At 40.5% G+C, this 114,523-nt stretch overlaps 3 protein-coding genes and 2 non-coding genes across 8 annotated transcripts; 1 reads left to right on the forward strand and 4 right to left on the reverse strand.

The window, feature by feature from the left end:
• Positions 1-25,431: 25,431 nt before the first annotated feature.
• On the reverse strand, positions 25,432-35,902 carry mrm1 (mitochondrial rRNA methyltransferase 1 homolog (S. cerevisiae)). 3 transcript variants are annotated; one of them, XM_063031872.1, is made up of 7 exons: positions 35,743-35,902; positions 33,577-33,608; positions 31,004-31,926; positions 29,173-29,266; positions 28,955-29,075; positions 27,282-27,401; positions 25,432-26,146 (listed from the first exon to the last, which is right to left on the reverse strand). In XM_063031872.1, the coding sequence occupies exons 3-7, from the start codon at positions 31,900-31,902 to the stop codon at positions 26,103-26,105; spliced, it is 1,278 nt and encodes a 425-aa protein (XP_062887942.1). In that variant the 5' UTR covers positions 31,903-31,926; positions 33,577-33,608; positions 35,743-35,902; the 3' UTR covers positions 25,432-26,102. The 3 variants fall into 3 exon arrangements, with proteins under 3 accessions (XP_062887942.1, XP_062887941.1, XP_062887943.1); XM_063031871.1 differs by lacking the exon at positions 33,577-33,608; XM_063031873.1 differs by lacking the exons at positions 25,432-26,146; positions 27,282-27,401; positions 33,577-33,608 and adding an exon at positions 28,497-28,681.
• Positions 35,903-38,849: 2,947 nt separating this feature from the next.
• rpl23a (ribosomal protein L23a) lies at positions 38,850-47,106 on the reverse strand. The gene is made up of 5 exons (XM_063031823.1): positions 47,013-47,106; positions 45,611-45,791; positions 43,223-43,399; positions 41,472-41,541; positions 38,850-38,923 (listed from the first exon to the last, which is right to left on the reverse strand). Exons 1-5 carry the CDS (start codon positions 47,035-47,037, stop codon positions 38,909-38,911), a joined length of 468 nt encoding a protein of 155 aa, XP_062887893.1. The 5' UTR covers positions 47,038-47,106; the 3' UTR covers positions 38,850-38,908.
• Positions 43,504-43,572, reverse strand: LOC134337124 (small nucleolar RNA Z17). The gene has a single exon (XR_010015936.1). It is a non-coding gene; the product is annotated as a small nucleolar RNA Z17 (small nucleolar RNA).
• Positions 45,952-46,022, reverse strand: LOC134337123 (small nucleolar RNA Z17). The gene has a single exon (XR_010015935.1). It is a non-coding gene; the product is annotated as a small nucleolar RNA Z17 (small nucleolar RNA).
• A 35-nt stretch (positions 47,107-47,141) lies between the features above and the next one.
• On the forward strand, positions 47,142-111,692 carry rab34a (RAB34, member RAS oncogene family a). 2 transcript variants are annotated; one of them, XM_063031821.1, is made up of 12 exons: positions 47,142-47,544; positions 52,770-53,042; positions 57,721-57,788; positions 62,920-63,011; positions 85,677-85,742; positions 86,735-86,836; positions 90,110-90,174; positions 93,686-93,737; positions 98,638-98,719; positions 99,565-99,655; positions 101,469-101,576; positions 106,950-111,692. In XM_063031821.1, the coding sequence occupies exons 3-12, from the start codon at positions 57,735-57,737 to the stop codon at positions 107,015-107,017; spliced, it is 780 nt and encodes a 259-aa protein (XP_062887891.1). In that variant the 5' UTR covers positions 47,142-47,544; positions 52,770-53,042; positions 57,721-57,734; the 3' UTR covers positions 107,018-111,692. The 2 variants fall into 2 exon arrangements, with proteins under 2 accessions (XP_062887891.1, XP_062887892.1); XM_063031822.1 differs by lacking the exons at positions 47,142-47,544; positions 52,770-53,042 and adding an exon at positions 53,055-53,203 and having other exon boundaries at positions 106,950-107,085.
• Positions 111,693-114,523: the final 2,831 nt, after the last annotated feature.

Here is a 114,523-nt window from a genome sequence, read left to right on the forward strand (position 1 = left end):
TGTGGAATGATGTGCTTGATACAAAGGTTCACGGGATGGTAGGTAAAGATAAGAGGAACCCGATCCTTTTGTGGATGGGGTGAGGAGGTGCAGGTGAGAGCAGCATCAATGGTGCTAGAAGACAAACCTCTACCACAAAGAAAGACGACATCTCAGATGTTGTAGAATGGATAGCATCATCCTAAGAACAGATGTGGTGGATATGGAAGAACTGAGAAAAGGGTATTACATTTTCACAAAAGACTGGGTGGGAAGAGACAAATGTAAAAGTCAGTAGAATTTTAGAAGATATCAGTAGATCGTCTGTCTCCAAAGATGGAGTGAAATCGAGAAAGGGGAGAGAGGTGTCAGAGGAAAGCCAAGTAAAATTGAAGGCAGGGTGGAAGTAGGAGACAAAGTTGATAAAATTGATGAGCTCAGCGTGGGAGCAGGAAACAGCACCCATACAGTTGTTGAAAAAGTGCAAGAAGAGTCTAGGAGCATTACCAGCGTAGGCTTGGAACATGCACTGTTCCACGTAGCCAATGAAAAAGGCAGGCACAGTCCTGCTGCACAGTAGTGCCCATGGCTATACCTCTGGTTTAGAGAAGGTGGGAGCAGCAGAAAGTGAAGTTGTTGAGGGTAAGATCCAGTTCCGCTAGATGGAGGAGGGTGATGGTGGAGGTCTGTTCTCCAGAAAGAAGCGGAGAGTTATAACGCTTTCCTGATGGGGGACAGAAATGTATATGGACTGGACATTCATAGTGAAAATGAGGCAATTGGGGCTGGGAATGTAAAGTGATTGAAGTGATGGAGAGTGTGTGAAGTGTCACAGATGTAGGTGGGAAGGGATTGAACCAAGGGGATCAAAATGGAGTTGAGATATGTGGACACAAGTTCAGTGTGGTAGGAGTAGGCAGAAACAATAGGTCATGTTTGTGGATGTTGGGTAGGAGGCAGAAATGAGCAGTACAGGGTGAGGGAGACAATAACCCAATGCTCCATAATGGGGTCCCGCTGAAGGAGTAAGAGATGTATAAGGGGTGCTGCCTGGCCTCAGCAAGGTAGAGGTCAGTCCACCAGACCAGATCTGCACCCCTTTGTCTGCAGGTTTGATGGTGAAGTTGGGATTGGAACGGACAGAGTGGAGGGCAGTATGTTTAGAGGGCATGAGGTTCGAATTTGAGAGAGAGGAATGCTGAATTCAAGATGATTGATGTCTTGTTGTCTGTTAAGAGATGAGAAGATCCAGAGCAGGAAGAAGATCAGAGCGGGCTGTCCAAGAAAGAGGGTTGAAGACAGGATAATGGGTCATTGGTGGTGGGTGGGGAATCCTTGCCAAATAAATAGGTTTGGAGACGGAGGTCCCTACCCTACCTTATTCTAGATTCTGCCCCCTTTCTCTCCAGTCCTGAGCAATGGTCTCAGCCTGAAACGTCAACTGTGTGTTCCCCTCCATAACTGCTACCTGACTTACTGAGTTCCTCCAATATATTTTGCGTGTTTTGCTCAAAGGTTTCCAGCATCTGTAGAATCTCGTGTTTGTAATGTTTTTCTTGTGAACATTGTGTATCCGATGCTATGTGCCTGTGATGCTGCTGCAAGTAAGGTTTTCAATGCAGCCATGTTATATTATATTATATTATATATATCTATGCACTTAACTTTTGACTTTGACGGCATGTTGTGGGTTCTGAAACAGTTTATCTTCTCAGTTTTCTCCTGAGTTTGTAGATTTGATTTATTCTATGCTTTGTTACCACCAGCGGCCATCCTCCATCTGTTAGGCTGGGCAAGAATGATGTTTGCCCAAGCTAAGACATATAGAACCAGCGGTCAGGTTCAAACCAAGGAGTCAGCAGTTCAGTGCTACAGAAGAAATTTCTTCACTCAGAAGGTAGTCAATCTTTGGAATTGTCTGAACAAGCCATTAACAAAATTCAAGACAGATTGATATGTTATTAAAGGATTCCAGAGATGTGTGGTTACCGCAGGAGAATGGCACTGAGGTCAAAGGTAAGTCTTATTTTAAGACTTAGCAAGTGTGGGCAAGGCATGGGTGTTCAAGCAGTCTACATCTGCTTCTCTATCTGATGCCGTGTATTGCAGGAAGCTCATCAACCGTGGTCAGTTTCTGCCTTCAATTGTTTTCCAGAAAGAACTATTCCTTAGAGGAAGGAAACCATCCCTAGCCCAGGGCCACACAGGTCATCTGTAGCTTCTCAAGTAATGTGCTGCTTGAGAACACCTAAGCTGAAAGCAGAGATCCAGCAAAGGGTGTTCTGAACTTTGTGTCTTAGCACAGACTGATGAATTTGCAATAGGATCTTGGCAGACAGTAAACCAACTTTCTTAAATGCATGATACAGCAAGATTTCATGCTATTATATAATAAAAAGTATGAAATACTGTATTTTGCTAATTGAGATTTCAGAAATATAAATACATTTGCTGGAACATTAGTTATAACAGTGAAATCTTCAATGTGACAAATATTGTCAATAAACTGTCCAAAATATTAATATAGATATTATATCAAATAGTTCATCATAATAGGAAAACTCTTTGAACAACTAGGTTATACATTTATGGTAAGAAACAAATTGAAGAGTGTTAAAGTGCAGTGTTGTATAAACTGAAAGAAAAATGCAATCTTCATGCAGGAGCTTCAAATTTACTTTGAACTTTGAAGTTTCCAAGAGTAACCATCACCATGGTCTAACCACGTAAGTGCCACAGCCAAGAAAGCTCACCAGCTCCTCTACTTCCTCAAGAAGCTAAAGAAACTTGGCATGTCCCCTTTGACTCTCATCAATACACCATAGAAAGCACCTCGCTGGATGCACCGTGATTTGGTATGGCAGGTACTCTGACCTAGACCGCAAAAGAACTGCAGAGAGTTGTGGACACAGGTCAGCATATCAGAGAAGACAGCCTCCCCTCCATGGTATACACTTCTTGCTGCCTCAGTAAAAGAGCCAGCATTATCAAAGGTTCCACCCACTTCAGACATTCACTCTTCTCTCCCCCCACCCCCCAATCAGGCAGAAGACACAAAAGTCTGAAAGTATGTATCACCAGGCTGAAGGACAGCTTTTATCCTAAAGACTATTGAATGAGTCCGAGTACAATAAAATGGAGCCTTGACCTCACACTCTAACTCATTATGAACTTGCATCTAATTGTCCACTTGCACTGCCCTGCTCTGTTCTGAACACTTTATTCTGCACTCTGTTATTGTTTTATTTTGTACCTCAATGTACTGTTGCAATGAACTGATCTATATGAATGGTACAAAAGACAAATATGTCACAGCACCCTGATACAAGAGACAATAATGATAACCTTGAACACAGGAAAAACTGCAGATGCTGGAAATCCAAAGCAACACATACAACATGCTGGAGGAACTGATAAAGGGTCTTAGCCTGAAACGTGGACTGTTTACTCTTTTCCATAGATGATAACTTTGATCTTGAATACTAAAGCCGATGATGTAAATGTGACAAGTGTAAATTTTCCAGTAGAAGCATGAAATAATTACAACACAAAATGAGATCAGACCGTTAATCTCTAGCCATCTGGCTATAATCCACTACCTCCGCACCTCTGTCTTCATAGCCCTGCAACTTTTGCGTGTTCAAGTACTTACGCAGTTCCATCTTGGAAAGAGTTAACTCAACCTGCTTGATCCATCCTTTCAGATCATCTTTTCCCCTCAGGTTATTTTGGCCGTCACTTTATATCCATGCCTTTGGTTCTCAGCTCCAGACTCAATCAGGACAGTTTGTGTTGTCTAGATATTCATATTGATGAGTAAAACGTAAAACATAGTAATCAACCACAGCAATGGGATTTATTTTTGGAACTGCGCTAAATGTGAGTCTACTTTACGTCCCATTTACTTGCTTTCCATTAAACTAATCTTACTGGCTCCCTGCCCTTTCACCCCTCAGTACCATCCCCCCTCCGCTGCATATTTCTTGCTTTAATTATCCTGTACCTTTTTGAAAGATGCATTCAATTTATTGTCAACTACCACTTGCGACAGTATTTTTCATATTCCAATAAGTCTGTCTTTAAAAAAATTCCTTCTCCTCTCCCCATTTACGCTTCAAGTGTTTACCTTGACATTGCTGCCTCTTGTCCTCAATTACTTTGCAGTGAAAATAAATGCGCCTATTTTGTCTAGTGTTATTATTTTGAAGAGCAAATCCTCTCTCAACTTTTCCCACTTCAAAGTATGCAGCACAGATTGCAGCTGCCTGCAAACCTGACACTCACCTCCAACCATTAGCCATACACACACACACACACACACACACACACACACACACACACACACACGACATATCTACATAATGCAAATCAGACTTTACTCAATATTGACCCACTGAAGAGCACAAGTGACAAAGTCCACCTTGGACCCATTAAACCGGATCCAGACAAAGTACAAAGCAAATCAATTTGAATGACGCATATTAGAACATGGAATAGGTCAGGAAATAGAAATGAAAAGAAGAAAATTGGGATGATGAGGCGGACAGTGATGTCATAATATCTATTAGTTCTGATGTCTGCTCAGCAAGGAAAATGATTAATCCCATCTTGACTCTGCTCTGCTTGTCATTTGCAGCTTTACAATGATTGCTGAGTATGATGTCAAATTTCAATAATAATTATATCTATCATATAGCTTTCCACACATTTATCTTTTCCATGGATTATTTCAGATCACAATAAGTTTTTGATTGCTGATGTTTTAAAATTTCCCATTTTAGTCTTTAACTGGTTTGATGTACATGATGCCAATTTCATGACCCATCTTGTGTACTGTATTCAACCAGATATATACTTGCAAGAATATACTCTGAAAAAGAGTCCCTGCTCAAAATGTCAACTGTTTCTTCATTTCCATGGATGTTGCCTGACCTGCTGAGTTCTTCCAGCATTTTATGTAAATTGCTTTGGATTTCCACCATCTGCAGAATCTCTTGTGTTTAAAATATACTAAACACTTCTCTTTTCTTAAGAGAAGGGTCAATTTTCTTGAATTGTCTACCCTCCAGTTTGTGGCCAAATACAATTATAAGGACAATACACTGTGGACTCTAGATATATGATGAAAAAAAAATAGAACTGAGAACATTAACACCATGTTGATGACCAAGCAGAAGGGTTGGTAAAATAAAAGATTTATGTTTTTTCAAACCTACCAGAAGTCAATTTCCCACAGAGCTTTATCCATATTCATCAATTAGTGACAAGACACAGGTTATATCAAATCCCTATTAGTTGGTTTGACCTCTGCATTGACCTTGCCAACATTACAGCTGGTACAGAGTTTAATGATAGTTTTCATAATTACAACAAAGAAATATTTTGCTAATTAGCAGAAGCCCATAGTGTACCCTCCACAGGGAAAATGCTAAACTCTTTTGCCCTTTCCACCAGAAAGTGAGGGAGAAGAGTACAACAATATTTAACATGTTGTAGCCTATTTGTAAACACCATTAATCACAGCTTAGCAGATGGTAGTGTTAATTGCACCTGTGGAACTAACAAGACCCAAGGTTGATTACATTTACAAAGTGCTATTATCACATTATAACCAGAGAATAGCAAACTTTACCCAGTGGTGTCGTTTATTCAGGTAAGGAAAGACAGACTGTAATGAATGAATAGCTATTGTTTATATCACTGTTTGTTTTCATACTCTTTTATTCTCGCTTTTTCTGCCTTCTGCCCACCCCCTGACAAACGCAAATACAGATTCAGCTTGTTACCACTGGACTCAGTTGCAATCAAAACTACTTTTTCCTGCCCACAGCTATTTTAGTTTTAAATGCATTACGTCCCTCAAATCCAATAAAGGATCGTACCCGCGGTGGCACTGCATTTACAACCTTAATTAATGGTACAAGAGGTAGATAGCTTGATCAATAAGGAGAAGAACCAAAAAAAATGGTCCTGTGAGAGTGGTGGACAATGTTCCTGAGGAAAAAGTTCTTTAGAAACAAAAGTAATTAAAGGATACCAAAAATCCCAATCCAAATAATTCACAGGAAGTCAGGAAAACAAGCATGTGAATAAATTGTCCTGTATTCCTTTCTTCCAATATACTGTAAAAGGAATTCCAGATGTAATTCTTTTTTCTTCTTGGGCCCTTAGCTCTCGGTGGAGCATAGGCCATTGATAACCTCCTGTCTCCATTATTGGGCACATGGCCAAGTGGTTAATGCATTCGTCTAGTTATCTCAAGGTCGCTAGTTCGAGCCTCAGCTGTGGCAGCGTGTTTGTGCCCTTGAGCAAGGCACTTAATCACACATTGCTCTAGTCTGTGCGAGAAGTGGCGCCCCACACAGACTTCCAATCTGCGCCTTGTAAGGCATGAAAATGCCTGACGCAGGCCTCTCATGGTCTGAGTCGACGTTCCCTCCCGTCTCCATTATCCAAAGTTGATGGTATGTCAGGAGTTTAATGTTTCTGTAACCTATTGTGTCCACTGTACAGGTGATTGGCCTATAGAGCTTCACCAGAGCCCTGTTGGCCAGCCTTACCCGCTTCTATCTCTCATGACGTAAGGTTGGATTTTGAGAGGCCCAAATGACATTATACACACCAAATTAGTAGATTCTTGCACTCCCATTTTAATCGCCTGTTCCTAATTTCCATGGAGGGATCTCAGTTTGAAAGAATTGTCGAACTCCTCAGTTCCTGGACTCACGGGGGGTTCTATGTTCTACCTTTTCTGCACCGGTGTCACAGCAGTACTTCTGCCTTTCATACACCAAATGATGAGCCTGCAGAAGAGGCAGGCAGCTGAAATAGAGAAATGCCAGCAAATCAAGCCAACTCCATGTGCCCAGCACAAGTAATTTAAATGGTGTTGATCCCAGTGATGGAAGACTCTCTCTAAGAAGATGGCAGGAGCAGTGATTGGCCAGTATCTGTGGAGACTAAAACAGAGATAACAATTAAGGCCAATGAGCTTTTATTAGAACTAAGTAAAATTTGGATTCAAACAGACTTTGATTTGGAGTAAGGAGGATAGTATAGCGAAACCAACGGGGAAAGAGTCTGCGATGGGAAGAGCAAGAGGGACTGAATGGCATAAGTGGTGGTGTTGGTTTGGTAATCTGAATTGGTAAATAGAAGGAAATAGAAGGGGACAGAGGAAAGGATAAATAAAAGATACTGGTATTGTGAGAATCAAAACATTGCCCTGCTGGAAATTTGAAATAAAATAGTGAATGTTGGAAGTACTTAGCATGTCAGGTAGCATCTGTGGAGAAAGAAAATTGAGATCAAGTGATAGTTTGATGACTTTTCCTTGGAAGGGCCCAGTTGTTATGCATACGACCTGAAATTGTTGAATAATGAGTTTCAAGGTCCGTTGAGTGAGAAGAGGAGGCGATGTTCCTCAGGCATATGCTGAGTTTTGCCAGAACTGAAGAAGGTCAAAGGTAGAGAGATAGAATAAGAACAGCATGGAGAATTAAAGTGAGTGTGGGTCACTTCTACTGACTGACTGGATGTGTCTGTACAATGGTCACCCAAATGCTGTTCAGTTGGTCTATGGCAGGGGACGCTACTTAGCGATAACTAAGTTGGACTGAATTCAAGAGAATTGCTGCTTAACCTGCAGTTAATGTTTGGGTCCTGGATGGTGAAAAAGGCAGAGGTTAAAGGTCAGGTTTTTGCATTTCCTGCGGTTGCGTAGAAAGGTGCTGTGAGAATGGAATAGGTGTGATGGGGATAGTAAAGTGATAGAAAATCTTCGATGGAACTCTGAAATGCTGAATGGAAGGGACTTGAAGATATGTTATCTGCTGGGGCGAGGTGGGGGGTGGAGTGGAAATCAAAGCCTGGTATCCGCAGGCCTGAGTCCAAGTCCAGTGGAGGCCTGTCCTGGGGTTAAACGACTGTGTATGTGCGTGGCTGGGAGGGAGGAACGGGGCTTGAGTTGCTGTTGTTGTTTTGTTGCTTGTTGCTTATGGTGTCCTATGTTCTGTCAAGCGTCGTGGGCACACTACGTAGGCACCAGAACGTGTGGCGACACTTGCGGGCTGACCCTGGCACACCTCGGCTGTGATGGTTGTTAATGCAAATGACGCATTTCACTGTCTGTGTCTATGTACACGTGAACATGACAAATAAACTTGAATCTTGAATTTTATACTGATTGAAGGTGGCAGAAATTACAAAAAATCATCTGTTAATGGATCACCTCTTGTTTCAGTCCTATTCAGGCTGACTCCCTGAGCTCATTTTACACAGAATCAAATCTTTTGGTGTCATGCTGCAGCTATCATTCTGCAACTAACTTCATCTTTGACTTCTAACACTTGTCCCAATGAAGCTTAAAGCAACCTCTGGCTTGGTATGTTACAGCATTGGGACTAAACTCTGTTCCCACTTACACACTTGCCCGTTTTTGATTTCACATGACTCCTCTGTCTCCTTCTCTGTGGATAGATTAGTGACCAATATTCATTGTAAGACATGAATTCTCAAGCTTCCTGTACTATTCCTCCTCCCATGCTGCCTCTAGTAAGGACTCCACCCATTGTACTTATCCCTACAAGAGGCCTAAGTGCTACACCTGTCCATACACCTCCTCCCTCACCTCCATTCAGGGCTCCAAACAATCCTTCCAGGTGACACGACACTTCACCTACGAATCTGCTGGGGTTGCCTATTGTGTCCGGTGCTCCCGATATGGCCTCCTCTACATTGGTGAGACCCGTCCTAAATTGGGGAACGCTTTTTCGAGCAGTACCGTACCGTCCATCACAACCAGGACTTCCCAGTGGGCAACCATTTTAATTCTGATTCCCATTCCCGTTCTGACATGCCTATCCATGGCCTCCTCTTGTGGCAAGGTGAGGCCACCCTCAAGGTGGAGGAGCGACACGTTATATTCCATCTGGATGCCCTCCAACCTGATGGCATGAATACAGATTTCTCCTTCTGAGGGAAAAGAAATCCCTTCCCATCTCCTCTTCTTCTATTCCCCACTCTGGCCCCTTACCTCTTCTCAACTGCCTATCTCCTCCTCCTTCCCCTTCTTTCCCCTTCTCCTGTGGTCCACCCTCCTCTCCTATCAGATTCTTTCTTCTCCTGCCCTTGACCTTTCCCACCCACCCAGCTTCACCTATCACCTTCCAGCTTGCTTCCTTCCCCTCCCCTCACCTTTTTATTCTGGTGTCTTCCCCCTTCCTCGTCAATCCTGAAGAAGGGACTCAGCCTGAAACGTCTTCTTTTTATTCTTTTCCATAGATGCTGCCTGACCCGCTTGAGTTGCCCAGCGTTTTGTGTGTGGTGCTTTGGATTTCCAGCATCTGCAGATTTTCTCATGTTTATGACTGGACTACCTGTTCTAATGATGACCATTTCTGCACTTGAATTTCTGACCTGATTCCTTATTCCCTTATCACGATTTAGAACATAGAACAGTACAGCACAGTGCCGGCACTTTGGCCCACGATGTTCTGCCAGCCTTTTAACCTACTCCAAAATCAAACTAACCCTTCACTCCCACATAGCCCTCCAATTTTTCTTTTATCTATATGTCTATCTAAGATTCTTAAATGTCCTTATGTATCTGCGCCCACCAGCACCCCTGGCAATATGGTCCATGCATTTACCACTCTTTGTGTTAAGAAACCTATCTCTACCGTTCACCGTATACTTTCCTCCAGTCACATTAAAAGTATGTCCTTTTAATGGACATATTAGCCACTCCTATCCTAGGGAAGATAAACTGGTAATTAGCCATAGCTACCCTAGAGAAAATAGACTGGTTTTCCCTCCACCTTCCAGAGACTCGAGCACTCTTTCCAGGAGAAGCAGAAATTCACTTGGATATCTTCCAATTTAAGGTATTGCATTCAGTGCTCACAATAATATCTACTCTGCACTTTGCAGAAAATGTCCATTCAGTGTACAAGGGTGACTCTGGGCTTTGTGTTCCTTTTATTCTGCAGCTAACTTCGTAACTTGGCATATCACAGCTTCGGGATTGAACACTGAATTAGATAATTTCAGATAATATGCATTTTTGGCTTTACCAGAATGGCCGAGGCCCACAACCTGTATTATCAACACCATTTTTCTCTCTGTAGATGCTACGTGGCCCTCTGAACAGTTTTAACATTCTTTTGTTGCAGATTTCCAGCAACTATATTTTGTTTTTCAAATTCCAGCACTGTTTTATCTTTCTCTCACCTTTCTTATTATCTCCTGTAGACATACCATCTGTGAACAGACTTTATCACACCCTCTCAGCCAGTAACCACCACTACTGGCGACATTCACTTTCTTCTGGTCTCCATCACATCACGGATCTTCCTTTTGTTCCCTCCACTCCTGAATCTCCTCTGAAAATTAAAACTTTCCTGAATTTTGCTAGCACTAATGAAAACTCTGATCTGAAAAAGTAACCCTATTTCCTCCACAGATCCTTAAGGGGAAGCTTATTATTTCCAGCATTCTGGAAAGTTATAGAAGCACGTGGAATGGGTTGGTGTGGGGTCTTGGTGAGATCTTTAAGGATTTTACTTAGATTGTAAATACACAGAAGTTATTGTTCTGAATAAAATATTCATTGTTAACAGTAAAGGTTTAAAGTTTAGAATGTTAATAGCAAGAAATATATTGAATAGTTGATTAAGGGTCTTGATCCAAAATGTCAACTATTCCCCTCCAGAGATACTGCCTGGCCCGCCAACCTCCTCCAGCATCTTGTGTGTTGCTCCAAATTCCAGCATCCCCAGACTCTCAAGTGTCTCCTTTGGCAAGTTTCTCCCCCCACGAAGGTGATGCCATTTGTGTAAAAGATACCACTCAAGGGGATGAAAAAAAAGCTGCGACAGGTTTAAAAAAAATAGTCTGAATTCCTCGCAGCGAAAGGGATGCAAAACTATTAGCTTCTGAAACATGATAAAGAAATGGATGGGATATTTTGAAGGTTAGCCTAGCAAAATCAATATTTTCTTTTCTCCTCCTGCTAGAAACATTACTGTTCTACAGTCTATGTATGTTTTAACCATTAAAACAGCAAAATATAATGGGTAAATAGAAACTTAGAAATAAATACAATCATTTACAAAGCAAATAATAGCTGAACAGAAGAAGAAAAAGCAAACTGTATTACATATAATGGTGTGCTGCTTCATTGATTACATATTTCCTTCATTTCAATATGTCTAGAAATGTACTTTTTACTGCATCACTAACAGCATTGGCTCTTCCAAACCAGCATATTATAATATTAATAGACATCACTTTAAATTAAATCTGAAATTGTGGTAAATTATAAGCACTATATAAGTATTTTTCAGTAACATTAGTATCAATCATCTTTAGAAAGCCAAGAAATTTATTGCCTCTCTGATGTACACGGTGTTTTATACCAATGGTTGAAAAACATTGCTGTCAGTACTATCCTTCCTTCACAGCACAATGGAAGATTCCAGATACACAAGGAAGCATCACTGAGCAGAACAGATAACAGTAAGGCACCCGTAATAGTAAACACAAGAGATTCTACAGATGCTGGAAATCAGGAGCAATACACAGAGTGCTGGAAGAATTCAGTAGGTGAGGGAACATCTATGGAGGGGAATAAACAGTTGACATTTCAGGCCAAGGCCCTTCAATTCAGAACTGCAATAGTGTCCTAATTGGACCTGAAGCGTCAACAGGGGCAGGCAGCGGTGAGGTGGCGGAGGGGTGTAGTTGGTGGGTTTGTAATTCAACCAAGGTACCTATTCCTGATCACTACCCAGCCATAGCAGCTTGATAGAGGTACGGTGCAGAGAGAAAATGACAATGATAGTGCTACAGGGGCCACACTAGAGCTGGTATCACAAAAAAACAAGAAAACCTACCAGAGAACTGTTTTGTAAGCTGCCTGCAGATACCCATAGTATATTTTTATTTCTATTTTTGCACTATTCATTTAATGTAAATATTACATAGATTAGATATATACTTAATGGAATTCGCAGTTTTTTCTCTATTATTAGTTATTGCATTGTACTGCTGCCACAGAGTTAACAAATTTCACGACATATGCCAGTGATATTAAACCTGATTCTGATCTACAAGTAGACTAAAATTTTAGTAGTAAAGTCTCTGTTTTGCTCAGTGGTTATGTTCTAGCATATTAGATTATGAGGACACTCAGTCCTTGTTTATTGTCATTTAGAAATGCATGCATTAAAAAATGATACAATGTTCCTCCTGTATGATATCACAGAAACACAAGACAGACCAAGACTAAAACTGACAAAAACCACATAATTATAACATATAGTTACAACAGTGCAAAGCAATGCCGTAATTTGATAAGAGCAGACCATGGGCACGATAAAAAAAAATTAGGGTTAATATATACTGACATCTCAAAAGTTAACTGGAAATAGTGCACATTGCTTTTTGGTGGCGAGATAAAGCTGAGAAAATATGAACATAATTATTCGTCCAATAGTGAAATAAGATTTCAACAGTAAGGCTTGAGTCATTAATGTGTCATATTGGCTATTGAGGAGAACTAAATGAGTAGCTAGAAATCAGCACAATGTCAGTGTAAAGAAGAGAGAAGGCAAAAAGAAGTTAGTGTCAAAACTCTTGAAGCTAACATTTCCTTCATGAGTTTCCAGTAGCAATAATGTTATGACCATTTCCCTCTCTGTAATTGCTTTGAACACTATTCTGTGATGTTGTGTTGTGTGGGAATTCTATAGTACTACTGGGACAGGTACTGTTAGGCCTTTGCACAACTCTGAAAAGTACTGTGTAGCTGAAAATAGTCTCACCTGGAGTGGAACTGTTCTGATCTCTTAGTACCAGATGGGAAATCAGTCAGTTTTGTCAGCATTAGAAATTTTAGTGTAATTTCCCCCAAATAATATCGATTAGTTTACAGCTTAGTTGTCAATCTTCTTTATCTGGTTCTTCACCAGCCAGTCCACGAACATCCCTCTGACAACCAAGGAGCACTCTCCAACCCCTTCCCGTCATTCTATAGGTATCAGATCTTACCATCAGCTAAAGAACGCTGCTGCATTTGAGGTATATCCTTTTAAAAGCTAGTTGCCAAGATCACAATTTCCAGGCGGGATATTTATAGAACTTGTGGAACTTGGGGAACAAAAACCATTAGGGTGACACACAAGTGTTTTAATGCCATTAGAATGTAATGAGGCAATTTTTGGACCACTATTGTGAGGAGAGCTTCAATTACATGTATCTTCAAACTTTCTAGCTCAAAATTACACATTTTCTTCAGGAGTTAATTAGTTTTTATGGACATATTTGTGCGGCTTTACCTATTTTTTTCTGTTGTAGCAATTACCATTTATATAGCATCTTTAGTACATAGCAAAATGATACAAGTTATTTTACAAAATAAAAATTCACACAATCATAAGGAAATATTGGAACATATTGATCAAAGTAGTAAGTTTTAAAGGGTGTCTTTAAAAATAAGGGAAGGAATTTTCTTCTAACATGCAAAGAGAGGATGGGCTGGGTGGTGGGAGTCCTTGATGTTGGATGGTGCTTTCATGCAACAGTACTCCATGTAGATGTGCTCAGTGGTGGGCAGGGTTTTGTCCATGATAGACCGGGCCATATTCACTACTTTTTGTAACATTTTCCATTCAAGGGCATTGGTGTTGCCATACTAGGCCATGATGTAACCGGTCAAAGTACTCTCTATCACACATCCATAGAAGTTTATCAAAGTTTTAGATGTCATGCTGAATCTTCCCGAACTTCTAAGCAAGTAGAGGCACAGCTGTGCTGGCTTCATAATTGCACTTATGAAGGACAGAACCTCTGAAACAACAACACAAAGCAATTTAAAGTTGCTGACCTGCTCCACCTCTACTCACCCCGATAAGTACAGGCTCATGGACCTCTGGTTTTCTTTCCCCTGAAATCAACAATCAGTTCCTGATATTGAATAAGAAATTGTTGTGCCACCACTCGGCCAGATTTTCATTCTCCTTCCTGTATGCTGCTTCGTCATCAGCTTTGATTCGGCCAGCGACAGTGGTGTCATCAGTAAACTTAAATATGGCATTGGAGTGGTGCTCAACCTTACAGTCATAAATATAAAGTGAGTAGAGCAGTGGGCCAAGCAACTGCCTTGTGGTGCACCTGTGCTGTTGGAGATTGTGGAGGAGATGTTGTTGCCAATCTGAAATGACTCAGTCTACCAGTGAGGAAATCAAGGATCCAATTGCACAAGGAGGTACTGAGGCCAAGATCTTGAAGCTTATTGATCCCCGTTTTGAAGGGATGATAGTATGAATGCCAAGCTGTAGTCAATAAAGAGCATCCTGATGAATGTAATTGGCCTGTCCAAATATTCCAGGGTTGAGTGAAGAGCCATTGAAATGGCATCTGTTATTGGCCTGTTGTGCCGGTAGGCGTACTGGAGCGGATCCGAGTCACTCCTTAGGCAGGAGTTGATATGTTTCTTCACCAACCTCTCAAAGCACTTCTTCATCACACCGGATGTAAGTGCTACTGGATGACGGTCACTGAGGTGGGTTACCATGTTTTGCTTAGACACCAGCATAATTGAAGTCTGCTTGAAGCAGTTTGATAATCAGACTGCCGAAGCAAGAGGTTAAAGGTATCAGTGAATACTCTGGCTGGCTGATCAGCACAGGCCTTTAGTTCTCAGCCAGATACCTCATCTGGGCTGGTTGCTTTCCATAGGTTCACCCTCCTGAAGGATACTCTCACATTGGCTTCAGAGACTGAAATCACAGGATCATCGGGTCTGTGGGAGTTCGTGAAGAATCCTCCATGTTCTGATCAAACATAGAAGGCATTCAGCTCATCTGGGAGCAAAGCTTTGTTGTCACCTGAGTCGCTTGGTTTCACTTAGTAAGAGGTAACAGCATTCAAGCCCTACCACAGTTGTTGAGCATCCTTCAGTGACTCAGGTTTTGTCCGGAATTGGCACTTCACATGTGAAATGGCTTTCCAGAGATCTTGTATCACGGACATCTTGTATCTTACTCGGTCAGCAGATCTGAATGTACTGCTCTGGCCCTCAGCAGATTGTGGATCTTGTGGTTCATCCGGGGCATCTGATTGGAGATGATTCTGAACAATTTTGTGGGACACCACCCTCATCTACAATTGTTTTTATAAAGTCCATGACAATCGTGGTCTATTCATCCAGATCCACTGATGAGTCCTTGAACATGACCCATTCCCCCAACTGAAAGCAATCCCGTAGCCACTCCTCTGCCTTCTATGACCATCTCTTTGTTGTCCTTATCTCTGGAGCTTTGCTCTTTAGCCTCTGCATGTATGCAGGTCAGAGAAGGACAGCAAATGCTCTGAATTTTCCAAATGTGGTCTAGGCATGGAACAGTAGATACTCCTTATTGTAGTATAGCAGTGGTTGAGTATGTTGGGACTCCTGGTGCTGATGATAATTGGGCAGAGATTTCTTCAAACAAGACTGATTGAAATCCCTGACTATGATTTGAAATCCGTTGGAGTGGGCTATTTCTTTCTTGGTAATGGCAGCATTCAATATCTCGAGTGCCTGATTAACGTCAGCTTTGGCGGTATGTAAACGGTGGTCTCGATCATGGAGAACTTTCTTGGTAAGTAGAACAGTTACACTTGATCACTAGGTGTTCCAAATCAGGGTAACAAGAGTGCCTCAAACCTGCTACATCCAAGCACCACAAAGACCTTATCATGAAACAGACCCCCACCTTTTGCCTTCTACGAATCAGCAGTCCAGTCCGCGCTGTGCATCATGAAGCCTTTTGGGTCTCATCAACGTATCCGGTGTGAGCCAGGTCTCCAATATTGGAGTAAGCTATGCTTCTGATCCTGTGCAGTGGCCCCTCCATACCAGATGGTGATGCAACCAGTTAAATGCTCTCCACGGTACACAACATTCGCTGGAGTCTTTAGTGACATACCAAATATCTCCTCAAACTCTTAATGAAATATAACCGTTGGTGTGTCTTCTTTTTAATTGCATCAATATGTTGGGTCCAGGTCACATCTTCAGAGATGTTGACACCTAGGAACTTGAAACTGCTCACCTTTTGTCTATTGTCTTTTCCACTCAACAAATGTAAGTGTATATTTGCAACAGTAGCAATTGATGTTGCAAAAGTATGGAGATATAAGACCAAGAAAGGACGTGATGCAAACATTAAAACCAAAATGCCAGAACTTTAACTGATGTAGTTGACTGATGGGTGAACAGGACATCCTGAGAAGAAGTATAAGCACGCAAACACGAGGAAATCTGCAGATGCTGGAATTTCAAGAAACACACATAAAAGTTGCTGGTGAACGCAGCAGGCCAGGCAGCATCTCTACGAAGCCACACTCAGGTTGGAGGAACAACACCTTATATTCTGTCTGGGTAGCATCCAACCTGATGGCATAAACGTTGACTTCTCAAACTTCCGCTAATGCCCCACCTCCCCCTCGTACCCCATCCATTATTTATTTATATACACAATCCTTTTTCTCCCTCTGTCCCCCTCACCCATCCTCTGGTTCCCCCCCTCCCCCGTTTTCTTTCTCCCTAGGCCTCCTGTCCCATGATCCTCTCATATCCCTTTTGCCAATCACCTGTCCAGCTCTTGGCTTCATCCCTCCCCCTCCAGTCTTCTCCTATCATTTTGGATCTCCCCCTCCCCCTCCCACTTTCAAATTTCTTACTAGCTCTTCTTTCTGTTAGTCCTGACGAAGGGTCTTGGCCCGAAACGTCGACTGTACCTCTTCCTAGAGATGCTGCCTGGCCTGCTGCGTTCACCAGCAACTTTTAGAAGTATGAGCAGCAAGGTTTAGGATTAGCTCAAGTTTCCTGAGGAGTGTGGATGGTGGGTTAACAATTCTAGGGTACAGACTGATTCTGAACCACAAAAAGTTTGTAAATGGCTCTAGTCCATCTAAGGAAGGAAGGTTAAGGTCATTACTTGTCAATGATTTGCATACAAAGTAAAATTTCCTCTAATTAGTATTTAAATAGAATTATCAATGTTCTTAATTCTTGAACACACTCACTAACTGACTAGGAATATCTGCCAGCAGAAATCTCCCTATCCTTGTTTTTACTGCTATAGCAACATTCTCCCCTATAAAAAATAATTTTTTTCACTCCTCTTTAGGAATCAAAGTAGCTTTGAAAACCTTGTGCTAAGATTCATGCTTTGAAAAGCAAACAGACTTCGGCTAATCAACCATTCCAGTCTGCAGATTAAATGATATTACAACAGAAATATTTCTGAGGGTGATGCCTTGAAGTAATGCATCAAGGCAATGAAAATATGATTTGTTATGAGAAAACTATAATTAACTGTATAAGTATAATCTTGCTTTGAAATGGTTTTGCTTTTATTACACTTGTAAATCTGTACAGGATGAGTATTTTCACTGTGGGAGAAAATCAGTAGAAAGAAAGGAGAACCAAAAAGATAAGAATTATCTGCATGAGTAATCTAATTTGCTGTGACTCTGTATTTTTCAGCCTTTAGATTGGTATTAGATTGTATACACAAATGAATGTTATGGCATGAGAAAAATAATTTTCATTCATTTACTTTCATTTTGCTTATTAAGATGAGAGGGAATAAAATATTTTTTCATCTAAAATCGGCATTAAGCACTCCCTCATCAGATGCTGGGATGAAGGGTTAAGCCTTCTTTATATTACACCAATAATGGATCGAAACTTTCTTTCATTAATTGCATGTGGAAGAAAATCTGCACAATATTGTAAGGCAAGTTCAACAAGAATGGAGTTTGTTGCAACTTGGTACTTTCCACATTGTTATTTTCTGATTCATTCTGATTGGAACATGTTGAGAGACCACCACAAAATTCCCAGACTCCTATACTGATCCTCTGTGGCCTACGTTGAGGTAATATGCCAGCCAACTCAGGAGATTAACTGAACATATGTTGTACCTCAGAAGGCCCTCAAAAGAACATTTGTGGCAAATTAGTTATTTGCAGCTGGGACAGCAATTGGATTGCTACTATTGACTTTAGTTAGTAATACCATTGTTTCTAATTCAGGATTTGTGGGCTTAAATCTACTTTGCAAGGTTTGACTAAATAATCTACTTTGACACTTCAATGTAGTACCAGAGGGAATGCTGCATTGTTTTACTGTTATTTTTGCACAGTATGTTAAACTGGCTTAATTCATCATTCAGAAAACTGTGTAAATAGACAGAAAAGAGATGGAACTTCCCTAAGTAATTTCAATCCCAAAGGCAACAAAGAGAAAAAAAAGCACATTAAATGGCAGGGAGAAGAAAATAAAAACACAAATTCCATTCCTGAATCTGAACCAACAGAGTAATCTCTGGGATTTTTGTTTGAGAACTTCTATACTGAGGATGAGTTGGTTCTATTCTAGTTTTCTGCAGTGGAAGATGCCTGCACAGTTCTTTAAATCTGAGGTGGCCGTTACACGAGCTACCACATAAACTCAACAGCAAGGTCTTGCAAAACGGGTTTGTCTATGATATCCTGCAAATGTTGCCAATATCCGCTATTAAGGCTGAAATGAAGGCATTTGGGTCGATTTACTAAAAAAAAACAAGAATTGGCACAGTCCAAAAGAATGGAGAATAAAAAGCAAATAGAGAAGAAACATGAAATCCTAGTTTTCCCTGAACACTATATTTGCTACATCTGTAATTCAATGATATTAATGTGAATGACAGTAAAATACATGATTAAGATATATGAAATGAGCTCAAGTCTCAGTGTCAGGAAAATAATAACCTTAGGTCTATCGAGCCTGTGAAGCAGAGTACAAGATGCATAAAGACCTCCCCAGAATGTGACTCTCAAAGATATTTAACAACCCTTTGTACTAAAAGGACCATTATTGATTGAAATAAATGAAGTTACAATAGATTTGTGTTCACCTGCTGAAAGTGGATTGAAAATGGGAATTGTCAGAGTATTCAGTTGGCACAATGATAACACAACTCGCAGTCACTGAATAATCAATATATTGATAAAGCATTGCTTTTTGTCTTTAAGGTTTAGTTATTATGAGGATCGAAAGAGAAATGAACAACAAATTCAAAGAAGCATCTACAACAGTGACTAGTCATCAAAAATAATTCATTGACTGTAAAGCACTAAGGGATAACTTGAAGCTGTTTGTGATGTAGATCATTATTTTCTTTTTAGAAAAATGTATATGTACTGATACCAATCATTAGGGTGTGTAAGGGAATAGCCGATTTGTGGTTACAGATGGTGACTCAGGTGTTGGAGGTCAAAAGTCCATTGTGGTAAGTTCCAAAACTGAATTCAATAAATCTGGTAAATTTGTGAGTTGACACAAATTGAATAAAGTTCTTTAAGAGGGCACGTGGCCAAGTGGTTAAGGCATTGGACTAGTGACCTGAAGGTCGTGGGTTCGAGCCCCAGCCGAGGCAACATGTTGTGTCCTTGAGCAAGGCACTTAATCACACATTGCTCTGTGACGACACTGGTGCCAAGCTGTATGGGTCCTAATGCCCTTCCCTTGGACAACATTGGTGTCGTGGAGAGGGGAGACTTGCAACATAGGCAACTGCTGGTCTTCCATACAACCTTGCCCAGGCCTGTGCCCTGGAGAGTGAAGACTTTCCAGGCGCAGATCCATGGTCTCGCAAGACTAATGGATGCCTTTAAGAGAGCTATTTTCTTTCCTGTCTAATTTCTTAAAATGCCCTTAAAGCAACCAAAATTGGGCACCAAACATTCTCATAATCACGTTACCCTCCTGGCTAGAATACATTTAAATAATGTTTGAGTTTTTTTAAAAAAGGTGAAATGTGTGACCTGTTTGACAGAAAAACATGACGGTGTTCAGTGGAAATGAATAGGGAAACTTGCCAGGTGTCAATCAGATAGCTGACTTTTGTGGATAACAAAGATAGACTAAGTGGAATTATCAGTGCTTCAATTCTACCTTATCCCTTGATTTAAACCAAGCACTCCACCACAACCACTGAGACATGGTCTAATCATAAAAATAAGCCCTATTGCTTTTACAAAGTAAATACTGCAGTAAGATGTACATAAATTACTAGAAATCTTCCTTTGATACTCAGATGGAATTATCAGTCTGAGCCAAATTCACCTTTGTGAATAAATAACATAGACTTCAAGCATTGGCCTAAAGAAAAACAGTTTTGCATATGCTCCCCTTTTTCCCCCATTCTATTTCTTTATTATTGCCTTGAATGAGATCAGTTACCTCAGCATAGACAGTGAGATCTTGGTCCCTTAGTATCTCAGACAATTACAAATTAACTACAAAACTGGTAAAAAAAAAGCAGTAATTCCATAAGCACTAAACTTACATTCTTATTTTCTGACTAAATAATTTAAGATTTTAAACAATATTCTCTTTGATTGCTAGCTGATCCAATAACCTCATTGTGAGTTGAATATTATAAATGTCTCCTTTTAATTTTAACAGAAACTACTTCAACACACTTGTAGCTTCCTGCCAGGTAAAGATGCAGCCATTTGAATCACAATACAAGAAGATTTGGATCCATTTTCCAACCTGAGGTAGTGGATTTCAGTCAGTTCAGCAATCACATTTCCTGTTAACTGAAAAACCAGCTACTCCTGACAGATCTGCATCCATGTCAACTCAGGGCAAGATCAATTTTTCTTCTGAAGCCTCACACTATGATCAAACAACTTATTTGCACTCATTGCCTTGGCTGACTTAAGGAATTAGCTTGATGCTTGACTGTGATAAAGGCAAAAGGGATATATCTATCAGAAATCAATTCTCTTCCCCAGGGAGACAGGACACAAAAAGGAACCAATAATTTTACAACTGGAATGATGACTCTAAGCCAATTCAAACATTTGAGGAAGAACTAGTATGCAGGAATTTTTCAAAAGGAAATTACCACTTAAGTTGTCAAAGTTGGCCTGTTAGAAATAGTAAATTTAAATGATTAGGAAGCTTTGATAATATGCCTCAAGATATAGGATATACATTGGAAGTGAATCGACTGTATGAAGAACAGCTTTGGTATGATTTTGTTATATTGGACAATGTTATCATTAGTAGCAAAACATGCCTGCAAAGACCAACGTGCAAAAATTTAAAAGGCTGTTACTCTTTATCAAATAATCAAAAATGTCCTGGGAATATTATTAAGCTTGCATATGACACAATAATCTGCATTGGTATCAGAAACCTCAAGAAAAAGTTAAGAGTCTGATTTAAATATTTAATATTGATAGGGTGATGCATATTATGGTAATCACAAAACATGTAGAAGGCAGGCAGGATTCTGATTAAAGTCTGTGGAGAAAAATTGCACTGTATGAACCTCTAACAACCCACAGGTAAAGCCAAGGAGTAATGGCTAAAAAAAAACAGCAAGTATATGATACATAGAGCCATCGTTCAGTTTTATTGGTTTGTTAACCTCCCTCCTATTCACAGGCTGGAAAATATGCAAAAGGTACAACTTTATAAAACATCTTAGAGGAAAGTCTATACTGAAAACCAGCCTAAAATTCCTCATTATCCTAGACAGTGTAAACGTTTTGAGTATCTTGACTGACATATTTGACTTAAGGAAGTAAACTGTTCATTGATTAAATTACTATTTGAATTAGGGAAAAGGGACAACTTATATAGAAAACAGCAAGAACCTGGGAAAAAGGAAAGTAAAAGATTTGCCAGCTATGCAGTTGATAGAGATTTAAAACCAATGTTCAAACAGGAGCCAGAGGTTCAAAGAAGTGATATTTCTACATATAATGAAAGATGTAACAAAGGACAATAATTTTATGGCTACTATTGTTAAATGATATGTTCTTCATTGGATCAAATTTACCATTTTGACATGATTTACCAATTATCACAGATGTTGGAAATCCAGAGTAACACACACAAAATGCTGGAACTCAGCAGGTCAAGCAGCATCTAAGGACTAGAGGCTCGATGTTTTGGGCTCAGACCCTCCATTTGGACTGGAAAGAAAGGGGGAAGAAGCCAGAATAAGGTGGTGGCAGGAGTTGAAGGTGTATAAGCTAAAAGGTGATAGGTGAAGCCAGCTGAGGGGAAGGTGGGTGAGTGGGGGTGGGGGAGGGAAATGAAGTGATAAGCTGGGAGGTGGTTAAAATGAAAATCCTGATTTAAATACTTAATATTGATAGGGTAATGCATATTATGGTTATTGAAAAACATGCAGAGGGCAGGCAGGATTCTGAATTAAAATCTGTTGGGAAAAATGCACTGTATGAACCTCTAAAGATTGGTAAATTGGTAAATTAATGTCACACATACCAAGGTACAGTGAAAAGCTTGTCTTCTATATAGTTCATACAGAACAATTCATTACAACAGTGCATTGAGGTAATATAAAATAAAACAATAACAGAGTGCAGATTAAAGTGTTACAGTTACAAAGAAAGTGCACTGCAGGTAAACAATAAGATGAAAGGTCATAGTGAGGTAGATTGAGGTCAAGAGTCCATCTTATTGTACTTGGAACCGTTCAATAGTCTTATAGCAGCAGGATAGAAGCTGTCTTTGAGCCTGGTGGTACGTGTTTTCAGGCTTTTGCATCTTTTGCCTCACGGGAGGGGGAAAGAGAGAGAATGACCGTCAAGGGTGAGAATCTTTGATTATTCTAGCTGCTTTAGAAGTGTAGATAGAGTCAGTGGAGGGGAGGCTGGTTTCCACAATGTGCTGAGCTGTATCCACATCTCTCTGCAGTCTCAGACAGAACACTTGTCATATCAAGCCATAATGCATCCAGATAAGATGCTTTCTATGGTGCATTGATATTATCCAAGTTCTGGAGGGAAGGTGGAGAATACTGGGAGTCTATGGCTTGGTTGTCACACAATTTTAACAAGACAGAATTTGTGAACCAAGTGATCTTTTCCCGTCTACCTTCTTGTCCATGAGTATCTGATTAATTGGACTACGGGACATTTGAGGCAGCTAGAAAATAGCTGGGATTCCCTTCATTTATTTAGGACACTATGCCACTTAACTGCGACAGGAGATTATTGCTGAAGTTTCCAATTAATGTTAGTCACATGCACTTTTGTGGCCGTTAGATAATACACTGTGCTTAGAGCGGAGTTTTTAAAATAGTGTCAGTTTTGCGTGCTTGTGTTATGTTATGTTTGGGCCGATGAACACTGATTTAAAAAGCAGTGGTTTTGGCTCATTTTGTTTTGTCTTTTGACTTTAAAAGTCTTTAGACCCTTGCCAAGATGCCACGAAAAGATGTTGACATTAGCTGGAATAGATACTGTACTGGGCCAAATTAAAAGCCGTCCATCTAACACCACTCATTGTTGGCTGGCAGAGACAACTGCAATTGCACACTTGATACCGCAGAAAGATAAACTGCAAGAAGAATGGACGTTATGCAAGAAACAGCACAGAGCACCCCAAAAACAGAGCGGTAAGGAAACAGATGAAGATGATCCCAAACAATGGTTTTCCATTGTAACTGGACAAGGTGTATGTGTCTCCCCGGACCAATGTTTAAAAAAAAAACAAGTCACAGGAGCCAGCTAAGAAGCTGGTCACGAAGATTTTAAAGCAACAAATGTCTCGACAGAAATGTTTGGCACATCAAATTCAAGAAAGCACACTGTGAGAAAGATAGTGCTGATACTACACATGCAGAAACATGGAAATTTACAAAACCCCCCGAATTGTTTCAAAAATTTTGTGCAGAAGATATCTCCAATGCAGATAAAACAGGGCTTGCTGTTTTCAAAAAAAGTGATGCCATGCTGAACAGATATCTTAGCTACAAACACACAACATTATCAAGTCCAAAGAAACAACTGGATCTGCACTAGGTGTCCACTCTGATTTTGTTCATTTACACTCAAAAGAACACGGCAGCATTCACTGCAGGAATCCCTCCACCAATTCATTTTAGGAACTAATACACAGGATTTATAGTGTTCAATTTTTTCTGTATTTCATTTAACGGTAGTTTGTCTTTTTAAAAATACCTTTTTAAGTACAGTGGAATCTGATTAATTGGGACACATCGGGACTAATACAATTTTCCCCAAATAAGCAGCTGCCAAATTAGTTGAAGTTTCATGGAAATAGTTAAAAAGGTATAAAAAGACAAACTACCATTTAACTGAGTAACAAATTATGTATTTAAATGAAATACAAAACAAACTAGAACACTACCAGTACTGTTGGTGGTTGTCTGTCAAATCTGATGATGACAGGAAACCTGTGTGGGAGAGTTTTTATAAAGTGGTAAAGTTATTGCACTGGGGCAGTTCCACTCTCTCAACCTTGGAAGTCCAGGTCCAGAGGCATGAGTAGACATCACAACTGGGGTCTTCCCTGGCTGCAGTGGAGAACCATAATTTCAATGCCTTTTCATACCCTTCGCTCTCCACGGAGCGTTGCAGAACTGCCTTCGTGGCTGTTGGATCTCGTTGTAGACCTCATCCACCCAGTCCTCCAAAGGTAACTTTGCATACTTGGATCGACATGTCCCACTCTCAACAGGGTATGAGACCCACTGACTGCCTGTCACGCCTACGGTGTGTGGCTACCGTCGTATGTAAACACCTGCTTGGAACAACAGGTGACTGATGATTGTCCGATTGGCACGAAAGGTAACATTCAAGATGATTGTCATGCTTTCAAATTTTTTGTCGATCCTAACTTGTTGAAGTAGTAAATTGTTTCATTTTCATTCCCGGCCATTCCTTGCATTTCCAAGCGTGAATACTTGAAACAGAGGTGAGCAAAATAGTTCTGAATTGTCTTACTGCTTGTTTCTTGCCAGTTATCAGTGATAAAGACCACTGCTTTTTGAACATAAACATACACAACTGATGCTATTTAAAAACTATTTACTCTAAGCATGGTGTAGTGTCTATCAGCCACAAAAGCACATGTGACTGCAGGTAGTTAGAAACTGTTTGGCAACAGTCTCCTGTCCCAATTAAGCAAAATACTGTCTCAAATAATCGCAGGGAATCCTGGCTATTTTCTCGATTAGCTTTTGTTCTTTAAGAGTTTTCCCAAATAAGCAGCTGCCCCGATTAACTGATGGCCTAATTAGCAAGAATCCACTGTATTTCCATGAAACTGCAGCTAATTGGGCCAAAATGTATTGGTCTCAATCAATCATAATCTACTATATTTTTTCTATTTAGCTAGCTTTCAAACTCTACATCAGCAAGGAACTAGCTTCTTTAAAGTGAGCAGGCAAGCAAAAGTGAAACCTATAAGAAAAATCTGGTATAGAAATAATGACTTCCCAAAATATTTTTTTGCTTTCCATAATTTCATGGAATACAATTTCCCCGTGTACAAAAACACAAATATCTATCAGACAATGAAGATTCTCTGCAGTCTTACCTCCAGAAAACTTAACAATAAATGTCCAGGACCGATGTTATCCTGAATGCTGACACAATCCTGAAGTAAACAAGATTGAGTCTCAACATTTTATTTTGAAACAAAAAGCAATTCAGAAACCATAAGAAATACAAGTATCTTATATTCTTGCGGGAATTAAATGAGAGTAGATACATAAACAAGAGAAAACAAATGCAAGATTTTAACTGAGTATAATGAAGTGAAATTGGAAATGACTAATTATAAGCCAATTAGGCTGAATGACCTGTTTGAGTAATTTAAATGAAGTGCATATAGTTCTTTAAGAAATATGTTTCTATTTTCAATGTAATTTTTAAAGTTCTAAATCATCATTATAATATGATCAGATCCTGCAGGCTGCAATGTTCATATAAAGTTACCCAACTACATTCATATGAGTTTCAGAAGAAAATACTTCTCAAGAGTAGAATAACCTGAACTCAAAAGACAAAGTTTATATAAATAAAATTTACGTTGTACATCATAAAAAGGCAGTGTTACTAACACTTTATCCATTACAGTTCAATTTACACTGAATGAAAACTTCTAAAAAGACAAGAGCAATTTCAAGAGCAATTAAAGTGGTCCAAGCAGTGATTGGATATAGCTCAGTGGCTGTGTGTAAACAAAGTAAATCACTTTGAGATGGTTTGGAGTCATCTATTTGAGCAGCCTTTCATCCCTTCATCCTCTTGCTGGTTAAGCAATGTAAGAGAATCCCTGTAGGAGGTAAAATTAGGAATCAAATCACATCAAGCAAATGAAACTTGAATACAAGCTCTAACCTTCCCTGTTAAACCCACTGAGATTAAACATAATGTCTTCTTTGCTAATGTGGTTGAAGCTTTATCTCAAACTACAGATCACAAACTGACTTAGTCCTCCGACTTGTTGTTCCAAAGAACCCAGACGTTGTGCTCTTCCTTTAACATTCATGGGAACCATGCAACTATGAATGGATTATTTGCACCTTTTCTTTCTACCTTCCCCCCAAAAAAATAGCAAAGATAGCAGTCTTCTATGTGATACCCTACCATGATATGCTATTTCAACCCAAATGTTCAGATCACCATCAGCTCAACCTCTATGGTTACACAAAACCTAAATTGTGGAAGAAAAAGATCTGATCTGGAGTAACTTCCATTTAAATGCTGTCTTAAACTGGATGTTGGGAGCTGTTCCAATAACAAAACTAATAGAACGACAAAGGGCAACTGGTCACATTAACTTGTTCCAGACAGGTTTTGGTTAAAATCATACAGCTCAGAACTAATACTCTGTCCACATAAAGAGCAAGGCATTTTTGATCTCCATGATCATGAATATTTTCATTATGGAAACCATGAATTATTAAGACAAACAGAGCTGATCCCAAAAATTGGGTTACCCAAATAATCTAGACACGTGATTACACCAAAATGATCCATATTTTTCAAATATAAAACATATATCATAGTTTTTATTCCTGAATATGCTGATACCATTTTTAAAAGCAAAACTTCTAAATTACAAAATATTTAATTCCATTATACTGCAAAAAATGCAGTTCACAAAATTCTAAATAACTGATCACTTGTCAATAAATAGTAGGAATTAATGTGGAACCACTAAATAAGGTGCCCATCAGCAAAGAGTGAATTTTGAATTAAACTACAACATGCACTTTTCACAGCATTAGACAATGCTTAGAATCCTTTGAAAATTATTCCATGTAAAGTTTATGCCCAATGGCTGACTATTAATTCTTTAGAATGCTTCATCTTCAACATGCACAGTTGCTGTTTTTCACCAAGATGAAAAAATAATTACACTGAAAGCAACTAAATTGGCATGGAATTATTTCAGTAACAGTTACCTGCAGCAACAGACACATTCAAAGATTCAATCCCAGGCTGCAAGTCTCTACCTGCTGGTATTGTCAGCATTGTGTGGCAAAGGCTGCTTACTGCATCAGAAAGGCCCAAACCTTCATTTCCTGGAAACAAGGAACAGAAAAACAAAGTTGATAATATGTGAGATGAATTGCTCCAATCCACTACTGAAACTGAAGGCAAGGATAGCATGAAAATAAACAGTGAATTCTAAACATACTGCAGAGAGAACTCAAGTCTGAACAAACACACAGAGCTAGTAACAAAACAAAAATCCTTACACCTGATATACATTCTTTTTGAACTGTAAATACAAATATCAATGCCAAAGTTCACAGAGGATCCTCTGAGGAGCTCTTGCACTTTGACAGTCATTCTGTGGACGATATGATGTGCAAGGATCTGTATGCCCAAGTAGAATCTAATTCCGTAACTTTTATGTCACTCTTCAGTTTATGTTGCGACACTGACACAAAAATTCCATGTGACTAGTTTAGTACTTAGAAGCAAAAGTGCCACAGCCAGCTGCAGAATAAAACTTTTTCATCAGATTAAACATCCGCATTTTTTTTTTGAATTAGTGAAAAATTGTAAAATTAGTCAGCTCCATCATGGGCACTAGCCTCCATAGCATCCAGGACATCTTCAAGAAGCAATGTCTCATAGAGGCGGCATCCATCATTAAGGACCCCCATCACTGGGACATGCCCTCTTCTCATTGTTACCGTCAGGAAGGAGGTACAGGAGCATGAAGGCACACACTCAGCCATTGAAGGACAGCTTCTTCCCTTCTGCCACCGGATTTCTGAATGGACATTGAACCCATGACCACCACCTCACTACTTTTTTTTAATTTCCAATTTTTGCACTACTTATTTAACTATATATATTTACCATAATTCAGAATTTTTTCTATTATTATGTAGTGCATTGTGCTGCGTCGACAAAGTTAACAAATTTCATGACATTTACCCGTGATATTAAACCTGATTCTGATTATACAGTTCTCAAAGTAACATCCTTACGACATCTCAAACCACTTCTGTCAGAATTTTACTATCAATGTGCAATTAATGCTGTATTATAGACAAGTTCAGCTAAATTGCATGCAAAGCCCTATAAAAATAGATTAGCATATAACCTATTTTATTAATATTAATTCAGGAATAAATATTGAGTTTGAATTTAGATAACTCCCCTTATTTTCTCTAGATAGCATGTGGGAAGCTGTCCCAACAGCAAGGCAGGCAAGCTCTCGGTTTAATGCCTTTCTGAAAGACAACACCAATCATTTAGCACTTTTTTGGTGTTGAACTGATGTATCAGCTGTGCTTCAGTTACTTGGACAGGGAAAAATGGTTTTTTCACACCTGGTGTTATAACACTGTAAAACACAATTAAAAATTTAGTATAATTAAAACTTAATTTTGTATTTTTAAACAGTATCATTGCTGAAGTGCCATTGATTATGACATGAACAAAGAATTTGTTTTACATTTTTTTTTAAATGAAACCTTCACTCCTAAGTAAATCTCTGCATATTGGGAGCATTATTACAGCAGTTTAATGCAGAGTTTAACAACCCAATACTTTGTCAACTTTTAATTTAAAAGGTCCAATACTCTGCCCGACAGTTACAAACAGCATCTAACACTACCTAGAATAAGAATGGTCCGTTTACTCCACTGGAACTCAGTACAAGGGATGACTGGTACACAGGTGCCTTCTGTAGAATTTCCAATAGTTCCTATTATTTTCCACCCTTCAGCTGCTTTTGCCTGTGTTGAAGTTAAAGACAAATCGAATTAAGCAACATTACAAAATTAGCCGGAAAAACTCCTGGAAAAGATACTTCTACACCTGGATCTTCATTACCTTGAGCACCTGAGGCAAGCTGTGTGTGCAATAAAGTGTCATAACTTCTACAACTCCAGCACTAGCTTTGCTCACAGTTGGTGTTAGAGGGCAACTGGAAGACAATGCAATGCAAATATTAATGAACAGAAATCCTCCATGTCTCCAAGCATAAAAGCCGACCATAAACACAAATAAATTTATACAGCACTTTGTGATATTTAATTTATATCTAAAAATAATTTTATGATCTCCTTTTTAAAAATTGGCTTACCTTCTCGAGTTCAGCATTCTGACTGCTATCATACCCTACTACAGGAATGGAGCAGGTTTAGAAGCAACTTGATTAGTTTTGTTATTTTCTGTACTGGAAGCTATAGCTGCAGGCTTAACATAAAAGAAGCACTACCTTCTGAATCTGAACCCAAAAAAAACACTTTGCCGGTATTTGTGCACAGGAAATTTGCACAGACATTACTGAGGCAAATGATTAGTTAATGTTTTAGTGCTGTACCCTATAAGATCATAATGATAATCACGATACAGAGACCATTGAAAAGTGGCAAGGATATTTTCATATTAGCCTGACCTCAGTTTATATAGCCCCAGTGATAACACATGGAAGGGCCTGTTGTTAAGTGTTTGAACCCTATTTTTCAGATTCAGATGCAAGTATTTACTGAGTTTTTATTTACCTAATTATTCGATAAATTTAAGAATATCAGAGTTACTGATCCAGTTCTTAAAGCATACATTTTATATATTCCATATTTAGAAGCACAAGTCATGCTGAGACCAATTCTAGTTACTTTACAAAATGAATCACAACTGAACAACTGTCATAAATGTTAATCATCCTCTGTATAAAATGGCTCACTAAAAATGTTATTTTAATGACAGATCTTCTGTCAATCAGTAAAGTCAAGGAAGGATTTGTATAAGCTGTATATATATCATGGAGATTGATACCATATCAAATATTTCGCAAAGACTTCAGAGACCTGAAATCATTGTTGTTTTCAGTAAACATCCCCATTTTCTATCCTTGTCAATTATAAAAACAAGTTTTACATGCAAAACGGTACCAACTATGAGTGAGAAAACTAATTCAAAACAAAAATGAAGTGAACTTACGTGCAAGTTCTTATTGACAAAGAACATTTATGTCTTAATTGCAGCAAAGAATTCCTATAGTGGGGCTGTACTTATTTATTAAACCTTGCCAATATCCTTAAATATCATTGGACTAACTGATTCAAATGTGGGGAGAAAGAGAATGCCTTTCACTTTCATTAAACAGAGTTGCAGTGCCACCTGCTGGGTGATATTGGTGACTCACACATAGTATTTAAATAACCTAATTTAACACGCTTTGCCTGTTAAATGACAAAATATGATTTATGATAAAAATTCTGCAAACAATTCCAAAATTGTCACTATACTCTGAAATGGCCAAACATAAGATTAAATAACACACATATTTAATTTGCTTAAAACAAGGAAGTTAATTGCAGGAGCTACAAAAAAAATTTGCTGGAACAATTAAATGTATAAAGTGAAATAAAGTGGTCATTTACACAGGTGAACTTTCATAAACACTATCCTTTACCAGAAAAAAAATGTTCAAGACATGAATTTTTTAAATATCTGAAGGTCAACAAAGTGCTTCATGTCTTCAAAATTTTTATTTTGATAAAAGATATTTATAAAAGTTCACTCAGATAAAGAACTTTATTCTACTTTATACATTTAATTAGAAATTAATTTTAGAAAAATATTCTGAATAATCATACAAGCTACAAGTCCATAAATTAAACAAATTCCTTTAAGATACAATGGCTTTAATAGTTACCTGTTAGGCTGACTTACTAGAACAAGATCTGCTCCGAGGAAATACGCTGAACGAAGCAGAGCTCCCATATTCATGGGATCCTGGATTCCTTCCAGTGCCAGCCACAACACTGGTTTGTTGCTGCCTTCAAGTTCAGAAACATCAATAGCTGCTGAATAGCATTGATCATAGTTCACATAATCTAGTGGTGTCACCTCAAGACAAATGCCTTGGTGAACTCGACCCTCACACAACCTGTCAAGCTCCTTTCTCGTCACCTGATGTACTGGCACCCTAGTCTCTCTGGCTCGCTGATAGATTCCCTGTATTTCAGTTCTGTGTGTTCGATTCTCCTTAACAAACAGCCTGAAAATCTTTCTGCGTAATTGGGAAAGGGCTAGGCTGCACGACGCCATGCCAAATAGTATTTCCGAGCCTGCCTCCCTTACCAAAGGCCGGGAGGTCCTTAGCAACTTTTTTTTTATAAAATCATCGTCTCTAAGGTTCTGAAATTCTGATTTATGGATTTGACAAGGTTTTGAATTTGACCATTTGGAAGTGTTTTGAAACCGCTGAGTCAAATTGGCATGATTTTGTCTTCCTGAAGTTCTAGTGGAAAGATTGATTCCTGGCCTCTTTACCATTCCATCTGCAGCAGGCTTTTCGAAGCTCTCCGGGAACTCAGTTAATCTCTCTGCATTACCTTTAACATCCAGTTCTGACTTATTGAAGTCAGGTTTGTGGCTCTTATTTGACTTTGATGCCTTCTCAGATTTAACCGTGGAGTAGAGTTTGACTGATGCTCTGTCAGGGGACATTTTCCTTTTGTAGCTGCAATGACGAACCAACAGTAACCTTGAAAACTGCCGCAGACTCCTCCTCAGACACCTGGCAGCTTCGTTCAACATAACAGATGACATTTTTGTCCGTTTTAAAAACTCCACCTGTCAAAAGCAAATTGTTTCTGTCAAGCTACTATTTACAATTGCTCACTGCTGAAGTAATAGTGACAGCCCTGTAAGTAAATGCATCACTAACTGTAGAACTAGACCATATCAACTAAAGGGCCCAACTTTGATTTCTGTTACATGCAAAGGCAACTCATCTAAGCCAGTAGATAAGATACCAGCACAGTGTACCCAAGTCAAGCAGGGTGATTTATTGAGTTACCATACCTAATCACTATTCAGTGAACTCTATTGTACACAAGGCTAATGTTAGACAAGGACAGAATTTCACTTGGATGTTGGACAAACGGTATAATAGGTATGCTGGAAACGACACTAAATTCCAGAAATTGAACTTAACCAGCCATATCCACAATTTGGCTGCAAGATCAGGTTAAAGGCTAGAAATCCTGCAGCAGGTAATCACCAAAGCCAGGATCAAGTCCCAAGTGCAACTGAATAACTTCGGCTTGCCTGGATGAGAGCAGGTCCAGGGAACACATTTTCACATCATACAAGACATAGCACCCACAGGTGGCACCCCATCCAAATTCATTCACCCACTCTACCAACAATGCACCTTTCACAGGATGCACTGCAAGACTGCTTAGCCGGCACCTTCCAAATGCACCCTCTACCAGCAAGAAGACAGCAGAAAAGGCATTGGAAGTTGTCCTCCAAGCCACACGCCATCCTGATGTTACACATCACCATCTTTCTCACCGGCTGAAAATCCTGAAATTCTCTCTGTAAAACACCATTGTAGGTATGGTCGCATCTCAAGGACAGCAGCTGTTCACCTCCTCACAGGCAATTAGGGGTGGGTTTTTAAATGATGACCCGGCCTGCAATGCCCACATCCCTTTAATTCATAGTAGTGGATATGGCCCGGTCCATCATGGGTAAAGCCCTCCTACCCACTGAGCACATCTACATGAAGCACTGTCACAGGAAAGCAGCATCCATCATTAGGGACCCCTACCACCCAGGACATGCCCCCTTCTCTCTGCTGCCATCAGGAAGAAGGTACAAGAGCCTCAGGACTCACACCACTAGGTTCAAGAACAGTTAACACCCCTCAACCATCAGGCTCCTGGACCAAATGGGATAACTTCACTTGCCCCATCATTGAAATGTTCCACAACCAATGGACTCGCTTTCAAGGACTCCTCATCTCATGTTCTCGATATTTATTATTTATTCATCATATTGTTTCTTCTTTTTGCATTTGCACAGTTTATTGTCTTCTGCACTCTGGTTGAACGCCCTAGTTGGGTGGTCTTTCACTGATTTGGTTATAGTTACTATTCTATAGATTTCTTGAGTATGCCCACAAGAAAATAAATCTCAGAGTTGTATACGGTGACTTTGATAATAAAATTTACTTTGAACTTTGAATAAAGGAGTACAATAACGTATATGTACAACTAAATAACATGTACCATAAAACATTTCCAAGGGATATTATGTAGTTCAGAGAACAGAGTTATACAGCACAGAAAAAGACCCTTCGACCCAGCTGGTCCATGACGACCAAAACACCCCATCAAAGCTTGACCCATTTGCCAGCATTTGGCTCATAATCCCCTAAACCTTTCCAATTAATGTATCTGTACAAGTGTTTTTTAAATTTGTTATTGTACCTACCTCAACTCCTTCCTTTGGCAGCTCACTCCACCCTTGTGTAAACAAAAAGCTCGAAGTAATTTTTATTATCAGAGTACATGTCACTACACACAACTTTGAGACTTATTCCTGTGGGCATAATCAGCAAATACGTAGAATTACAACTATAACAGGATCAATGAAAGATCAGGTCAAGTGCAGAAGACAACAAACTGAGCAAATGCAAATATAAATAAATAACGAGAACATGTAATAACAAGATAGAGTCCTTAAGGTGAGATCATTGGTTATGGGAACATCTCAATGGATGGGCAAGTGAATGTACTTATCCCTATTTGTTCAACAGCCCGATAGTTGAGGGGTAGCAACTGTTCTTGAACCTGTTGTTGTGAGTCCTAAGGCTCTCGTGCCTTCTAGCTGATGGCAGCGGTGAGCAAAGAGCATGGCCTGGGTGGTGAGGATGCTGCTTTCCTACAACAGTGTTTCATGTAAATGTGCTCAACGGTTGGGAGGGTTTTACCCATGATGTACTGGGCCAAATCTACTATCCTTTTTAGGACTTTCTGTTCAAAGGCACTGGTGTTTCTATACAGTCAATACACGCTCCACTACACATCTATAGAAGTTTGTCAAAGTTTTTGATGTCACGCTGAATCTCCACAGGCTCCTAAGGAAGTAAGAGTGCTGTCATGCTTTCTTCTGAATTGCACTTACATGCTGGGTCCAGGCTAGGTCCTTTGAAATAGTAACACCTAGGAATTTCCTCTCGTTTCTATTAAATCTTTCCCCTCTCACTTTAAAACTATACCCTCTAGGCTCAACCCTGGGAAAGACTTGTGATTTAGTGTACCTCCCTAAAAGTCACCTCTTCTCCAGGTCAATCCAAGTTCTCCCTATAACTCATCCCTCAAGTCCTGACAGCATCATTTTCTGCACTTTTCCAGTTTAATAGCATCATTCCTAGAGTAAGGCAACCAAAATTCCAAGTGTGGCTTCACCAGCACCCTGTACAACAGCACTGTGACCTCCCAGCTTTTATACCCAATGCCCTGAATGATTAAGGCTAGCATGCACCACCGTGTCTATCTGTAACTTCACGTAGCATGTCATAGACTCAGAGTCATAGAGTACTACAAAACAGAAATATGCCCTTCAGCCTATCTAGTCCACACCGATCCGATCTTCTGCCTAGTCCCATCTGCCTGCATCTTGACCATATCCCTCCAACCTCTCCAAACACATCTTTCCTTTCACTCCACTTTCTGCATTCTGCAGGGATCACTCCTGGCATTTATCCTTGCAAGCAGAACAAGTGCTACACTTGCCCCTACACCTCCTCCCTCACTACCATTCAGGGCCCCAAACGGTCCTTCCAAGTGAGGCGACACTTCACCTGTGAGTCTGTTGGGGTCATCTATTGTATCCGGTACTCCCGGTGTGGCCTCCTGCATATCGAGGTAGATTGGGACACCGCTTCACTGAGCACCTGCTCTCCATCTGCCAGAAAAAAACAGGATCTCCCAGTGGCCACCCATTCTAGTTCCATTTCCTATTCTGACATATCCACCCATGGCCTCCTCCACTGTCACGATGAGGGCACACTCAGGTTGGAGGAGCAACACCTTATACTCTGTTTGGGTAGCCTCCAAACTGATGGCATGAACATCGATTTCTCGAACTTCCCAGTAATGCACCCCACTTTCTCTATTCCCCATCCCCTTTTCCCTCTCTTACCTTATCTCCTTGCCTGCCCTCTGGTGCTTCTCCCCTTCTCCTTTCTCCCCTTCTCCTTTCTCCCATGACCTCCTGTCCTCTTATTACATTCTCCCTTCTCCAGCCCTGTATCTCTTTCACCAATCAACTTCCTAACTCTTTAATTCACCACATCCCCCTCCCGAGTTTGACCAACCGTGTTGGAAGACAGTTATAAAGAACTTGGAAAGGGTAAATAGAACTGTGGCATTGTTGTGGTAAATAGATCTGTCCTGATGCACGGAAAGAAATGGAGAGGGATAAATTACCTATATCTGGAACCTCAACAAGTGAAGAGACGCTGAGATTTGAATCGATTAATAGCAGAGAAGGAAGCAATACTCCTCTGGTAGAGGGGTTCGTGGTGTCGGCGGACGGTGAAGCAAATCGGGGAATGTCAGCAGTCAAAAATGGGAAAAAAATGCTTCAACTTACAATGAAGATGTTTGTGGAGCCTCTGTGTTTACACGTCCGTATCCCCTAAACACTCACTCCCTTCTGCCGAAACTCCACCGAGCACTGCAGCCATAATCAGGGATTACAAGGCCCGGCCCAACCACATGGACCTGGCAGGCCCCAGCTACCTAACCATGCCGAACCCGCCCCAGCCGGAAGGGGAAGTCCCTTCGCAAGCCTCCGCCTTCAGTTTGTGGGTGGCTCAGCTCTTGAACCTTTATTTAATCGGTTTAAATTAACAGTTCACGATAAACGGTAAAGGCCAGGTTTGGAGTCTGTGGATATTGAAGTGAGATTTAGTAATTTAAATCCAGAATTTGTCTCCTTTATTCAAAAGTCCCTAAACGCAGTTTCAGATTTTATGCTGTCCTTTGGAGATATTGTTGGTGTTTAGTGAGTTGGAATCAATGTGATGGGAGAAATCAAGGCTTTCTTCGTTTTATTCCCCCCGCCAGCATACTTATTATCCATTAGATTCCAGATATCATTTGCTATCTGGTTTCGTAGTAGATGGAAGAGTGAACCCTTTAGGTAGCCCTCCAACAGTTTTAAACAGTTGTGATTGGAAGCGTTGGTTTCTTTAGCTGCAAGAAGTAATTACTAAAACCAATTATCCCTTCTGGGGCATAGGCCGTCAACAGCAGCTCGCCAGTGTCGTCTGTCCCGGGCCAGTCATTCAAGTTGCCATACGAAGATCCTTCCTCTCTCAGGGGTATCGTCGCAGCTTCTGTGCCTCTATGTTTTTAAGGATGGGGCTGCTAACCCCATGCCCAGTTCTCCTCATTTCACGGCAGTTAAGAGGTGCCCAGCCTCATTTAAGTAGGATTTTGAAACAAACTGGCAGCATCCATCCATTATTGAATTCTGGGAAAGCAAGGCAATTTGCGATGTGTATTGATCGGGTACGCTATCGCCTATAAGCTCCACCCCGTTTCTTGTAAATGAATGAACTACTGTAAGTGATAGCTTACGAACTGTTGTACTCAGGCTTGCCTGTAAGTATACATTGTTAATGGATCATGCCTGACCTTCGCTTACGTCAAGGGTTAGGACATCAGCAACTGGGAACATTCCTGTTGACTGTATTATAAAATCCTGCCAATGCTCATTAGCATTCATTTGAACTGATGATACAAGAGTTCCATCAAATCAAACCTGTCCCCTACCCAGCAGAACCCAACGTCTTTTTTAATGCCACAGACACCTACCATTAACCAAGGGGTCTACGGACTCCTGATCCAACAGCCTTATGCTGCTTAGCTATATGCTAAGGACTGGTGAAGAAATTATTTTTTTCTAGAATGGTACAGCACATTACAGGCCCTTCAGCCCACAATGTTGTGCTGACCCTCAAACTCTGCCTCCCATATAACTCCCCCACCTTAAATTTGCCTGGTTAGCTTGAACTAAAGGAAAACCTTCAGCCCCATATTGCAAGCATACATGGTAGAAATGCTCTTCAAAATAGGTTTTTGGTTAGGAAATCAGGAATGATTCAAACACATTGAAAACACCAGTTGTGCAGTCCAAATTATCGGGATGTTTTTTCAGTCTAGTCAGGCAAGGTTGCCCACTTTGATTTGAGATGCACAGAATCTTTTAGGGAGTCCTATCGGGAAGGCCATAAACTAGGCAGTGGGAGCAATCAGATCAAAGTCTCCCCTGGTACTACTTTCAACTCAAATCCATGGCTAGAATGGCTGATTGCAACTGTTTCAACAATCTGAGCTGGCCTCAGAAAGTGCTAAGGAGTCTTGCTGAATTGCTGCAGTGCATCAATCACGTAAGTGGTGGGAACTGCTAGTACAGTGCATCAATGCTGGAGTGAGTGAATGGAGTATCTAAAGTGCTGTCACAATGAACTTGCTGAGGGTTGAACCTGCATTCACCCAGAGTATTCCCCTCACTCTTGCCTTGAACCTTGTCAATGTTGGACAATTTTTGGGTTTATACTGTGTCCTGCTCCAGTTACTGATAGGGAGGTTCCATGAGGGTAATAGCTTTGAATGTCAGGATGGATAGCTGAATATTGACTGTGCTTGCGGTTCTTTCAAGTATTTTGTTGTACTTATACCTCACCATACTTGCACACATGACAATGTTACACAATATGTGGCATGAACGCTATGTATTGAGATACAATGAGGTATCTACCTCTGGATTATCAACAAATAGGTATAGGCTCTTGCTGTAACTCAATTAAGCAGTTATTCCACACAGCAAGGTCCCTTTCCTCCAAGGACAAGTCATATTCAAACCACAAAAGGGCCATGTGTTTGAGACACAGGAATTTTGGACATAAATTACACATTTGCATTTTAATCAGCATCAGTTATTGATACTCGCTTAGATCTCTGTACCAAAATGTAGTATGCCTTGAATGTTCCAAAGCACAGATTTAAAATTTCAAGTTGCCATTCCGAACCAATCCATTTGGCACATGTTCCCTGCACCAGTCTGAACCAATCCACTTAGCACCTCCTCCTTCCATGATCTTCTGTCCTATCCCAAGATTCCCCCATCTCCAGTCCTTTACTTCACACCCTCCCAGTTTCACCTAAACACATACCACCTTGCACTTCTTCCACTCCTCCCCCCACCTTCTTATTCTGACTTCTCCCCTTCCTTTCCCAGTCCTGATGAAGGGTCTCGGCCCACATCATCAACTAGTTACACTTTTCCCAGAAATGCTGCTTGGCCTGCTGAGCACCTCCAAGTTTTGTGTGTGTTGCTTTGTATTTCCAGTTTCGGCTGATTTTCTGTCTGTGACAATGGTCTTGTTAGCAAATGCTGAAAGCCCCAACTGCAGTAAGCAAAATTAAAGAGGCCAGATAGAACATAACAGTTGGAGGAGACAATAGCATTGATACCACCTCCTGCAAACATGTATCAAAAATAGTAGAAGTAATACAGAAGATGCAAGGTTAAAAGCTCAACTCAGGTTCAAACACATCCATACAGAAGCCAAGAATTGTGAAGCCAATAGTTCAAATAAATTTACTCCCATTCATGCACTAGCATGAAGTCTTCAAGGGTCAGTCATTCTGTTACAAACTGAAGACAAAAACAATGTAGATAACTGAAAATAATTCTTTCTCTTTAAATTTTTTATTGCAATATTTATAGAGGTCTTCTTGTAAACAGATCAGATGATGCCAATCTGCAACAAAATAAAAGGATGCAAGTGAATGAAAAAAACATAACATCAAGTTTACACAATACCAATGCATAAAAACCATCATTAGAAAAACAAAATGACTTTATTCTGGTTCTTAGTACTTAAATAGCAAATACAAAGCATATCCTCAAACCCACCATTTTAAGCTAGCAAGTCTTAAGAGACATCTAAAACCAGTGTACTAGTGCACAAGGAAAAATTATTTCAAAGAGAAAAAAAAGTCCCCTTTTTTTTAAGATCATGTTATTACGGGCAGCCATACGTATTTGGGTATTGAACAGGTCAAAGTGATCCTGTTCCTATGACAGCCAGCGGTTGCTGTTAAACCCAAAACTAATGTCTTTCATCTCCTTTTATTCATGGTGTCATATTTTACCTATTGAGGCAAGCACTGGATATAGGAAATAACTTCAGGAAGATATGATCATGCCAGCACATACAAGGCTTGCACAAATAGCAAATGGATATTAGAAAGGGATATTGGAAACTTGGTTCGGAAAAAGAGAGGGATCTTCAATGAATATAGGCAGCTTGGAGTTAATGAGGTACTCGAGGAATATAAAGAATGTAAAAAGAATCTTAAGAAAGAAATTAGAAAAGCTAAAAGATACAAGGCTGCTTTGGCAATTAAGGTGAAAATAAATCCAAAGGGTTTCTACAGTTATGTTAGTGGCTAAAGGATAGTGAGGGATAAAATTGGTCCCTTGGAGAATCAGAGTGGAGGGATATGTGCGGAGCCAAAAGAGATGGGGGAGATTTTGAACAAATTCTTTTCTTCGGTATTCACTAAGGAGGAGGATATTGTGTAAGGTAAAGGAAACAAGAAGGGTATTTATGGAAAGTATGACAATTAAAGAGGAGGAAATACTGGTGCTTTTCAGGAATATAAAAGTGGTTAAGTCTCCAGGTCCGGACAAAATATTCCCTAGGACCTTGAGGGAAGTTAGAAATAGCAGGGGCTCTGACAGAAATATTTCAGATGTCATTAGAAACGGGGATGGTGTCGGAGGATTGGCGTATTGCTCATGTGGTTCCATAGTTTAAAAAGGGTTCTAAGAGTAAACTGACAATTATCGGCCTGTGAGTTTGACGTCAGTGGTGGGTAAATTGATGGAAAGTATTCTTAGAGATGGTATATATAATTATCTGGATAGACAGGGTCTGATTAGGAACAGTCAACATGGATTTGTGTGTGGAAGGTTATGTTTGACAAATCTTATTGAATTTTTTGATGCAGTTACTAAGAAAGTTGACGAGGGTAAAGCGGTGGATGTTGTCCATATGGACTTCAGTAAGGCCTTTGACAAGGTTCCACACAGAAGGTTAGTTAGGAAGGTTCAATAGTTAGGCGTTAATATGGAAGTAGGAAAATGGATTCAGCAGTGGCTGGATGGGAGATGCCAGAGAGTAGTGGTGGATAACTGTGTGTCAGATTGGAGGACGGTGTGTAGCGGTGTGCCTCAGGGATCTGTACTGGGTCCAGTGTTGTTTGTCATATACATTAATGATCTGGTTGATGGGGTGGTAAATTGGATTAGTAAGAATGCAGACGATACTAAGATAAGGGGCGTTGTGGATGATGAGGTAGGTTTTCAAAACTTGCAGAGAGATTTAGGCCAGTTGGAAGAGTGGGCTGAAAGATGGCAGATGGGAGTTTAATGCTGAAAAAAGTGAGGTGCTACATTTTGGTAGGACTAATCAAAATAGGACATACATGGTAAATGGTAGGGCATTGAAGAATGCTGTAGAACAGAGGGATCTAGGAATAATGGTGCATAGTTCCCTGAAGGTGGAATCTCATGTGGATAGGGTGGTGAAAAAAGCTTTTGGTATGCTGGCCTTTATTAATCAGAGCATTCAGTATAGGAGTTACGATGTAATGTTGAAATTGTATAAGGCATTGGTAGGGCCAAATTTGGAGTATTGTGTACAGTTCTGGTCACCGAATTATAGGAAAGACGTCAATAAAATTGAGAGTACAGAGGAGGTTTACTAAAATGTTGCCTGGGTTTCATCTCCTAAGTTACAGAGAAAGGTTGAACAAGTTAGGTCTTTATTCTTTGGAGCGTAGAAGGTTGAGGGGGGACTTGATAGAGGTGTTTAAAGTTATGAGGGGGATTGATAAGAGTTGATGTGGATAGGCTTTTTCAATTGAGAGTGGGGAAGATTCAAACAAGAGGACATGAGTTGAGAGCTAAAGGACAAAATTTTAGGGGTAACATGAGGGGGAACTTCTTTACTCAGAGAGTGGTAGCTGTGTGGAATGAGCTTCCAGCAGAAGTGGTTGAGGCAGGTTCGATGTTGTTGTTTAAAGTTAAATTGGATAGATATATGGACAGGAAAGAAATGGAGGGTTATGGGCTGAGTGCAGGTCGGTGGGACTAGGTGAGAGCAAGAGTTCGGTACGGACTAGAAGGGCCAAGATGGCCTGTTTCCGTGCTGTAATTGTCATATGGTTAAATGAACAAGTAACACTGGATCGATTAAAATGCATCCTCAGTGAAGAAGGTTTGATCATACAGTTAGTTACCTTATTAGCGACATCCAATGCATCATAGTCTGGAGCCAGGCGTACATAGGCTTTCTTCTCACCATCAGGCCTGAAAGAAAACCAGTTGTTATAGACAGAATATGCAAGTGATAAATGCCTAAACCTATATTTGTCAATGTGCATCAGCGGTTCCTTTGAATCAACCTCTTCATGTTAATCAGGTGAAACAAGTTTCCATCATTTTGCACAATGACCAAAATCCATAATCAACACCTTAACAAAAGTACAAAGTTGTTGACTAAATTTATACCTTCACACTACTCTTCTAGTAGACCAATCTCTATTTTTATCACTTTATATGTCCACAAAAGCCACCGCCGATGTCTTTAAAAACACAAGTCCAATTTACTTTTAGAAGGCATATTCCTCTTTTACCCATAGAGCCTGCAAAAGCTCATCTGATAATTAAACCTCTATCCCCTTGTCCTCATATTATAGCCTGGGGTGCTCAGGAGTTCAGAGTTCAACTTCAGCACCTTCTGTAAGGAGTCTGCACATCCTCCCCATGAATGTGTGGGTTTTTCCCCGGGTGCTTCAGCTTCCTCCCACAGTCCAAAGACGTATGAGTAGGTTAGTCACAGTAAATTATCTCATGATTAGGTTTCGATTAATTAGGGGTTACCTGGGTGGTATTGCTTTAAGGGCCAATAGGACCTAGTCCATGCTGTAATGCTAAATAAAAATAAATGTTGGCAGTAATACTTCAGCTAATTGAGCTACCCCACAGCTTCAGCAACCCAAGTTTAATCATAATCTGGGTACAATTTTTCTGTGACTGAGTAGGTTTCCTGGCAGTGCCAGACTCCTCCCACATCCCAAAGCATAATGAAAGGCTAATTTGCGACTGTAAATCATTCATCATATACAGGCAAAAGTTAAAATCAAGGCAACTGAGGAAAAAATGGGATTAGTGTACACAGGTGACTTACAGTTGGCATGTACTCAATGGGCCAAAGTACCCATTTCTGTACTGTATTCAGTTCATAATCCAAGTACATATAGAGCTTCTTATAATTTAGCAAAGTTTGTCTTAAGCTTTAACATTAATCTAAATCAAAGCAATACTGATAGCAAATGGTAGAGAGCTGGATGACCAAAATTAAACAAAACATTGAGGACCATTCACCTTCCATATGAGGTAATTTGTCATGGATAAATATCCCACACCCCATGCTTCAATTTAGAGTACTACCACACAATTGTTTATAAGAATTTTCATTTGTAAAAGAAAAGTTAAATTGTATTCCTTCTCAAATAGGCACATTTTTAAAGAACAATGTGCAAGTTTTGTCACATCCTGGACAATTTTTATTCCTCAAACAAAATCAATAAAAGTCAAAGGATCATTAAAATGCCACAGATCAGACTCTATTCAATTCTGGTAACTTCAATTCTCTCAGAAAACACAAGCCAAACATTTTCTCACAGCCAAATGTTTTAAGACATTTCCAATAAGGATATCCAGATACAACAAAACTTGAGGAATAAAGTGCTGCACACATTGCCAAACCAGCAACAAATTTAAGATTTAACAACTTGAAACATTTCCAACAATATGACATTAATATTTAAATGGTAAACTTCAAAAAAAGTTCATTAAGTTATTAGGAAGCATCCCAATTTAGTTGAATGTAGAAACCCAAAGAGAATCTAAATATACAATTTCCCATCCCTTTTTATATTTTTGCTAGTACAGCTTTGCTAATGAATTGCAGCATTCAACCGCTCACCTGATAAGTGTATTGACTTTGGCTACATCAATATCATACAGTTTCTTAACAGCCTGTTTGATTTGGTGCTTGTTAGCTTTTATATCAACAATGAAAACCAAGGTATTGTTGTCCTCAATTTTCTTCATCGCAGACTCAGTGGTGAGAGGAAATTTAATAATAGCATAATGGTCCAACCTGAAGATAACAAAAATATTTAAAATTTTAATATACAATTCAATTGTCTTTGGGAAAGACACTGATATGTATTGAATAATCAATTGAACATCTCTATATTTTAAGGTGCATCAGTGTAGTTAAGATAATCACAAATTCTCATTCTTTGATCGCTACAAAACATCATTCGCACCAAATACCTTACCAGAATCTCAATAGTTTATTGAAGATGGGTTAATACAGAAGCACTTTTCTTTCCCCCATCATCTCTTTACATGACATCATACGGCACAGGTGCATTTTAATATGATATCCAAGCCAGATAAAAGCACCTCATTTTAAACTGGACCAACATCTCAGCTTTTTCCAAAGGCATGCAAGGCGAAAAGTTTAACGCAGTTCTATACAAGTTATCAAATCTTTATCATCAGTCTGTATCTGAAGAGCAAGAACTTTAAGAACTATCTACCAAGCTCTCAATAAAGTTCCACCAACATGTTTCATAAGATACTATTTTACACATGGCTGAGTAAATATGAAGCCAGCCAGCTTTTCCAAAAACCTAGTTACACAGGAGTCTGCAGATGTAGGAAAAGGGAGCAAACAGTTGCTGGAGGAATTCAGCAAGTCAAACCTAGATATATACCTGGACGTGGAGGCTGAGTTAAGATGGCGCTAAACGGTGACATCTTTGGAAACAGCTCTATTTCCATCTTCTTTATTTTTCCCTTTCAGGGTTCTTTCGAAGACGCTGACCTCAAGTTATATCCAGACTTCAGTTCTTTGTGGGAATGGGACCTGTTCTCAGGGTTTCAGAACTGGTCGTTACTGGACAAGCCAAGCATTCGACCTGAGTGCCGCTGGTATTTTGAAGCATAAGATCTCGGCGCTCTCGAGACATGCCAATCCAGGGTCGGTGTCACAGCAGGACACTTGTGTGTCATGGAGGGTGGGGGTAATCTTTCACTGTGGGCCCGAAGACCCGAGATCTTTGCGATCTTCAGCACAGAGTTCATAAAAAGCCACAAAACAGACTCTTAACATCGTAAATCAGCGTGTTGTTGTCTCCCCACTCGCTGTGAAAACGAGGGACACCTCCCTCTCCCTTATTAGGGAGAGAGAGAACCTGTGGTTTGTCAAATGCCGGATGAAATGCGAAGTCTTTGGGGTAACTGCAAGTCTGTGTCTTTGCTATTGCCTAGCTCATGCTTGTACTAGGTGGTGGTACTGATGCTTGCTTTTTTTTTGGCTGCGGGGGGGGGGGAGGTAGGAGAGAGGAAGGGATTGTTGCCTGCTGCTGCTTATGCACTGGGGGGGGGGAGAGGGGGGAACGACTTTGGGGTTTAACTGTCGTTCATTCTTCTGTTTCCGTGGATGTTTGCAAAGAAAAAACATTTCAGGATGTATAATGTATACATTTCTCTGACATTAAATTGGACCTTTGAATCAGGTTGGGGTGGAAGGGAATAGAGAGGAAATTGTCAGTGATTCTGGTCCAGGTCTGTTGCAGCATTTTTTCCCTTTCCCAGGCACCACAGAGGTACTCAATCTGCTGAGCACCTCGAATAGTTCACTGTTTTACTCTTATTTGCCTGAAATTTATCCAGTTCTGATGATGTCATGACCTGAAATATTGGACTGCTGTTTCCAACGTTTCTAATTTATCAACTTTTGCATTAAGAACATCATTACAGCAGCTATTTTAGCTACTATACAGATGCAGAATCTTCTATTCATAATTTACAAAGTTCAAGGTAAATTTATTATCAAAATACTATGTCAGGGTCACATGAAGCGATGGCAGCATGTGGTGGATGGTCATATGAGCAGCTGGTGCACATCACAAGTCCTGGTTATGTGACCACTGATACCAGGCAGTCTCTGAAAAGTACTGATAATGGCTGGGGTCACCCATCTTGCAAAGACACGGCCTAGAAGGTGGCAAAGGCAAACCACTTCAGCAAAAAATTTGCCCAAAACAATCATGGTCATGGAAAGACCATGATCACCCACATCATACAACATAGCACATAATGAATGAACACGTCATCATATGTAATGTTGACATGTAATTGTTAAATAGTTATATGTTATATACAAGATTCATTTTCACCACCTACCAGCTACAGCACATTACTATCCCGTGTTCAAATAGGGCTTTCACTCTGGCTTGCAGAGGGAATATAGAAAAGATGAAACTTTTTAAAGATTAGGGACAGTTCAAAGACATACTTGTTCCTCCTGGGAGCACTCTTTCTGGGATACTTCGGCTGCCTTCTCAATCTGAGTGTCTTTGGTCTCCTGAAGGTAGGTGTTGTCCTAATTTTCTTCCGCCTGTGACTGTGAACACCTTTCAAAACAGCCTTCTTAGCCTTCAAGGCTTTAGATTTAGCTTCAGTCTTGGCAGGGACAGCTGAGAGAAAACAATCAATTACATTTTCTGCATTTTGTACAAGATACTTCAGTAAAAACCATATTCCTTGCATTCTGATTAAATTAATGCACCAGCAATTGATAAGTTTAGTCTAGTTATCTGGAAACATTCTACTACATTGTCCATGCTTGTAGGTCAAGGTGCATCAGTATAATATAGTCATAATCATATACTATCATGCTTTGATCGCTTAAAAACATCATTTGCACCAAAACTTCCAAGATTCTAAACTTGTACACCATTCGTGAATTTCCTTTCATGTCAGAATCATGCTTACTGTAATGACCATTTGAATGCATTGCCTAAAATTACCAACATTACTTACACTAACAAATTCAAAGTGAACCTGGATTACTAACAAACTGCAAAAGGAAATTCACCATCTTTCACTAAATTCCAATAAACAAGTTGATCATTCGCAGCAAGCCTTTAATTTATTTAAACTGGAAATAAAACCAGGATTTCTAACAATGATCAAACCCTAAGAAATTTTTTTAAGTTTTTGAAAATTCCAGGATTAACCGTTACAAATATTAATGTGCAAGCATTTCTCCATTAATTTCGAAAGTAGATGGTAGAAGTTCCACGTGACAGATCTGAGAAAATCGTCATTTAGATCTTTTTCTGTTACTTTTCAATGAAACCTCTCCAGACTACATTAAAATTTCAAAGAAACTACCATTCATACTGCAGAACTATACAAGACATATAAAAGGAATAATGTTAATCCTGTTACAAAGGAGGCTCCAAAACCCAGGTATTTTACTAGGCGCAAAATCAGGACGAACTTGTCCATCCAAATGAAATGGTCCCTCTGGGGTAAAGGCGTCGGTGTGGACGCCGAGGATGTTTCCGGGCCTGATCACGATATCCAGCTACAATTCGCAATGACCCTTCCACAACACACACAAAGCAACGGCGAGCTAGCTGCTGGTCTAGATTCCCGCCCCAGAGCCCGACTCCCTACAGAGGGTTCCTCCACCTTCAACACCCCATGCTGCAGAGCTTGAAGGCGCCTAGTCTACAGCCCAGGCTTCAGGCCCCTGTACCACGTTGCTAAGCGGCTACTAGCGTGCCGCGGGGCAAATTATCAGCGGCAGGCTAAACCAAAAGCCCTCCCCGACCAGCGTGACTCTACAGGACGACAGAAGTGGGCGCCGCTGCTGAGCACTAGGCTGGACACGGTCGCACGGTGCTCACCTTCCTTCTTCACCTTCGGAGCCATCTTAGAAAAAGAGAGCGGACACGGGGTTACACGGGCTGAAATCCACGGCTTCACGAAGTCTCGCGAGAGTCCTGCAGCAAAGAGCGCAAGGCCGAGTGGAAGTTGTAGTCCTCACAATTCAAGATCCGTAGTTACTGATGGCCATTAACCCCACCTCAGGGCGTTCAGAAGCCCATTACACAAAATGAAGCGTTGCTTTATTGAAGGGTTGTGCAGGAAACCAGGAAGCAAAGTATCATACTCATGGACATTACCATCTAGAAGGGCAAAGTGCTGTATGCACATGGGAGCTTCTTAACTACCTGCAGGTTCTCTTCCAGACGCCACACCGCCACACCGCCACACCATCCTGAGTGGCAAATATAATACTAGTTCTAAATCCTGGAGCTCCCTTCTATGCAGCATCTGTGAGTACAGTTAAAAACCCGCAGTAGTTCAAGGTGAGGTAGCTCATCACAAGAGCATTTTGGAATGAACAGTAATGAAGGCCTTGCAAGTAATACCGAGGTAGGTCCAAAAACACCAAGAAATATAAAAAATTTGATTCTCACACCCATTCGCTTTGCTATTCCTTATTATGGTTTCAGTCTGTTTAGAAAACTTATGCAAAGTACATATGAAATAGGAGCCTGGAGTAGTCATTCAGCCTTTCAAATTCGTTCTGTTTTAAGATTGTGGCTCATGTAACAGAACTGTACAGCATAGAGACCCAATGTGGTGCCAAACTAATAACAACTAATCCCTTCTTCCTTTTTACATTAAGGGGTAAGAGAGCCCAAACCTTGCTACAAAACAACAAATTTTATGTCTCAGTGATAATCCGATTCAGATTCTGTCAGGGAGTTAAATTGCCTTAACTATTAAATATCGAAAGCCCATACCAGAGTTGAATGTCCAGCAGGTGGCAATAACGCCATAAAATGTAATTATAAATAATGTAAAAGGAAAATTCTTAGCAAAAAGATTAGAGTTAGGAATGAATAATAATGTAGATTAAAGTTGCAGTGGCACTTTATAGTCACTACATTATATTACTTTTGATAAATGAAAAATGAAGAAGTTTTTAAAAACTACAAGGGAAATTGATATACACAAGTGATTTTGCAGATACTGGAAATCCACAGCAATACACAAAATGCTGGAGGAACTCAGCAGGTCAGGCAAAATTTATGGAGGGGAATAAATAAATGATATATATGTAAATTATATAACTTGATTATAATAGCCTCCGCTATAGTCTCACACAGTGTTGATGTGTTGAGAAGCCTCTTCTCAAGGACTGGTGTTCCAGAACCATTAGTCAGTGTCAATGGACCACAGTTAAGTGCAGGAGAGTTTCAGTCATTTCGAAAATGAATGGAATAAGACATATTACATCTGCACCATATCACCCAGCTACAAATGGCTAGGTGGAAGTGTTTATCCAGAGTCTAAAGAACACACTGCGAGCAATGTCAGCAGAACACACAGCACCAACACTGAATCAGAAGCTTGCTAATTTCCTCCTTGCCTATCACAGTACAGCATACTTCACAACCAGCAACTCACCAGCTATGCTGTTCCTGGGTTATCCCTTGTATTCACGCTTGGATTTCCTCACACCCAGTCTCAGAAGGAGAATGCAGGACAAACAGTTGAGACAAATTGAAGGCTCCTCAAACAAGGAGGTTTGATGTTCATTCCTGGACAAGCAGTCCTGGTGAGGGATGACAGAGGTGATCAAAAGTGGGTACTTGGAAAGATTAAGGACAGAACCAGACCACTATCCAACACAGTGAAGATTGTGTCTGATGTCATCTGGAGGCAACATATCAATCAGTTGAGGAGAGTAGACTCAATTGTCAGAGAAGAAAGGTATTGCGAGCTGTCCAAGCCATTTCCCACAGTCCCAGAGTCAACTCCTACAACCACCAAGGAGAAAGCCCCAGAACCCGAGATTGCTCACTTGCATGTGTTTATATATGACTAGAGAGAAATACATTATCTGTTTGGGTTGAGTTGCATTCTACTGTATATTGAGTTATAGTTCATAGCTAAGCAGGGAGGAGTGTTGTGTATTTTAATATTTTAGTAATATTTGAATAGTATTATACATTGATTAAGCATTCTTGTTAACATAATTCATTATGTGTTATATGTAAAACTGCATGAATCGTATACATCAACATGCTGCCACATCATATGTGTGTCTCATTAAAGTAAAACTACGAATCGTACTCGTTCTTCTAGGCTCCCATCTTTTTCCTTCACTTAGTTTTATGCTTTGGTGTGACAAAACATATAGGCAGGAATATGACCTCGATTGATTTTACAACTGATGCTGTAAAGTGCTGCTTTAACCGCTACACTACCAGGACTGGCTATTTCATTATCAAGTCACTATATTTCTAAACAATCTCTTTGGTTTTAAAATAGTTCCTAGCGTTCTGAAATCATGAAAGACCTAATGTAAAACCAAGTCTCTTCTCGTTACAGTTAATTTAACACTACAAGTCACCCGATTCAAATAGCACCCTCATTTAAGATGCAAATTGGGGTTGTATCAACTCAGTATTTTATTGTATCCACAATATTGGGGCGGTACAGTAGCGTAGTGGGTAAGACAATGCTTCACAGTATCCACGACCCTGGTTCAATTTCCGCCACTGCCCATGAGTTTGTACGTTCTCCCTATGGATTTCCTCCGGGTGCCCCAGTTTCCTCCCACAGTCCAAACAGTAGACTTCTTTGACAATTGAGTCTACTCTCCTCAGCTGATTAATATGTTGTCTCCAGATGACGTCAGACGCAATCTCCACTGTGTGGGAAAGTGATCCAGTTCTGTCCTTAATCCTTGATCAGTTAATTGGTCATTGTAAATTGTCTCACGATTAGGCTAGGATTAAGCTGGGCCAGCACGGCTCAAAGGGCCAGAAAGGCCTACTCTGAACTGTATGTTGATAAAAATACAAAGTTTTGCTAAATGGAACTGAGTGGAACAGATGCAGAGGTGAAGTTAAAATATAAAACTTAACACTGGGGCTGGCTGTTCCATATTCCATCAAGAGTGTTTGGTCTGCTTGCACCTGATATCTCTACTGTGTTAACCTCATTCTTCTAAATTCCAGTGAGTACATGCAGGCCCAAAGCCATCAAACGAACTTCATCTGCTAAACCTTTCATTCCTGGGATCATTCTCATAACCCTCCTCCAGATCTTCTCTAATGCCAGCATATTTTTTCTTTGATAAGGGGCCCAAAACTCACACAAGAGTCCATATGTGGTCTGACTAATGCCTTAGCAAGCCTCAGTACTATATCCTTGTTTTTCAGTTCCAGCCTTGTTGAGATGAAAGTTTACATTTGCCTTCCTTCCTACTGACTGCAAGTTAACCTTTTGGGAATCCAGTACTAGGACTCCAACTCTTACTAGCTCTTCTTTCAGTTAGTCCTGATGGAGGGTCTCGGCCCGAAACGGCGACCGTACCTCTTCCTAGAGATGCTGCCTGGCCTGCTGCGTTCACCAGCAACTTTGATGTGTGTTGCTTGAATTTCCAGCATCTGCAGGTTTCCTTGTATCTAGGACTCCAAAGACACTTTGCATCTCCAATTTTTAAAAATTCACTCCTTATTTATGAAATAGTTTATTCTTTCATTCCTTCGACCAAACCACATGACCATACACTCCCCTATACTGTATTCCATTAGCCACATCTTTACTCATTCTCCTAAGCCCTTATGCAGACTCCCAAATTCCTCAACACCACCTGCCCCTCCACTTATCTTTCTTTAAAGCTGATGCATCATCCCAAATATTATGGTTGGTCTACCTTGATGCCATTTTTCCTGCCTTAAGTTTACTTCCTTTAATTTGTGTAAAATCTGGAAATCCATCAACCATATTTCAAATGGAAGAAATAACTGCACCTCCACGGCCCTCCAGGATAAAGAATTCAAAAGTTTCACCATCCCGTGGATAAAGAGCTGTCTCCTTGTCTCATTCCCAATTAGCCTGTTTCTGGTTCTTCATCAGCACCCCTGTCCTAGGCTCCGCAGCCTGTGGAAGTATTTTCCCCGCACCGAACACGTCAAGCCCTTTATGCAGTCAGGGTTCTCCTTTGAATCTGCTTGGCCCTAGCATGTCACTCTTAGTTCTAGAGAGACATCCACTCTGTTGGTCATCTATTACCTCTCATTCTATTAAACTTTAGAAACTACAGATGTGGTCTACACTTAACTACTTAAATGATCGACCTGCATCCCTGGAATCAGTCTGGTGAATGTCTTGTACACTCTCTGTATAGAAAGAATATCCTTCCTTAAGAAGAGACCAAACTTTTATAAAATTCTCCAGATGTTGTCTCACTGAGATTCAACTCATCCAGTCTGCTCCACCATTCAATCAAGACTGTTTTTTTTTCAATTTCATTCTTCTACTTTCTCCCTGTAAACCTGATAACCTATGAATCTACTTTAAATGCACACTTTGTTGCAACAAATCCCACAGATTCACCACTGTCGTAAGAAATTCCTCCTCATCTCAGTTTTAAAGGGATGCTCATTTATTCCGAGGCTAAGCCCTTGGATGCTGCACTCTACAACCAATGGAAACATCCTGTCCACATCCGCTCGATCCAGGCCATTCAGTGCCTGGTAGGTTTTGATGAGATTCCCCCTCATTCTTCTGAATACTATTTATTTGTAGTAAAACATCTCCGCTCTTGGAGATACAGGAGTCTGGAGCAGCAAACAATCTGCTTGAGTTTAGCAGACTGAACAGCATCTGTAGGAGCGAAGGAATTGTCAACATTTTGGGTCAAAACTGTGGTCCACTTCCTCATTCTCTTGAGGCCCCCTCACATCTTCCTCACTACCACATATTCATCATCAATTTCAACCCTTCAGCCACATTGTTGATATAAATTGTAAATTGTTGGGGCTCAACCACAGATTGCTGTACTGCTTGCAAAGAACCTACATATTTTCCCTAAGCAACACACACAAAATGTTGGAGGAACTCAGCAGATCATGTAGAATCTATGGAAATTAATAGACAGTCAACGTTTCTGACCGAGACCCATCTTCAGAGTAGGATTTAATCCCCCTGTTTGTTTTTCAGCTGGTTAACAAACTGGCGATTCAAATTAGTATCATAACACACATTCCAAGGTGATGCTTTAACTCAATTTACCCCTGGATGCAGGATTTAATCTGAACATCCAAGTCTATCACATTTACTGGCTCCTCTTCACCTGGGTTTCCGGCTATATCATCAAGAACTAAATTAGAATCAGGTTTATTCTCACAGGCATACGTCGTGAATTTTGATGTTTTGTCACAGCAGTACACAACATAACAAACTATGATAAGTTACAATAAATCGTGCAAAAGAGCACTAGTGAGGTAGTTTTTGAGATCATAGACAGGTTAGAAAGGGAAGAAAAAAACTAATTTTCCTTTTCTAAACCCCATATTACATAAAGCCAAGCTCTTAGACATCGATCCTTAAATCCCCTTTTGTGGCGGGGCGTTACATTTTGTTTTTGATTACGCTTACGAGCAATTTGATAAATTAAAGGCGCTGTGCAAATACAAATTGTTGTTACAGCCGAATACCAGGGAAATCGTTCTCACATTCTTAAAATATCTTAGAATGAACAATACTCTTAAGAGTATTAAAATAGAGTAGTAAACTCCTCCCTATACCTGCGCATCAAACTACGATCTCTCTTTTCCTGTGGTTGAAATATTCAGCAGCAGCTGAGATTCCTGGGATGAATCAGCAGGGTGCCCTGGAACGGGGAATGGAAAACAGCTGCCGGCTGTAGCTGGGCGCCTTGTGGGGACTGGGGAATTTTCTCCACAAGAAAATCCGGCCACGTTGGGATGCTCTCTGCTCCTCCTGGGCGGCGAAAGTAAGGCGGAGATCGCTGATTGTAATTCTATCTTGCGCCAGATCGCCGATCCGCTCGGAAACTTAACGAAACGCCTCGGGGATCGTGTAGCCCTTCCACAGAAGTTAACAAGGTGAACAAAAAACTTTAATCCGAATTTTCCGTCAGCGCTGCGATCGGGTAATGCTATACCTCCCACTACTTAAGGAGGCAACGCGAACTAATCTGAACTACTTCAGAACAACAATCGCACTTTAACTGTGATTTTATTTTCGTACGCAACCAACCTTTCAGGTAGAGTGGTTTTATTTGTTTCAATGTTCAGTGCTTTATATAGAGAGGCGATTACTCTGCTATAATTGCATCGAAACTTGTGGATTCAAAAGTTAGAGAAGTAATTTCTCTTTAGCCTCAAACTTTAATACTCTGTGCCAAGGTGATGTAATTCTAAAAATGCGTACAGCGAATTATTCCTTTTGAATTTCGATTTTGCAAACACAACGGACCCATTAATACAAATTTAGCAATAATCGTTCATTGTAACATTTATCTTGGCTTCCTTCCAGTTGTGAGGAAGTCTTGTTTTGTAGTTTCCGGAGAGAAGCGGGGGGATGACGGTTTGAGATTGAGAAATTTAGAGCAGGCAAGGACAAAAGGTGGAGGGAAAGGCCTCTTTTCTATGCGGCAGAAAACAGAACGAGGAGGAAGTTGAGGGAAATACAGTCAGTGAGTTCACATCTCCAGAATCCCATCCGTTAATCCTGCATCTCTCTCTTATTTTCAAATGAGAGAGATTTTCCTGTGGAAAATGCTGAGTAGGATTATGCCAACAAGAGCTGGATAACCGAGTTTAGAGACTTCAGTTGCCCAGCACGCAGGCTGAAGGCGGATTTAGGGAGAGTGGTTTATATAGAGCTGCATTTTGCTGCCGGTAAATTGCAACCAACAGTTGGCAATCTGACTGGGATACCGGCGCACGTGATAGTAACAAGGGGGAAAGATTGCAGATGTGCCCCTGCATAGGCGATTCATTGCGCTCAGCAACTCTGCCCTGTTTTGTATTCATTTTAATGGCTATATTGACTGGAATTTTCCCAACATGGAGAGTTACTTTAGACAACACGTATGTGTATTAAGAAGGGTATGGTCTTTGATGTTAACGACTTGAAAAACATAAGAAAGAGAAGCGAGAGTAAACCGACCCGTTGTGCCTTCTCCATCGTTCAATAAGATCTTTTACCTGTGTGCACTAATGCCGGGTACCCAGATCCAGTTAATATTGAAAACTCTGTCAGTCTCTGAATACATTCAGTGACTGAGATTACATGGGTTGAGTGTTACAAAGATTCACACAATCTGGATGAAGTTTCTTTGTACTTAGCACTGAACAGCTAGCTCCTTGTTTAAAGCCTATGGTCCGCTTCTAGATTCTTCAGCCAGGGCAACCTCATTCCTGCATCCATCCTGTCAAGCTCTCTAAGTATACTTAAATGAAGTCACCTCTCACTTGGAGAGATGCATGCCTTTTCTGCATACTTTTTTCTCATTGATCAAACACCGATTTGGAGATTCTTTGTTGCATCCTCTCTATTGCAAGGGTAAGAGGACTAGACCCTTACACAGTGACTAAAGAAATTCCTCCTCATCTCCAGTCTAAAAGGATGCCCCTCTATTCTGAGGCTATGTCATCTGGTCTTAGACTCACACACCATAGGAAACATCTCCTCCACATCCACTCTATCAAGGCCTTTCACCATTTGATAGGTTTCAATGAGGTCTTTTGAATTCTAGTGAATACAGGCCCAGAGCGATCAGATGCTCTTCATATGACAAGTCATTCAATCCTGGAATAATTTTTGTGAACCTCCTTTGAACCCTCTCCTGTTTCAGCACATCCTTTCTAAGACAAGGGGCCCAAAACTGCTCACAGTACTCCAAGTGAGGCCTCGCCAGTGCTTTATAAAGTCTCAACGTTACATCCTTGCTTTTATATTCTAGTCCTTTTGATTGTAGGATTCCCTGAAAGCAAAGACAGGTTGCATCTTTCATGTCACTTTCAGGACATCCCAAATGTTTTACGCTCTGAACTACAACAGAAGTTCAAGTTGTGTTGTAATTTTTATTTATTTAACGATACGGGGCACAGTAGGCTCTTACAACCCTTCAGCTGCACCGTCCCAGCAACCCCACAACCCCGATTAAACCTGACCTAATCGTGGGATAATTTACAATGACCAATTAACCTACCCGGTACGTCTTTGGACTGTGGGAGGAAACTGGGGCGCTCGGGGAAAATCCATCCATTCCACGTGGAGGAAATACAGAGACTCCTGATGGAACGATGTTGAAATTAAACTCTGAACTCCGAATGCCATGACCTATAATTGTATCATGCTAACCGCTACACTACCAAGACACCCATGGTAATGCAAGAAGCACAACACCTAATTTACAGGTACAGGTTCTCATGAACACTGGCATGATAATGGCCAGATAATATGTTCAAGTGATATTAAGATGAAGATAAATATTGCTCAAGGCTGTGGGGATAGGTCCTCTACCCTTCTACAGAGTACCACCATGGAATCTCTTCAGGAAGAGTAGATGTGGGTCCGGTTCAACATCCGATCTTAAACTGCACCACTAATAAAGCAGCATTCCCTCAATTTTGCACTGCTGTGTCAGCCTTCTTACTTGTTCATAGACAGTGATGTTAATGAAAATTCTGGGACTTGTTAAACACCATGAACTGCTGCTTGCTGGGCCAGTTCAGACGATAGTTGGGGGTAGCGGCACCAATCTGTCTGAAGTTGCACTTGGCCCTAACTGGATGAGAACCAAATATTTCCTTTCTTGATTTACATAAGGGAACCAGATGTATTATTTGGAGCTCAGAAATGCATTTTCTAATGACATGAATATCTTTTTGTAACTAATTAGCGAACCAGATCAGTTGTTATAATTGCCAGTGGTGCCCAAGAGTATTGCAAGTGTGCCTAATGTAGCTACAGTGTCACAAAGGGGAGAGAGCTTCTACATTTTCATTGCCAGCCACACCATCTTGGTGCCGTTGCTTCTCAAAGCAATTCCACTTGAGTATATCTGAAGAAATTAGAGACCAACTCTGAATTAATTGCAAAATTTGGTTTTCAACATTGTTATGTCATTGGTAAATAATTGTCGATGAATGAAGATTTATTATGATTAGCGATATGAGATATGAAGAAATGAATATTGTATTGACCCACCCTCTGTGTGTGGCCTTTGGGATTCCATGACACCAGCAATGGACTGGAAATAGAGAAGAAACCATTTAATAATTATTGCTCTAAAGTAAAAAAATTCGAATTGTTGGCTGGTGATAAAGGCCCAAGGTCTTGTCTCATTAGATTATGGCCTTACCCAGTAAGTAAAAAAAAAACAAAATTTTCACAAAGACACAGAGAAATAGGCACAGGTTAATCACTCCTAAAACCTATTCTCTCATTCAGTGCGATCTTTGCTGACCTCTGACCTCGGATGCATAAGCTCTGTAGTATTTGATCCATAGTTGTTGTTAGTTTTTCCCCTCTGAATGTTTTAAGGAACATGTTAATCCTTTGGAAAAATACTTCCTGATTACATACATTTAATACACTTAATGGTCAATATTTAATTTTAAGGTTATACTGTTTTAGAACATAGAATAGTACAGCACAGTACAGGCCCTTCGGCCCACAATGTTGTGCCGACCCTCAAACCCTGCCTCCCATATAAGCCCCCACCTTAAATTCCTCCATATACCTGTCTAGTAGTCTCTTAAACTTCACTAGTGTATCTGCCTCCACCACTGACTCAGGCAGTGCATTCCACGCACCAACCACCCTGAGTAAAAAACCTTCCTCTAATATCCCCCTTGAACTTCCCATCCCTTACCTTAAAGCCATGTCCTCTTGTATTGAGCAGTGGTGCCCTGGGGAAGAGGCACTGGCTATCCACTCTATCTATTCCTCTTATTATCTTGTACATATCTTGAATAGATTGCTTCTCAATTTCCTTAACCAAGGCTGTGCAGTCCAGTCTCATAATCTGACACTCCCACCCCTTCCCCTGAATTGCCCTGGTGATATTGTTTCCTATAACAGTATATCTTGTGATGTACCTCCCCAACTATGCTAAAGAAAAGGCAAGGTTGTTGCCCGATGCACAACAGGTATGGAGAGGAACATTTTTTTAACCTCTCCAACTGGTTTACTACAAAGCTATAAAAACAAAGAGCTGCAAATATTCCATAGGCCAAGCAGCATTTGTGTTAATAGTTCAGATTATCAGAATCTTTCTGATGAAGGTTGTATGATGTGTAACATTAATCAGGTTTTTCTCACTGTAGATTCTGTTCGACCTGCTGGTCAATTCCAGTACCTTTGGATTTTCTTTCTGATTTCCAGCGTCTGCAGTTTTTCTTTCTATTTTTGCTTCAAATTGTTCCACGCTATTCTTTTCCCGAGATTTTTTTTCTTTCCCAAATTAAACTTCATAATTTGCTACAGTGGGGTTTAAAGCCACAACTCCAGAGATGCTGAACTGGTACTCTAATCACTCAGCTGCCATAGAACCTATTAGTGCCCTATTCTTAGACATTGGTTAATTACTTCATTCATTCAGAACGTGATAATAGTCTATTTTATATTTTATATGATGGGAGCTTAGTTAGAGAATAAAGAATGAAAGATGACTGTTGTAGCATAGATTTCGCAGAGCAGCTTTGTGAATTAAATCACTTTTCATCATTCAAAGAACTCACTTTTTAAAAAATTACTTTTTCTTCTCAGAGGAAATACCAACAATGAGTGTCCTTCCACCAGTCAGAAGAGACCGAATTATACCAGAGCTACCCTCGGTAAGGTAGTCTTTTATCTACCGCTTGGACCATCATTCACACTTTTCTAAGTTTAAGATGCCATACACTACAAGACACAATACAACAAATGGCTGAACAATAAAGTGTTCACTTTGGTATGATTGCAGGTTTGTTGGAATTGGTGACATTAGTAATTCCACTAGCTTTCTGATTGGCTAAGTTCCAACTAATCATAAAATGGGATAAATTCCAGAAATCTAACTTTTTACAGGGCACAGAGTGCAAATCAGATTCACCTCCACCATGGTGGGAGCTGCTCTCCATATTCCCTCACAATACAAAAGAATTTCTTTCAGCCATTTGAGTCTATGCTCAATAATTTTCCCCTTAACTTATTCCTTCCACCTTCCCCTGATGTCCCCCAGATTCCACAGCCACCTTGCTTGAGGAAATTCAGGGTGACCAGTTAATCTACCATCCTACCCATCGTTGGGGATGTGAGAGGAAATCAGAGCACCTGGAGGAAACCCACATGGTCATAGGGAGAATGTGCATTGAGCGCAGGTGACTGGCAACATGAAGGGGCACATACTAGCCCTGGCAATATGCTGCCTTGTTTTTTTAGGTCCTTGATTCGCACATTAATAGCAGGATCTCCACAAGGTTATTCCTTTGGTTAATTTACTGACATCAAGCTAAGCACTGGGAACTGGTGGTGATACATATTTGTCCTCTGATTTTGCACAATATGCAAAGTGCATAAACTCGCTTGAAGTTTTAAGAACAGAATCCAGGCATTTTCAATACTATATCACATGTTTAGTGTAGACAACAGAGGACAAATTACAGCTTACCATGTTGTAGTGGATGTCTATGAACACTGGAACGTGGCTAACTGAGTACAACGTGGTCCTAATTATGTTGTGAACGGATAAATAACAATCAAAAAGTTTATATATAAATATTGTGACTATATGTGTCTATCAGATTATATCTAATGACAATGCAAGTAATTTTCAAATTAGTTGAAGTAGGAATGTCTGTAGATTTGCATTCTCTCAAAAAAGTGTTAAATTGGTTTATTATTGTGTATCAAGGTACAGCTTTCTTGCCTACTGTCCATACAGATCAATTTGTTACAAAAATGCATTGAGGTAGTTCAGGGTAAATCTACAAAAGTGCAGAATATAAAGTGTTACAGTTACAGAGAAAGTGCACTGCAGGTAGATAATAAAATGCAGGCTGGTACAATACTGCATCTCTCTCTGTGCGAATGCCAAATTATCAGCAGATATACAGCCATGGTGCACCACATCTGGTCCAGGGAATGAGTCTGTCCAGCCCAAATACTATATTGTCCTAGTTCTGCCTTTTCAACACTGACTCACCCCAGTGCCAATGGTCTCCAGGGAAGTCTTGAGAAAATATGTAGTCTGTGATGTCATCGGGGAAGTGTCTGGGCGCCAGGAAACACTGTCTTTGAGCTGAAGCTTTGGGTCTTAGGTGTAACTCCTCTGTCTGCTCTGTAAATATGGGGTCCAGATTCTCATTGCCCTGCATAACTCATGCTCCAAAGCTCAGGATCCACCCGATGTTCTGGGCTGATCAATAGTCTATTTGATACTGGCACCTTGGGCTAGAGATTCAGGGACAACAGCAAGCCCACTCTAATCTGTTTAGGTTTAGTTGAGATCCATGTCCCTGTCCAGCTCAGTGTACAGCACTGATGGACACTGATGTGGAAAGGAACTCCAGAGATATGGTAAGTGGAGCATCCGGTGGGGGGCATAGTCGGGGACAGTGAGAATCTTGGATTGAGTGTCTTCAAGGATGTTAAAACATTGCTATCAGGGTTAAAATAAAATGGTTTCCTATATGTGACAATGGGAGTGGTTCAGACTGTCAACATGACCCACCTCTCAAACTAAGTTGTACACGACTCATTTGTAACCTATGGATTACAAGTGGCAAAAGCTGCTTATTAAAATAAGTGAACTGACATTATCTGCTTCCATCTTCAGTACACTATATGAAATTGAATTGTGCGTTTATATAAGGAATACTTTACATTACAAAATGCTCCACCTAACAAATCCCAGTGCTAGGGAAGAATTGTCTTTTTTTGTTATTTCATTTGATATTAGGAATTCAGATGATCATATTGTCCAGTTGGTGTTAGAGATTGATTTGTGTGCCTGTAAATGTATCCCCAGGTAAACCATTGAGGCTTCCTACATTGAATCAATTGAATTATTGAATCAAAGCAAACATTATATGTAACATCAATACATTGCTAATATGTACTCCATTTCAGGGAAGCAGATTTGTTTGTTAAATGTATTCTAGGAGAAAAAGAAAAAGAAAAAAATAGTTTTACTTATCTGTACTGTACAGCACGTATACCGAGACATGTAGTAAAATGTCTCATTTGTGTCAGTGACCAACACAGTCCAAATATGTGCAGAATTGCACATAAAATGTGTGTGTGTATATATGAAATATGTTATATGATTGCTAGAAATACTCACTGTTTATAGCCTCAAATGCACCTGGGTGGGGAGGGGGGATTGTCGCTGTGAAACTGCACCTCCAGCAGGATTCTGCACTTTCACTTTCAGGAGTGGAAAAAAGAAAAAGAAGCTAAATTGTAAAATGGAAGAATTAACTGAACATGAAAGAAGACTCACAAAGACCAAAGAATGAGTCAAAAGTCTCAAAGTTTGGAGAGAACACTCAACAGCTTTAGCCCACATGTATAGGGTCTCTATCAATTTCTCTTTATAAACTTTTGCAAGTGACTTTGCAGCAAATAAATTTATACAAAAATTTGAAAACTAACCTGTCAATATAAATATAAACCCTTGAATTACCTATTTCTCTCTGCTCCTAAGAGACTTATGGGTACTAAGGGACTCGAGGGCTATGGGGATGGTACAGGAAGATGGTACTGAGATTTTAGGAATGGCAGAGTGACACTGAAGAGTTTAAAGGCCTACTCATGGTTCCACTTCTTACATGATTAGTTATCAAAACAGCTGGGAAAGGATTCTTAGATAACTATGCCATACATTCATGTAACTCGAGTTGTTTGCAATAATTTCAACGCTCTTGCTTATGGTTTTGTTAAAATTGATCAAGAAAATTAAAAAGCCCGAAGATTTAGCTTAGTGGGTGGCAAAATGTGAACTGCACCCTTTGAGAAGTTCTATATGTCTGAGCATGAACTGAATTTAATGATTGCTAACAGCAATTTTACTTCAGTCACAATACATTGCATTTGTGGAATAGCCTTGGCTTTCATTCACATTTAGAAAGATTCGCAATGCTTTATCAAAGAGACTTTTTTGGCATTGAGGTTGTTGTTAAGACTTGTCACTCAAAATGAAACTTTTCTCACTTGCCAGAAGGCTCCTTCTACATAAATTTAGCTGTGATATTACAGCCAAGGCTATTTATTTTTGTGTGGTCTGCCTAAAGCATCAAAGCTTTAAAAATGAAAGGCAGCTAACATGCTGGAAATCTGAAATAAAAGCAGAAAATATTAGTAGCATTGGCCAAGTTGGGCAGCATCTGTGGAAGGAAAAACAAAGTTATTTTTCTCGGTCATAGACAATTTTTTGGTTTTCCTGAATGTGAATTTGCCGTGAATGCAACAGTAAATGAAAATTAACAATCTGTGCTTGTTGGACATCTGAAATAAAAGAGGAAGATGTAGTAATATTTAGCAGATTAGGTAGCATATTGACTTTGTTTATCTTTCCATAGATGCTGCCTGACCTGCTGAGCCTTATCACCATGCTTTGCTTTCATAACAACAAAGTTTTAGCAGAATTTAGTATTATAGTTACTATTACCACTTCCCACAGTTATATACAGAATAAGCTATGATTGTGCAAAGTAGAAATTACACAATCTATATAATTGTTAACCATGAGTTTCAAGGAGACCCTTGTTTATCATAAATCCTTAATAGCTGTTTGAATTGCATTTTTTAAATTTAATTGAGATGTTTTACTGATACAGCTAGCTATTTCATTTAAAAACTGGGATTGCTGAGCAGATATTAAATGGAGTAGGAATATTGAAACCTAGATCAGGAGAGAGTAGACCACAGATTGGTGCTAGAAGATTCTTATAGAATGGAGGTTGCCACAATAGTGCTACTTGATTTGATGACCAAATTATATGCAAAAGTTGGTGAACAATTATCGAAATGTGTCTGTCAGCAGAAGACACTGAACTATGACTGAGCCAGAACAATGAAATGTAAACCCAGTAAGTTTTCACAGACATGGTGCTTCCAGCACACTTTTTTCATGTAGCAATCTTATGGAAATAATATGTTGACATAAGACAGCATATAGACTGCATCAGCATTATGCGTAGACTGTGGTAATAACCATTTGACTCAACTCATTCATGAATTAGTTGCACTAACTTGAACTCTAGTCAGAAATTTTTTTATATCTCTGTTTATGTAGAATGAATTAAAAAAGGTTGAAATTAGTGATGATGAAGGATTGCTGAGGACAGCATTAAAACCAGGTCTTCAGACGCTGTCACCATGTCTAGACAGGACAACACTTTCAGACACTCACCTTTTTATTGCAAATTGCATTAAAGCTCATTGCATGTGTTTTAAGGTTGCAAAAATATTTCAGAATCCCGCTCCCCCCCCCCAACTTTCTGTGTTTGTGTGGCAGGGGTTGTTAAAATCCGCAAAGTAACAGAAAATAAGTTACGAATGGTGATAACATGAATGTTCTCTCTCAATCTGCACAGCCAGTTATTTTCTAATTTGTATATCGCTCAATGCTTCTTTCCAATTTTATCACTTCTTTCCTGAAGCGAGTGTCTCAGTTAACCATTAAGATGCTTATTCACGTGGCCGCACTTTTTGTAGGAGTGCAGGTGGTTCATGTCAGCTCTTCGGTCAACTGAGGAGGGGATCAGGACCAGCCTAATCCTGTTCTGGTAATGACCTATAGCTGATACTAGATAGTGAACAAGAACAGAAAACCACTGATTGCTTTTGTTGCATTTTTAGTCTGAGGATATTGATCTGTTGCTCCCCACAACTCAACTCCATTCAGTCCAGTTTATTTGAAGGCAACTTTCAAATGTAAATAAGAACACAACTTTACTGTGATTTGTCACTTTGCTATTTCAGTGTTTCACAAAGGAAGCAGCCCTCCACACAAAAGACATATTCAACCCCAAAGTGAAGCGTGCCTGCCACGATGACCGGACAGGAACAGTTGGGTAGGTCCTTTCTAAAAACTTTCAATCAGCTCTCATGAATGGATGTGGCCTATAAACTTCAAAGTAAATGTAATTATATCTCTGAACTTGGTGAGAACAAATCCAATGTTTAGTAAGTTCCTTCTGTGAATATTTTAGCCACTAGCAGACTGCTATAGCGTTGGCTGAATAAAAAAAGTGTATGTGGTGAGATCAAGGAAGTTGCTCTTGAGGTGGTGTGCCCAGTTGATCTCACAAACGTTAGATGAATTAATTCAAAGTTTTATTACTTCCAGATTTTGATCATTTTTTTAAATGTAAAGGACCAAAGCAAGCAATCTAGTCTAGGTGTTCTTACTAAAATCAAAGTCATGTTTGTTGCCGTACACACAAGTAAATATATGTAGAGGTTCAATGAAAAACTTACTTGCAGCAGCAGCACAGGAACATTGCATCATACAAGCAGCAGTCACAGGATAAACATAATTTATACACAACTTTTACAAGCAAGAACACTATTAGGATAAATATAAAGACCATTGTGGTGCAAAGTGGTTGCTATATTGAGGTAGTGATTCGGGTTGTGCAGGTTGGCTCAAGAACCAAATGGTTGAAAGGAAATAACTGTACCTGGTGGTGTGAGACGTCAGGCTTCTGTACTTGCTACCTGATGGTAACTGCGAGAAGATGGCATGGTGCACATCTTTGATTATAGATTTTGTCTTCCTATGGCAACACTTCAGAAATTGCTACAATTGGTGGAGAGGAATTCATGAATGATATATTGGGCTGAGTACAACACTCTTTGTAGCTGCTTGTGTTCCCGTGTATTTAATTTACCTAGTGCCTGGACTCAGGACATCTTATCTGACCTGCAGAGAGGGGCAAAAGATCTAGTTGGGTACCAATATCCATAGGTAGAACTGGGAAAGGGGTTCTGCTGAAGGAATTTGAGGAGCTAAGGACTAAATTAAAAGCAGAAACAAAAAGGTCGTAATCTTTGGATTGCTACCTGAGCCAGGTACAAATTGGCACAAGGTCAATGTGATTAAAGATTTAAATGCATGGCTCAAAAAATGGTGTGTGAGAAAAGGATTTGAATTTGTGGAATATCGGCTGGGGTATTAGGAAAGAGGGAATTGTTCTGATGAATGGGCTGATACTTTTCTCTCTGGATCCCATTCATCTGCCTTCTCTCCATAACCTTTGATGCCCTTACTAATCAAGAACATATCAACTTCTACTTTAAAGATACCCAATGTCTTGACCTTGGCCTCCACAACCATCTACAGTACTGTGTAAAAGTCTTAGGCATGTGTGTGTGTGCCTAAGGATTTTCCACAGGTACTGTATTTGTCAGCGTGGTGTGGAGGGTGAATTTGTAAATCTGGTAGGAGCAAAGGATATTAGGATGGTGAGGGTGGAGAACAATGGGCGGGGTGTAGAAGAGGTGGCAGAGAAGGATTGCCAGGAGTGGGGTAGGGATGGTGGTGTGGGTGCAGACATACCCAGCCCTGAGACACCAGGCAAGCTCATTTGCTTCCTAACAACGAGCTTACTGATCTTTACAGAATGTCTCCTTGGTGCTTCCATCTCTTTCCTCTTTCTCTACCCCCTTCCCACTCTCGGTCCACAACAGAGACCCATATCAGAATCAGGTTTATCATCACTCCTATATGTCATGAAATGTGTTTTATTTTTTCATGGCTGCAGTGCAGAATTAGAATCAGGCTTAATATCACTAGCATATGTCATGAAATTTGTTATGCTGAAGTATATTGCAATACATAATAAAAATTGTAACTACAGTAAGAAGTGTGTGTGTGTGTGTATATATGATATAAAGTTAAATTAAATAAGCAGTGCAAAAAGAGAAAATAATGGTAGGTAGTGTTCTTGGGTTCAATGTCCATTCAGAAATCTGATGGCAGAGGGGAAGAAGCTAACATCAGGAACATTATTTAACCAAATTTTTATGGACTACAAATCAATAAAGAGAAAGAACTTTTAACTTCATCTGCCCATTCACCTCCATTCAAGGCCCCAAGCAGTCCTTCCCGGTGAGGCAACATTTCACCTGCGAATCTGCTAGAGTCACCTATTGTGTCCAGTGGTCCTGAAGTGGCCACCTCTACTTTGGTGAGACCTGTCGTAAATTGGGGGACTGCTTCGCCAAGCTCCTTCACTCCATCTGCCGAAAGCAAACTGCCCGCTGGCCAAACATGTTAATTCCGATTCCCATTCTTGTTCTGGCACGTGGGTCCATGGCTTCCTTGTGCTGAGATGAGGCAACCCTGAGGCGGGAGGAGCAACATCTTATATTCTGTCTCGGTGGCCTCTAATCCGATGGCATGAATATCAATTTCTCCTTCCAGTAAAACATTTTCCCCTCCCCCTCCCCTCTTCTATTCCTCACTCTAGCCTCTTACTTCTCTCATCTGCCTATCACCTCCCCCATGGGTTCCCTCCTCCTTCCCTTTCTCCTATGGTCCACTCTCCTGTCCAATCAAATTCCTTCCTCTCCAGCTCTTTACCTTTCCTACCCACCTGGATTCACCTATCACCTTCCAGCTATCCTCCTTCCCCTCCTCCCAGCCTTTTTATTCTGGCGTCTTCCCCCTTCCTTTCGGCCAAAAATGTTGTCTATTTATTCATTTCCATAGATGCTGCCTGACCTGCCGAGTTGCTCCAGCACTTTGAGTGTGCAACTTTTCACTAATATTTTGAAGAACTTAATATAAAGGATGTGTTAGATTGAAGAATGCATTAGATTATGATCAAAACTGGAACATAATTACCTTTTTAAGTATTATTATTCTGTAACATTTATCTGATGAAACCTTGTCTATCAAACTTTTTTTTCCTCTTAGGCCAGAGAGCTTGCTAAGCAGTAATTATGGCTTAGCATGCTATCAGTAAAGATTCACTAATATGTTATTAAACAAAATGCAGTGTTTTAAGGGATTTTACAGCAAAGTTTGTTTATATGTAATGATTTGTCAGTTGACTCATTTCTCATGAATGAGCAGGGGAAAAAGATGCAAATAGCAGACTTTGTAGGCAAGAGACTGACGACTGGCAGAATTTCGAGGTTTCCACAATGCTATACTTAAAAGTTCCCGTCAGTTTCATAATGTAATGATAGTGACATTACACTATCAAACTGCATTACTGCATCCCTAAAATCTTGCAAATTATTAATGAAGGAAATTGGTTTTGAGAGTAGACTGAACACGAAGGATGCCTCACTTTTTCATTAATAATTCATGGTTTCAGCAGAACAGCTTATTTTTCACAAGTTTTCGGTTACTGGCTCTGAACTGAATACAGAAACGTCATTGTTTTCATAGTCCAGCCCTTTGCCATCGATGTTTTTTCTCATTAAATAATATAGACTGATTTAAAACTCAAGCATTTATTTATGCACTGTTTAATGAAACTTGCACCAAGCCATTATGTGCCACTGTGACACATTTAATTATTGGCTTATCTAGACCAAATCTGTTGCAATTACATTAAACAATTTTTATTTCATGTCAGTCAAATCAGGGACCAAGAAAAGTCTCAGTTTGACAAACATAAAATTCTCAATTTGGCTTTTTTTGGTTTAGAAAGATCAGACAAAGTTTATTCCAAAGTCTGTATCGGCTTTCTTGGCTAACTGGCATTCATTTCCGATCCCAGTTGTTTGAAGAACTTGCTAAACCATTTCAAAGGGCTGTAATACTTGTGTGTGATTGGAGTCACAAGTAGGCAGATGTTAGTGAATTGAGTGTTTTTTTTAAATAATTACATAGCTTCATGGGCAGAGTTTCATTTGAAACCAGATTCTTTTGCTGAAATGAACTTAACACATTGGAATTGAACTGACAGGAGCTGTCTGGTGGCCAAACTTTTAACACTTAGTACAAAGAACAACTGTTTATTAGTATTTCTAGGACTCCAAGATTACTACAAGGAAATGTCCTTTAAGCCACACTGGTGGATTACTGAGGCTCAGACAGATAGGGTATATGGATAAAAAAATGAGGGACAGGATTAGTCTGCACTTAGAAAGGTGGGAATAAATTAAAGATAGTCACCATGGTTTTGTTTAGGAAAACTCCTATCTGACCAATTTAATTTTTTGAAGAGATAACAAAGGGTATTGATGTAACAAGGGTAGTACAATTGATGTAGGCAGCCTAGAATTCAGTAAAGCCATTGAGAAGGCTGCCCTGAAAGTTTAGAGTTCATATGATTCAGGCCTAGTTGGTAAATTTGATCCAAAATTGGCCTGGGAATAGGAGAAAATGGTTGATCGTGGAGTGTTATTAATTGGAAGCTTCTGGTCTTGGATGTCCAAAAGGGATAGCTACCCTGACCTTGAAGGTTATAAACATTTATGATTTGACTGCAAATATGGGAGGTATGATTAACAAGTTTGCAGATAGTCAACAGAAAGAGTTGGTAAAATAGGCAGAGCAATGGCAGATGGAATTTAATCATGATCCGGGAGGAGAAGTTGGCGGCGCGCCTCTGTGTGTGCAGCCCTCCGGTGAAAAATGATATCGTATCTGTTAAGTAGGGGCAGTGGACAATTGTGATTTGATGGAGAATGGACGTGAAAGCACAGAGGAACATCTGGAGAGATTTCTGAAACGCCCGTTCGCTGCTGTCGTTACTGTGTGGTCGGGAATCTTTCGGAGGGTAGGCCTCAAAATCCCCGGCCTTGCCTGCTTTTGGTGACCGAGAAGGAGGTCGAATCACTCAGACAGAGATGGCGCTCAGTACTCGGTGTCAGAGAGCTGATCAGAGCTCGAAGTTTTCGGATGACTCTGAGTCAGATTGTGGTCGGCACGGCAGGGAGAGTTTTTCTTCCTTCTCCCGTCTGCGTGAGATGTGGGACATTTGAGAAACTTTGAACTTTACTGTGCTCATGGACTTCATCATCAAGTTATGATCTTGTTGCACTGTTGTAATTATATGTTATAATTATGTGGTTTTGTCAGTTTTTTCAGTCTTGGTCTGTCCTGTGTTTTGTGATATCACACCGGAGGAAATAATGTATCATTTCTTAATGCATGCATTACTAAATGACAATAAAAGAGGACTATGTGTCTTCATAATCTAATCTAAGTGTGAACAGATATATTGTGGGAGGACTAATAAGGTCCGGTCACAAACGAGTGGCAGAGCCTTACAGACTGTTAAGGAAAATCAGGATCTGGCATACAGTACAAGGAGCTGAGATATAGAGGTTAAGATACAACTGTATAAAACATTGGTTAAGCCACAGCTGGAGTACTGTGTGATGTTCTGGGTTCCACACGATGGGAAGGGTGTGATTACACTGGAGAGGGTGCAGAGGAGATTCACCAGGACGTTGCACAGATGGAGCAGTTCAGGTATGAAGAGAGACTAGATGGGCTAGTTTTTCTTTCCCGAGGAGCAGAGAAGATTGAGGGGGCCCTGGCTGTAGACTATGAACTTATTAGGGTCATAAATAGGGTAAACAGTAGCATAACAGGTGCCTGAAGCTAGTGGGCATAAGTTTAAAGCAAAGTGTAGGAGGTTTAGAGGGAACTTGAATTTCTCTCTTTTGAGGTGTTTTCCTTCACAAATTCAGTGACCAGTGGTGTTTCACAGGGATCTGTTCTGGGACCTGTGCGCTTTTAGGTATTTTTATAAATGACTTGGATGAGAAGGTGAAAGAGTAGATTAATAAGTTTGCAGATGACACAAAGGTCGGTGGTGTTGTAGATAGTGTAGAAGGTTGTCATAGGCTATAATGGGAAACTGACAGGATACAGAGCTGGCTGAGAAGTGGCAGATGGAATTCAACCTGGAAAAGTGTGATGTGATTCACATTGGAAGGGCAAACTTGAAAGTAGAGTACCAAGGTTAATAGCAGAATTCTTAGCACTGTGGAGGAACAGATGGATCTCGGGGTCCATAGATCATCAACTTGCATGGCAACTTTGAGCGGAGTGGTTAAGAAGGTGGATGGTGTGTTGGCCTCCAGTAGTCAAGGGATTGAATTCAGGAGTTGTGAGGTAATCTTAAGAAACGTACTCTGGTAAGACCATACTTGGTATATTGTGTTCAGTTCTGGTCACCTTGTTAGAGAAAGGATGTGGAAGCTTTAAAGAGAGTGCTGAGGAGATTTACCAGGATGCAGCATGGATTAGAGAGCATGCCTTACATGGAAAGGTTGAAATTTTCTCTTTGGAGCGAAGGACAATGGAAGGCAACTTGACAGAGGTGGATAAGATAAGAGGGATAGACAGAGTTGACAGCCAGTGCCTTTTTCCTAGGTTGGCAATGAGTTATATGAGAAGGCATACTCTTAATGCAGGGGTTCCCAACTTTTTTTATCCCATGGACCAATACCATTAAGCAAGGAGTCCGTGATACCAGGTTGGGAACCCCTGTTTTAATGTCATTGGAGGAAGTTGTAGCGGGGATGCCAGAGATGTTTTGTACACAGATAGAGGCAGATACTTTAGGAAAATTTAAACAACTCTTAGATAGGCACATGGATGAAAGAAAAATAGAGGTCTATGTGGAAGGAAAGGATGAAATTAATCTTGGAATAGGTTAAACGGTCAGCACAATATTGTAGGCTGAAGGGCCTGTATTGTGCTGTACTCTTCTATGTTCTGTTGGCAGTTCCCTGCACGAGCCTTCAGAATTCTTGTAATCTAATACTAGGAAGAACTGGCATGTTGGGCAAAGGGCACTCAGCACCTTTGGGTTGTTGCTAGCTAAGTGAGATCTATGTTTTGGGAATTTTGAGAAACTATCATTCTCTGACAGCAATATGAAAAGAAGACCTACAAGCAATTTGTCTTGGCTGCCCTGTGCTGTAGGGAGGATTCCATTAACTCCAGCAGCACATATATATAATCAAGTGCACCTCAATCATATCCTTCATGTCGAGTAGTTCAACATTAGCCAAATAAAATCAGTAAAAGCGGGGGCTGAAAGTCTGAACTGGAAACTGAAATAGTGAAAATACTCAGCTAGTCAGGCAGCATTTGTGGAAAGAAAAAACAGAATTAATGTTTCAGGTCAAAGGTAAAAGATTTGTGGGGAGGGGGTGGAAATGAGGTTTCTGATCGGAAATGTTACTGTTACTGTTTCTCTTTCAACTGATGCAACCCAACCCTGGGGAACATTTCCACCAATGTTCCCTCTTTTTTTTTTACAGCTGCATGGACCAACCATTGCTCTAAGCAGGGAATTTTTGCATGGCCTGAAATCTGCACAGTACTTCAAATGTTTTTTTTTGTAATATGCATACTATGAATATTTAGAATGAAAATTGAAAAATCACATACTTTTGATTTTATTTATTATTTGACGAGTATAATGACATAAAGTACAACAAAGAAAATCCTTTCATGTTTCGGAAACTTTTTCAAGCTGCGTCCAATTCCACTTGCACAGCAAAACCTATGTGTGCGGGAGCATTTCAGTTACTGCACGGCCACAAACCTGCGCAGCTTAGAGGGAACAATAATTTCCACCCTTTTATGCTTTTATTTTAACTTCACTCTACAGTAAGAAAAAATAATGTCTTCTGGTTGTAGCAACTGTGTGGATGGTCAAAGAAAGAAGTTGACCACTGAACCAGCTCTTGTCCTTTGTGGGGGGAAAATCTGATCTGGTTTGTTTTTCCAGTAATTGAGAACTGCCCCCATCAGAGAATGCACTGTTAAGTAGTTACAGTTTCTGAGAGTGAAAGCTATGTAGCCAAACAGTTGTAAAATTGAATGCTTTCATGGTTTTCTAATAATGTCTTAAACAATTCCAAACATGCAGCTTAGAACTCTTAGTACCAGTGATGGGGCAAGTGAAGTTGAGTGAAGGTATCCCATTTGGTTCAAGGGTGGGGTGAAATTTGTTTGCTGAAAGGAGAAATTGATATTCATGCCATTAAGTTGGAGACTACCCAGATAGAACAGAAAGTTTTGCTCCTCCACCCTGAGGGTGACCTCATCTTGACACAAGAGAAGGCCATGGATAGACATGTCAGAATGGGAATGGGAATCAGAATTAAAATGTTTGGCCTCCAGGATGGTGGATGGTGTGGAGGTGCTCAACAAAGCGGTCCCCCAATTTATGACTGGTCTCACCAACGTAAAGGAGGTTACATCAGTGGAGGTGAGGGAGAAGGTGTATGGGCAGGTGTAACACTTCAGCGGCTTGCAGAGATAAGTGCCAAGAGGGGTATTACTGGGTCTCACCAATGTAGAGGAGGCCACATCGGAGCACCAGACATAATAGACAATGCCGGCTGATTCGCATGTCAAGTGTTACCTCCCCTGGGAGGAGTGCCTGGGGCCCTGAATGGAGATGAGGCAGATGTATGGACAGGTGTAGTACTTGGGCCATTTGCAGGGTAAGTGCCAGGAGGGCAATTAGCGGGTTGGTTGTTGTTAGCGTACAGGAGAGAAGAGAGGACCACAGCTTTGTACATTTGCGAAACCTGGGCCCTGTACCACAGGCACATCAAACAGCTGGAGCAGTTTCACATGCGCTCTCTGCGGTCGATCATGAGGTTTTGATGATCATGAGGAATCACCAACCAGGAAGTCCTTGACAGAGCCACAGCACAAGCATTGAGGCAAGGATCCTCCAGGCCCAGCTATGCTGGATTGGCCATATAATCCACATGGGTGAAACAAGAATCCCCAGGCAGCTGCTCTACGGTGAGCTTGAGCATGGCAGTCGCAATCAGGGCCGTCCCAAAAAAAAGATTCAAAGACAATCTGAAATTGTACATCAAATGCGCAGACCTCCAGCCTCGACAACTTGAGTCCGCAGCTGACAGAGCTGCATGGCGCGCCCTGACCAGAAAAGCTGCATCTGAATTTAAGGATGACCGAAATCAGCGCCTTGCAGCAATATGAGCTGTGTATGCACCTGTTCTAACAACCGCCATTCCATGTCCAACCTGCAACTGCATGTGTGCTTCGGCCTTCAGCCTCTGAAGCCACATGCGTATCCATAGATCCCTGCACAATGTTTTAGTCTTCCTCGGACTTCGAGAGACAACCACCTGTTGTTACCGCACAGCCAGATTTTCAAACTCCCTCCTGTATTGTCACCTCCTTTGGAGCACTGATGTTTCTATTCTGAAAGCATGAGTTCTCTAATCAGTGTTGTGTTTGCATCCTGACAGCCTTTGTTACCTGAATCTGACTGTACTCTGAAATCTGTCTGTATGCTGCACTCTGACTGAACTCTACACTCCTGTATCTTCTGACTGAAATCTGGCTGTACTCTACACCCTCCAAATAAAAGCTGACTGTTACTCCACGTTCTCTGACTGAACTCTAGCTACAGTCTACTTGACCTGACTGCAGTCAGAATGTAATCTACACCATGTAGCTGAAACCTGGCTGCATTCCATATTGTCTGACTGAGATCCTGCCTTACCCTTTACACCCTGCAGCTGAAATCTGGCTGATGTGCTGTCCTCCTGACTGAAGTTTAGTTGTGTTTCACCCATCCCCCCACCCCCCCGCATGATCCCAACTGGAAACTTGCCTGTTACCTCGCACCTCTGACTGAAATATATCTTTGGACTGAGAAATAATATTCATTCAGAAGTTACTGAAGTGGATTTTGGAAAAAATGTTTTGACAACATCTGAATTGACAGAAATTTCTGTGAGGCCTGGTGTCTTCATTGGTTTCTGTTTTGGGGTGGGCTGCACCTTCCATATACGTCTGTCAAAGTGAGCTAACTGAAGAGGAATGTAGCAACGTTGGAGGTCCCGGCGCTGCACAGGCAGAAGAGGGGCGGGACTGTGAGGAGAATCTTTTATAACTTCACTGCCTCAGGGTTTTGTGATCCTTGAGTGTGCGTCTCAGCATAAACAGAATCAATTTGATGGAGAAAATTCAGTATCTCTTCCCCTGGGATTTTTAACCCCGGTGATAGCAGCTCCCAACAAACAGTGGTTTGGGTTTGAGATTTTCCTCCCAGTTCTTGAGGATTTTCCACCAGAGATTTGTGAAAGGGACTGGAGTTAAACCAGGAACTGGATAGAGCAGCCCCTGCAGGGAGCCCTGCTAAGCATTCATATGACTCCGATTTAGAGGGGGCAGGGACACCCTCCACTAGAAGTATCCACAACCTCGGGCGAGAAGTGAGTAGTAGTGTCTGTGGGTTTCTTTGGTATTTCTGCGCTCAGACCTAGAGAGAGCTAACAATAGCACATCCTTTCCAGTTCAAAAACTTTCACGGAATGTTTATTATCAAAATATGTATACATTATGCAACCTAGAGATTCATTTCCTAACAGATATCACAAAACAAAGAAACCCCCTAAAACCCATATATTAAAAACAAAGACTGTCAAACACCCAATGTACAGAGAGAGAAAAAAAACAAGCAAATAGCTTAAGTCTGCAAGAGGGTCCCATAGTTCAGCGCAGAGCCGAGTAAACTTGGTGGAGCAGCGATCTGAACCGGCCTGCCCCTCGCCTCAAGCCGCGACACACTGACCTTTTCAATCTGGTCTGGCGCCTAAATTGACATCCAAATGTTAGGTTCATTGCCTCGTTACACTCTGAGGCCTGGATTTCACTGCCTCGACCCCACCTTTAACCGATCTTTGCAATTTGGCACGGCGCTTAGGACTCTGTTCAGACGTCGAGCTCAGCCTAATCAATATGCTCCAGTGCTCGAACCTTGCCACTTCGACTTGGCCTTTGGCATGGTGCTTAAATTGATCAAGCTTCGGGTCGTCCTTGCTCTCAGTAACAGGCCTCTGTTCTCCCATGTCGAATTGCCTTCAAGTCCGAAAGGAAGTTACGGACAATTACTTGCGATGATCATTTACCTGTAAAAGTGTGATTAACAAAGTATTTAGTTGTTTCCCTTGTTTCATTAGCCACCAGTCAGAAGTCGCTGAAGTTCACCAGCGCCGTCTTTAAAACCCTTGAAACCATTTCTTAATAATACTGTTTGCATTGTAAATACACGTTAGTACCTACTGTATGCATTTACGAACATTTTATTCTGTATCTGCATTTTACCATCTATTTTTATACAATTCTTTATTGTTTATAATTGTTGAATGTTCTTATTTTTTTGTCGCATGTTGCGCCTGCACACCACAGCAAATTCCTAATACATGTAAATATATACTTGAATAAAGTTTATCCTTTATTGAGAGCAAATTGCAGAACAGTCTCTGGTATAACAAACACAAGAGATTCTGTAGATGCAAGACATCTTGAGCAACACACACAGTGCTGGAGGAATTCAGGCAACATCTATGGAGGGGAATAATCAGTCAATCCTTCAGACTGAGGCTCTTCTTCAGGACTGGATGGGGGGGGGGGTGAAGAAGCCAGGATAAGAAGGTGGGGTGAGGGGGAGTGGGCATGAAGTAAGAAGCTGGGAGATGATATGTGCAAGAGGTAAAGGCCTGAACAATCTGGTAGGAGAAGATGGTGGACCAGGGGAGAAAGGGAGGGAGGAAAGGCACCAGAGGAAGGTGAATGAAAGAGAAAAGGTGAGAGGGAAAGTGGAATGGTAAAGGAGAGAAGGGGGATAGGGGAGACATTACTGGAAGTTCGGGAAACCAATGTTCATGCCCTCAGGTTGGAGACTATCCACACAGAATATGAGTTGTTGCTCTTCGAACCTGAGTGTGGCCTCATCAGTTTTGTGCCCCATATCTAAGAAAGGAGATGATGGCATTCGAGAGGATCCAAAGGAGGTTTACAAGAATGATCCCAGGAATGAAAGAGTGGATGTATTTGGAGTGTTTGATGTCTCTGGGCCCAAATTCACTGGAGTTTAGAAGAATGAGGAGAGATCTCATTGAAACATACTGAATATTGAAAGGCCTAAAGTGAACATGGAGAGAGTATGTTTCCAACAGTGGGAGAGTCTAGGACTAGAGGGCACAGCGTCAGAATAGATTAGACTATTAGATTATGAGGACACTCAGTCCTCGTTTATTGTCATTTAGAAATGCATGCATGCATTAAGAAATGATACAATGTTCCTCCGGAATGATATCACAAAAAAAACAAGACAAACCAAAGACTAACACTGACAAGACCACATAATTATAACATACAGTTACAGCAGTGCAAAGAAATACCATAATTTGATGAAGAGCAGACCATGGGAACGGTAAAAAAAAAAGTCTCAAAGTTCCGATCGACTCCCGATAGTCCCTGATAGCAGGCAGCAGAAGGGAGAAATTCTCTCTGCCATAAACCTCCAGGCACCGACAACTGTCGATGCATTGGAAGCACCTGATCACAGCTGACTTTGAGTCCGTCCGAAAACTTCGAGCCTCTGACCAGCCCCTCGACACCGAGCACCATCCTCTGCCCCCGACCAAGCAAAACCGAGGATTCGGGGCCTTCCCCTCCAGAGATTCTGGATCACACAGTAACAGCAGCAGCGAAAAAGGCATTTCAGAACTTTCTCCAGATGTTCCTCCGTTCTCTCATGTCTGTCTCCATCAAATCAGGATTGTGCACGGCACCCTACTTGACAGATTACAGATATCATTCACCGGAGTGGCTGCTATGCGCTGCGTCGCGCCGCCATCTTCTCCTCCTCCTCAGGACATCCATTTAGAACAGATGAAGGGAAATTTCTTTTGAGGGTGATGAATCTGTGGAATCCATTTCCACAGATGGCTTTGGAGGCCAAGTCATTGGGTATATTTAAAACAGAGTTTGATAGGTTCTTGATTAGTTAAGGCATCAAAGATTACTGGGGGAAGGCTGGAAAATAAATCAGTCATGTTTGAATGGCAGAGGAAACCTGATGGGCTGAATGGCCTAATTCTGCTCATTAGCTTTATGATGAAAAGGGAACAAAATAGTCATTTATTCTGTCTGCATGTTTATACCTGCTCATGTTCCATTGGTGGGGGATGGGTCCTAACAACAATTTAAGAATTTTAACATTCTTTAAATATCGATCATTGTTCAGTCGGCTTGTTCTGGAGAAAACTAATACTTTAGACATTGTTGCCATGTACTTGGCCGATTACACGATTGGGCACAGGCTGTGAGCATTCTGGGGCCGAGCATGAGTATTTGCTGACAATTCACTCTCCTCTAGGGCCACTCCTATTAAAGCCTCAAAAAGCAAAAATCACTGCTTGTGCTGAAAATCCACACATAAAAACTGAAAAATGTTAGAAGCCCTCAGCAGGTAAGGGAGCATTTGGGCAGAGAGAAGAAGAATTAATATTTCAGGTCACTGACCTTGCATCAAATCTGAAACATCAACTCAGATTCTTGTTCCGCAAGTTTTGCCTGAGCTACACAAAAGACTTTTTGTTGAAGTCAAAGGTCTCAGTTATGCTGGTGGATATGTTTACCAATTAAAAAAAATAAAAAGAAAAAAAAATGAGAGAAACAAAGGAAATTAAAAATAATTAAAAAAAATAAAAATAGCCTTACCCCATATCCTGTGAAGTATATCACAGCAGAACCAATTAGATTGATAAAGTGAAAGACTGTTGCTAAGGGTAGAGTGTAGTTGGAAAGAAGAACTAGGATACAAAGAAGGAAAGGAACTGTTAGACTCCAATAAAGCAGGGTGATCATCATTTCACAAGAAAGGATAAAGTGCAATGTGTAAGAAAGTCTGCAGATGCTGGAAATCCAAAGCAACACACACTGACTGCTGGAGGAACTCAGCAGGTCGGGCAGTATCTATGGAAATGAGTAAACAGTCAAGCTTTCGAGCTGAGACCCTTCATCAGGACTCAGTGATTTCTGAAACTGTTAATGAAATGTGGGAAGGGAGTATTTGTGTTGCCACAGTTTCTTGGTGAAGGTTTCTGGCTCCCTGTGGATCAGGCTTCAGGAATGCTTCAGCTGGAACTGGTTAGACCGAGTGACTGTAGTACAGAGTCAATGGCCTCCCTAGGGTGGGTGATTAGTAGCTCATATAGGCTCCTATTGTTGCCTTCCATCCTCTCCCACTGCCATGCTGCTGGCTTTGGAGCCTAACCTTCTAAAATGCCGTTTGCTTATGGCCATTTTCCAAGGTCTGGAACTGGATGATTTTAATAGAGACACGAGAGTGCAGATGGTGGATTCTGGAGCAACAATCAGTGGGTCAAGCAGCATCCTGATGCATGGTTTTAACCTGAGATGTGGACAATTCCTTGCAACCCCTTCCACTAACAGATTTTGCTCAACCCACTGTGTTCCTCCAGCAGCTGGATCTTTCTAAACTGAGCCTGAGTCAAGCAAACAGGGAAAGTGGTCTTTTAATTATCAGGATATCCTTTCTAAAGCATCATTGAGCAGATGATGAAAATTCCCTCTGAGATTGTTCTGTTCCCTCAATAATAGGTTCATTTATTTATTATTATCAAAGTATATAACTCTGAAATTATTCTTCTCCAAATAGCCACGAAACCAAGAAAGAAAAGAACAGCAGCACAATCATCGACCCCCCCCCACCAATCCCTCCTCCCCACACAAAAAAAAGAAACTAAAACAGAACAGGCACATCAACCCCCAAATCCCACTCTCATGTACACAAAAAAAACGTGAGAGATCGGGCGAACAACGTAATAATAGCATCGTGATGACATCAAACATTTTCCTGGTTACAGACATTAAGCTAACTGGCCTATAGTTACCTCTATTTTGCCTATATCCTTTTTTTTAAATAGTAGCATAACATTTGCTGTCTTCCAGTCCACTGGGACCTGCCCTGAGTCCAGAGAATTTTGGTAAATATCACAAATGTCTCCACTAAAATTTCTGCCATTCCTTTCAGTGCTCTGGGATGCATCTCATCAGGACCAGGGGACTTGTCTACCATTAGGCCTACCACTTTAATGACAGTGATTGTACTGAGGTCCTCACCTCCAACTGCATCCATAACATCTCTTTTTTGTGTGTTAGATATAACCTCTACTGAGAAGACTGACACAAAATTATCATTCACTTTGGTTTTTTTTATTGCATTGGCAGTAGCTAAGAAGGCTATAGCAGTTACTTGGAAATCCGATTCGTATTTAAGTACGAGTCGTTGGAACAATGAAATGGCTAGTTCTATTCCACTCGAAAAAATTACTTATAATTTAAGAGATAAATATGAAACATTTTTGAATATCTGGCACCCTTATTTACAAAAGATAGGATGGCATATTTAGTTGCTCCGATGATAAAGACCTTGGTCCCTTGGGGAAAGTAATAAATAAATATACTAAATTTATTTTGAATCCCATGGAGCATGTGGAAACCTTCCAATGTCCAGGCAGTTTTTCTTTTTTTCTTCTTCTTTCCTCCTTTCTTCTTTTTTAGGTAGGAGTATATATCGGGGGGAAGAGTTAAGGGGAGGGGGGAGGGTAGACATTACCTTTTCAGGTATTCATTTTGAAAACTTATATTTAAAAACATTATCATCCGTAATTTCCACGTTACCCACTACTAATTCCCCCCTCCTCATCTTCCAGGGGGCTTGTGTTCTCTTTCGCCAGCCTTTTCCAGTTTATATAATTATAAACATTTTTATTATATCCTATGTGCAAGTTAAAGTCCCCCTTGACAACTGGAGTTCCATTCTTACATGCGTCAGGTAATTCTTGGTCTATTGCCTGTGCCACTGTAAGGTTATTATTTGGTGGCCCATAGGCAACTACTACTGATGATTTTTTCCCCCTTTACTATTCCTAATCTCTAGTCTCAACATACTGCTCCTTAGATCTTATATTGTCTCTCACTATCACCCTGATCTTATCCTGAATTAAGAACACTACCTTATCTCCTTTACCTTCCTACCTATTCTTCCATGTTACCTAAGACCTTTAGATATTTAATTTCCAATTGTCTCCACCCTGCACCCACATTTCTGTAATTAGATTAGATTAGATTAGATTAGATTATGAGAACACTCAGTCCTCTTTTTATTGTCATTTAGAAATGCATACATGCATTAAGAAATGATACAATGTTTCTCCGGAGTGATATCACAGAAAACAGGATAAACCAAAGACTAGCACTGACAGGACTATATAATTATAACATATAGTTACAGCAGTGCAAAGCAATACCATAATTTGATGAAGAACAAACCATGGGCACGGTAAATAAAGTCTCAAAAGTCCCCGAGTCGATCAACTCCCGAGTCCCCGATAGCAGGTGGCAAAAGGGAGAAACTCCCTGCCATAAACCTCCAGGCACCGCCAACTTGCCAATACCTTGGAAGCAGCCGACCACAGCCGACACTGAGTCCATCCGTCCGAAAACTTTGAGCTATATCAGACCCCTTTGTACTGATTTGTGCCACAAGTTCACTGACCATGTTTTGAAAATTATGGCATTCAGATAGTGCCCTTACGCTCATTAAACTTTTAGAATCTAGTAATTTTTGTGCTCTTTCTAACTTTTACTTAGCTTTCTGCATTTCTTCCCTGTCTTTTTGCCTGGATTCCCATACCCCTGTCGTGTTCCCTTCCCTAAAGCACTACAAACAGTTGCCCTCGGACATTGATCCCAGCCTTGCCCAACGGTAATCATCCAGTTTATACTGGTCCCATTTCCCTCAGAAATACTAGTTACAGTGGAACATTGACTGGATGCAGAGTTGGCTGAGAAGTGGCAGATGCAGTTCAACCCAGAAAAGTGAGAAGTGATTCACTTTTGAAGGTTGAATTGAAGGTAGAATGCAGGATTAATAGCAGGATTCTTAGCAGTGTGGAGAAACAGAGAGATCTTGAGGTCAATGTCCACAGATTTCTCAAAGTTGTCTTGCAAATTGATAGGGTGGTTAAAGTGTGCGGTGCGTTTGCCTTCATTAGTCAGGGGATTGAGTACAAGAGCTGCGAGGTAAAGTTGCAGATTTATAAAACTCTGGTTAGACCACACGTAATATTTTTGTTCTAGGAAGGATAAGGAAGCTTCAGAGAGGGTACAGAGGAGATTTAGTAGGATGCTGTCTGGATTTAAAAGCATGCTTTATGAGGATAGGTTGAGCAAGTTTGGGCTTTTCTCTCTGGAGAGGAGGAGGATGAGAAGTGACTTGATAGAGGTGTACAAGATGATAAATGGCATAGATCAAGTTGATAGCCAGTGACTTTGCCCCAGGGCAGAAATGGCTAATGAAAGAAGGCATAATTTTAAGGTGATTGGAAGAAAGTATAAGGGGATGCCAGAGCTAAGTTTTTTTTACAGAGTGGTGAATGCGTGGTGAGGGGTGGTGGTAAAGGCAGAAACATTAGGGGAATTTAAGAAACTTTTAGATAGGCACGTGGATGATAAAAAAAAAGTGGAGGGTGATGTAGGAGGGAAAGATTAGATTAATGTTATAGTAGTTTAAAAGGTCAGCACAATATTTAGGACCAAAAGGCCTGTACTGTGCTGTAATGTTCTATATTATATACAACAACCTGCCATCCCAGAAACGTGTCCATTGGAACTGGCACAAATAGAAATGCGGTGAAAGCCTGGGTCTAGATTTTGATAGATCAGGATTCTTGTGACCAGATAGGCAGAGGTAAATACTGGTGATTCAGAATCAGAATCAGGTTTATTATCACCGGCATGTGACGTGAAATTTGTTAACTTAGCAGCAGCAGTTCAATGCAATACATAATCTAGCTGAAAGAGAAAATAATAATAATAAATAAAATAAAACAATAATAAATAAACAAGTAAATCAATTACATATATTGAATAGATTATTAAATACTGTATATTAAAAAAGTGAGGTAGTGTTCAAAGATTCAATGTCCATTCAGGAATCAGATGGCAGAGGGGAAGAAGCTGTTCCTGAATCGCTGAGTGTGTGCCTTCAGGCTTCTGTGTCTCCTATGGTAACAGTGAGAAAAGGTGATAGAAAGAAGGAGAAGAGGTGATGTTGGACCATGAGTGAGAGAGGGTATGGGAGGAAGTTCTGAAAGGGATGAGGAAATGGAAGATAGGATGATCATAAGAAGGGAAAGGATTATCTCTTTGCAGGTTTAGCCCATGCAAATTGCCCATAGCTTATCTATGCACTAAACATACTAATTTGTACTCGATTTCCAAAGTTCAGCTTCACAGACTTCATTCCTGCTCATCCTACCAATAGCTTCTGCCTCCCTATTGCTGCTGGGTTTCCTGAACTCTAGAAGTCCAAGCTAGCATCTATTATATTTGAAGTTGATTATTGGCTGCACCATTGTTTGCTTGGTTAAAATATGATAAGCACACAGGAAACAAACCCAGGTACTAACCTTCTACAATCAGCATCTCAGTAAGTGCATACTTACTTCCATAGGTAAGACATTTTCTGATTTATAATCTGTAAATCATAGCCCTAAATCTCCCACTTCCCTTTACCAACCCTGTCCTGTGTGTCATGGCAATGTATAATACCAGGACTAATATGTTTGGGTTCTTTTGGGCACAGTTTAAAGCTTCTCATGTGTTTTTAAAAAAGACACAAAATCATCAGAAGACCATGAAAAAATGACATGGGCAAGCCTTGCTAAAGCAGAATATCAAGATTAGGAACTCGTATCCCAAGACTGCAAGAAGGCACCCCACTGGTGATCTCCATTTTCCTCTCCTTTGTTGACCATCTCTTTTTTATTTTCATCCTTATGTTAACTATCCAAGTAAGAACTGAGACCAGAACTCACAGTAAAATCACTGAGCCAGATGCTTTTCGGATGAAAGGAATAAGGTCTTTATAAAATTAGTAGACCTCATGTTGATATATATTTGTTATTTATTAATATGATTTTGACCTATATTTGTCCCCTATCCTCTTTAACAGGGAGAAAAAAGTTCAGTTCTAGAGATCTGAATTGCTAGCTCATTCATGAGTGTAAGATCAGGTCACTTAACATCCTATTTCATTAGTCTATGTGTAAATGTTCTGCTACATTTGTAAAATCACTGCAAAACTTTGACCTCAACACAATTTTCCTATCATTTCTTCATTTTCCTTTGTGTCCAAAACTATTCTGTGTAACCAGTACTATTCTTACTCTATATGGCTTTACCACATGGAATGGCATTACTACAGTGACGCTGACAAGAAACTGTAGTATGTAGTCCTACCATGACGCTGAAACAGAACTCAGGCACATTTCCTCCAAAAGAGTGTGTGTTTCTCTAACATACATGTTACCAGATTGCTCTTAAAAGTATTCAGTGTTCAAATAAAGCAAGTTTCTTTTCACAAATGTAGGGCAAACATAGATTAGTTAATGTCGAGTAAACTACACCAACTAACAATTCAGTCTGCTCACTGAAACCCAGCAGGATGAATATTTCGATCTCAATACAAAGAAACACTCGATACGTTGATTATATAATTATGGATATTTACTGCACCCATTACTAATTAGACAACAGAAAATGTTCTTTACAAGATGAAATAGTATAGTGCTTATTGTAAAATGTACAAGTTGAGTTTACAAATATCGATTTATGGAGAAATTTGTTTGGTTTATAGAGAGCACATAGCACATTCGGTATTAGAGATTTTTCACTGATAATGAAGCTTGATTAACACATGGTTGCTAAGATAGCTCTGTGCATAATATTTTTGATAATATGCTTCAGTTCATGTGTAGCTAGGTAACGGGCTTTGTTCGTACAAACTTGGGAGCTGTTGTTTCACGGAGCAAAGGTTAAAATAGGGAGGAGGAGGAGGAGGTTGGTGGCTAAAAAAGCTGTTTTGTGTTTTTTTTAAGTGAAACATCTACACAGTCTTAAATAGAATGAAGGTCTATGTGAGATGGCTTAATTTTTCATGCAGCTGACTACAAATTAAAAGTAAACATGCTGAGCATTGCCAAGAGTGGCAGAGCATTTACTTTCGAAAATCAGCAAATTGTGTGACATGTTTCCACAAGGTTTCAGTGCCACAATTAGAGAAAGACAGTTTAAGACACTGAATCAACAAGTAGTGAAGTGGTGATTGCTTTGGTCACCACGTCTATTAACATAACAAATATCTCAGAGATAAATTGCCTGTATCTATATGAAGTGTGTAATGTTTTTATTTTCCTAGCTTTCATCAGACACTTTACTATCTCCCAGCCATTAAAGCTTCAGATGTTAGTTATTATTTAAGATTTTCTTGTTTTTGACAACCTCTAAAAAGTCTATATTAAACTTTTCCAGATGAAGCATGGCACATTCCAGGCGTAGAATGAAGCTTCCTTAATTTTTTTTTGTAATTCCCAGAAGAATTATCTGTGTCAATATTTCCATCTTCCAAACCAAACTCCTTAGAAGCTGGTCAGCATTATGGAATTTGATGACAAATGATTCACACATCTCCACATACTTGGGTACTTTGTAGTGGAGATAGGGAGTATGGAATGCTTCTAGAGAAAAGATGCCTGAAATTGTAGGAACTGTGGGCTGTTAGCAGAGAAGGAGCATTGAGTTGGGGCTAAGGACTTAAACAATTCATAAAAATTGGATGCTTTACTCTTTTAAACTAATTCTAGTTAACAGTAACCCTGTAAGGCCATAATCATAGCATCATATGAGACCTAAGAGCTCCCTAAGACAGGGATAAAGATCTGCGCAGACCAATTGGCTGCAGTATTCAATCTCTCACTTACATGGTCTGAGGTTCCCATCTCCTTCAAAAAGACATGTATATCACTAGTGCCCAAGAAGAGCATGGTGACCTGCATCATGACTACTACCCTGTAGCACTTAGATCAATCTTAATGAAATGTTTCTAGAGGTTGGTTATGGTGTAAATCAACTCCATGCTCAGAGATGATGTGGATCATAAGACATAGGAGCTGAATTAGGCCATTTGGCACATGGAGACTGTTCTGCCATTCAATCATGGCTGATCCTTTTTCCCCTCCTTAACCCCACTCCCCGGCCTTCTCCCCGTAACCTTTGATGTGGTGTCCAATCAGGAGCCTATCAACCTCTGCCTTAAATACACCCAATGACCTGGCCTCCGCAGCTGCCTGTGGTAACAAATTCTACAAATTCACCACCCTCTGGCTAAAGAAATTTCCCCGCATCTCTGTTTTAAATGGACACCCCTCTAACCTGAGGCTGTGCCCTCTTGTCCTAGACTTCCCCCACCATGGAAAACATCCTTTCCATATCTACTCTGTCTAGATCTTTCAACATTTGAAAGGTTTCAATGAGACCCCTCCTCATCCTTCTAAATTTCAGCGAGTACATACCCAGAGCCAGCAAATGTTCCTCATATGATAACCCTTTCATTCCCAGAATCATCCTTGTAACCTCCGCTGAACCCTCTCCAATGCCAGCACATCCTTTCTTAGAAAAGGAGCCCAAAAGTGTTCACAATACTCAAGGCGAGGCCTCACCAGTGCCTCATAAAGCCTCAGCATCACGTCCTTGCTCTTGTATTCTAGACCTCTTTAAATGAATGCAAACATTGCATTTGTCTTCCTCACCACCAACTCTACCTGCAAGTTAGCCTTTAGGGTCTTCTGCACAAGGACTCCCAAGTCTCTTTGTATCTCAGAGTTTTGGATTTTCTCCCCTTTTAGAAAATAGTCTGCACATTTGCTTCTACTACCAAAGTGCATGACCTTGCATTTTCCAATATAATATTTCATTTGCCACTTCCTTGCCCATTCTCCTAAGCTATCTAAGTCCTTCTGCAGCCTACCAGTTTGCACAACACGACCTGCCCTCCACCAGTCTTTGTATCATCTGCAAAACTGGCATCAAAGCCATCTACTCCATCATCTAAGTTATTGGTATACAGCATAAAAAGAAGCGGTCCCAACACTGACTCCTGCGGAACACTACTAGCCACTGGCAGCCAACCAGGAAAAGATACTTTAATACCCACTCGCTGCCTCCTACCAATCAGCCAATGCTCTAACCAAGCCAATAACTTTCCTGTAATACCATGGGCTCTGAACTTTGTAAGCAGCCTCGTGTGTGGCGCCTTGTCAAAGGCCTTCTGAAATTCCAAATGTACAACATCCACTGCATCCCCTTTATCTATCCTACATGTAATCTCCTCAACGAATTCCAACTGGTTTTTTTGGGCAAGGTCTAAGGAAACCATGCTGACTTTGTCCTATCTTGTCACCAGGTACTCCATAACCTAATCCTTAACTGTTGACTCCAACATCTTCCCGACCACTGAGATTAGGCTAACTGGTCTATAATTTCCTTTCTGCTGCCTTCCTCCTTTCTTAAAGAGTGGAGTGACATTTGCAATTTTCCAGTCCTCGGTCACCATGCCAGAGTCCAAGGATCATCTCCAGTTTGCCTGCCATCACAGCAGATCAACATCAGATGTAATTTCTCTTGTTCTTCACTTTGCTCTAGACTAGGGGTTCTTAACTTGGGGACTGCAGACCCTTTTATTAATGGTTATGGTCCATGGCATAAAAATGGTTGGAAACCCCTGTTCTATACCATGTGGAAAACAAGAACTCATACATCACCTACAGATGCATCCTGTCTCAATGCATCATAGTTTGGTATTGCAACTGTTCTGCCGTTGTGTCTATGCATGTATCTACTTGTGGATGTGACAATAAATTCAACTTTGACTTTGAATTCAGTAGCTCCCCTGTGAAAATAATGGGCAGTAAAATGCCATGAATTCAATAATATGGACTCCCCAAAGGAAGAGATAAGCTTTTGTCAGATATAGAAGTAGGTCATATATGCACTTTTCTATAGTTTTTGTAAGATCTCTAAAATGAATGTGTTTTTATTTCAGGTTGAAGATTTCCAAGATTATTGTGGTTGGGGACCTGTCAGTGGGAAAGACATGTTTAATCAACCGGTGAGGATGGACATACTATAATGGCATCATGCCTAGTTATGCAACATTGCTGTGGATCTGGAGTCTCATTTTGTTCAGACTAGTGAGAATGACACATTGCTTTCCCTGAAGGACTTCAATGAAGAAGATGGATTTTGAAGGATATACTGTCTTTGGAGGTGGTGCAGGGGAGGTTCACCAGGTTGATTCCAGGGATGAGGGGGTTAGACTATGAGGAGGGAGTGAGTTGCCTGGGACTGTACTCACTGGAATTCAGAAGAAGGAAAGGAGATCTTATAGAAACATATAAAATTATGAAAAGGATAGATAAAATAGAGGCAGGAAAGTTGTTTCCACTAGTACACGAGACTAGAACTAGGGGACATAGCCTCAAGATTCGGGGGAGTAGATTTAGGATGGAGATAAGGAGGAACTGTTTTTTCCAGAGAGTGGTGAATCTGTGGAATTCTCTGCGCAATGAAGCATTGGAGGCTACCTCAATAAATATATTTAAGAAAAAGTTGGATCGATTTTTGCATAGTAGGGGAATTAAGGGTTATGGGGCAATGGCAGGTAAGAGGAGATGAGTCCATGGCCAGATCAACCATGATCTCATTGAATGGCAGAGCAGGCTCGATGGGCCAGATGGCCTATACCTGCTCCTATTTCTTATGTTTCTAAATATCCTGTAATTTCATATTCACAATTCAAAATGAAAATCAAAAAACAGCAGACTCTGGAAATCTGAAATAAAATTTTAACTGTATTAATAATGCAAATTCTTAAAAACAATCAGTACAATTTAATTAGCAGCTTTTAATAACAGTAATAGTTTTAAATAACAATTTAATTTTTCATCTGTTCTGGAGGGAAATTTGCTAACATTTGTTTCTGAATTGCTGGACTTGTAACCTGACCAAATTGGCTGTATATCTTGCTGTTTATGTCTGTCTTGATAAAGTGTGAGGAAATAGGCATTTCGTACCTTTTAAATTTTTCCATATTCCCTTCAGTTTCTGTAAGGATATCTTTGACAAGAATTACAAAGCTACTATTGGAGTGGATTTTGAGATGGAACGGTTCGAAGTACTGGGAGTCCCCTTCAGTTTGCAACTGTACGTATGCAGCTGAATGTGTCAATTGCAAATATTAAACCTTATCAGCTTTTATTACTAAGAAGTATTTGTTCTCATCCAGAGCATGTATTTAATAGAATTTGGTCATGTTGTAGCACATTTACACACAGCTTGGTGAAATAGGACATTTACAAGGTAGACAAAATTTGATATGGAGTCATGAGAAATGGTGCATTTTGTAAAGAGGGTTGCAGAAAGGTAATACAGTTGTACATACTGATCATTGAAGATGATAAAACAAAGTTGATAAACCTGTTTAAAAAAGCATAGAGAATTATTCAATTCATATGTAGAAGTGAAGTACAAAAGCAATGAAGTTAGTAGGCACTGTACTTTGGGAAAGAGGGAAAGGGTGAAAAGATGATTGGCTTGCATGATACCAATGATGTTAGACTCTTATTATGTGGTAAACCAAGATGAAGTGTCATTTCTGACCTTTAGAAAATTAAGGGAAGATATAATCAGAATCAGGTTTATTATCACCGGCATGTGACGTGAAATTTGTTAATTTAGCAGCAGCAATTCAATGCAATACATAATCTAGAAGAGAATTTGTTGACATGCCAAATCTCTTCAAACACCTAATGAAGTATAGCCACTGTCTTCCCTTCTTTATAACCACATCAATATGTTGGAACCAGGTTAGATCCTCAGAGATTTTGACACCTAGGAGCTTGAAATTGCTCACCTAACAGAGGTGTTCAAAATTATAAAAGGCTTTGATAAAGCACGGAGATGAAACATGTTCACTTGCAGGAAACTCTGTAACCAAAGCATTGTAGTAATTGCTTAAGAAGAGACATAGCCACTTAATAGTTTCCATTCCCCATGATCAACAGAATATACCAGACAGGCTGTATCTGCTTGGATTTCTATCTTAGTGCCCTCAGATATAACCCATTTAATGTAGTTAATTCATTTAGTTCTGTTCAGTCTATCATTTCTCAGCTTCTAACGCCATTCTCACTCTCTACCCTCACCAGGTCTTGCTCCATCCCTTCCCCCCAACATTTTGTGCTGGCTATCTATATTTCAGTTCAGCTGAAAGGACTTGGCCTGAAATGCTGCTGTCCATTTGAGCTTCCATACACACTGGCTAACTAGCTGAGTTCCTCCAACTTGTTCTAGGTCCCACCATTTGCAGTCTCTGATGGTTCCAATTAATATTCAGTGGTCTTTGATCATTATTTGCAATCCCTGATCAATACTTATTGATCCTAATTGGTATTTAGTGACCCCCCCCCATCAAGAGATAGTAGTCTGTTCATAGGTGCTCACTGACCCATACCCAATGCAATTTGATCTCTGATTGATATTCAGTAACCATAAATAAGTATTCAGTAAACCATGAATGCTGCGCATATATCTTTGAACAAAATATGCCGATACCTCATTGATTTTCTATAATTTCTGATTAACAACAATTGATGACTGATCAATGAACCATTGATTTATTGACCCTTGAGTGGTCTCCAGCTACCAAGCAGGAAACACTTTGCTTTGAAAGCAGGATTGGGTTCAACTTGATTGAATTTTGAGGCAGAATAGGTTGTTGGCTATCTGTGTAAGATACTTTTGACTAGGGCAGTCCAGCATCTTTGCAACTAACTGCTAGCAAAAGAAAAAGGCAATAGCACATTCCTGAAAATTATGTGAAGTACAAGGGTAGGTCTGAATTTTAAAGGTGTATTAGAATACTCTATGGCTTTTAATAAGCTATGTAGCAAACTTATGAACCAATGCTCCTGTATAGATTTGGTAAGGCATAATGAAATTTGTAAGATTCTGGCCCTGTTGGGGTGAGAGGTATCAACACCACAGGTGTACTTTTATGAATCGTGGTTTTAGATAGCCCCTCTCTGAAGAAAGTATACTGGTCTTATAAGGGCCCTGAGACAAGCCAAAACATAACCCTAATTTTGGAATGAGAGGTCAAACTGTTAAGTGGAAAGCAGAAGTAAAATAACAATTCTGAGAGGTATTGGAAAACAAAAAAGAAACTTTATTCCAAGAATTATTACAGAAACAGAACCTAACATTCAGAAGTAAATATGTTGAAATACACTTCATCCCTCAAAATTGCTCTCAAAAGATGTTGTAACTGAGTATTGCAGCATAGTATTTAACTTAGGTGCAGCAAAGTAAGTCCAGATGTTCAGTTCCATTGCTGAATCTGGTTGTGAATGTTTGTGCAGAGGTTTCAGTTTAGACTGAGCTCACTCATTGTCAGAATCACATCCATACTGCAGCACATCCAGGCAGAGAGGCACAGGCACAAAGGTGAGGAATGAAGCCTCTGCTGGTATGAAGAACACTGTGGTCTGACCAATAGTAACACTGAATATCATGCCTCTTTCCCTCACATAAACTGGAATTGAAATTGCTCTATCATGCTCCTTCTTCAATCGATTGTTCTTCCAAGTATTTGTCACAGGAATGACTGGATGACCTTTTCCTGGGGAAATTATGTATATTTGACATCCTTTGTGGAGCTCTCTTACTCCTCAGTAAGGGCAAGAATAGTGAAGCAGTAACAGTGCTTAGAGAATGGAATAGGGTAAGTGGAATAGGGCCAGATATATGGCTTGTAGATTTGCTACAGGCAGTCTTAGAATCACAGAAATATCAGCCAACACCACCCAATCTCAGAAAGGAAATTCAGTGGCATGTGAGGCCCTTTTGACAGTGTACATGTTGCAGAATGTTAGTTTTGTTCATTGATTTTTGGTTGGCATAGAGGGATTACTAACTTTATCCTATATTCTGGTGAATTTCAGTTTTACAAGAACAGATATATGGTCATAATCTAATTAGGAGATGGTGCATGCTTGAAAATTGGAATGGCATCTCCCTTTTCTGTTTCTCCAGAGGGAATAACAACAGTAGGTTCCTTAACAGTGAATAATAAATCCTTTACTTTTCATCACTGAGCTACTGTTGACTTGAAATTTGAGGTAAAAATAGTTAAAGAAAAGTATAAAAGAATGCAAATTAAGATAAAGTATGAGCAAATGGATCATAAACCGAGAGAACAAAGGGTATGGTGGGGGGGGGGTGGTGAAGCAGGATTTATACACAGTTCCTTGTTGAGGCAGAACCAGATTAATGGTCACATGAACAGACTAAAATGTGAAAATTGCCAGAGCAGATCAAATAGTTAGTTACAAATAGCAAGATTATGATAATACAAAGGTAGGTTTGGATGGAGTTATATTGAAATAAATCTAAACATCTCCATATATTCTCCAATAGATGGGACACAGCAGGTCAGGAGAGATTCAAGTGTATCGCATCAACGTACTACAGAGGTGCCCAAGGTACACTTTATTTTCTGTGGTTCTGCTATCATGAAATGTAGTTTTATCAGATTTGGAGAGGAGGTTGACATGTATATCAAACATAGCCTGTGATGCTCGCCTAGTACTGCACAAAGGAGGTGCTGGTTCATTGATTGTGACTGCCCTTCTTGTGAGATTTTCAGCTGGTTCATAAAATATCCTCTTGCACTACTTACCGAAGGGAACGGGATCTCCGGAGCATCACAGAAATGTCATTCATCTCATTTGCTGTTGGAATGATATATTTGTTGATGTAACATCAGTAGTCATTGGGCTATCAAGTAATCTATTTTGTCCAATATCTTGAGGTACTCCCAAGCAACAAGAGTCTGTACAAAGGCAAGTATCTTTACTCGTGACTCATAATCTAAGTTTGTCTTTGTATTCAACCGGGGGCCAGGAGAACCCAGCAGAATTAACCATTCCCACAATCCTGAATCTGTGTCTGATGGGTGAGAAGTCTCTTGCATGGTCCATCCTGCATCCTGTTCTCCTGCTAGACCTCCCCGCATTCCCCATCCCAGCCCGGCAAGCTCCAACACGGGTGAAGTGAAGTCCTCCTCAGACATGCAGTTGGTGGTGAAGCAGTGATACTTCCCACTGCTGCAGGAGAAAAGTATCCAAGGAATACCTGCTGAGCTCTGAGGCTTGCACTTCCCTTGTCCAATGCCTGCTGCTGGCAGTTCAGAGGGGTTTTTTTGGTGTCCATCCATGATGTGTAAAGATTAGCTCTATTTGTCGCATGTATATCAAAACATACAGTGAAGTGTATCGCTTTGTGCCCAATTCAAATCAGCGAGAATTGAGCTGGGCACCCTGCAATTATTGCCGCACTTCTGGCACCAACTTAGAAAGCCCACAACTCACCAACCGTAACTATTCATGTTTAGAACGCAGGAGGAAATCTGAGCACCTAGAGATCACAGGGAGAAGGTGCAAACTCCTTACAGACAGCGACGGGATTTGAACCCTTGTAGCCGTTGTTGTAACTTCTGTGTTGTGCTGTTCATGCATGGAGCAATGACAGCCAACACCCATCCCTTTCGCTAGCACTACAATTAAAAAAAATTGGGGCCAATCAGCTGCAGAAGGTGATTGGAAGGCGTAATGCACATCTGGAGACTAGGAGGCTGTCTTCCAGCAGATTCTGGTACTGATCATTCAACACATACGTGCGGCCCTTAAGAGATTAAGAAACAGACAGTTTGAAGCAAGCCAGATCACAAGAAAAACAACTCCTCAGTGATCTCACAGAAACTGCAACAACCTAAGCCAGGAGATGCTTTCCTTTTGTCAAAGCCTGTGACAGTTCTGAGTCTCCAGTCTCGTGTCAAATAGTCTGAGTCCAGGCTTAACGCCTCAATAAAATGTGAAGCCGTGTCTGCTCATTCAGACGACTGTAAAGTGTGGCATGTTGCTGTTTTAGGGGGGGAAAGAGATATCTATCCATGGTGTCCTGGACTTTATTTTTCTCTAGCCTACCTAATCATTAATATGATGTTTTTGGAAGCCTGCCTTACTGGTTGCAAACCACTTTAAAATATTAAGAGCAAGTCAAGAAATGCACAAAAATAGAACATTCAGCACCATCGTGTGGTGGGGAAATGACTGACAACTATTGATAATTTTTCAGTCTCATCTTGGTTCCATGTCATGGGGTGAAGAAAATTAACCAGTGCTGTCTGTGCTACTGAGAGCTGGTCACAGAGTGTTCTTCCCAGTGAAGAGGAGTTGAAGCTCCTTCCTCCAGTGACCTGGGTCCAAACAGAATCAGAATCAGGTTTTATATCAGCAGTGTATGTCATGGAATTTGTTTCCTTTGCAGCAACAATACAATGCAATAAATAATAATAGAAAAACATGTCACATGCTGTAAGTATATATGTTAAATATTGCAAAACTAGAAATAAAAAAAAATAGTGAGGTAGTGTTCATGTGTTTGATGTCCATTCAGAAATTGAGTGGCAGAGGGGAAGAAGATGTTCCTGAATTGTTGAGTGTGGGCCTTCAGGCTTCTGTACCTCCTTCCTGATGGTAGCAATGAGAAGAGGGCATGACCTGGGTAAGGGGAGTCCTTAATGATGGATGCCACCTTTTTGAATTATTGCTTCTTGAAGATGCCTTGACCTCTGTTGCTGTTAGTGTGGAGGTTGCATATTCATACTGTGAATACATGGATCTCCTGGCTGCTTCAATTTCCTCTCACATCCCAAGGACATGTAGGTTGGTGGGTTAGTTTGTCATAAGTTACCTGTGCCGTGTAGCTGAGTGGTACATTTTGAGGAGTTGTTAATGGGTAGGTGGAAAAAACAAGCTTCTGTGAGCTGGCATGAACTTGGTGGGGCAAAATGATCTATATATATGCCATAAAGAAGTTTTAATATTATGTGAATAACAAGAAGATAAAGTATTTGCAACCAGATGTAATCCTGAAATAAAACAGAAACTGCTGAAGAAACTCAGCAGGTCAGGCAGCATCTTTGGCAGGAATTTGGAATAACAGATACACCTAGACATTCTGGGCATTTTCTGTTTAACTCCCCATTTATTTTGGTTTTGTGCTTCTATAATTGCCAAGCTTGGGTTGTGAAATAACCTATGGTAAGAGCATGTGTGTGTTGTGGCAGTAAAGCAGTGCACAGTTCACTTATACATACATCTAGAATATAAATTCAAGTATCTGATGCAAATTTTAATTTTGTTTCTATTTTGTAATAGAACAGTAATTGCATAACAGTATTGAGGCTTAGGATGGTGGAGAAGAAAGACAGGGGTTTGTCTCATTTAGAAACGAGTTAGAAACTTACCATTTGGAGATTTAGAAAGTAGGATAGATTTTTCCCACATGGGGGTATGGCATGGTTAAATTTTCAGCAGGCCTTAAACTTAAAAGAAAAGAGAATGGGGTGTGTTTGTGGGCAAGTTACTGAATCTCTAGACCTCATTTGTACTCCTGTTAAAGACCAAAATCACCTGGAGCATTCCTTTAGCAAGGAGGTAGCTGCATGCCTGCCCAGCTGTTTCTTCATCATTGCGAGAAGTGAGAGTGTTGTTCAGAACATGTCTGTCAGTCATCTTTGGGATGAGCTATTAAATCAGTTCTTGGCTGCTTTCCATTTCGTGGCTACGTGCTGCAGGGAAAGTACCTCTGGTGACCCAGCCAACATGTATCCTTAAGTTAGCCTTTCTTTAAAAGATGAGTCGTATCTGGTCATGGTTGATTAATGAGTGGAGTTGGTGTGAGCACATTGAGTACTGTTTTTCTTGCATTACAGCAGTGGCTGCTCTCCATTGACTATAAAGCTCTATGGGGTCTTTTACAGGAAATGTGAAAGGTGCAATATAAATGCTAATTATTCTTCTGAGATAATTTTTCTCAGCCGGCTGTATCTTTAACATTTATTTTTTTTTGCCTTTCATTTGAATGCATTTAGCTCTGTTACATTTCCTGTTATTTCACGTAAGAATATTACTGCAATCTGTTTTTCAGCAATAATCATCGTGTTTGACGTCACTGACATTGCATCTCTGGATCACGTAAAGTAAGTGACAAAGTGAGGCTTTCGCTGCCATTTGAATAGAAACCCTCAAAACCATCCTGTTTCTGGATTAACAAACATAAGAAAATCTGCTGATGCGGGAAATCCTGAGCAACACACACAAAGTGCTGGAGGAACTGAGCAGGCCAGGCAGCATCTATAGAAAAGAGTAAACAGTTGATCTTCTGGGGTCAGGACCCTTCATCAGGATTGATGAGAGGTCTCAGCCCAAAACGTCGATCGTTTACTCTTTTCCTTAGATGCTGCCTGACCTGCTGAGTTCCTCCAGCATTTTGTGTGTGTTGCTTGTTTCTGGTATAAGATTATGTTGTGTGTATTGCTCTGGATTTCCATCATCCGCAGAACTTGTTGTGCTTTTGTTTTTGTTACTCTCCACTCAGATGAATTGTTGTATTTATGATAACTGAAACTCCCCAAATTCATTATACTAGTTTGAAATCATCCACTTTTCTACACACTAAGTATACTGTCCTTCTGAACTTCCTATACTGAAGGCAATGGAATCAAATGTATAAAATGATGTTCAGTGCACGGTTAGTAGAACAAATGGGGATAGAGATTAAAACAACCTAGTAGGCTGTATTTTGACATAAACAGCTTGGTGCATCTCCTTAGGGAGCAAGGTCAAGACTGATGAAGGTTTAAGACCCCTACATTGCTCTTTTAATAATGGCTGCACTTTAAAAGTACTTAAATTACAATAAAGTGTCTCAGTGAGAGTCTCCAGTCTATGGATTCAGAGAGGGGCACCAAAACCAGGGACTGTTTTGTGCCTGGTTTTTGGTACACCCCTCAAAAACCAGGGACAAAAGTGTTAACACAGGGCAAGGGAAGTGAGAAATGAAACATGGTAACTGTAAACATATTTTAACATGAGTTCATTAATAAGGCAGTGTGTACCAGGCAACTAAGACCCCTCCTTTCCTCAACTATGTCTTACAGGTCACAGCTGCATATAGTTGGGTCTCTCGGGGTAGGCTGTGCACTGATAATACTCCAAATGTACTGGAAAGAGAGCAGAGAATCCATGAGGGATGTGGTTGGATTGAGTACTTAACATAAGCCAAGTTGTTGCTGTATAAGCTTCATGATTTTTTGCAATTGCTGTTGTCAATGAGACAAAAAAGTCACAGTTGAGTTTATTGTCATGTGCACAAGCCCATTTATGCTTAGGTACAATGAAAAACTGACTTGCAACAACATCATAGGTACATAACAACAACACACATAAAAATTGCTGGTGAACGCAGCAGGCCAGGCAGCATCTCTAGGAAGAGGTGCAGTCAACGCTTCAGGCCGAGACCCTTCGTCAGGACTAACTGAAGGAAGAGTGAGTAAGGGATTTGAAAGTTGGAGGCGGAGGGGGAGATCCAAAATGATAGGAGAAGACAGGAGAGGGAGGGATGGAGCCAAGAACTGGACAGGTGATAGGCAAAAGGGATACGAGAGGATCATGGGACAGGAGGTCCGGGAAGAAAGACAAGGGGGGGGGGACCCAGAGGATGGACAAGGGGTATATTCAGAGGGACAGAGGGAGAAAAAGGAGAGTGAGAGAAAGAATGTGTGCATAAAAATAAGTAACAGATGGGGTACGAGGGGGAGGTGGGGCATTAGCGGAAGTTAGAGAAGTCGATGTTCATGCCATCAGGTTGGAGGCTACCTAGACGGAATATAAGGTGTTGTTCCTCCAACCTGAGTGTGGCTTCATCTTTACAGAAGAGGAGGCTGTGGATAGACTTGTCAGAATGGGAATGGGATGTGGAATTAAAATGTGTGGCCACTGGGAGATGCTGCTTTCTCTGGCGGACAGAGCGTAGATTTTCAGCAAAGCGGTCTCCCAGTCTGCGTCGGGTCTGGCCAATATATAAAAGCCCACATCGGGAGCACCGGACGCAGTATATCACCCCAGTCGACTCACAGGTGAAGTGTTGCCTCACCTGGAAGGACTGTTTGGGGCCCTGAATGGTGGTAAGGGAGGAAGTGTAAGGGCATGTGTAGCACTTGTTCCGCTTACACGGATAAGTGCCAGGAGGGAGATCAGTGGGGAGGGATGGGGGGGACGAATGGACAAGGGAGTCACGTAGGGAGCGATCCCTGCGGAATGCAGAGAGAGGCGGGGAGGGAAAGATGTGCTTAGTTGTGGGATCCCGTTGGAGGTGGCGGAAGTTATGGAGAATAATATGTTGGACCCGGAGGCTGGTGGGGTGGTAGGTGAGGACCAGGGGAACCCTATTCCTAGTGGGGTGGCGGGAGGATGGAGTGAGAGCAGATGTACGTGAAATGGGGGAGATGCGTTTAAGAGCAGAGTTGATAGTGGAGGAAGGGAAGCCCCTTTCTTTAAAAAAGGAAGACATCTCCCTCGTCCTAGAATGAAAAGCCTTATCCTGAGAGCAGATGTGGCGGAGATGGAGGAATTGCGAGAAGGGGATGGCGTTTTTGCAAGAGACAGGGTGAGAAGAAGAATAGTCCAGATAGCTGTGAGAGTCAGTAGGTTTGTAGTAGACATCAGTGGATAAGCTGTCTCCAGAGACAGAGACAGAAAGATCTAGAAAGGGGAGGGAGGTGTCGGAAATGGACCAGGTAAGCTTGAGGACAGGGTGAAAGTTGGAGGCAAAGTTAATAAAGTCAACGAGCTCTGCATGCGTGCAGGAAGCAGCACCAATGCAGTTGTCGATGTAGCGAAGGAAAAGTTGGGGACAGATACCAGAATAGGCACGGAACGTAGATTGTTCCACAAAGCCAACAAAAAGGCAGGCATAGCTAGGACCCATACGGGTGCCCATAGCTACACCTTTAGTTTAGAGGAAGTAGGAGGAGCCAAAGGAGAAATTATTAAGAGTAAGGACTAATTCCGCTAGACGGAGCAGAGTGGTGGTAGGGGGAACTGATTAGGTCTGGAATCCAAAAAGAAGCGTAGAGCTTTGAGACCTTCCTGATGGGGGATGGAAGTATATAGGGACTGGACATCTATGGTGAAAATAAAGCGGTGGGGGCCAGGGAACTTAAAATCATCGAAAAGTTCAAGAGTGTGAGAAGTGTCACGAACGTAGGTAGGAAGGGATTGAACAAGGGGGGATAAAACCGTGTCGAGGTATGCGGAAACGAGTTCGGTGGGGCAGGAGCAAGCTGAGACAATAGGTCGGCCAGGACAGGCAGGTTTGTGGATCTTGGGTAGGAGGTAGAAACGGGAAGTGCGAGGTGTGTAAACTATAAGGTTGGTAGCAGTGGATGGGAGATCCTCTGAGCGGATAAAGTGGGTGATGGTGTGGGAGACAATGGCCTGGTGCTCCTTAGTGGGGTCACGATCGAGGGGTAAATAAGAGGAGGTATCCGCGAGTTGTCGCTGTGCCTCGGCAAGGTAGAGGTCAGTACGCCAGACTACAACAGCACCCCCCTTATCAGCGGGTTTAATAATAAGGTTAGGATTAGTGCGGAGGGAGTGGAGAGCAGAGCGTTCGGAAGGAGTGAGCTTGGAATGGGAACAAGGTGCGGTGAAGTCGAGACGGTTGATGTCCCGTCGGCAGTTAGCGATAAAGAGATCCAGAGCAGGCAGAAGACCAGAGCGGGGTGTCCATGAAGAAGAGGAGGGTTGAATATGGGAGAAGGGGTCATCGGTGGGGGTGGAAGAGTCCTTACCGAAGAAGTAGGCTCGGAGACGGAGACGGCGGAAGAAAAGTTCCGCATCATGGCGAACATGGAACTCGCTGAGGTGTAGGCGAAGGGGAACATGACATATATATTATAAAAATAAATTAAACGGTTTTTACAAGAAAGAACACAATCCATTATAATGCAAAATGATCACTGTGTTTCTAAACTCTAGTGATTTTGGGTTGTGCCAAATGGTTTGAGAACCAAATGCATGAAAGAGAAAAGGCTGTCCTTGAATCTAAAATAAAGGAGAAAAGCAGAGTAGCTAAATTGCACACCTTTTTCATTTTAGCCCAGCGTGTAACAATGAAAGCACTTCCTGAGCTGGCCACTATTCCAAATACAAAAGGTTTTGAAAAGTGACAATAAGTGTCATCGGTTGGAGTCGGGGAGCTCTGTGACGGGTGGGTGGGGTGGGGGATGTGGGTGCTCGATCCACCGTACCTGGCCTACTTGCACTGCTCGTTTTATTTGAGCCAACTCTGGTGGCAGTGGGTTCCTCCTCCACTTATGGACAGGAATACGTAGAAAATGCATCCTTGTCCAAGGTACATTCAACTGCAGAAGTGGCCAATGAACGTCTATTGTTTTCTTTACAGTTATGGGTATCTGGGAAAGTTTTTATTTTGCGCATGAGTTTGTGTAGGTTCTAACAGAGGACATTGACTAGAGGAACCCACATTGTAGCTTTTGAAAGAGGCCCAGAAGGTACATGTACTTAAATCAGCTCTTGCAATCTGACATGTAAGTTGCATCCCTATGTTGAAGAGATTCTGAATATAAAGCTTGGCTGAGGTCTGATGGGAAACAGAGGAGCATGATCCCAGAAGTCCCCAAAGATATCTGTGATGTTTTCTTGGCACAGAAATTGTACCCTGCCACCTCTGTGGTTTGGAGATGGATTATATTCTAATGTAGCAATGAAGTTTCCATTGGTAACTTGAGCACCATGTCTGTGATAGCTTTTCATTTTCCATATCCTTTAATTGCGCTTCGCAATATCTTAGTAAAATATGTGCAAAAGGCAAGCAATTTTTGATAGAACTTCTTTTTAGCATAGGATGATGATGCTGTGAAAAAATAACAGATCTAACAAATATTTCAATGTGTCTTCTATGTGTCTCAAATTAGTCTTCTAATGTAAAATTAGCACAGAATTTGAAACATGATTTTCTTCTCCATTTTCTCCTTTATCTTCTTAATATGCATTCCTGTGCTTTTTGGTCCTTAGACAATGGTTGAAAGATGCTCTCAAAGAAAATGACCCTTCCTCTGTGCTGTTGTTTTTAGTTGGGACAAAGAAGGATCTTAGTGTAAGTACCAACAACAGCTAGTAAGTAATTTACAAAAATATTGAGTTGTTGTATTTTAATTCAAACACTACAACAGTTACATTTCAAATTTTTCACATGCCCCAGGATAATGGGGGAAGGAGGAGCCATTGATGTCAACAATTTCCAGAGGAAACCTTAGAAAATGTTATTTTCCTCAAAGCCCTTATATCTTTATTATGGTTCTGTTCCACTATTTCATTCATCTGCTTTGATACCCTTTAGGAAAACAAATCCAACCTGTCTCAGTCTGAGTGTTAGCCCAGCATTGCAGGCTGCAGAGAGGATAATTCCACACTTCCAATATTCTAGTAGACCCGCTTTACTCGCTTTCATGTGAAGATTTTGACTTACTCTTAGTTTTCATTTAAATAATATTTATGATTTTATTGAGTTAAAACAACATATCAGGATTACTCTCAAGGGTGTGCAGGATCAGAAGAATCAGAAGTGCTCACATTAAATACCGCAAGGACAGCTTCTCTTGGTGGTTTCTCCTCATTGACTTTCCCCTAACTGGGATTCATCCTGCCCATTGTGTTAACAAATATTTTGATGTGTCTCCACTAATGGGTTTCCAATTGGGAAGTTTTATGCTTGGAAGCCATTTTCTACAGAGCAATTGACCATGAGATTGGGGAGTGGGGTGCATGCTGTGGGTGCCCAGTTCTTGAAATCAGCCAAGCCACCCCTCCACTTTTCAGTGTCATGAGCATACCCATGTTGGAGATAAAATCAACCTTTACTGGACTTAGGGTGTGACAGCTAAAGCCAGGTCTGTTTTGCTTCTTCTATTTACCCAGTATATCATTCATTGTCCTATACAGTCTGCTTCCCAGTACAGCCTGATAGAGAAAGATGCTATCAAAATTGCTAAGGAAATAAAAGCTGAATATTGGGCAGTGTCTTCACTCACAGGTGAGTGCAGTTTTATCAAGTCCTAAATATACAATACCTATAATCAGTACAGTATCTGATGTTGGTCATTTCTTTGCAGAAGGGAACTATGAAATTCTGTGAGAAGAGGAGCCAATAGTAGAGAATGGACCATTGCCTAGTTTGGATGAAGGGGTGCTTTGAGCTTATAATGATAATGTAATTGTAGATGTATTGCTGCACATTATAATCGCTCCCATTTTTTTTATTTAGGGAGGAGCAGTGTGTAAGAGTCAGCGGATTCTTTATCTGCTTTCATTATTGCCATGTCAAAACTCTTCTGCAGTCACTGATTAACTGATCCCATTGAATGGCAGAGTAGGATCAAGAGGCTGAATGCCCTAAGCATATTCCTCCTTATTGTCCTTGTGGCACCTTTAGTCTTCCAATAGGACTTTGTTATTTATACATAAAGCATATTTTAAAAGAAAACGATTATAGATTTAATACTGAAAATAAATTTTGCTAGTTTGTCAGCATTATGTTTACATGTATGTCATATTTCAGAACGAACATGGAATAAGATCTTGTGTTTGAGGTTCCAACTCTGCTGGGACTACATTCCCCATGTTTTAGATTGATAACTGTAGGGATAGTGTCAGAAATTCAAAGATTGAGAAACTGATTCAAAGTTGTAAGGAAATTGAACCAAATATATAACTTAAGTGTTCCTGGATATTCGTGTGTACTTGTTTGCCAGTTTGTCTGGTTGCATGATGGTGATGTGGTGCGTTTGTGACTACGCCTGAGGGATTTGAAAGGAAGGTGTTTGGTGGAAATTTGAATTCATTTGCAACTCTTTTCACAGTTTCATCCAGCCCCATGCCCTGTCTCTCATTCTATGAATATTGTGAGCTCCTTCTCGGTAGTTTGAACAGTGAGGGTACTTTCATCAAAAAGCACCTATATTGTGGAATTTTCTTCTTAAATTTTGTACTTGGATTAATTTTGAATTATCTGTCCTACTTCAAGTCTTGTGAAGTTAATTCCCTCAAGTTACTTTGCAACAGCAAAAGGACTCGCCTGAATTTTCTAAGGGGATTCTCTCAGTCAGTGTAATTTCAGTGGGAACAAGGTTATGGCATTCATTTGGGAGAATTCCAGTCGGCTTTCTGCTGGCTATGAGTTGTAAGGGTGCAGTTTCATTGCCTACTCAACAACTCCATTAGGTGGCACTGTCCAACCATTCTTCAGCAAATACTTCAGCTCCAAATGTCTTTAACAGCCTTATGTCTAAAATGGCAGTGACAAAATTCCTGAAGTAAGCAGTTTAGTTTGTGCTGTTAACCCTTTAAACTGAAGTAAAGTGGACCTAATGCTTACCTGTACCCTTTCAAAAGCAGCATTTTCATTAAAGAATCTATAATGACTTTGGGATCTTTATAACGTATCTTATGGCATCAAAAGTTCATATCAAATAATATGTCTGAGTGCATTGTGAACATTTCTATTTCTGCAGGTTTTGTTATTTTCCTATTATTTTCGTAGCCATGCATGATTACCAACTCTATTCAGCGCGTGACCTGCCTTTAGGTATCTTTCAATGGAACTTCAGAGGACCTTAGAGTTTGAGCACCAATTGTGACTGATGGTTTTGTTCTTCTCCTGGGTTAAGCACCGGGCCTTATCCACTGGCAAACTGCCACAGTGAACGTATATATGTCCTGCTCCTCCAAAGCATCAACAAGGTTGCACATTTATGTGGTGCTGTGTTTAAAAGAATGTTCAAGCGAGGATTTTTACAAGCCGTGGCCTTTCTTTTGAAAGCTAACATGTTCTTTTTCTTTATCTTTAGGAGAAAATGTAAATGAATTCTTTTTCCGGGTTGCCTCCTTGACATTTGAAGCTAATGTATTGGCTGAGCTAGAAAAGACAGGCCCGAGGAGGATTGGTGATGTTGTTCGTGAGTATAGCCATTAATTACACATGACACACTTCTTTTCAACTACAGGTCCACAATCCCTTATCCAAAATTCTGAAATCCAAAAAGCTCCAAAAATAGGAGTTTTTTTCGCCAACAGCTGACGTCACTCAAGTGTGATGTGGCAGCATTAGCAGAGGCCGCCAGACGTCAGTTGTGGCTCAGTGCTCGTACTGGTTACACGTGCTTTGCTGTTCACTGATATTTTGTGTTCACTGTTGACTTTGTGTTTAATTTCACTGTGAAAATGTCAAAAAGAGCTGCAGATACCCCTATGGGTAACAATGAGAAAAAGAGAAGGAAGCATCTATCATTATCAATAACGCAGAAAGTGGAGTTATTGCAGAAGCTTGATCGTGGCGTGTGTGTGCGGCGTCTTACTGAAGAATATGGTGTTGGAACTACCACTGTATATGATTTAAAGAAACAGAAAGATAAGTTACTGAAGTTTTATAGTGACAGTGATGACCATAAACTAATGAAAAATAGGAAAACAATGCATAGGACAAAAAATGAAGATCTTGACCGTGTGTTGATTGAGTGAATTGGACAACGAAGAAGTGAACGTATGCCACTGAATGGCATGTTGATCATGAAACAAGCTAGAATATACCATGAAGAACTGAACATTGAAGGTGAGTGTCAATATTCAGAGAGTTGGCTGCAGAAATTTTAGAAGTATCATGGTGTAAAATATCTGAAAATCTGTGGTGAAGAAGCTTCTGCTAATCATGAAGCCGCTGAAAATTACATTGACGAATTTGCCAAGATAATATCTGATGAAAACCTTAGCCCTGAACAAATTTACAATGCTGATGAAACAGCTTTGTACTGGCGCTACATTTCTAGAAAAACATTAACAACAGCTAATGAGAGAGCACCAAAAGGTTTTAAAGATGCTAAGGACAGGTTAACTATTCTTGGGTGTGCCAATGCAGCAGGCACACACAAGGTGAAGTTGGCAGTGATTGGAAAAAGCCAACATCCGAGCTGTCTGAAAGGTGTACGCAATTTACCTGTGCATTATTATGCAAACAAGAAAGCATGGGTAACCCAAGGAATGTTTTCTGACTGGTTTAATAACCACTTTGTACCAGCGGCACGAGCTCATTGCAGGGAAGCTGGACTGGAAGAAAACTGTAAAACTTTATTGTTCCTGGACAACTGCTCCACATATCCCCCTGCCGAACTTCTTGTGAAAAGTGAAGTTTTCGCAATTTACTTGCCCCCCAATGTGGCACCTATATTACAGCCTTGTGATCAAGGAATTTTATGTTCCATGAAGAGCAAGTATGAAAACTGTTTTTTGAATTGTATGATTTCTGCAGTCAACAGAGGAGTAGGACTCTCTATCCAAGACTTCCTGAAAGAGTTCAATGTTAAGGATGCCATTTACACAGTTGCTAATGCTTGGAATGATGTTGATAAATTAACATTAACAAATGTTTGGCACAGACTTTGGCCTACAACAATGTTTGATGTAAATGAACCTACAGATCAAGACTTTGAAGGATTTCGTGTCACTAATGAGAAGATGATGATATCAAATCACGTAACTTACGCTAAAGTGTTATCAAACCAAGGTGTAAATAAGTTAGAGGAGGCTGACATCGCAGAAATGCTGAACATTGATAATGATGCACCTGTTGTGTATTCCGTGAGTGATGGGGAAATTGCTGAAATGGTGTTAAATCAGATCAGCATGAAGATAGTAGTGATGATGATGACACAGTCAACACAGGTGAAAAAATCCCCATAGATGATATGGTGAAAATGTGTGATCAGTTAATTGCTGGCCTTGAATAACATGCATTTATCAGTGACCAAGAGATTATGGCAGTTTACTCAGTTAAAGAGAGATTGCTTAGACATAAACCTATGTTAATGAGACAGACGACACTTGAAGAAGTCTTTAAAAACGCCGTCTGTAGTAGTGCTGCTTCCTAACTTGAGAATCCTGTTCCTGGCCCATCAGGTACCTGTAGAGTATTTAATTTTGTTTGCCAGATGTAATGCAACTTAACTAGCTTAGTTTGAACCTGTATATGTCCCAGAGTATTTACGGCATTTACCATGTGTTTGATTCGGTTCGTTTGAAGCTGTATATTTTTATGTTTTATTGAATGTGTAATAAAACTGTAATAGTATTTGTAGTCTTTATTTATCCCGCTTAACTATACTTTTTGTGTTCACTGTTGTCTTTGTGTTTAATTTCACTGTGAAAATGTCAAAAAGAGCGTGGGTCGGGAAAACCCAGAAGTTCTCTCTCCAGCAGTCGTTGTTTGAGATTGCACAGACTTTTTTTCTTGTCATTATTCCCTAAACAATACAGCATAACAACTATTTACATAGCATTTACATTGTATTAGGTATTATAAGTAATCTAGAGATGATTTAAAGTATACAGGAGGATGTGCGTAGGTCCGGAGCTCTCCCGGGTCCTAAAGTCCACCCGCACTGAGACAGGTTAATTATCAATATAATTATCAATTTCCTAAAATCCAAAAAATTCTGAATTTCAAAATGCAACTGGCCCCAAGGATTTCGGATAAGGGATTGTGGACCTGTATAGCTATTCAGCTCCTATCAGTAGAGATGGCAGTAGCAAGGGATGGGCAACCTGACCAACAATGCCCATCTCTCATACAAGTTTTACAGAAAGCAATTGATCAAAAGAGACATTATTTTTAAGAACTAAGCGCAAGGGATTCAGCAGATGCTGGAAATCCGTAATAATACCTAGAAACTGCTGGAGGAACTCAGCAGGTCAGGCAGCATCTATGGAAAGGAATAAAGAGACAATGTTTTGGGGCAAGGCCTTTCATCAGGACTCATAATACAGAGTCTCTGCCTGAAACATCAACTCTTTATTTCTTTCCATGAACACTGCCTGGCCTGATCTGCAGAGTTCCTCCAGTGTTTTTTGTGTGTGTTATTTTAAGAGCGGATGTTGTTTCCCAAATGATCATTTGCTGGGTCATTGGAGGTGAGACACGCTGTCTAGACTGGGAAAATTAAAATGGCAGTCAATTTCTCACGATGTCGAAGGAGGTGAATTGGCCCATCGAAACGATGCAATTTCTCAGATCAATCCCACTATTATTTTCCAGTGTCCCATGACCTATTCTCTCTCAGATGCTCACTGATACCATCCAATCCTCCAGCCATCCACTACACCAGTACTCATTCAACACACTAGCATGTCTTTGGGATGTGGGAGGATATCGGGAAACTCTTGTAGTCAAAGGGGAAAAGAGCAAACTCCAAAACGACGACAGAGGTGGGAAGAGGATCAAACACTGGTTGCTAGATTGGGTGGAAGCAATAAAACTCACAGCTGCACCACTCTCCAGCATCACTGGATGTTGTCTGTACCCCTGAGCCGACAGTGGCACAGATTCAAAATAGAGGGGCATCCTCTTAGAATGGAGATGAGGAGGGATTTCTTTAGCCTGAGAGTGGTGAATCTGTGGAATTTGATGCCATGGGCGACTATGGACACCCAAGTCATTGGGTATATTTAAGGCAGAAGTTGACAGATTCTTGATTAGTCAGGGCATGAAAGGATAAGGGGAGAAGGTGAGATATTGGGACTGAGAGGAAAAATGGATCAGCAATGATGAAATGGCGGAGCAGACTCGATGCATCAAATGGCTAATTCTGCTCCAATATCTTATGGTCTTAACAGAGGGAGAAGCAGGTCATTTAATCATCCTATTGACTGCTAATGCTGGTCATTGAGTGAAGGATAGGGAGATCACACCCTTTTTAAAAAGTAAATCCTAGTGATTGTGGCACCAGAAGGTTCAGAAGGCATTATTTTTAATTTCACAGCCTGGGTTCTAATTTGGATCTCATCCCTGTTTCTCAAAGATTCTATGTACAGGTGTCTCCAATGATATGGCAGTTCAGGGAATGGAAATCTGCCCACAGGGAATTTGCAAATCACTCTCAAAAATTCTGTGATACAAAATAAAATTGCACTCTTGTAGAAGCTTATGTTGAAGAAATAAACACGAGATATAGTTGTAACTTCCCAGGAGTAATCAAGCAGATGCCATTGTCTGTAAACATTGCAGCTGCCAATTCATTTGGCAGCCAGAACATGGTGGGTGGAGAGGCAGGGGAGCTCCAGCATATTCAAGGCAATGGGGCATGCTCCACTTGTTTGTACCACAAAATTGTAATCCAGTTTCTACAAATATGAGAGGGACCAAAATGAACCATTATGCCTTACGTTGCTGCTGGAAAAGCTTACCGTATCCTACTGAAACTGGTGCTAATCAAGTGCTGGGATAAATAAGGTGAAGAATAAAGCAACACCGTCCCTGCAGTCATAACTCACTCAGATCTGCTGATTCCTGAAATGGATGCTGAGGCTCCCACCTGAGAACAGTGGTCATTCCAGGTCTGCCGATGTCAGGACGTGCGCCTTCATCTCTTTTGTGTTGCCCTTCATCACATGCCCTGGCTTGACGCCTTTAAAAGGTCAAAGTTTCAAAGTAAATTTATTATCCAAGTACATACATGTCACCCTGAGATTCATTGCCTTGCGGGCATACTCAATAAATCCATGATAGAATAATAACTGTAATAAAATCAATGAAAGAGCACAATAGATTGGGTGTTGAACCAGTATGTAAAATACAACAAACTGTCCAGAGACAAAATGAATGAAATAATAAATAAATAATAAATATCAAGAACATGAGAAGAATAGTCCTTGAAAGTGAATCTGTAGGTTGTGGGAACATTTCAGTGATGGGGCAAGTCAAGTTGAATGGAGTTATGGCCTTTGGTTCAAGAGCCTGATGGTTGTGGGATAGTAACTGTTCCTGAACCTGGTGGTGTGACTTCTACCTTCTTCCTGATGGCAGCAGAGAGAACAGAGCATGTCCTGGGTGATGGGTGTCCCTGGTGATGAATGCTGCTTTCCTGCCATAGTGTTTTGTGTCGATGTTCTCAATGGTGGGGTGCATGTTACCCACGATGAACCGAGCAGTATCCGCTACTTTTTGTAGGTCTATCTGTTCAAGGGCACTGGCATTTTCATACCAAGCTGTGATGCAACCAGTGAATATTCTCTCCACTATAGAAGTTTGATGTTCAGAGTAGGACTAATCTGGATACTATGCCAGGTGACATGGGGTGTGCATCCCCAACCCCTGGCCACTGTCTGGATAAAATCAGATTGACATTTAAAATTGGCTTAGGACCTAGGGCCAAGAAAGCCTGACTAGGGTACAAATGGTGGAATTTTCAGGTATCCACTCTTGTACATGCTAAATTAAATACTTCCAAATTAATTGTTACTATAATCCATATAATAAAAAAATTCTTTTTCTTTCTTTACAGGTATCAACAACAATGATAAAAACCTATTTAGAACTGGGAAGAAATCTAAACCGACCTGCTGTCAGTGAGTGACTGCCAACATAAGAGGCTACTGTTGCACTATAATTTCTGCTTTAACCAAAGATTTGTCATGCCAACAACATTGGCGCCAACAGAACACCTTTGTAATGAGAAAACTTGTTAAAAGCTGATGGAATGTGAGCATCCTGCTGGAGAATCTTCCCAAATAATTGCTGTTAAGACACTGCCATTTATGTTAATCCCACATCTCAATATCTTTACCAGTGGAAGAAATAACATTATGATGTACAATTCCCACTCTGATGATGCATGGGTTAAAGTTGGTGCTGGATCCAGAAAGGAGATACCTGTAATTTTTTTTGACTCCCTCAACTGTTATTATTATCCTGTTACAGGATAGGAATTCATCCCTGGACACACACATTAAGCACATGAAATACGTGCATGGAATTTACTTCTGAAATTTGGTTCCACTGAAGTCAATAAAATGGAATTTTGGAGTGCATTTGAACATAATTACTTTGTATGCTTAGCACATGTGATTGAGGAAATATTTTTAGTCCACCTTTCTGATCTGAAATTTTAGGAAAGCCGGGACAATATTCTGTCACAACTCTTATATTTCTGTAGATATTTCTGATTTTTGTATGTGGGACACAAATGCAGGGAGTTAACTAATAGTATATGCTCTGAAGGAAAGCCATTCATGCTATTTATTATTTAGAGATAGGGCATAGTAACAGGCCCTTGTAATTGTGCCGCCGAATTACACCCATACTAACTCGTACATCTTTGGGATGTGGAAGAAAACTAGTGCAGCCACTGGGAGAAAGTACACACTCCCAACAGGCAGTGATGGAATTGAACCTGGGTCACTGGTGGTGTAATAGCTTTTCACTAACTGTGCTGCCCCATTTCATCTTTTTATATGATGGGATGAGAAGTTAGTTATCTGTCTTGGGGTCTGAGCAGTATCCCACCTGATTTGGCGAAGGGTCTCGGCCCGAAACGTTGACTGTTCGTTTCCACGGATGCTGCCTGACCTGCTGAGTTCCTCCAGTGTGTTGTGCATGTTGCTCCCACCTGATTTTCCCTGTCTTTTCTAATTGGGTTGTTCCAATAGGTTCAGATGTCAAAATAAGATCACGGTTCTGAGTTTGACAAAATGTAAAAACTGGCCAAGATTGATGGTGGCAATAAATATCCAATGTATTCCCAATCTTGAAACTTCTACCAAAGTCATTCACTGCCTGTACTGTACTTACTCAACAATGATGTGGAAAACTATACCTTCCCCTTCTCCTCTGTTTCCACTCTCCTCTCCTATCAGATTCTTTCTTCTCCAACCCTTGACTTTTCTCACCCACCTGGCTTCCCCTGTCACCTTCCAACTAGCCTCTTTCCCCTCCCTCCATGTTTTTATTCAGGCATCTTTCCCCTTTCTTCTCAGTCCTGAAGAAAAGGCCCGGCCTGAAACATCAACTGTTCACTCTTTTCCATAGATGCTAACTGACCTGCTGAGTTCCTCCAGCATTTTGTGCGTGTGCTTCGGATTTCCAGCATCTGCAGACTTTCTTGTGTTTGTGAAATACGTCCTTTGTTTGTCAAACTTATGACGATAACATTTTATGGAGCCAAATTTCAGAAGTAAAATTCCTTGCCCATAACATATTGCCATACAATATGTTCATACAATTTTACAGAAGGGTAGTGGAACACTTACACACACACACACACACACACAACTGACATTGTGTATTTATCACATGTAGTTAGTGACCAATTTCTATTTCTTCATGTTTACATGTTAGAATGACACTGCTGCCATTCCTAGGGCATATTTAACAGCTTTTTTCAACATTATAATACCATCATTAATTCTATTGGCAAAATCCAAGCAATGTAATTCATAATGTAAATAATTTTGAGATAATTGTGGAATTTTGGTAGATAAGTCTTTTCCCTTTTGTAGTTTTCAGAAAGCCTTGTGCAACACTCACCCACAAGTGAAGTTTCAACTGAAATATAAAGCAAGGTTGTTGTTTAGTCCGCTGGAGGATTTTTTTTTCCCTTGAGAGTGTTTTGCTTCCTTTAATAAACGAGGATTTCTGGGTTTCTGAATGCAGAGGGGATGGTTTTGCTGGATAGAGCAGTCATTTAAAAGAGGTGGCACCGGGATTCATTTCCCATCTTACTGTCTTGTTCCCTCAAAGAGCTAGAAAATATACCACCCTGAGTCAAGATCCCTATCAATTGGAGGAGTAAGTGAGGGCAGGCAGCAGCACTGCAGAAAAGACCATTTCCTTCTCAATGATCAGCTCTAAGCTTCCTGGCTGCTGTTTATCAAGTCTGGAATAGGCCTGTGCTAAATGGGGCACCGAGCATGCCCCAAAGAAACGGACTGAAATACTTTTTCATTGTATTGGTGGCAGTAAAGTTTGCTCAGTTCTTATCGTGTATTAAGTATTCACTTTTTTTTTGAAAAGTTTTCTCTACAAAAAGCAGCATCACCAGTTTCTTTTTGCCATTTTGTTAGGGATATTAATATACTCTTTCTCTCTATAGTCCTTGATTTTTATATGTGTTAGCTATTTTTTCTTACTTTGTAATATTTCACTTGTTTTCTGAAAGATGCACTGAAACAGAGGCTGATGCGATAGACCTGGGAGAAGACACCAAGACAACTGGAAGCACAGGTTTAGGAGCACACGAATAAAGGGAGGACATTTAGCCTTTCAAAGCAATTCCACCATTCACTTAGATCAAGGCTGATATGCAGTTTAATTCTTTCCCCCACCTTTGATTCCATAAACCTTAATACCTTGCCCAACCAACAAATATCAATCTAGTCCAATGTCACCACATCTTCCAAAGTGAGAGTAATTCTTCAGCTAACAACTTGATGGGTTTTAAGACACTGATTACCAGTGAGAGCTTTAGAGATTGAAATAGCAATGGAATCTTTGTAATCTGCAAGAGCCTTTAATTACAATCAAATTCGCGCATGTGGTGGTTTGCCCATATAGGACATATACACTCAGTGCCTCCTGTAGCTAATAAAGTGGTCACTGAGTGTATGTTCATGGTCCTCTGCTACCGTAGCCCATCAGCTTCAACATTTGACATGTTGTGCATTCAGGAATGCTCTTCTGCACACCACTGTTGTAACACATTGTCACTTCCTGTCAGCTTAGACCAGTCTGGCCTCTGTCTTCCTCTGACCTTTCATTAACGAGGTATTTTTGCCCACAGAACTACTGCTCACTGGATTTTTATTTTTGTTTTTTTTTTGCACCATTCTCTGTAAACTCTAGAGAGTGCTGTGTGAGAAAATTCCAGATCAGCAGTTTCTGAGATACTGAAACCACCCTTTCTGGCACCAATAATTATTCCATGGTTAAAGTCACTTAGATCACATTTCACAGATATGTTAAAAGAAAAAGATTGGTTAAGACAAATGTAGGTCCCTTACAGTCAGAAACAGGTGAATTGATCATGGGGAGCAAGGACATGGCAGACCAATTGAATAACTACTTTGGTCCTGTCTTCACTAAGGAGGACATAAATAATCTTCCAGAAATAGTAGGGGACAGAGGGTCTAGTGAGATGGAGGAACTGAGGGAAATACATGTTAGTAGGGAAGTGGTGTTAGGTAAATTGAAGGGATTAAAGGCAGATATATCCCCAGGGCCAGATGGTCTGCATCCCAGAGTGCTTAAGGAAGTGGCCCAAGAAATAGTGGATGCATTAGTGATAATTTTTCAAAACTCTTTAGTTTCTGGATTAGTTCCTGAGGATTGCAGGGTGGCTAATATAACCCTGCTTTTTAAAAAAGGAGGGAGAGAGAAACCGGGGAATTATAGACCGGTAAGCCTGACATCGGTGGTGGGGAAAATGCTAGAGTCAGTTATCAAAGATGTGATAACAGCACATTTGGAAAGCGGTGAAATCATCGGACAAAGTCAGCATGGATTTGTGAAAGGAAAATCATGTCTGAGGAATCTCATAGAATTTTTTGAGGATGTAACTAGTAGAGTGGATAGGGGAGAACCAGTGGATGTGGTATATTTGGATTTTCAAAAGGCTTTTGACAAGGTCCCACACAGGAAATTAGTGTGCAAACTTAAAGCACACGGTATTGGGGGTATGGTATTGATGTGGATAGAGAATTGGTTAGCAGACAGGAAGCAAAGAGTGGGAATAAATGGGATCTTTTCAGAATGGCAGGCAGTGACTAGTGGGGTACCGCAAGGCTCAGTGCTGGGACCCCAGTTGTTTACAATATATATTAGTGACTTGGATGAGGGAATTAAATGCAGCATCTCCAAGTTTGCGGATGACACGAAGCTGGGCGGCAGTGTTAGCCGTGAGGAGGATGCTAAGAGGATGCAGGGTGACTTGGATAGGTTAGGTGAGTGGGCAAATTCATGGCAGATGCAATTTAATGTAGATAAATGTGAGGTTATCCACTTTGGTGGCAAGAACAGGAAAATAGATTATCATCTGAATGGTGGCCGATTAGGAAAAGGGGAGGCGCAACAAGAGCTGGATGTCATTGTACACCAGTCATTGAAAGTGGGCATGCAGGTACAGCAGGTGGTGAAAAAGGCAAATGGTATGCTGGCATTCATAGCAAGAGGATTCGAGGACAGGAGCAGGGAAGTACTACTGCAGTTGTACAAGGCCTTGGTGAGACCACACCTGTAGTATTGTGTGCCGTTTTGGTCCCCTAATCTGAGGAAAGACATTCTTGCCATAGAGGGAGTACAAAGAAGGTTCACCAGATTGATTCCTGGGATGGCAGGACTTTCATATGATGAAAGACTGGATCGGCTAGGCTTGTACTCTCTGGAATTTAGAATATTGAGGGGGGATCTGATTGAAACGTATAAAATTCTAAAGGGATTGGACAGTCAGGAAGATTGTTCTCGATGTTGGGGAAGTCCAGAACGAGGGGTCACAGCTTGAGGATAAAGGGGAAGCCTTTTAGGACCGAGATGAGGATAAACTTCTTCACACAGAGAGTGGTGAATCTGTGGAATTCTCTGCCATAGGAAACAGTTGAAGCCAGTTCATTGGCTATATTTAAGAGGGAGTTAGATATGGCCCTTGTGGCTAAAGGGATCAGGGGGTATGGAGAGAAGGCAAGTACAGGATTCTGAGTTGGATGATCAGCCATGATCGTACTGAATGGCGGTGCAGTCTCGAAGGGCTGAATGGCCTACTCCTGCACCTATTTTCTATGTGTCTGCCCCATTCTGATGTTTGGGTTTAACAACAACTGAATCCTTTGACCATGTTTGCATGCTATTATGCATTGAGTAGCTGCCATATGATTGCATAATTAGATATTTGTATTAACAAGCAGGTGTGCCTAATAAAGTGGGCATACAGCGTACATCAAGGCCAATCGGCGATTTAACTCTCACCCGATCTTTGATTCCATAATACTTAATACCCTTGCCCAACCAAAAACTATGAATCTAATCCTATCTTCCAAAGTGAGAACAAATATGTAGCTAACAGCTTGATGAGTCTTAAGGTGCTAACTGCCAATGAGAGCTCTAGAGATTGAAATGTCCATGAATCTTTGCAATTTGCACGAGCCTTCAAAATACAAGTTGTGCAGGCTGTAATTAGCCCAGACAGTGCATATAGAACAAAGTCATTTTCGTGGAAAGATCTATTAGTTAAAACAAGTCCAGTATATCCTTTCAGTATATGCTGTTCAAGCTTAACCAGGATTTTCCTGCCTTCAAATTTCTTCCTTTAAACTAAATATATTGTATCTGTGCTGTTAGCAGGTCAGTGACATAGGAATAAAGGGTGCAGGACAGCTGATTATTAAGAACTTCCATGAACTGTTAGAGGAGGTTAGTTTTCAGTCACAGTCCAGCTCTCCAAGAATACAGCAAGCGTCAGAAAAATATGTTGATTCCCTCATATGCTTGCCTCATATTCCAAATTCTTTAATCCCCGATGACACAGTCGTCATCCCACTCCCCATTGCACAAAATTGCATCCTTTTACATCTACTTCTCCCTTCAGGCAGCTGGTAATGAACACTTAAGTGTTGGTAGGGTCTGTATCTCACCATTCTATTAGTGTGAGCAAAGTTTGCTCAAAACTTCTTATACATGAACTGTCCATGTTGCTTGAAAGAAAAGCAGCGCACAGATTGAATGGCATCATAACTTTGTAACATTGTTCTTTAGACTTTTTCTATGTTTATTATAATACATTTGCCCTTTGTGAAGTATCTTAATGCCATTCACTTTATGTATTTCAATCCACTTGCTTCACCTTCCTTCCTAAGTGAGCTGTTCCTATCTGTGATAGTGACCTGATCAATATTCTTTCTCATCTAAACTGACCACAGTGATTAACTATGCTTAAAAGAAATGCTCTATAATTACATGATGAAGTGCTGGGAAAAAACGTATGGTGGCGTGGTATCGCAAATGTAATAACAAACTCTAGATAAAATGTTGTACTAAGGCTTGTTGAGGGATGTGTTATGAGAAAAGTCAAAGAAAAGTCTGATTAATCAATTTAATAAAATTACTATTTTAATGTTCATTAGAAAGAAAATATGCCTTGTCTCTGTACAGAATGCATTTCTTATGATTGAATCCATGGCATGAAAAAACTGCCTTTTGCATCATAAATCTGTTGACAAGAGAAACTTACTTTTACTCATTATGTTTAGAGCAAACAAAAATAATTAAATTGTTATCCAAATAGAAATTACAAGGAGGCAGATTTAACTGCTCCCTCTGCAAGGTGATTTTTGTTGAAACAATAGAATGGAAAATATGGCAGATTGTATAATGATCTCAAACTACACAGTCTCCTGAGTTCTGCAAAAGTTAAACTTTACCTAATGGTGGTATTGCTTTGTTTAAGTAAACTAGTGAATCTTACATTGAAGAATTGTAAGTAAAGTTGAAAATTCGAAGTAACTTTATTATCAAAGTACATATATGTCACCATATATAAACCTGAGATTCATTTTCTTGTGGGCATTTGCAGAGAGTACAAGATATACAATAGAATCAATGAAAGACTGCACTCAAGACTGAATAATCAATAAATATTGAGAATGTGAGATGAAAGGTCCTTGAAAGTGAGTCCATAGGTTGTGGGAAATGTTCGGTGATGGAGGAAAGTGAAGTTATCCTCTCTGGTTTAAGAACCTGATGGTTGAGGGGTAATAACTATTCCTGAACCTGGTGGTGTGAGTCCTGAGGCTCCTGTACTTCCTTCCTGATGGTAGTAGGAAGAAGAGACCATAGCCTGGTTGGTGGGGGTCCTTCATAATGGATGCTGCTTTCCTTCAACAGTGCTCCATGTAGATGTGCTCAGTGGTGGGGAGAGCATTACCCGTGATAGCCTGGGCTGTATCCACTACTTCTTGTCAGCTTTTCCATACAAGGGCATTGGTGATTCCATACCAGGCCATGATGCAACCAGTCAATGTACTGTCCACCATACATCTATAGAAGCTTGTCAAAGTTTTAGATTACGTGCAAAATTTTTGCAAACTTCTAAGA

The sequence above is a fragment of the Mobula hypostoma genome, chromosome 23 (genome assembly GCF_963921235.1).
Source record: "Mobula hypostoma chromosome 23, sMobHyp1.1, whole genome shotgun sequence".
Taxonomy (NCBI): Eukaryota; Metazoa; Chordata; class Chondrichthyes; order Myliobatiformes; family Myliobatidae; genus Mobula; species Mobula hypostoma.

Coding starts and splice junctions, on each gene's coding strand:
- mrm1 (XM_063031871.1), bottom strand. CDS start 31,902: ATGTCATCTGTTATGTTGAACGAAGCTGCCAGGTGTCTGAGGAGGAGT. Junction 29,267..31,003: donor CTAGTAAGTCAGCCTAACAG/GTAACTATTAAA, acceptor ATTGTCTTCCAG/TTGCCCTCTAACACCAACTG. Junction 27,402..28,954: donor ACGGACCATTCTTATTCTAG/GTAGTGTTAGAT, acceptor CCTTGTTTCCAG/GAAATGAAGGTTTGGGCCTT.
- rpl23a (XM_063031823.1), bottom strand. CDS start 47,037: ATGGCTCCGAAGGTGAAGAAGGAAG. Junction 45,792..47,012: donor TCCGAAGGTGAAGAAGGAAG/GTGAGCACCGTG, acceptor GTTTTCTCTCAG/CTGTCCCTGCCAAGACTGAA. Junction 41,542..43,222: donor AAAGTCAATACACTTATCAG/GTGAGCGGTTGA, acceptor GTTTTCTTTCAG/GCCTGATGGTGAGAAGAAAG.
- rab34a (XM_063031821.1), top strand. CDS start 57,735: ATGAGTGTCCTTCCACCAGTCAGAAGAGACCGAATTATACCAGAGCTA. Junction 86,837..90,109: donor GTCCCCTTCAGTTTGCAACT/GTACGTATGCAG, acceptor ATTCTCCAATAG/ATGGGACACAGCAGGTCAGG. Junction 101,577..106,949: donor GAGGATTGGTGATGTTGTTC/GTGAGTATAGCC, acceptor CTTTCTTTACAG/GTATCAACAACAATGATAAA.